Source organism: Heliconius melpomene, chromosome 13 (genome assembly GCF_056956725.1).
Source record: "Heliconius melpomene rosina isolate 202511_hmr_F chromosome 13, ASM5695672v1, whole genome shotgun sequence".
In the NCBI taxonomy this organism is placed as follows: Eukaryota; Metazoa; Arthropoda; class Insecta; order Lepidoptera; family Nymphalidae; genus Heliconius; species Heliconius melpomene.
The window spans coordinates 15,895,397-16,005,565 of record NC_140401.1 but is presented as its reverse complement, the minus strand read 5'-3'; the positions used below and the strand labels follow the sequence as shown (position 1 = coordinate 16,005,565).

General features: G+C 31.0%; 6 protein-coding genes and 1 non-coding gene across 10 annotated transcripts; 3 read left to right on the top strand and 4 right to left on the bottom strand.

The window, feature by feature from the left end:
* Window positions 1-11,966: 11,966 nt before the first annotated feature.
* Window positions 11,967-15,348, bottom strand: LOC146533146 (alpha-(1,3)-fucosyltransferase C-like). The gene is made up of 3 exons (XM_085196418.1): window positions 14,864-15,348; window positions 14,250-14,684; window positions 11,967-13,832 (listed from the first exon to the last, which is right to left on the bottom strand). The coding sequence occupies exons 1-3, from the start codon at window positions 15,289-15,291 to the stop codon at window positions 13,544-13,546; spliced, it is 1,152 nt and encodes a 383-aa protein (XP_085052544.1). The 5' UTR covers window positions 15,292-15,348; the 3' UTR covers window positions 11,967-13,543.
* Window positions 15,349-17,044: 1,696 nt separating this feature from the next.
* On the bottom strand, window positions 17,045-17,118 carry TRNAT-AGU (transfer RNA threonine (anticodon AGU)). The gene has a single exon. It is a non-coding gene; the product is annotated as a tRNA-Thr (tRNA).
* A 1,891-nt stretch (window positions 17,119-19,009) lies between these two features.
* LOC146533144 (T-complex protein 11-like protein 1) lies at window positions 19,010-26,490 on the top strand. 2 transcript variants are annotated; one of them, XM_085196101.1, is made up of 9 exons: window positions 19,010-19,637; window positions 19,804-20,001; window positions 20,255-20,375; window positions 21,506-21,712; window positions 22,401-22,551; window positions 22,812-22,975; window positions 23,194-23,369; window positions 23,441-23,607; window positions 24,295-26,490. In XM_085196101.1, the coding sequence occupies exons 1-9, from the start codon at window positions 19,540-19,542 to the stop codon at window positions 24,489-24,491; spliced, it is 1,479 nt and encodes a 492-aa protein (XP_085052227.1). In that variant the 5' UTR covers window positions 19,010-19,539; the 3' UTR covers window positions 24,492-26,490. The 2 variants fall into 2 exon arrangements, with proteins under 2 accessions (XP_085052227.1, XP_085052228.1); XM_085196102.1 differs by having other exon boundaries at window positions 19,214-19,637; window positions 19,807-20,001.
* A 595-nt stretch (window positions 26,491-27,085) lies between these two features.
* Window positions 27,086-33,497, bottom strand: atms (RNA polymerase II-associated factor 1-like protein antimeros). The gene is made up of 10 exons (XM_085196100.1): window positions 33,295-33,497; window positions 32,843-33,218; window positions 31,564-31,853; window positions 31,005-31,203; window positions 30,456-30,638; window positions 29,929-30,005; window positions 29,019-29,222; window positions 28,392-28,533; window positions 27,831-28,031; window positions 27,086-27,196 (listed from the first exon to the last, which is right to left on the bottom strand). Exons 1-10 carry the CDS (start codon window positions 33,360-33,362, stop codon window positions 27,140-27,142), a joined length of 1,797 nt encoding a protein of 598 aa, XP_085052226.1. The 5' UTR covers window positions 33,363-33,497; the 3' UTR covers window positions 27,086-27,139.
* Window positions 33,498-35,875: 2,378 nt separating this feature from the next.
* On the top strand, window positions 35,876-48,175 carry LOC146533142 (nucleosome assembly protein 1-like 1). 2 transcript variants are annotated; one of them, XR_014878642.1, is made up of 10 exons: window positions 35,876-36,005; window positions 36,372-36,482; window positions 38,948-39,155; window positions 39,441-39,595; window positions 39,919-40,049; window positions 40,335-40,495; window positions 41,164-41,352; window positions 42,438-42,560; window positions 44,049-46,137; window positions 46,701-48,175. XR_014878642.1 is itself a non-coding variant. In XM_085196103.1 (9 exons), the coding sequence occupies exons 2-9, from the start codon at window positions 36,379-36,381 to the stop codon at window positions 46,815-46,817; spliced, it is 1,188 nt and encodes a 395-aa protein (XP_085052229.1). In that variant the 5' UTR covers window positions 35,876-36,005; window positions 36,372-36,378; the 3' UTR covers window positions 46,818-48,175. The 2 variants fall into 2 exon arrangements, 1 of the variants encoding a protein (XP_085052229.1); XM_085196103.1 differs by lacking the exon at window positions 44,049-46,137.
* Window positions 48,176-48,574: 399 nt separating this feature from the next.
* Stim (stromal interaction molecule) lies at window positions 48,575-81,246 on the bottom strand. Of its 2 annotated transcripts, none has more exons than XM_085196098.1 (15): window positions 80,919-81,246; window positions 68,903-69,033; window positions 68,119-68,238; window positions 67,723-67,835; window positions 66,594-66,709; window positions 60,714-60,910; window positions 60,221-60,340; window positions 59,402-59,569; window positions 58,728-58,862; window positions 56,674-56,794; window positions 56,308-56,370; window positions 53,363-53,456; window positions 52,667-52,831; window positions 52,055-52,206; window positions 48,575-51,172 (listed from the first exon to the last, which is right to left on the bottom strand). In XM_085196098.1, exons 1-15 carry the CDS (start codon window positions 81,085-81,087, stop codon window positions 51,024-51,026), a joined length of 2,013 nt encoding a protein of 670 aa, XP_085052224.1. In that variant the 5' UTR covers window positions 81,088-81,246; the 3' UTR covers window positions 48,575-51,023. The 2 variants fall into 2 exon arrangements, with proteins under 2 accessions (XP_085052224.1, XP_085052225.1); XM_085196099.1 differs by having other exon boundaries at window positions 50,886-51,172; window positions 60,714-60,907; window positions 80,919-81,235.
* Window positions 81,247-81,576: 330 nt separating this feature from the next.
* Window positions 81,577-107,364, top strand: REPTOR-BP (REPTOR-binding partner). The gene is made up of 4 exons (XM_085196097.1): window positions 81,577-81,764; window positions 91,926-92,061; window positions 92,438-92,559; window positions 92,888-107,364. The coding sequence occupies exons 1-4, from the start codon at window positions 81,714-81,716 to the stop codon at window positions 92,993-92,995; spliced, it is 417 nt and encodes a 138-aa protein (XP_085052223.1). The 5' UTR covers window positions 81,577-81,713; the 3' UTR covers window positions 92,996-107,364.
* The last annotated feature ends 2,805 nt before the right edge of the window (window positions 107,365-110,169 follow it).

The following is a 110,169-nucleotide window of genomic DNA, read 5'->3' as shown; positions in this document are numbered from 1 at the left end:
AAACCTTTCAAATAAATAATGGAAGTAGAATTTTTGGTTTAAACACGTACTTTCATTGATTACTCTGATCTGAAAGTTCATTTTAACTTTGGTTTTCAACGTTGATCGTATATAGAAAGTAATTAATAGAACTACAAATAACATATGGCGTTTACGCCATGGTTGTAGGTTTATTTCCTCGAAAAATGTATTTAAATTATTTTCATTTACCTACTCTGATAGTCAACACGCGGCGTTAAGTTCCGCCGCCAAATAAGCATGCAACGTATCTAAATTGTATAGAATTTTCGGAAACCAAATATCTTACTGTGTATTATCTTTCAGCAGGAATTCACAATGTCTCCAATATCCGGCGGAAAGTGGGGAACGAATGGTTTCCACAGGTTTTCAGGTTTCCACGGCCTACTCTGCTATATGCAGGATACAGCGAGAACCTTAAAAAAGTAGTGTTTACACTTATCCCGATAAATAGAAAGATGCGTGAAGATAAAAATATATTCATATAATAAATATCAGTATGAAAAATTCATTTTTCTTCCTCAAACACAACTCGTGTGCGACATGAATATCTTAAAAGCATGTCACTCAAGCACTATTTGTCATATGGTAAGTGATTTCCGCGGTACTTCGTATTTGTTGAATCACCGTCCCAATTTACTTTAAATGCGACCTTACTTGGCTCATGGGAGAGCGGTTACAAGGCACCACTTATATGTATTTCTAATATTACTATATCTATCATAGCATAGACAAAAATGATATAGCATAAACAGCGGTTGTGAGTTCGATTCCCACTCAGGTGTACAATTATTACCATCACTTCACTCTAGCAACAAGCGCGGCGTTGATTCCACCATCCACGCCGCAACGTCTTGAAAATTAATCGGTGCGTGGGAAAGGGTATGTTTTAACGCCAGGTTCCCTCTGTCTACCCTCCCATTCTATATACGGGATACAGGGTGAAGCCAAAAAAATGTGAACAGAATTGATAAATATGATTATGTATATTGAATCTTTAAAATTGTAACTACACCTTTGTGCAGGTGAGAAGCTAATAAAATACACATATAAATAACACTGTGATATGAAAAAATGCTAACCATAAAAATAACAACAACCTGTTAACCGCTTTTAAAAAAAATGGTCAAAATTCCACCACTACCACTTGGTTCCAGCAGCGATGTGTACCCAAAACAATCAATAGACGATGCCCGTGACAAACATTCGTCACTGTAAAGGACGTTTGAATCACTCGTCGATAGGGCCGCCACGACCGGCGATATTCGCTATGGCATACTCTTGCTTGTATCCTACCTTACTATCTATTAATGTGTTACGAATAAACATGAAAATGCGAGAAGAATGTTTTATTTTAAATAAAAGAATTTGGTATCAGTCTAAGAAAATATATTGTAGGGAACTATTATTTATATTTATAGTTACTTTAATATGTGTAATTTATATATTTCAATATCGTAGTTTATTTATTTATAATTTTTATGATACATACATTTAATAGAATTTATATATTTCATAGCAGCTTGATATCTCTATAAGATCATAATATAAGGATTTTTTCCGCTTTTTCCGGATCCCTAAAAATTATAGTAAAAACTAAACTTAAATTTATTTTAAGTTACTATTTAGCCACTCTGGTCTACGCTTTCTGCCCAAATTCGAGACGCTGCGTGTTAAGTGACACAACTCAACGCTAAACTCACCGCGCAACAATCGTTTCAGGTAAGTAAAATAAAATAAAATAAAATAAGCCTTTATTCACTGACCATTTCAGGATAAACTATACAATAAAATTCAAAAGTTAAAAATTAAAACCATTTAAAAACTACTTAATTCTAGCACCCAGTTTTTTGGTCAGGTTATCCCTCGACATAGGCCTCCCCCATAGTTTCAGGTAAGTACTATTCATTAATTAATACTTATAATATTACTTCGAAATTAAATTGAATACCACGGACTAGAAGAATTAATAACAAACTATTATATAAATCACTCATAAAATAATAATACAGGGTGAGTCATATTGAACTTTCCGATTTCAATAAGGTGTGTATTAAAAACAAAGCGACATGCAGTAAAAATTATTTTATTGTTTGAAAGCACATAACATGCAGTTTTAATTTAGTTGGTTTTAAAAATGATATCCTGTAAATGTCTACCTCTATTGACCACACACTGCTGAAGCCTTTCCCGGAAGTTGTCCATTACTCGTCGAGTCATATTCAGCGGAATAGCATTGATTTCTTCCGTGATTGCAGCCTTCAGTTCATCGATGGTTCGGGGACGATGCGTGTACACCTTTTCCTTCAGGTAACCCCAGAGAAAGAAATCGCAGGGGGTTAAATCAGGTGATCTCGGCGGCCACCCAACGTCACCTCGCAAAGAAATGAGATGACCGGGAAACATTTGTCGCAGGATTTCCATTGAACGCCTGGATGTATGGGCTGTAGCACCATCTTGTTGGAACCAGATGTTATCGTTGTCATGATTCTGCGTTAATTCCTCCAATTTCGGTTTCAGAAAAGTTTCAAGCATGTCGCAATACCGAGCAGAGGTAACTGTGACGACTTGACCATCTTCTTCAAAAAAATAGGGACCCCACACACCAAACTCTGCAATAGCGCACCACACTGTCACTCGAGGGCTGTGAAGTGGTCGTTCGTGTAGGTTTCGTGGGTTATTCTCAGCCCAGTATCGAAAATTCTGTTTGTTGACAGTTCCGGCGAGGTGAAAATGTGCCTCATCACTGAAGATCAAAACAGCAGTGCGGGGGATCTGCTGAATGTCGCGGCATAAATTTGTTCGTGTGTCTAAGTCTCTAACTGTTAATTCTTGCACTACCTGAATCTTGTATGGGTGAAATTTAAGGTCTCTATGCAGTATTCTGCGGACACTACTGAAAGATAATCCTAGTGAAGCGGCATGTTTCCGAACAGAACGCCGAGGGGATTGTTGAATTGAAGCCCGCACTCTATCCACGTTTTCCGCTGACGTTGACGTCCTAATTCGGCCTTGTGGTCTTGTTTTTAATGCTGATGATGTTGCTCTAAAATTTGATACCCAATTTCTGATTGTTGGTCCAGTGGGAATGGGATCACGTCGACCAATAGCAAAATGTAAACGGAACGCACGCTGTGTTGTGATCACGGAGCCGCCATTTTTAATAAACTCTTCAACTACGAACGCACGATGTTGTCCCGACCAAGCCATTGCTCACACTAAAACTGCATGTCATGGCGCGTCTAATGACACCATCCCCACCCTTCTACTCCTTCCCTTCTTCGTGCAACGTCCTTCCAAAACCGGAAAGTTCAATATGACTCACCCTGTATATTAATAGTGAAATTCCACTTTAACTGGAATGTTGGACTTTTTAAATTATTATATTTTTACATGTTTTGTCGGACAAATATAATATAAATATAATCAAAATCTACCTTATACAACCCTATACGTACGAGTATAATACGAATAGCTAATGGATTCACAGAGATAGGTCAGGCGTTGTCTCTTGAATTATTGTAATTGCTGCCTATCGGTAGTCGCAAGCAACGCTCGCCGAGATATTGATAGCTATTGATGATGTATATTTAAAATCCATTTGATTGTTACAGCAAAGATTTTAACTAACGGTTGCTTGTTTTTTTTTAGTTTTTCCCAGACTAAAAGCCTAGTTTAAGAATATAACATAATCAGTTAATATTTCTAATTCTCAATGTTTAATACGATATAAGTTGAAATTCATTAAATTAATTTAAAATACTATTTAATACTTATTTATCGATTATGATACTTTCTAATACAACTACTTTCTAACGAAATGAAGATATGACACTTTCCTTTAAAATTAAATAACAGAGAGGAAGCCATATAAATGTCAGTGCTTTTCAAACTATATTAAAGTTCAACTGATCCACAAAATACATGGTGGTAAAAATGGCAATTTCAAAAGGAAAAATTTTCTTTAGATTTTCAACGATTGGCGTGAAATATAATATTCAAATATGGTATCCGATATTAAAATCCTCGCACAGTATTAGACGTGAGCATCTAATAGTCTCGCTGAAACGGTCTATATATTGAATAAAGTTCAGTTTTCAAAACGTTCTCAAAGTTTGCCGCTAAGCCTCTCCCGGATAGAAGTTCGGCTACTGGAAATTCCCCGCAAAAGTTTTAGAATCTCTAGACGTTTTATTTTTTAAAATCGCCTTGAAAACTTAACTCGATAGGATTTGGCTGACTTTAAAGCTCCACTATTAAGACAAAGTGTTTCATCTCATATTAAAATGCATACTGAATTTCTGTATTTCATAAAATATAGTTTCTTCTTTAAATTTTTATAATTTTTTGGATTCGCTTAAAAATAAACGATGTTTAAATTAAAATAGCTCTGAATGTCTCGTAATCGGGTGGAAGGCTGAGAATGGAATGTTTTGACACTAGATTCTCTCTGCCCCCCCCAAAATGATAAATATTTTTTATTTCTTACTATCTTCCATTTTTAAGCATACACAAAGGCTTCGCGTAAACCACTTAAACAAACATCACAACAATCGTAGCACTTTATTAACATATTTACAAAGGATCTCATTCTCATTCAGAAGACAACTAACTTTGAATTAATTTAAAAATTCAACAACATCCTAGTAGAAATATCAAAGAAAACATTTATTATACCATTAATAATTTCTTATCGAAAAAACAATAAACGATATAAAATCTATTATACATTCTTAAGAGTTGTGCTAAAAGAATAAGATCTAAAGCCTCCGCAGGTACGGAGAGCAAACGTAAGCGCGGATATCAACAACAGACGCTCATTGTCATGGCATTTCAATAGGCGGATTATTCAGTAATTTGCATCGGGTCGGACGACTCTATTTCCATGTCAAAACCTCTAAACTTTGAGAATTGTACAAGTATGGCGTCGGCATCTGTTTTTGGGTTCGCTTGCCGAATAAATTATTGTGAATCGGGTTTTAAATTGAATGGTATTAGTGTAGTGTTATGGTGGAGTGACTTATTATTATACTTTTTCGATGGGATATTTCAAAAAGAAATTTTATAACAACAATTAAAATCATTAATTAAAAAAATCATTTATTACCTATTAATTATACCTGTACATTATTGTAAAATAAACAATGCTTGAAATATTCATAACATGATTTTTTTAATAATTTGTTTAATGATCTTTAAAACCAAATAGAGAACGTAGTGCCTTGACACTTTATTTTTACTCCCTATTACTCTAAAGGGTAAAATTGAAAAGTATCATCACCAATGCATAACAAATATCTAATACAAAATGTTAGTCATTTAAATGTTAAAATTAATTTAAGCTAACAAAGCGTACGAGATGCATATCACAATTATAACTTGTGACCGGCGAGTTTGATATTTCGATATAAATTATAATCGCTCTAATACATCGTATCTCATTACCTGTTTAGGGCAAACAACGAAATACAAAGGACATGTAAAATAAAAAAAAACTAAATTAATAAAAACTAAAACCTAGTATTAAAACACTTCGTTATGTCCTTTTGTTCGTGTTAAGCGACGGAGACTGTCTACCAGTGCGGACAAATGTTAATCAACCCATCAACCATCACGTCTACAGTCAGAACCAAGCTACAGTATTCTTCGATATTTTATATAGTAAATTGCTCTTACAGTCCAACCAATATATTTTTAGTTCTCATTTTTACAGGACACCTCTACTGTTGACGAATAGGGTTCAAATTATCATAAGCGATATCAAAACATTTTTATTGCAATTTCATTCTTTTGAAAAGAATTTGATATTGTGAACGTTGTTTAAAATATTCAATTATGAAAAATTCCTCTCGATGGCGTCTATGTACAAAATTTCAAAAGGTAACTCATTGAAATTTAGACATGCTACAGATAATCTAGATAAATGAAATGGATTTTCATTTATTTCCCTCTCGGAAATAAGAATAAAGGAATGTTTTATGAAAACTTCAATTCTTGTGAATTTCATATTAATATATTTCATAGCGCTTTTCATTTTTATATACAATGGAAGTAGTTCTTTTATTTTCAATTTTGTTTGTATAATATATTATTGATGTTAGGTGGAATCAGTTAAAAAATATTGAAAGTTTACAATTAATTAATGTTTTTGTATATTATTCAGACTAAAATTAAATGCATACAACACTAACTACGAATAAAGAATAAAATTTAAGTCAAACCGTTCTTCACCATTTGTTTATTTAAATTTTAGAGCATATTTTATTATAGAACATCCTAACGCTGTAAGATATAAGCACTGGAAGATGCGCTTTTGCAACACGTTGTTCTGCCATTTGTTATACGTGACCACTCCATCGAAGCTGTGATCGCATCAAATAAGCCTCAATGCCACCGGTTCAGTGTTAGGCACGTGATCAGACCAGCAGATTTTAAGAATTTTACGAAGACATCTGAAGTGTGATGGATCCAGCATATGGATGTGACTGCGATACACAGTCCACTTGGAGAGGGTAAGCAAGAGCATGGCCAACAACTTCTGAGCTACAAAGATGAAGAAGAACAACATAGATCTTGCACTGCCAGACCGCTCGACGTATCGGCCTTCGGAACTGGCGCAATTAATAAAGATGCTTACATGCCCGCAATATCGCGGGGACATTTGGAAAAAGATCGTTTACCACCAGAGAAGATGAGAGAAAAGCAGTTGCCGTAGCCGAAATCGGCCTTGATATTTATTACTCTATTTATTATAAGTCTGTCTGTCTGTTAGTTTACTAGCGAATAAGGCAAACACTCACAGACACAAATGTATCAACTTTTGTATGGATAACTCTTAAGTTATTAGACCTTAGTCTAGAAATACATTTTTTTTTTTGTTTTATCCTATACTAGCGGCCCGCTCGCGGTTTCACCCGCGTGAACTATGTTATTATTAATTTCTGTCTCCATGACTACGTCCTAGTGACGTCTATGCAAAATTTGAGACTCCTAGCATTTGTAGTAACGAAGTTTCATACAAACTTTCGACCCCAAAAACAACCCCTTAAAAGTCGAATATTGCAAATTCCCGTCTTAGCGAGCACCTACGTCCTATAAGTAACTCCTATGCAAAATTTGAGATTCCTAGCACATGTAGTTTCCGAGATTTCGTGATGAGTGAGTGACCTTTCGATTTTATATATATAGATAAAGATAATAAAAAACTGAAAAAGTAATTACTTAAAACACTGATAACTATTGGGTTAGATTAAATTTATTATTTCACAAGAACCTAATACAAAAAACCATAAATAATTGACGTTTATTATCAACCCCACCATACCGATACCCATACATCTTATACGAATTAGCGTAAAATCACAACAGCGTACAAAAAGCCAATCAATAATGAATCGAGCACATATTACGTCCGTAGGTCTGTACGTACCATCCATCACATGAACTAACTTGTCGGATTGGGGGTGATCACTCAATCCCCCCATTACGCGAAGACTATACGTCAATTTGTGTACGTCGCCTTTTGTATGGACGACACGGTATTTTAACTTTTATATAAATTACTGGTGTATTCATTAATAACGGTAAATGTTTTTTGTGTAATCGCTTCACGCTGTACTGCACCACACACCGCATCTGCAAGATAGGCAGAGAGAACCCAGTGTTGAGACACTCCGTTCATCACTCTCCGCTGAATTCTGGAGTCATTGTGTGTTAAGTGGCAGAACTCAACACCGCGCTTTGCCTTGATACCAAAGCAAAGAGATGTAAATAAAAAAATAAATATAAATGTAAATAAATATTTCATATCCTCGAGCGGGGATCGAACCCACAACCAATTGCAGTTACAGGCACACTTTGTGCCTCTACGCTACGTCACAACTACGACAAAATGTAGAGTTGAGTTAATTATTTTAGTTTCTACTAATTCTCTTTGCCTATATAGATCCCTATGTTTTAATGTTAATAGAAGATTCTATTAACATTAAGACAAAATCAATATATTTTGCAATCAAAATCGAATACTCTATATTATCATTCTTTTGAAGAAGAAAATTGATTAATTAACAAAATTAAAAAGCTTCATTTACGAGCTTTGTTACCCTACTATTTTTCTCAATAGAATTTTCCACATTTTTTTACCAACTGCACCTTTCAAAAGAACACAAAACAACAAACAGTGGTAGCAAATACCAATAAAAGAAAAAGAAAATGGACAATGGAAATGCTCCAGCGGGCGGTACTAGTTGAGATGAAGATAGATTGTTTACGAAACGCGTGGTCACCTATCCGCGGTACTCACTATAGCAAGATAAGTTATTGTTTTACACATAAATACTGCTTTTTGTAATAAAATTAAATATCAGTTAAATGAAGTATTGATATCATATTTTAAGGCCTAAATTATAGGACCTCGTGATGCAGCGATATAGCATCGGACTGTCAATGCGACGGTTGTTTATTCGATTTCCGCTCGAGGTAATGGATTATTTTTGTTTTCTGGTTCTGGTAACCGACAAAGCGTGACGTTGATTTCTACCATTTAACAAGAAATGTCTCAAAATCGGCCGGTGCGTGGAGAATGGAGTATCTTGACACTAGGTTCACTCTGCCTATCATACTGTATGTCAGATACAATATGAAGTTAAATTTATCTGTGTAACTGTTACAATATTATTATTATTATTATTATTATTTTTATATATATTTTTTCTCGAAATATAATTTCGGTTAATATGAACCTCACGAGCTTCAAGCCAAGTGTGGTCCATTTCTTATTATTATTATTATTATTTTAGCTTCATGCTGTAACCCAAAATAAAACTGGGAACCTAAACTCCGTTCAAATTAAGACACTTCCGTCCCCTACTTTCCGCCTCATATTTTAACCAAGAAAAAATAGCTTATATTAAAAAGGACAATGAAAAATGGCATTAAAAAATGATTTAAAATGGATTGTAAATTAACATCAAAATATTAACCTAATTTGGCGGCGTTGAGTTCCGCCACTCACTTGGCGGAAAATTGGGTAGGAAATGGCGAGCGAAGTGTCTTAACACAAAGTTCGCTCTTTCTACTGCTCGTATATTACGGGTACAGCGTGACACTACAAAAAAAAACATTCCAATTACAAAAAAGGATAGAAAATATAATAAGCTTATTTCACAAATATTATAAAAAAAACTAGCGTAAAAGGGAATACATTTAAAGGAAAACGATGTTACAATATAACAGAATGTAAGGAGCATGCAAAAAATCCTTCATTGAAACTAGCCCGGCTGCTATACATAATGTATTAGGCGCTTGGGACCTGGTATCCATTGTTCACTTTTTGCTATATTTTACTATTAAAATGTTACGTGTAAGAAGGTTTTGATTATTTAATAAGTTCGTGGCATAGGACAGCATTCAACTGCAAAAGTCTGGTTGAGGATTCGATTCTCCTTCGGGGAAATTTATTATTTTTATTTTCCCGATCACAAAGATCAAATTACCCGACATGGGGACAAAAAGCAGAAGATTTTTAATACTAGATCTCCGTACCTGCCTGCTACATGCAGCAGAAAGAGTAGAGCTAAAAAAATAGTTCAAAATTAGGTAAGGTAGGTACATTAACTGAACATTAAAGTTCACCTATACACGCGATGGTACTGAATTCAAATAGATACCATACGTTTATATCTATAATATAGATGTTTAATGGTGACGTTAAACAAGTTACTTAAAAAGTAATATTAAAAAAGCTCGCTCGCTCTCGTAATGTGGCAAAGCGCGGCGTTGAATTCCGCCACTCAATACGTAGTGTCTCAAGAAATCGGTGGAAAGTGAGGAATGGAATTGTCTTAATGGAGAACGGAGTGTCTTAATATTGGTTTCTCAAGTTCCGTACCTACCTTGTTTTATGCGAGATGTATTGCGGGATTCTATATTTTAATTTACAGAAGATAACTTATACCTTATTCTTCACATGGGAATCTTCTTCCTAAATAACCTGCAACCTGGACCTGCACATTTAAATTCAAAGTCAAAGCCAGTAATATAAAAGATAACAAAAAACCGTTCGTATCGTGCCAAAACATTGGGAACATGCGGCAATAATGCGAGCATATCTCCAATATTCACTTTTTGTCTGTCTACCTCGTCCCTGGAGACCCACTGTCTATGACACATGCGTGGGACTGAATCTCAAATGGGCCCTTGAATACATTTGCTTGTCGAGTTACCTTTTTGTCACCATATTGGAAGCTAGGTAACTTGTAGGTAATATTATAATTATTTTATACCTATTTTATTATTCATTTCGTAGTTTAGTTATGTATTTTATAGTATTCTTTTGAAAATATTCTTTTGTATTTCTTATTGAAATATGAATTAGCTTTGTTACGAACAAATTTATTACGAGATAAGAAAAAATATTGAAAAAATAATACAGCGAAAAAATATTAAATCGTTTCTTATACTCCATTTTCGAATTTTCACCCAATAAAAAGTGTGTGTGCTGGATAGCTAAGAAGAACATATTTATTTACGTTTTTGACAGACAGAACTCAACGCCCCATTTTGTCATAGCTAAACGGGAAAATGAAAATAATTAATCTTTCTTAACATACATAAAACAATCTAAAAAGGAAAAAAAAACACTTAGTAAGTATAAACTAATAATATATTACTAAATATTATCTACATTTTCTAAGTAGTGATAGCTAAGAGAGTCGTTCAAAGGTGCGCCGCCCAACTGAAGTCTCATTATTAGGGAACGAGTTCAGTGGTACAGCGTTCAGGCGCAAATCTGATCTGAAATGCAAACCGCGAGCCAAAGAATCTCATTAGCGAACTCCCCTTCACTGGGAGTCGTATTCTGTAACACTTGTACTTAAGGGTTTTTTAAAAAATATTTTGCTTAAACTAGCAAAGCGATAAATAAAATACTGTTATTTTTATATGTTACTGTTATAAGCCATAATTAACAATATAATTTTATATTTTTAATTGTAATAATTTAAAATTAAATAGCTATTACAATTACTTTTAAGTTCTAGTCGTCCAGAAATTTGTGTTGGGCTGTTGCTCTTGCTTTTTCCTAAAAAAAACTTAAACGTCTCTTGAATATGAAATATAAATAAAAAAAGGAAAACAGCTTTGCGCTTTTATGGTAACCTAGTATCAAGACACTCCGAACCCCAATTTTCGAGACATTGCGCATCAACTAGTGATCAACCAATGTCCAGAAATGGAAATTCATTCCACAGCAGATTTAAACATGATAAAAATAATAAAGTAAACAATATAACCTTTTTTACTTTCATAACAGAATAACACCGCCACAGTGAAGACATCGCGTCTTTGCAATGGCACGCACCCGCTCATTGGAAAATCACTGTCGTCCACTGCATACTAAATAGGGTCGGGTTGGAGACAGTGCTCGGAGTCGGAGCATACCGAATGTAAATACCGTAAGGTAACTGAATGTCGCTAAACATTCTTACAGGCTAAGATAATAATTTACTTTTGTGTTCTTTTTATTTTTTAGCATAATCTGTATTTTATTTAATAATTCTATATAGTCTACATCAGTAGACTAAGACAAATTCATATACTTCTTTTTTTTAATATAATTATATTTATAATCTGTATTTTGTATAATAATTAATAACTAGATAAAGATAAATATTTATAAAGTACGAATGGTGCGTAATTTTTCAATAATGTTATATTGAAATTTTAATACAAAAGCAAAATTGAATTCTTTGTGTAATTATAAATTTATTAATATTTTGCATATAAATATCATCTTTTGGTATTTTAATGTGATTAACGAGAATCCAACGTGCATTATTTTAATTGCTTACTTAAATAAATTTGCGAAGCCCTTAAACTGTTTACATAATTAAGAAAACGAGTTGCAATATTTAACTTGAGAAATTTCCTTACAAAATAAAACAAACAAAAACAGCATCAGTTTTATTGAACATGAAAATGAATACACAAAGTTCTTCAAACTCCATCTAGTTCTGAAATAAATGGAAGGAATCTGTTTAATAACTTTACCTACTGCAGAAGCAATAAAAATACTCGGCACAGAACATAGACGAAGGAAAATAACAAACATCCAGACAAAAATTAAAGGAGTCAAGGCAATCTAACTTCCCAGGCAGAACTAGCAACTAATTTACCTACGCAAACGTACTTGCCGTCGGCGAAGTAGATTACTTTTTCTCGACTAGGTATTCCATTTTAAACTGAGTTTACCTTTTACCTTGCCATCTTCAGTTTGCAAATTCATTTGATTTGCTTTCTAGATAAGATTATATTGGAAGCTTGTTATAAATATTACACAATACTTATAATATAATAAATTTATAATAACTTTGCATAATTTTTTTATTTTTATTTTTTAAATCTCCAGGTAAATTTACCTGCTACAAGAATTCTGTTGCAGTGACATTCTCCAATTCCTGCTTAGAACAAAACAAAATATGGTAATGGAGCCAAATCCCTCCCTTGGTTTGACTAGACTGGGGGAAACTTTATTTTATCTTTCAACCAGTTTTTTTTTACTAGAAATCGTGTTTTTTTTAATTTTTATCTTTAATATTAAAAAACAAAAAACACAACCAATTATTTAAAGAAAGGCATATCAAAACTGACCTATCGGAGAAATTAAAAACAACATCAAAGGTATAAAAATTAAAATATAATCAAAATAACAAATTCATATCGCCATCGAATATACACAAAGGCTATTGTGCAAATATTTAACAGCAATAAACGGTAACATGGGTTTTAAAGTTTAATTACGAAGGCCGAAACACGGGCAACACCGGCGACGGTACACCTACTGGCAACACATACGTTAATCCGATATAATCATTTAAACTTTTAATCCTTGTTTGTGGATTGTATAGGATACTAGCGAAAATTTGCTGATTTGTTTAACTTATATTATATTACAATGGTAGTTCTTGTTATAATCCAGATTTAAATTGCATTTTAATAATTTCATTTGACGCTGTCGTTAAATTATGAGTGGTAGGCGCGTGGTGGTACGTGGTGGCGATGGTTGAGGATACAATTCTGGCATGAAAGAATAATTATTTCTTAAATACTTTTTTTTCTCCACTAACACACTATATCTCATAAAGGCGGAAAGTTAAAAACAACTTATAAGTATTCAATTATATATAATCTAGATATTTATCAAATTTTACATGTGGAATATACATATAAAATATAAACTATTTGTCATACTCATGATACTCACTTAGATTATGTCTAAAAATTATAGGCATTTCATTGATATTGCCATTCGATTGCCCACTACCAGGTGGTAGTGTTGGTTCACTATTTACTTCGAAGAAAGAGAAACATAATAAAAATATTAACATTCATACTCTTATGTCCAAAAGTCTATATAAGTTACTGGGACTTTCTAACATTATTCAAACTTAAAAATACATATAAAAATTAAAAATCTAAATTACGAATATAATGTCTTTATAATCCTTATTTGTAATTATATTTAATTTTATAGTCCTAATATCTTATTGCCATCTCCACATCGTGACTTGTAAAAAGGATTCCACCACCTTCTAAAATCATTATAAATATTTCTTTGGGTTAAACGACCAGGATTATTCAGCGTTGAACATAAAGAACATGCGTTCAATATTGGCGTTTTCGTGATACTGTAGTAATTTCTCCATCTGAAGAAATCAAAATACTTGTCCTTGTGGGAAATTATGTCGTAGATTGTGTTAGCTAAGTTTTTAACTGTCATGTTCTGTACGTTTAAGTAGGAACCTGGAGGAAGATATCTGAAGAAAAAAGAATATTTTTACTATTTCTACTTATATGTATTACTATTATTAGTCGTCGTGGCGCTGTGGAACAGCGTCTGACTGTAAATCTGATGGTTGTGGTTTCGATTCCCAGACGGAAATATAAATTATTTTCATTTCCTGGCTCCTTATGTTGCTAAATGGGATGCAGCGTAGAGTTCACCGATTCAATACGCATTGTCTCGCCTCTTGTACGGTTCTTAAGAGGCGAAATCCAGCTACGTTCAAATTTTTATACGTTTTCTAAAAAGTATATTTCTTTCCTAAGAGTAATACTTTAAAATTATTAATAATTATTGGATTCGATCGGACCATTTTAAAGATTTTACAACTTTAATAAGTAATAATTTTACAATTAAAATCTGTTCGTTATCTATTTGTGCTAGTACTTACTGGTCATATCTGGCTCCTCCATACACAATTGGCACTGCATTATGTTTGTAACCATACAAAACAACATCTGTCACATAATCATATGACACAGAATCCTCAAACGCCAAGTAAAAGTAATAATTCTTCTTCAATCTCCAAAAACATGGGTTCATTGTTTTCCTCCTACATTGTTTCGAGCCACATTTACCGAATACATCAATAGATAAGTTAAACTTAAGTAAATGCGCGTTTAATTTTTCAATTAGTATCTCTCTCCTACTTTTACTGGTGCATTTGTCCAAAAAAATTACAGCTGCTTTAGATTTCGTAACGAACTGAGATTTTAAGGCCAAATCTATGGGCTTCATGTTATAGTTCCATTGGAAATGGTTACCAAGTTCTTGATAATCAGAATTATATATTGTGAAGAAACGATACGTCATTGTAGAATCATATCTGTATTAGAAAGAGAGAAATATTTTTAAATTTTGGATAGTAAGTGCAAATGGAGTAATTAGTATATGCGTTTCAATTTACAATGTTTTAAACTTTTTCTTGAAATTTCTATTTAGAGAACATATGTAGAAATCTTATATGATATGGAAATCTGATTAAAATTATAATATAAAACAAACCTATACGTCCAAGTCCAGTTGAAGAAATCGTCGTACAGAGCATTGCATATTGGGAAGTTATCTGACGAATCATTAGCTACTAAAACATACTTTTGATTCCAGCTACGTAGCGATGGCAGAGGAGTTCTATCTTCACTTATATCTTGTAAATTAAAAAGAACTGCATCAAAATATCTCACATCCCCAAGCAAACTTCTGTTCATTGTAAAATAACAATTTATATAATCACATTTGTGAGTAAGAAAGTAATTTTGACCTTCGCCTTCCAAATTGTGAATTTTAGTCCACAGAAGAATATGCTTTATATCGGGAACGAAACGACTTATTCTAATTACAGAAACTTTTTTATTATATTTTATTAGAGCCAAATGAGTTACTATTAGGAAAACCATAACATGACTTTTCACTAAATTCAATACACGAGTCATTGTATTACCAGATTCTTCTCACAACTGAATATTATTCTGAGATTTTCTTAGAAGTAATCTTCTAAGATATGTATAACATACACACAACTCGGTAATCTCATTACAATAGCATACAATGGCATACGGATTATTGATAGACGTCTTATTGAATAAGTATTTAATAAAAAATAAATTTTAGTTTTACCTAATTTCGCCCAAAATAAATTTAAAAGGTATAATTACTTTAATGTTAAAAAATATTGTTTTATCTAATAAGTAATCGTTTTTAGTAGATATCTTATAAAATCATATTATATAAGCCATTTAATTGACACTATTACATTTATTGCTTATTTTCAAAATAAATTGTGTTCATATAAATACAGGTTAACTTTTATTAACATTGTCTAATTGTGCTATAGTAATAGTCTTATTTCACATATATAACGTATATAACGTATTATAAGAGTATATATACATATTAATGAATTAATTAAAATTTTCGACGCTTAAATACGCCAAGATGCAACCAGGCGTTCCTAAGATATCCCCTCAACCAAATATCATAATAAAACATACAGTTAATTGCTATGCTAAGTGCGCTCCACTCGTAAGTCTAGTTTTTGTCGACTCCCAGATCCCGGCATTCGGGACAATCTAAATTTCTAATCATCTGAACGCCTCTGTCGTGCTAATATTGTCATTACCGACTAAGCTTTCATTTAGCTACCGTTTATTTTGATACCTGTTTCTTTGTGCAAATCAAGGTTATTAATTTGTTATTAATTAAAGGCAAAATGCTAACATATACCGTTTACTATTTATTAGGTACAATTTATTCAAATTTATGATTTTTTTAATAAAGTATACTATAATTTATAATTTCGAAACTTATTATTTGAAAAGCGGCCTTACTAGGAAATTTATTTATCCACCGCAGTTACTTATTGGAAATTATTCTACAAATTGTAAATTGTAATATACGGAGTGCGCTTCATCACCTACTTCTGAGAAAACCTTCGATGAAATCAAAATGTTACAATATTGCCTAATAAAATGAAAGGGAAATATTTCTAATATATATCCAGAATTGTTACTATAAATACAATACTTACTTATATTAAATCTAAGTGTAGGTATAGTCAGATACTAGGTATATATTTTATTTGTCTAAGAAATGGTGTTAATATCTATTTTATTTCACCTGACTAATTACTTAGCTAAAATCAACCGAAAAATCTAGTCTAAAAGCTTAAAAATAGGAAAAATGCAAATTTCAAATTAAAATGAAGCCGTCAAAGCATCCACTAGCGTAGCGGCGACGTCTTGTGAAAATGTTTAACGGCGCCGCCTGCTTACCTTCGAATACAGTTTGAACGAGTTCATCCAGAAAATTAGTTTTCTCTTTATTTATTTGGCCTGAAAAAATAAAATATAGCTTATTATATTTTGTGTTTATATTTCTATTTATTTATTTAAATTCACTTTACAATATTTTCATTTCTTCCTTATGGTAACTAGGCGCAGTCTTGAGTTCCACCACATACAGTCACACACGCAATGCCTCCAGAATTCGGTGGAAAGTTTGGAAAGGGAGTGTCACAATGGGAACGAAGTGTCTTAACACAGTCCCTGGTTCCTTCTGCCTAATCTGCTATATGCGGGATACAGGAAGCTAAAAAATATGTATAAATAAATATGTAAAAAATACTAACTACCTAAAAATATATGCTCAATTTTGTAATAATTCTGACAAAAAGAAATTATCTCCACAAGGCCCCGGCGAGATTCGAACTCGCGATCTCCTGTTTACTAGACAGGCGCTTTAACCAACTAAGCCACGGCGCCGTAGGTGGTGTGATATGACTTTGGAAAATATAGGAAGATACTGCAATTCTGACCACCGTATTATAACTTTATAACATACTTTTTTTATTTAAAAGAAATTGAAGTGGTTTGTAAAGTTTTAATAATAATTGTATAGTTTCTGAATGTCGAATTATACATTTTTTGAGTTAACGTTTTAAATCATACAAAAATAACCCTTCCATAATAATCGGGAAAAATACAATAACTAAAATGCCTGGGAAGAGTTTCAAAGAGTCAAATTGTTTTTCAGGCAGATTTTATCTATGTTTTAAGTTTATACATACCTATATAAAATTTTAAGAAAATAAAAAACAAGACAAAGATTTGATTTTATATGCCTGAATATTTCATTGCCATTAAAACATAAAAATTCACTGACCACAAAAAATCATGAAAATAATATATATAGCATATTAGAAACGAAAAAATAAATAAATTGTAGAATTAAAAAATCCCAATAACAGCTTTGTAGTTTATTCTCTACTATCTACTCGTATCAACCTTATTTAAATCACGTTTGTGGAACGTGTCAATTTGTTAGAGGACCCAAATCAAATACGTACATTTTATCATTTCATATTTCGCTTATATAATTTAATTCAAAAAGAAAATTCTTATTTCATTTGTCACGAGGATTTGACGTGATTTTTCCAACATGCAATGTATTGTGTCCATGATGTGGGTGAGACTCGTCCGATATAAAGGACCCTCGTTTTCGTTTGCGCGAAATCTTTTTGATGGATGCTTTGAAAAACGTTTCAAAATGTATTTTTTTTTCTCGCTACCGTCATTGAAGTGAGTACTCGAAGGGCATTAGAATCAATGCAAATTGCAATCATTTGTGACAAAATAACAACGCGTTTTTAGTAATTTGATTAAACGTTCAAATACAATGTACTTGTATAGGTAGATAATAAATTTTCAGAAAGATATTAAAAGCTTAAAAGCCAATCAATCTGTGTGGTTGTATAAAAAAAACTTACCTTTTATATTGATGTAGTTGTTGGGTATTGGGTATTATCATGGATTTTTGTTTAAAAAGCTAGTAGAAGTTTTTGTTTAGCTGCAATAAAACAAATAAAAAAAATAGTAAAACTAAATATTGTTTAAAAAAGGTTTTGTTATACATAAATAAAGAATATTTTGATTTTGATTGCAAAAATAGTAGATATATTTTTTCCCGATTGCTAAAGAAGGATTATGTTTTTCGCGCGTATCTTGTGTGAATGTATGTAATATTCTTTATTATCTCATATCTCCAGAACCGCTGAACGGATTTACATAATTGAGCTATTGTTAGATTTATCTTAGCAGCCCACGTGTACTTAGATAGGTGACGTTCAAAAAAATAATCATGCCGGCTGTGGGACGCCATTGGACTTAGTTTAAAAAACCACCATTAGACCATTAGACTTAAAAAAATTTCGAATACCGTAATATGGGTATCAAATTCATGAACTCAATACGATGATTTTAAAAAGGTATATCGTGATTATCATTACCATAATAAATCCTAACAAAAAAGTGAAAAATAAAAAAATATTTAAAAAAACAAAAACCCCCACTGCATAAACTAAATAAACAAGCCCAATAGTATATTACGATTAACATTCGGATAAGAATATTTCTCAAATTAAAATATTTTAACAGACCGAGCTCCAATCGAGAAAGATCCCTGTCGGCACTAATGTGCGCCTGTTTAATAAACTGGAGATCGTGGACTTAGCTCTCGTCAGGACCTTGGATAAATATAAAGAGAATTCCATTCACTCTGCAACTTTTTCATACACTATACTATCTTATAAAAACACATAAATGATTAAAAAATAATTAAGCTCGTTTTTGAGAACGAGTTTTTATAAAAAAAGAGCAAGCTACTATTTTTTTTTAAAATTTGATTCCATTTAAAAAACATTACTAAATTAAATTCAGTTCAGTTTTTAACTTATGACGCTTCGAGCATGCCAAATCAAATCAAATTAAAATAGTTTCAATCATAATAGTTTCAATAGTTGAATAAATGTGTTCTGTGGTTTCAATGTTGCCATGAGACATATAGACAAATGACAGTTGCAGTACATTTGCGAAAATGAAATTGACAAGTGAATGAAAACAGTTGCGAACGATAAGTAAACAAAATATCGTGTAAATATTTTAGATTAAGATCAGTTAAATTAGTACAATCTAATTTTAATGTGCCTTGTAACCATTTATAGCACTTTTATTCTATATATGCTTCAATATCAATGTTCCTTAGTTGATAAAGTAAGGTTATGTACATCAAGGTGATTCTACACAAAGTAATAATATTTTGACGTGGTTCCATTGAGTGGTCATCCGTATATGGGATGAAAAAGGGGCAAGTTAACTTCCTTAGTCAGTTTACACAAAGATTTCATCATGAGTGACCGCGAGAAGCCTAGTGGTTCCGGATCTGAAGAAGACAAAGGAGGCAAAAATATGAAGATTCCTTCACAACCAGTGTCTACAGGGTCTAGGTGAATAGTATTTTTGTTTCTTTTTATTACAAAAAACATTTACCAAATTATAATAAACTGCACGAAAAAGAGGATTACGATAAAGTTATTTTGAATATTTTTTCATAATCCACTTTTTATTTTAATTATACATTTATTAAAAATGTTTTATATGTCTTTTTTACAGTAGCCGTAGCTATTTTGCCAACGAACCGTTTCAATTTAGGGTTAGGGGTTCAACCATTACTGGTGCATCACCACCTAACTTTGTTACTTTAGAAGACATTATGAAAGCTGCCCATGGCATGCAGAATATGGCTTTAGCTCATGAAATTGCTGTTGATCAGGATTTCAAGTTGGAACCATTTGAACCTCCAGACAATAGGTATTTAAATATTTCTTTGATATATTTGGGTCTTCTTGATTTTTGTTTCAATTGATGATGAATAATATTTTGTATGGTATATATGCAAAATATTATTCAAATGTTTAGTTCTTTAAGATGGATATTTAATAAAACATTGAGTAATGGTCTTATAATATTTGTTTCTGCTGCTATATCTGAATATTATCATTCTCTTATTAATTTCTGTAGTATGTAATGTTAACAGATCTTTCTTTTTAAAATATTTTTGTAGCTATCAAAAGTTAGTTAAAGAAACAATGCATAGAGCCTATTTTGATATCCTAAGAGAGCAGCTGAATTCAGATCCACCTGAATATAAGCAAGCTATTGTATTATTAGGAGATGTGAAACAAGTAAGCTTATTTTAAATATTTTTTTAATACTATCCTTGAAATACTTTTTACTATTATAACATTCTAAGTGTATATTTTCTTTTTGGGTTCATGCTATATCCCACATATAGGAGAGTAGGCAAAGAGCCTAATGTCACTTCATTCCCCACAAAAGACTCAAATGCTTAAAGATTACATGTTGAGGGGCTCACATGTTCAACACCCTGCTTTGTCTTGTTACTAAAGCAAAGAAATTAAAAAATAATTCTGTGAATGTTAATCGAATCTACAACCTTTGTGTTCTGCAGTCAGACACTTTGCTACAATATGATAACAGCTCCTTGATACACAATGATGTATAGTGCAAAATATAAAATTTTCATTAAGGTTAAAGTCCATCATCTGGTTAAATTGGGACATATTAGGTGGCCTACTTTTAAAACTATATTATAATCTTAGCTACTTAAAATAATTGATAACATATGAACTTTTTTTTTATTTTAATAATAAACATGAAGGTATATCTCTGCTGTGACATATTGGGACAGTGTCTAACTGTGTCCATTTCGGAGCCCTGGTAGACAAGATGTGAAATTGAGTTCTACCACTTAACACTACACATGAACTCTCCAATATATATACAGGGTGGAAGAGGCAGCGCTTCTTTTACTGAAACTGCATGTAGGGTAAAATATGTCAAACCCAGAATTAAAAAAAAATAATCAAGGTACCTCAACGGTTTGGGCGTAGGATTTTTTTTTCATTTCACGATTTTTATCCATACCTGTATTTCGTGTCACGCACACATACGTATGCGACGTTGCCGCTTTGACAGGTAAGTGTGTGCGTGCCTATGTTATACTTTACAAATGGCGTTTTATTTTAAAACGATAATTTTATTATTTATTTTGTTTGAAAAAAACTTTTTCATTTTTGAGAATTATTTTTTTTCCGAATTATATTAGGCGTTTATAGAGTAGTTAAAACTGTGGTTTCATTTAAAATGGCGCTGACAATTCCACCCTGTACATATATTTTTAATGTAAACTATATTTCCTGAGATTAGTGTGTTCAAACAAACTCTTTTAGCTTTAACATTATAGTATAGACACAATTATGTATAACATTTTTAGCGATGTATTTACTTTCAGGGTCTCTTCTCTATTCTACTTCCGCGACACACCCGTATCAAAGATATGATAGAAGAAGTACTTGATGCAGATTTTATAAAGCAACAAGCTGAAAATAATGGTTTGGATTTCCAAAAATATGCAACATTTGTTATAGATTTGATGGCCAAGCTTGCCGCACCTGCTAGAGATGAAATGATACAAAATATTACTGTAATGACTGATACTGTAAGTGTAAATTTTGATTTATTTATGTGTTATATAATAAATGTCGCTTATACAAATTGTAGCCAAATTGGCTTAATTTCAATTATTTTTCCAAATTTTGAGGTTTGTAGTAGGAGGTATCTGATTGTGACTATTGTAGACTCTGAAGAATTAATTATTTTTATTTCGTCGCTCTGGGGACAAGACAAAGCGCGGCGTTGATTTCCGTCTCTTCACACACAATTCCTCAAAAATTTGGTGGAAAGTGTGGAACGTAACATCTTAACACTAGGTTCCTTCTTCCTGCCCCGCTCTATGTTGAATACAGCTAAAACAGAATATTTGTTTTTTTTCAAAAAGAACTTACATGACATCATGTTATACAGTTAATATGGGTAAGAAAGCAAATGTTAAAACCTTTGAACATGTCTGACTCATTTGGTAATATAAAGTCTTTGAACTTGAATATGAATCACACATTTACTTGCTGGATCATAAATGTAATTCACATGATCTAATTTCTTTGTATACATCCTCAATACTTATAACATGTGATTATAAAAATAATAAAGGCCTAATGGTCGCTGCGGTCATAGTGTGACAGTTTTTAAAAATTTCGTATTCAAATCCTGGTACATTTAATGTTTTTCTACCTTTTCCAAAAAAATCACAATAAAAAGAATAAATATCATTAAAAAATATTTTCCAGGTGGATATATTCCGTGCGATCTTGGAAACTCTCGAAGTTCTAAAACTAGATCTAGCAAATACACTAATAGCCATGATAAGACCGCACGTACAGCAGGAGAGTGTGGAATACGAGAGAGCCAAGTTTGATGAAATGTTAAAGATTACTGAAGGTAGTTTTTTTAATTTGCAGCTTGTTGTTTTTGTTCAACATATAGGAGAATATGCAGAGAGAACTTAGTGTTGAGACTCACTCTCATGCCCCCGAGTAAGAATTGAACCCACAGCGTTTACCAAGGCGTGATGGCGTTAAGTAGGATGGCTTTATATTTTAACCATTATTTTTTCTCTGATCTAATTATATAAAATACATTGAGTTTCACAATGGACACGGAACGAAAAATATATCTAAAAAAATTATAATCTGTTACAGATGGTCTTCAACATACTAAAGCATGGCTTCTAAGTCATACAGATAAATCCGAACTAAGTCTTCCAGTGACCGACGCGATCGTTATAAGGAATGTCACAGCTCAAAGTTTAGCTAAGGCATACCTCGAATTGTTGGAGTGGGATGATAATAAGAAATATCCTGAGGTTAGTTTTTTCCATTTTATTCTTTTCTATCGTGTGTCTTAGCTGTATCCCGAATAAAGCAGTGTAGACAGTGGGAACCTAGTGATAAGACGCTCCGTTCCCCACGTAGCGCCCGTAATTTTCGAAAGCTTCGGATTGTAAATAATAATTCGAATTCTCTTCTCTTCGAATTTGCAATATTTTTTCGTAAAATATAATTTTCTTTATTATATCCACAGACAATCCTATTAGACAAGCCACGGTTTACAGAACTAGGTATACAAGTATACCGCCTAATATCTGTGGCCTCCATCTTGCTAGTCAGCCCCTCCTTTGCCGGCGACTCGCAAATGCAACATAAACAAAATCTTAAAGACAAGATATTTATTATTTTGGACAATGCTAGTAATGATATGTGAGTTTTCATTTAATGATAGTATATTTTTTTTTATTTTCCCCTACCCAAAACAACTATTTTTATTTCAGAGAACTGAAAGCCATATTACCTTCTATTGCGGAAGAAGTAGTTCTTGTAACAGAGCAAGTTCTGGAAGGTCTCAATCAAGACCCATTGCCAAGTGAAACTAAAGAAGTTATAAGAAGTCAGATTTTGTCTCTTAGAGACCCTGAACATAGAGTTAGACAAATTGTTCGTGAGTATTAAATTAACTATGTACATGGTATATGTAAAAATATTCCTGTTTATGTATTGTTTTAACTTATATTAATTTATATGTTACAATACAATAACATTGAAAAAAAAATTATTTAAAAAAAATGAGAATAGTTAGGTTAAATGGAACACAGTGCTTGAATACTTAAACATGTATAAAAATTTGAACATAGGCGACTCGGACCCGGGTCTCTTGGGAACCGTCCCAGCAATCAAGCCAATAAAGTTCACATTCTATCAAACGATGTACAAATTCTTAAATATGAAAATTTTAACAGTAGTGTTTAAGTGGAGGTTTCTAAGAGGCATACATACATTTCCAAAAAAATATTATTCTGTCCTGTTCATATAGTGGGGAATGACACTTATAATATTTTACTTTACGCTGTATCCCACTCACAGCAGGTTAGACAGAGAGAAACTAGTGTTAAGGCATTTCGTTCCCTATTTTCCGTCGAATTTTTCGAGGAGGAACGGAACGGACGGAACTCGACGCCGGGTTTTTACTTTGGTGTCAGAGCGAAGAAATTAAAATATTAATAAATAATTATTCTATCCACTAGCGTCGCTTTATAGTCACACCCTTGTGCCTCTAAGTCACGACGGCCTCACAATATTTTTCTATCTTTATTATGTGAATTTAAAAAAATGTTATTTTTTTTCCCAGGTCAAAGGATCCTAGAGTTCCTCAAAATGATACTTGTCTGCGCTGGCGGTTCAAGACAGATACCCGTAGGTCTATCAGCCTTCACCAAGGAACTGACCCACGTGTCCGGAACCCTTTTACGCTATGTCATGCATAATAAAGCGGTATTTACTAAACATTATATGGATATTGTTGAAGAGGAATTGAGTAGACCTTGACGTGCTTTTGGGTTGTTTAGGATTTTTTTGATTGAGTTAAATTTCGATATAATTGAACTGGCGACCCAAATGAGGCTTCGCCCGCTTTAATTTGTTGTTGGTTGTACCCAAATTATAGAAAAAATATTTATATTGTGGCCTATGTATTATTGATGTATAAGCTATGTTACTGTAGTTTCATCTAAATCAGTTCAGTAGTTTTTGTATGAAAGCGGGACAAATATCCATCCTCATAAATTTTTACATTTATAATATTACTAGGATGATAATTTTTAAATATTATGAAGTAATCGACAATAGTTATAGTCTCGTTAAATGTTTAATCTTATTTTTTTTGCAATAATCTTGAAGAAAAAGCTAACTTAAATAGTTAAAGCTTGTAAGTTCAACTTTAAAGTATACCTTTGAAAGGTGCAGCATCAACTTCTGTTAAAGCAAACATTTTTTAACAATATTTTATTGTATTTATTAAATGAAAATTCAATAAGAAACGTGTAAAAACAATAAAATTATTGAAAATAAACTTATTGTCTATTCTCTTGCTATAAATAAAATAAATAAAATTGATAAAATCTCCCATGTTTATTTTCAGTGAGATTTTATTGCTTAGAAATTAGTGAACATTATCTAACCCAATTTTGTAACTAAAATTTATATACAGCAAAGTAAGTATAAGAAACATTATTATAAAACTCACTTAAATGTTCTATAGATTTCAAACAAACTTATTTAAAGTATTTTTTAACTTTTTGTCACAAGTACAGTTAAAATAAGTGCATATTTATTGACAATTATCAATCTAGCTAGAGGTATTTTTTTAAATAAAACTCAACCAGAAAACAATAGACAAAATTCTGCCACTTTGATTTTTTATAAATAATTTCAATATCCATCAGAGGCCGTGATGGCGCAGTACCACAAACGTGCGACTATAAACGCGACGTTGATTGATTGACGACGACTGTTGATTCGATTTCCACTCGGGGGAATTTCGACTGTTCCGATATATGCGGATTACAATTCCAGTATTTCTACTATTTATATACTTCGAATATTTAATATAATTAGCCATCTCCATATAACAAATTATAATCCGCCTAAAATTTGCTAATTTTGTACTTTCATATAGAGAAAAAAAAACATTTTAACAAGGAAATAATTTTAATGGTGTATAGAGTAATAGTCAAATCTAAATATTTTAGTCATGAATTCTTAAAATATATTATAGTATTAATGGTATTTAAAATTTTACAGTTACATAAAACATAAAATTAGAATGAACCCAAATGTACTAGTATGCAATCCTATTTAAAAAAAAAACCTACTACTATTCACGAAAAAAAAAACAAAATACTAATGAATTACAATGGGTGGTTATGATTTACCAAGATAATGTTTGTGTGGTCTTTATTACTATATATTCAATACAAAGAAATGTAATAAAAGCTATGAACAATAACAAGGAATAATATTTACTATTATAAGAATGTTTAGCCTGAGAATAACGGCTGCAACAATACGTACAAATTGACAATATTATTAAATGAAATTGATTTATACAAATCCCTATATTCTTTTTTATTTTTAAAATTCATCAATCGGATTTTTTTTATTTTCAAAAGTATAAATATACAAAAAAATATTTTTAAACGTATAAATATACAAAATTATTTCTGTATTTCAATTTGCCATTTCCATGCCACAAAGAGCATTCGAAGAAAATCGTCATTATTGTGTATTAAAATTTAAATATAAGTGAAATGTTTTATATTTTTAAATTTACTTGAATGAAATTGTGTTTATTATTATTAATTAATCTTATACAAAATGCTTCCTTACTAACACAAAAAGATTGTTTTAAAATTTTATAAAAAATAGATGCATTTATTCCTTAAATGAAAAAATAAGCATTTTTAATTCAAAGGATCAATGTTTTAAATATGTAATGTGTTGTAAAATTTTGTATGTACACAGAATAAAAATTAATATATTGTGCAAATGTTTGTTTTTTTTTAAATTATTTAATTCTCACTTACTCTACAGACTTATGGTCCGTACCTTTTGTCATCTTATGCATTTCTTTTAATATTTTTTATTGTCTTTAGATATTACCTAGAACTCGACTTATATTATTGTATACTACATATATTTCTATATTTATACAATATCACCTAAAGAGAGTCCAGTTATTCATTTCAGTTGCCACTTGCTAACTTAACTATAACACTGTAATCTAAAGCTATATGCATAAAAAAAATTATCGATGTTTGTTCCATTTTACCAGTTTTCTTATTGCATTTACAAATTTTGGTAACAAAACAAAGCGCGAACGTTAAACGCGGCGTTAAGTTCCACAATTCAACAAGGAGCTCTTAACACTTGATTCCATCTGCCCACTTTATGCGGGAATACTCTGAATTTTGCTGCTATGAAATTATTTTTGTATTGATGAATTATAATAAACAAAATTGATTATTGTAAATATACTACTGAATTCGATTTGGGTAACAAACGAAAATTTAAATTTTCAAAATATATTTTTTATAATGATTTTCATCAAAACGTAATATATCTAATTAAAATAAAACAAAACAGTAAATAAAAATGTTTATTGAAGTCATTTACATAATATGTCGACGTAAAATAATCTAATCCGAGCCGCTTCGACGCGAAGACGCACTTGATGCGGACCCACTGCGTGAACCCTGCGATACATAAAAAATATATTAAACTTTTTTCTTTTTTGGGGCGTTGAGTTCCGCCGTTCAACACGCAATGTCTCGAAAATTTTAGAATTAAAAATTTTAGGAACGGTGTGTCTTTTAAACCCCGTTTATGCGGAATACAACGTGAAGTACAAAAATTTTTTTTTTTAGTTTCACGCGTTTTCCCGTGTAGTAAGGAAAACAGTGTTAGCTCTGTTTGTCTCTGTTGTTGCGACTGCGACTGTAAACGCGACAGGTTGTAGGTTCGATTCTCACCCGAAGAAATGAAAATATTAATTTAACATTTTCATTCCTCTCGAAGGAATTTAATATTATTAATGACTGACTTGACCTTTAATAATATTAAATATTTAGTTCTTTCGAGAGGGAACCGAACCGATAATCGTCGTATCTAGAGTCACACGCTTATATCGCTGCCACAAAAAGAGCAATTAGCTCTCTTAAAATGTTTTTAGACTTAAGATAAATAATGAATCTAGAAATATTCAAATAATATGTGGAACTATAATAAATAATAATTTTATTGTTACTTTACTTCCATTACTTAATAAGTAACAAATATACAATCATTAAAATTAAAATCTTAATAAAATTAAACAATAAATATACTCACTTGTCTAGACCCACTAGGAGACCGACTCTTAGATCTATCTGACCCAGATCCAGACCCAGAATTGCGTCTGGAACTGGCTCTAGACGATGCCTTTGAAGCTGTACCCTTTGAAGAAGCGCGGGAAGCTCGTGAAGAGGCCCGAGAAGCTCTTGAAGCTCGGGACGAAGCGCGAGAACTTGCCTTCGATGAGGCCTTGGAACCCTAAAACATTATAATTGTTGCCTATAATTGTTAATAAATTTACACAAAAATCAAATATACACTTTATGTAAATGGTCACACACACCCACCTTATGTAAACGGTCACTAAAGGCAATTGTTAATTACTTTATCATTCACCAAAATAATAACAACTTCCTTATTTAGATAGACGTTATATAATTTTTAAAAAACAAAAAAAAATCTTTTAAATGTTTTATGCCACTTATTATTTAAAAAAAACGTATAAAAATTTTACGTAGCGGTATTTGCAATAATAAGAAAAAAATTCTAAGCTTTAGCTACTGGAGAATTCATTAATCATCATATTACTTTAAAAAAAGACACCTAAATCTCACATACCTTTCCACTGCCTTTAGAACTGGCCCTAGACCTAGACCTAGATCTTTCACTTGCCGAACTATTCCTGGACCCTTTACTCTTGGAGCTGGCGCGGGATGCGCGTGATGATGCACGGGATCCCGACCTTGAACGGGATGCTGACCTGGAATTTGATCATTTTTGTATAGAAAATGCTGTAATATATATAAAATGTTGCTCTACCTGAATGTGAAGAAATCAATGTCTTGATATTAAAGTCATATTAACCCTCAATTCAAGACAATGTTTATTGTGACACAAGGTAGGGTTAGGAGGCAAGTGTTACAAGGATGGGTTAAAAAATCTCAATTTAAGGTTAGAATGGATAGAATTATTAATTTAATTTGAAATTAATTAATTATTAATCTAATTGAATTATTTATTTAGCTTTACGCTGTATCCTGCACATAGCAGAATAGGCCGTGGAAACCTAATGTTAAAAACTGTTCCTAATTTTCTGACGAATTTTTGTGATATTGCGGAAACGTCAAACATTGCGCATTGAGTAGTGAAACTCAACGCCGCGCTTTGTCTCGTCAATATAGCGAGAAATGAAAATAACTTGCTGAATACGGGATGCAGCGTGGAGCTGAAAAAAGTCCTACATACCTGGCAGACCCAGACTGGGCAGATCCAGATCTAGACCTGGACTTCCTGGACCCAGATCCAGACCGAGAACGACTTCTGGATTTAGATTTGGACTTTGATTTTGACTTGGAGCGTTCCCTAGACCCTGACCTTGATCTGTTCGAACCCTTTGACTTTTCTGAACCTTGAGGTGACTTAGAGCCAGATTTTGAACGGGAACGTGATCTGGAATAAAGAAATATAAGCAAAAATAATTCGAAATGCATATTTTTTTTCATTTTTTTTCATTCCTCATCATTTCATTTCTTACATATAAATTTTTTATTTCAATGAGAATTGAACTGTCAAGTACAGCGTGTACAACTACCATTGTACTAATATATAGTTAGCCTGTTGGATACAACTTTCGAAATACATATATTAACACTTATTAAAAATAGTTAATCACTTAACAATAGTGTAGACGGCGGCCCAAGTTAAACATTTCATTTCCAAGTTTCCGCCCAATTCTCGAGACATTGCTTGTTGAGCGGTGATTCAACCCCGCGCTTTGTAGTAAACACTAATAACACAAAATACGTAATCGTTTCCGTATCTACGAATTAAAATTTTGACGACCCGGAACATCCATGAGATATTTTCCAGGGGAGGCCTTGACTTGAGTTTCAAACTTGATTTAATCTCGTACATAGCAGTGTAGCAGTATAGGCAGCAGAGGAGCTTGGAAAACTAAGTGTCAAGACAACCTTCCCATTAAGACAACTTCATTCCCCACTTTCTGCCGAATTCTGGAGGCAGTGCGCGGAACTCAACGCAGCGATTTGCCTTGTTACCAGAGCGAGCGAGGGAAAATATTAAATATTTCATGTCCTTGAGTTATAGTCTCACACACATGTGCCTCTTTTTACATACATGTACTTAAAGTACCAACCTTTCTTTATCATTTTGAGTTTGTTTCTCTTCCTCTTCTTCTTCATCATCTTCTTCCTCCTCCTCCTCATCTTCTTCCTAAAACAATAAAAAGGCAACTATTTATAATAAAGATTATTATTTCTTTGCATTATTTATTAGTAAATATTTTATATTTCAAAGATTATTATTAAGATTGAACAGCTTGTTATTCTTGTTACCTGTGGTGAATAGAGTACAACCAGTGCAATATAAAGGATAAGCCAAATAAATATTTACATTATTAAATACAAAAAAAAAAACTATCTAACACAATTAAGACTAAAATGATATTCAAAAATGTAACTATAAAATATTTTCATCCTCACACAATATACCACAAACAGCAAGGTGGGCCTCTGTCTAAGAAGAGGGAACTTGGTGTTAATTCATTCCATTTCCCAAGTACTGTCCAATTTTCCAGTCATTTTTTGTCCAATTTTCAAGACATTGTGTGTTGAGGGGGGGAGCTCAACGCCGCGTAATTATAAATTCAAAGCTTATATTCACCTGTGGTGGCTCCAACTGTTTCTCCCTCAATCTCAACATCCTATGTTCACTTGCACTTAATGGCCTATGGGTTACCACTAAGCGGGTTAGGGCCTGAGCCGCAGCTCCTGCTCGAGCACGACGTTTTGATAAGCGCACTCTTGTTTCAAGCTCATTGTAGTATATACAATGATTGCGTACCACCTGGAAATAAATATAAATTAATGTATAAAAATAATACGGCGGATTCACCCACTTAAACTACATAACTATTTATTTAGTATTCTTACTTTATAATTACTTTCGTGTTCTAATAACATTATAATTTCGAAAATATTCATCCATTTGTAGATAGATTAGAGGTTTTCTTACATCTTATAAAAGAAGTCAGATTCAGTGGGACTTACTATTGAAATATTATGTTATCTAATTTTCATTTTTATAAATATTGCTAGTAGAACGGTGGAGCATCTTTGATATGTCAGTAAAGTTGCAATGATAAAAATTGCTTTATAAAAATGTAGCAAAATGAAAATTAATTAGGAATCCATGTTATTAAACAATACTCACCAAAAAGTAATTTTCCTCGTAACCCTTAGAAGCTTTACTTTTGACATTCCAGTTATATTCTCTAGCCATTTTATATTCATATGTATCTTCGTCCATGTAGGGTATGTTCTCTGCTATATCACGACGTCTTTTTTGTATTGTGTCTTCAGTTGGCAAACAGTATGCTACAAATTGTTCACCACTTTCATCCATCACACCCCTGAGCAAGAGTATTAATATTTAATATTAAAAATTTTGTACAATTACTTAAAATTTAATAAGCATCTGACTTTAAATGCAATGTTTGTTAGTTCAATCTCCACTTGAGAAAATGATTATATGTAAACTAATACCATTTTCGCCCTTAGGTAAACAAAAATGTCGCTTTTTAAAAATAATGTGAAAAAACAAAAAATAAAAGAAAATTCACAAAAGAAATATTTAAACAATGTGATAATGTGAAACAGGACATAAGTTCCATCTCCAGTAAGGGAACATATTATTTTCACCTTAATATAAGAAAATTAAATGACATTAAATTCTCTCTGCCTGCCTGTAAAAAAATATTACTTATATTTACCTAATCATAGCTTGAGACATAGCTTCAATCTGTCCAGCAATATTTTTATCTACCGGTGCCGGATCCGAATCAAATATGACCTGAGCACATGGGTACTTCCACATATCAAAGTCAGGGAACACTGACATAACCTCAACAGGTGTTACACCAGGCTTACTGTAATGCTTCTCAATAGGCTTCTTATTGTCTTCAAATGTCTTTTCAATGGCTTTAATTTGGCTATCTCTGTCCATGTACAGGGTTTCTTCACTGAATATTTTCTTGACATTGTAACCCACTTTTGCTTCAACCTGTAATAAATTGTAGGTTTATTGTTATTTTTTATCAATTTCACACTATATTTAGGGGAGTTCTAATAAAGAATAAATAAGAATTTCAAGGTAGTTCGATAAGAATGTCTATCTTAAATGGTCACACTCCTTCAACAATGAACACTGCCCAAGAGGCAGAGGTTTAAGTTCAAATTGTTATTATTATTTTCTAAACATTTACTTCTTTGATGTTAAATAACAATTTCAGAATATTTAACAAATACCATTTTCTTTTGCAATACAATCATTTTTAAGAGAAAGGCAAAATTTTAAAAATTGTCTACAGAGGGCTACCAACAAATTTTATGTTGTACAATGCATACAAGAATTTCTAAGTAGCTCTATAAGATTGTTCATGTTTGGGTTAATTGGCGACAAGCGCTTTGACAAGAACTTCATTCAAATCTTTATACATTTTCTTATAAAATATAAAATAATTGTTTTTTTTTTTTTCTTTTTATTTAAGAGCTTTGTCGTGACAACGACCATGAACTAACATTAATTAGAATGTTAACCAAACAGGGCGGCTGTTTGGTTAACATTCTAATTAATGTTAGTTACAATCAATTATTTTTATTCTGAACTATATACAATATTTTTTTTCCTAACACAGAGTCTGGCACTGCTAAAGCACTATTACATGCTCCTATATCATTGTAGAAATCTCTGCAAATTAACCGACGTCTCAGAGGCTCATTCTGGACACATTCCATCGTAACATGATATGCACAACAATTAGGAGAATCAATTTTTTTCCTTAGAAATGTGAATTTGTTTGATGGAATGTGTCCCGACCTAAGTCTTAAACACATCACACAATCTTTTCTATTTAGGCAAACAGAGTCAATCCACGATTTTATTGAAGGTTCTGCTTGAATAGTTCTGTACCAAATACCCTTAGTTAGAGATCGTTGGTCAAAATATTCCTTCCAAAACGAGTAACACAAATAATTGTTTCTAGTACAAACCTTTTCCATGGACTGTGGTTGGAAACGAGTTTGTTCAGTAGAAATATATTCAGAACGTCGTAACCATGATACACTTTTAGCATGATGTCGAGATCGCTTCGAATCTTGAGGAGTAAGCACATCGTCTTCTAACAGTTTTTCATCTGCTGGGTCTAGCTGTGCATTACCGTCGCCTTGATATATATCCCGGTTTATTAAGTCAATATGTACACCCAAATCATGCTCTGTTAATATTTCATAACGATAACTTTTTTCCAAAGACGTCGGATTATATTGAATAAAACGAGTAGACGGAAATGGATATGTAATAAATTTTAAATCAAAAGGTATATCTGGAAGAGTGTTGCAATATTTGACTCGAGTAACTAGATCCGACCTGAAATAAAAGTGGAATCATAAATAAAATCATCAAATATCAGCAAAAGTTTGAAAGCAAATATATACAAACTAACCTCCTCTCTCCTGTCCTCTGTGGACGTTTCTCCCTCTCCGGCTCATTAGTTTGAACGGTTGGAGGCATTTTTGCTGATATCTGGTCAAATTTTTCTTAAATTATACATTTATTCACAAAACTACACTAGTACACACGAAACATTTATTAAATTTAACGCTAGGCGCTAGCAACGTAAAAATATTTTGACATATGACATATGCAATGTTGAATACACAGAAAAATATCGTAGAAAAAAGATGTGCATTATGTTTATTTTTTACTCTCTTTGATGTTTTTTTTACTTATACGGTACGATATCATATCATAATATAATTAATTATTTCACGTTCCTGGAATGTAATTCGTTTCTTTTTTTATCGATGTGGTTGAATAAATTTTTAAATTTTATAATACTTTTACTAACAAACTATAAAAATATATGTAAATTCAGTTTACATGATTGAATTTGTCATTTTAACTTTAAAATTAAACATTTTATTCAGCTGAGTGAAGCGAAGCTCTTAGGTCAAAAGTGTGTTTCGTTGTAATACCACTTCTACTATCGATAGGCTATCGATATTCTATCGATAGTTGTCCGATAGAAGGACTATCGATATTATAATCGATAGTATTGATTAAATAGATAGTATCGAAACTATCGATAGTTCAAAAGGGTACAATACTATCGGACAAATGCAATATTATCTCCCCCCACCTCCTCCGCGCAGGCGTGCCCCAGGGCTCCACGCTCAGTCCTATCCTGTACTCGTTGTACTCCAGTGACATGCCGATCATTTCGGATGTTCACATGGCTATGTACGCCGACGATACAGCCCTTTTCACAACCGGACATTGTACTATCTTATTAAAAGATCGACTCCAGAAAGCGGCCCGTGCACTCGGTGAGTGGTTCCGCCTATGGAGAATCGAAGTCAACCCCGAGAAGAGTAAAGCAATACTCTTCCCTCTCAATAAAACTGAAAGTGAGGCCTATAGGACTCACTTTCAAACCCCACATTAAAAATGTATGCAATAAAGCAAAGTACATTCTCAATAGACTATATTATCTCATAAACAAGAATAGTAAAATGTCACTTAGAAATAAGCTGACACTATACAAAACTTGTATTAGACCTGTCCTTACTTACGCTTGCGTTGCGTTCGCGCACACCAAGCTTGATCCCTTGCAAAAGGTTCAAAATAAATTCTTGTGTATCGCATCAGGTTCCCCCTGGTACGTGCGTAATGTCGACCTACATAGAGATTTTGAAGTGGAATCGATTTACGAGCACTGCAAACACTTAGCGAAGCGCTACTTTGAGCGCGCAGGCTCGCACGCGAATCCCCTCGTCGCTGAGGCGTGTAACACGCCTCACGCGCTCCGTAGACGCCCGCGTAGCGTCCTCTTAGACCCCGATGACGCCATTACCGTAGCAAACGCCCCGTACGTAGGTAGGAAACACACTACACACGCACGACACACACACCGTCGTCGCCGGAATCGACGACGTAGTCTAACTTATCTCACGGCCCGGCGGCGTCTCGGCGCCGTCAGGTCCAGCGGTTAGGGACCGTTAGCTCCCTTAGATTAGTCTAATTTTATCCCCCAGTCGCGGCTTTGCTTAGAATAGGGAAACTCCCAGTCCGCTCGACGACCGCAAGTCGAGGTCCGAGCCCCGCAGGGGGCGGTCTTGCATCGTCGGCTCTCCCACAGGCAGCCACACAGTGCCTGCATATTTTCAGGGACAGAGTACCCTCTTCCCTACCCGCCCGGTGTCGCTGTAAAGGCCAATAGGGCTAACAGCATTAACATCAAGACCGAAAAAAAAAAAAAGCAGTACTATCGATATTATCGATAGTATCGTATCTCCCAGTCAGAAAAGTATCGATACAATCGATACTATCGATTGTATCGATACTTTTCTGACATATGCAATACAATCGATAGTATCGATTGTATTGCATATGTCCGTTGTAGGGAGTTATTTCACTTCTTGTGAAAAGTTTGACATATTTTTACATAAAAAAAATCACAGGAAGGGAAAAGTTTGGCAAAGAATCAATCAATGTCAGCTTAACATTATTAAAAAAAGTATAAAAGAAGTAATACAAAAATATTACTGAGTTAAATATAATATAAAATGAATTCAATTTGCATATCAAAATTGTTTATTTTTTAACCTAAAATTACTTTTAGTCTTTATTTACTTTGAATCAATAAGAAAATAATACACTAAGAATAATGTCGTCGTTAGAATAAAATCATTTGCCGTAAACTCCCTTCGATTATTGTTGAAAATCCGGGACTGGTCTGGATAGGCAACAAGCTCTCATAAGCCAAGCCAAACATTCTGTTCACAAGCTTGTTTTAATAGACGCTCGGCAAGCAAAAACGTTCGTAAAACGCCGCATTTAATAAATATGACAAAATATTTGTACTGTAATATACTTCTCGTTTTTTATGTAAAGATAACCTATAAAGTAAAATCAAATAATTTTAATTTAATACTAAAACTAGTCTTTGTATTAAAGCAAATTTATTTTAAACAAAAACTAAACAATTGTCAGTGAGTTGTTAGCCGTTAATGATATATTTTTAAATGGCAACATTTTTTTCCGGAAACGAAACCAATGTGCTGCCAGTGCGCTGTTCGTTTTCGTTCGCTGCCGCTCATTCTTATTTTACATCGCCATCGCCATCTTTCTTTTCCCAGGCTTGTCGGCAAGGAGGTAAGTTGGAAAAATTTATATAATTACCTTGTGTTAAGTGGTAATGCTTCACAAATATTATAAATCAGGTTTATATTATTTGGAAAATTCTTACATTATTAAATATTACATATGATTATATCGCAGTTTTCGGAATACAATGGGAGGACCATGTGGTCGGCGTTCAAAAAGGAATTGATGGGAACTGCGCATTATGTTTTGTGATTAAAAACTTGAAGTACACTAATAAATCTTAATTTATTTGATTCAGTGACTCTCCTAAGGATTTTCTAAAATGTATACGGATTTTTAGTGATATTTAAAGCCAGCCGGCTAGGGGCAACGTGGCGTAAAAACCGCTAAGTTTTTTTTTTCATTTTCTTGTAGTGAAAACATGAGTACCGTGGAACGTGCCGGTGATGCGACATCAGAAGCAGAGTCTGGAGATGAGGAAAGAATCGTAGGTGGCGAGGAATTGGCAGCACAGTTTATGAAAAGGTAAGAAGTTAACATTAATATACGCCTTAAAATAAACTTCTTGTTAAGTATCGGTGAATAAAGGAAAGCACGTGTTCAAGTGTATACAAATGAGGTGATTTTAGAATTTTTAGCGATAAACGTGTGATATTAACTGAAAATCAAGTACATATTAAGACCTATATTAGTTGTGCTGGTTAGGGATTCATGTAGTAACCGAGTGCTTAAATTATGTACGATTAAGAAAATTAAAACACAAGTTTAGTCATCTCCAATTGAGTCATCCTGATTATTCAATTATAGACATTCCCTGTTGCCATAGAGCAAAGCCGGAAGATTTATTAAGTCTGATGTATCATTTAAGGGCCTGTTCAATTGATTATTGTAATTGTTTAAGTAAAATTTTTAAGATACCTTAATCTAAGGAATAATTACCAATTTTTAAATATTTACTTTGGTTGCCATGGAAACACATTAAATGCTTTAAAATGTTAATTTGTGACAGTAAAAATATTATTTGCGAAAATAGATGTACTGTTGTAAGTGCAAACATGGAAATGAATATGTATTGAGTTAATATTGCAAATAAATTCAATATGTTTCGTGTATTTGAACTTTTTTCTGCTTAGTATAACTTTAAATACATGCATACGTAAGTGTATTTAACATTTTAAAATATAAGTAAAAAGAAACAAAAACTACATATTAATTGTTAGTATTATGACAGTAATCTTTTTAAGTCGCATTGAGAACAAGTGAAATAAGAAAACGAAGCCTGAATAAACTATATTAATATATTCAGGAACGCACCTGCAACATCACTAGTTCAACAGTTACAAAGGAACGGATATACATACGCCCTAAAACATAACCCTGTTTTTGGGCTTCGCCGCAATCGGATAAAAATATATTAAAACTTCGTTTTCTGCGAAAACAAAATTGACGATGGGTCCCACCATTAATCTCTAAATAACCAGGAAGTGGAAAAGAAAATGACGCGTCATTAAATCTTAAAAAAACTGAATAAAAAATGTAGGAAAATTTGATACCATTTAGCACAAAAGAAACTCGTATCATATGATCTGTATTGCTTATAAAAAGTATGTCCCGACTGAGATTACGGGTCATTGAACCAGTGAGTCACTTTATACGCTCTACTTGGTCCGCAAGGCGGCACGATCGTCTGGACGCCCTGTGCCTGACAACGATGATGATATGAAATGATGCTAAAAAAATTCTATTGTACTTGGGAAGTCCAGTTGATGGATGTTTTTTTAATTTAAATCTATAATATATATATTTTTTACCTTCACGCTGTATACCGATCATAACAACTAGGTAGGTAGAGGGAAATTGGGAACCTCTTTCCCATATTCCACTGAATTCTGGAGGTATTGCGTGTTGAATGACGGAACTCGACGTCGCGCTTTGCCCTCGACATAAGAGCGAAGAAATGAAAATATTAAATGTCATTTCCTCGAATGGGAATTGAACCCACATCCTGTCGAGTTTACAGTCACTCTCTCAACCTACCTGTACTTATAAAAATGTAAATTATATCAAATTGTGAACATGTTTTTTGAAATGATTAAGTTACGACACATTTTGTTCTTGACCTTGAATGCTTAACTAATTGATATATACACATGGCTTTATAATAAAATAATTTGTAAATGTTATCTTTTATTTTATTAATTTTTTGATTTAATTATACATATAAAAATAAAATTACATCGTAACTATATGTCGCGTAAGAATCTTTTATTAATACAATTACAGTAGGCACTAACGTTTAAAATAAAAATATTATACCCTAGTTTGATAAAGTGCAGTGTTAAGATCCGTAGACCCTAACTTACTTACTACTTTAGTTCAACTTTCTTATCTCGGGGAACTATTGGTTAGGGTTGGAAAAATATGTATGTACAGAATAGTCCATTTGTATATGACGTCTTTATATAGGCTATGTTACAAAAAAATGAATATATTTTTTTGTGTTTTTTTAATAATGTACGTCACGAGTTCCACACGGAACTACCTAATAAAACGTAATCGTACAACTAAAATACACGCGTTGAATCGCGATGGAATCACCGCCGCCCGTGGAACTAGGGCGTGCGATAAATTAACATGCATGTTTACGTTAAGCCGGCGGATTTAAACATTTTTTTCCACATGTTTACGCATGATTGCCTAACGTAACGTATTTAGTTACTATTTTATTTAAATATGCTTGTAAAAATAGTGCTTAGGCCTAGGCATTGTAATGCAGTGGGACAGCGTGCTTATGTGTTGACGGTTGTGGGTTCCGATTCCTATTTGGGAGGATCGTTATATTAATTTCATTGACCTGTTCTAATGTGAGAGATTGGGCGTTTAGTATTGCCACGCGACGCTCAAAGTTTCGAAATTTTTCAGTAGATTAAGCTATACATATAATTAAGAAATCTAAAAAATAATAATAACATTTTTTATCCATTTTATAGTGGTATCACCCACAACGAAATGATAACTGCTATCACAAACCAAATCCACGCCGAGGCGATTGCGTCCCTACCACCCAATGTTCGTCGAAGAATCCGCGCTTTAAGATCCTTGCAGAAAGAGTTTGTAGAAATTGAAGCCAAGTTCTATTCTGAAGTACATGCGTTAGAATGCAAGTACGAGAAACTGTACAAACCCCTCTTTGAAAAGGTAACTTTTATATATTTTATCTAAGGAATTACAATTTTTTTTTCTTCAGCAGCAACAAAAATATAAGATTTAAGATCTTTAACATTGTGTAATTTTTTTCTAAAATTGATAAATAACAAAATAATTAAAGTATTTTTTGTGTGTAAATGATGACACCTTTCACCACTTACTGAAATCACCGTGAATGATTTCCTTAACATGCATCACCAACTGAGGCTTATTAAATTACATTATTATTCAAATAACACATTTTTCCTTTATATTAAATGTATTGGCTTCTTTCAGCGTGCTCACATAGTGAATGGTGGGTATGAACCAACAGATGATGAATGTCAAAACCCATGGCGGGATGACGCCGAGGAAGAGGAACTCGCTCGTGCCGTACAAAGTGCGGCTATCACTGAAGGTGATAAGAAGGAGGAGGAAAATAAACTTGTTGAGTTAGTATTTATTCTAGTTTAGGCCTTGCTAAAAATTTGTGTTAATTAATAACTTTTTATATTATTATACGATTTTAGTTATATTACTGAATATTATATATTATACTGAACATATAGAATATATACATTAAAATGAAGAAAAAAATGCTTTTTTGAAGTATTAGCTATTAAAATTAAATGATGACACATTTCACCACTTACTGAAATCACCGTGACTGATTTCTTTAACATGCATCACCAACTGAGGCTGCTTATCTTTTAAATAATGAAATTTTATTATGTTCATTATTTATTTTAACAAGTTTTTTTTGTTTTACTTTTAGGCCACCCATGGACCCCAACGTCAAAGGAATTCCCGACTTTTGGTACAACATATTCAAAAATGTATCAATGTTATGTGAAATGATGCAGGAACATGATGAACCTATTATTAAATCTTTGCAAGATATAAAAGGTCAGTTTTATTTAAGTTTTTTTTTCTATTATACCTTAGCTCATCCACTACCATCAACAAAGATATGTAGAGTTATATAAATATCTAAAAAAAATGTATGTGATATGTCACTTATTTTACTTAAAATAAAGTTTCTTTATATTAGAGATAGCTTTACCCATGTTTCTAAATATTCATAATAAAGGAAAATTTGTGTTGAAAGTGGTTAATAATGTATTTCACCATATTCTTAATTTTCTCTTAAACGTTAGATAAGCACTCAAAAGTGATATAATTGTGTTACAGTGCAAATGTATGAAGACCCCTGCGGTTTCACATTAGAGTTCCACTTCGCGCCAAATGACTACTTTACCAACACAATTCTCACTAAAGAATACTCCATGAAGTGTAAACCTGACGAGGAAAGCCCCCTGGAGTTTGAAGGACCCGAGATTTACTCATGCAAGGTTTGTCTGGACTTGTTAGACATACAGTAATTTTTTTTTATAGGACAGTTTATGAATTTACAGTTCTTGAATTGTGACCTTCCTGAAGTTAGCTGTAGATGGCTGAAGTTCAACACTCTAAAATTCTAAACTTAATTTAGAGCTGGCACAATTAGTAGGCCCTACTGTATGTTACAATTGAAAAAACAATCAGCAGTCTGCCACTTAATACGCAAGGTTTCAACACTAGTTTCTATTTCCCTTCTTCTTCCCTTCACTTTTATATGCAGGGTAAAGAGTGAAACTAAAAAAAATATGACGTAATTATCGACGTAATTATATATATAAAGTGGGGCTAACAGTACAAAAAATGATTGTGGGTTTGATCCTTGCAAAAAAAAAAAAATCTCTGACCTGCTAAGACAAAACATTTATATTGCTCTTCTGCCACTTATAAGTTAAGTTAAAACATATAAGTAAAAAAAAAAGATTAAATTATCGTAATGCCAGTTTGTTACTGGTAAAATGTTAGATAATATTGAAAAAACTATATTTGGATTGCTTCTAAGAGGCGCGGGTTCAATTTGTGCTACGTCCAAATTTTAAAAGTGTTTTTTTGCTAAGTATGGGATAGCAGTTAAAAAATGGGGAAAATATATATTGTAAACATGTATTGACATTACTCATAGGGTTGTGAAATAAACTGGAAGAAAGACAAGAATGTAACGGTGAAGACAATAAAGAAGAAACAAAAGCACAAGTCGCGTGGCTCTGTGCGCACCATAACCAAGTCTGTGCAGGCCGACTCATTCTTCAACTTCTTCTCCCCACCCCTCATGCCTGATGACCCCAACTCAACCCTTGCTTCTGATACTCAGGTGATTTTTATTATGTATATGATATAGTTATATTTCGTCATTTTTTTTCGTCGTCTTTTATCCATAACATTATGTGAAAATAGATGTAATTCAAAACTGACAACTGACAATATTCAAACAACTAAAAATATCTATTATTTTATTTACCATCCACATAGTTTTCTATTTGGTACATGTCCTGCCAAGAGATACTTAAATATCCTTTATCTCATAAAAATGCTAACTACTTATGTATGTCTTAGTTTCCGATAAATTATGGACAAACATTACACTTACGAAATTTAGCATGCTAGCTGCAGTCTAAATTTATATTGTACTAGCGAACGCGCGCAGCTTCGCTTACTTATTTAGGAGTGAATTCTAATAAACCACGAAACATGTGTTCAATGAAATATTTTTAAGAGTCTAAATTTCAAATTTTATAAAAATCGTTGGCGATTTAAAGATTTTTTCATACAAACTTTCAACCCCTTATTTGCACCTTTAGGTGGTGAATTCTGGAAAACCATGAAACACATGTTCAATTCAATATTTTTAAGAGTCCAAATTTAAAATTTTATAATGATCGGTTGCATTTTAAAGATTTTTCCATACAAACTTTCAACTCCTTATTTGCACCCTTAGGGGTGAATTCTAGAAAACAATGAAACACGTGTTCAATTAAATACTTTTAAAAATCTACATTTCAAATTTTATAAAAATCGGTGCCGGTTTAATTTTTTTTCCATACAAACTTTGAGCCCTTATTTCACCCCTCTAGGGTTAAATTTTTCAAAATCCCTTGGTGGATGTCTCCAAATTTCACGTTTCCAAATTTCACGTTTCTACCATCAGCGGTTACGGCTGTGCGCGCGTCTTACCTCAGTCAGTGAAGACAAGTCCTTTTATATATATAGATAACAAAATATAGTTTGGTTTAATCACGTTAATTATGAGTTAATCATTTATTGTAACTTTTTTGTCCGAAATTACAATTTGAAATGTAGCTTACACACTCACTTAACACTAGTTTTTCTTTGTCCACCCTGCTTGGGAAAATGGGTGAAGCAAATTTATAATTAAACACAAAACACGTCACATTTCAGGCGCTACTGACCGCTGATTTCGAGGTGGGCCATTATATCCGCGAGCGTGTGGTCTCCCGCGCCGTGCTCCTCTACACGGGAGAGGGCCTCGACGAGGACGACGATGACGATTATGAAGAAGAGGTATGTAGACTTTTTATTTATACCTACATATATTATGTATAGCATCTGTGGAATGGAAGTGACTTGATTTGCCATAGAATTTTACAAATCGGTTTTTATGGGCAGAAATTTTGTGCTGCATCACTTTCATTCTAAATGTGCCATTTTATATGTTTCGAGATTTTGTATGGAAAATATTTTTTTAATTCTAAACAAATTTATTTTGTACAAAATCTCCCTTGATCACACGTGATAGAAAAGTTTTTCTATTATTTAAATAATAGCACTGTCTTTTAAATTGTTATAATAAAGCATGGTTTGTACCAAGTAAATTCTACAGCCATCTGTTAGTCTCGCTTTTTACACGCATGGTAGTTTGTGCTTATAGTTTTTAATTATTATTTTTTATGAAGATACATTTATATTGAAACACAATTATCTGACCAGTTACCGTCTAATCATAAGTAAAGTAGCTTAATAATATAGTAGTAATAATAAGAAAGTTTTAACTAATATATGTTAAGCTACTTTTGTTTAAAATTAATTAAGTACAGAGTGAAACAAGATGGCCGAGAGGCAACTCGTGCGTGAGATCTTTAGATATAAATTTGTTAGTAAAGTGTTGTTTATAACTATTTATATTAATTAAATACATGACATTTAATATATTCTTATTTTGTCCACTAAATGCTACCCATAAATTATGTGAAAATTATTGTGACAGTCTTTCAATAGCCAATGTATGAAGTCAAATTAAAAGATTATTTTTCTCTTATATTTTCATGCTGCATTTGTTGTAACAGAAGAAAGTGGACTGCGTTTCTATTTGTAAAAAGTTAATCGATTATTTTCTAATAATAATATCTTAAAATCGCATGGCGATGCGATAATATATCGATTTTGGAAAATGATCGATATTTTACATGTCATTATTATTATATATTAGAATGTCGCACCTCAGGAGTGCCCTTAGATACCTTTATATTTTAGGTAGTAACAATAAAAGTAACTTGTATTATACTTTAGATTAGATTGCAAAAGTGTGAATGTTTTTGATCTATTAATTATGTGTTAGTAAAGGTCCGTCCATAAATTACATAATACGAATATTACTTTTTTTATGGTCCCCCTTAACATAGTCTGATGTCACATTTTATGATTTTTCATTAAAAAAAAGGAATTTAAATAACAATTCCGAAATTATTTGTAAATTATATTTTAAAATATGTTGTAACGAAATATAGGCCCTACGTATCACTTGTCACGTCTCTCTTAATGTGTGACGAAATTTTTGGCCTCTTGGGTGAATAAAGAGAGGTCTGTAATTGACTTGTATGGGCTCTTTCAGCCTTTCAATATTCACAACCACCATAAAGAAATAACTAACCTGAAAAGCGGACAAACTAAGTTTGTGATGTAAAAGTAAAAATCATAAGTGTATGTAGAGCTCACGCACGGGGTGTCAGTATATGGCGTCGGGCGAGTCTCCAGCGGTGTCTTTGCTTTCAGGAGGATTCGTTCTCCGATGAGGACTCCGGCACTGAGGAGGTCTCGGACGTTGACGACTGAGGGAACATCCCCAACCTCCCGAACACAATGTTGCCAACTGTTACACCCCCTCCCTTTTATATAGTCTATAGAAGTTGTGTTATACAAGCGTAAATTTAATTAGCAAAGATTAAATATATAGTGCATTATTCTTGATGGCAACTCTTTATGTCGCTGTATTGTATAACACAGCTTGTATATTACCATATTTATAATCATTTAAATTTAATCGTATTTTATAATGTAACAATTATTATAAAATTGAACTTAGTAGTGAGTTGGCAACCCTAATTTAATGAGCCTCGAAGGTCTCTACGGTCATATCTATCCCATATCAACATAAATTACTGTCCAAATTATACATGTTATACACATTAGACATCGGTTCCTATGCGGGGCTGTCTAAATGCCTTGGTTACTTGTGCATTTAATACATTGTCATATAAAATTATACATTACACAAATTGTTCATTTGAAATGAACACTAAACATTGAAATTAAAATGGTGCTTAAATAGTGTATTGCATTTTTAAGGTATTTTCTATAGAGAAGTGGTTCTTAGAAATTGCAATTCCATACTTAGTATTAACTATATAACAGCGCATACGATGCCGATGTCCATGTATAGGTGAACATGATACTCGTTATATTTACATAGTCAGTCATATATACATATTAAAATTGTTAGTATTTTTGCGCTAGATTTTAATTAAGATTGCATTTTTACTCCGTTTATGCATGGTTTATCCACAGATAAATATGTTTTAGACGCGTTTTTTTATAGAGCAGCTCTATGTGGGCTATATTTTTTTTGTAGATGAGGTGCCTTACGATAATGCATGTTACGGTGCAACGATTGCATTTTTAGACTAGTTGTACGATCGTTTGTTTTTATTTATTTTAATTATTATTATGTACATTATTGTAATAGTGTGTATCTTGTTTACAATTTTTTACGTACTAAATTTCATGTGATATTATTGTTCTCTAAGGCTATTATTCGATGTTTCCTATTGATGAAATGTGTCATTCCGACGGGCGTCTTTTGAATCTCTTAGTGCCAAACTGCATTTTGATCTATGTTTGTTGTTTTAATTCTTGTAATTTTCGAATAAATGTTATCGAGATAATATAACAAATGTGAAATACATTGAAATATTATTGGATATCGCTTTTAAATTAAAAAACACATCTTGACACACGGAGACAGACAGACTGACAACAAAGCGGTTCTACAAGGGTTTCGTTTTTTCTTTTTGGGGGGTACGAGACCCCTAACTATAAATGGACATTGCCGAATTTGCTTTTTTTTTAGTAATTATATATGAATAATGAATGAATAATTGTAGTAGTAAAATTACGCGTATAGTTGTTTTTTATTTATGTAACTATCGCAAACCATATATTCGTGCAGCTCGACGCTAGTTTTCTTATAGTATATTTGCTCGTGGCTTTTACGTTTTGGCATGTGTCGATATCCCAGGACATTAAAAATTGTAAGCTTTTTTATTATTGTGTTTCATTTTGTTTCTTTCTATATTTACTATTTATTTTATAACCCGACAAATACTTTATGAACACAGGTCTGAGTCTGGAATACAATTTGCTGTTCATTCAATATACAAACTGGCGCGGTAAATATAACTTAGGCAGGGTTTACACTATATGACGTCGGTAACGGTTCTTCCTCGGTCCAATCTCACCTTGTATATACTTTTCTTATTACTTACCCGATCGATAGTAAAAATGCTATCATTGTTTTGTCATATATGAATGTTTAGTTGGGACTAATATTGGACCGAAGAATAACCGTGGTCGGTACCATAGTGTGAATCCGGCCTTAGTGCCTCGTTGTACTGTATTTTAGTGTTTTTATCGGGTCCCCCTGTGTGTATATTAAAATACGCATTCTACGCGAGTGTCTGCCTGTACCCGATATATCATAAAGTTATTGTCGGAGAATACTATTTACTTTACCTTTGCATGAGAATTTGTTTCGATAAGTTGAAGGCGAGCAGATGGTTGAAGAGTTTACCTTGTGTTTTATTATGTAAGTGTTGGTTTCTTTTTTTTTTGTTTTATTGTGGTTTTTTATTCTCGTATATTTTAGTATTACTTTACTTTTTTAGTGCGTGTTATTATGTAGTATGGAAAATTGAAATTTCTATTTATATTAGTACTAATGAAATTGACTTAAAGTTTGTTAAATATTTTATATACTATTTACATAATTATTCATTTCAATGATAAATGTAAAGTCTTAATTATTAATGGATGTGATGACTCTTTGACATAACAGACTTTAATATTTACTAATAATTTAAAAATTATTAGTTTATTATTGCTTTATTAAACTCACTGAAGTGTTTACGTCTTAGAATCACTATAAAATCATTATATACACAGAGCGCAATAATTTTATTTAAATGATATTCATTACCCTGTTTTGAAAGACAGTGAACAGCGTCGAATTCCTCTATGCAACACGCAATGTCCAAATTAAGAGTTTTGACATTAGCTCTCCACTTCTTATCTCGCTATGCGGGAAAAATAAAATAAAAAAAGCTTTTTATCGTAACCTATTTGACACTATCTCTCTCTATATAAAATCAGGAAGACGAAGAGTGTTCGACGGAAGAGAGCGAGGACGAGGAACCAGCGCCGCGACGACGCGGGAAGAAACCGGCCAAACTCACACACGAGAACCCCGCAGAGTGCAAGCAACAATAACACACGCGGATATCGAACCGCATACCACCGTTGTATACAAGATAACTTTGTGTTGGACATCTGATGCTTGTTGGACAGTGTGAACTTGGTATAACGTCACTAGGGTTGCGCATATTTGGTTGCTTGTATGATATACACTATTTTAATATAGCCCGCAAATATGTAGTGATTTATAAGAAACCTAACAAAAAAGACCAACTTCTTCAATTTCAACCGGTGCTCATAATCAAAATTAAATTTAAAAGAATATCGAAATCGGTTGATGGGATATTGAGTTATTTGTCGCGCTCATACTTAATGCAAATTAAGGACGTGTGATTTTCTCGTGGATGCTTTTGTCAGAAATGGACCAAATTAAAATGGGACCACACAGTGGGAAGCATTAGCTTTCAAATAAAAAAAGAATAATCAAAATCTGTTCACCTAGTTGAAAGTTCTCAAGTAACAAACACAAAAAAAATAGAGTCGAATTGATAACCTCCTCCTTTTACAGAAGTCGGTTAAAAACAAATTTCGACATAGATTTTGACACTAAATCGAGTGACATTATGAAAAGTTCACACTGTATATGCTCTATCCTTTGTGATATGCTCCTCTTCCCTATAAAAGAATGTTCGAGAGTTAAACGATGTCACGGAAAATGAAGGCAATCTTTGTATTCATTATTATTAGTTGTTGAGATTTTGAATGGATTCCGCCATATGTAAAGACGCGTCGCAGGTTTTGTAGAATAATGTTTTTATAGAAACAATTGAATTTTTAGCTTTTTAGACCTTTGTAAAACGAAAAGTAATATGGACTTGCTATATGCGTGATGCAGCGTGAAGCTATAAAAAAGTAATGCTTGTCACTAAATTCAGACTTTGTTCTATAAAAACTAGAAACGTACGGCGCTCGTGGATTCACCTAGCTAGTTATTATAATTATATAAAATCGCATCTTGGTGCTATGAAATTCAATCGGTATAACATTAATGCGTATTATTTTTCAATATATGTAATGTCACTGTTGTTTTGTCCGTCCTAATGTTCATTTCTCTGTTGAAAAGTTTCACGAAGTACCTTTAGGAAATGAAATTGACATTCCTTTGACAAAACGAACTGGCCTCCTTTTCCCCCATTTTCCCTTTTTTGTTTATTTGCAAGAATAATGTGATGATAATGGCTGTACAAGCGGCTAAGTTTAACTGTCTCTAAGACTGTACTAGTTATAAATGTAAGAGTCAATGTAATGGTTTTAGTCCGTTTATTAAGCTGGAGGACTAGAATCAAAGTTGACAGTTGTATTACAGAAGTACACCGGCTAGTAGGCACTATATTTGTACACTACAGTTTTTTAAATAAATTTAGTTTTAAAAAGGTTTTTTGTTTCAATTTTTTTCCTCGTGTCTGTCTGATGACCGATGAATAGAGTAGGCAGAGAGAACTTGGGTTCCCATTCTGTTCCCCATTTTAAAATCTTGTTAAAATAAATATGAAATTATTCTTGTTCTTGTATTTGTATTTGTTTCCCCTTGCAAATAATTTCTTAGTATTATAATGAACTAGAATATTGAATTACTAGTTTGTTGTTAGGTGAAAAAATTGCCAATTTATCAGTAAGTTTTATTTTGGCTACGAGAGTATACTATTGATATTGAGAATTGGTTTCAGAAGGCAATCGGAAAAATTAATAGACACTTTATTAAGACTCTAAGAAATATGAGCATTCATTTTGTTTGGGTAAATTAGGGTAGCATGGGTCATAAAAAAGATATGTCGTTTTAAAATGGCATTTATTTTAATAATTAACAACTTTATCACGATTTGTCTTTTTGATACACAACTGTCAGAATTGGGAGACACTTTGTTGGCATTTAGTTCATTTTGTTTAATAATAGCTTAAGCAGGTCGTCGATACAAATGCTTTATTCGAAATACAAAAGAAATACTTGTGTAACATAACCTTGTATAAAAAAATAAATTTAATTAAAATTAATCGGCAAGTCGAAAAGCATTTTATGGAAGAACTACGGACTCCTTAGGCTAATAAGTAATTACACTTTAACGTTATCAGTTTAGTTAAAGTTGGATAAAAATCGCCTTTGACTTTGGCCGTTTAATTTATTAAATTTATTTACAATGTTAATCTCATTGTTAAGTACAGTTAAAAATTACAGTATATTTTGGTATTGTATAGTTCTCGTAATCTTTATGAGTAACTAAAAAAACTCGTGAATATTGTCCTAACTGCAACACTGCAACTGCAGGATTGTGACAAATTAACTAAGTACTATTGAAATACTAATTATTATTAGCTCGTGCTGTTTAGCGTCGTACTGAATAATTAATATAAGTACAATGTATTGTATATTTTAAGTAGTGTTTCCTCAGTTTGTTTATATAAATAATATAAATTTATGATGAATCTGCGTAACTTCAATATTATTTCTAGTGCATATCATTTTACAATAAAAATTTCATAGTCTATTAAATCAATTTTTACATACTTTAAATTAAGTACTTTTTTTGGATACAATTCCAATTGTATGTCATAACAGATATAAAGATGTTTAACTAAAACAACCAATACCCTATATTATTACACAATATAGAAATATATTGTTAAATATAGTGTAGAACGTGGTTTATACACTAGAAACAATGTCTACAAGTAGGAATAGTCTACGAGTGGCCGCCTCGAAGCTTGCATTCTGAACTTTTGCGCATTGTGCACTCTGGTAAAAAAGTCCCTAAAATCATGTTTGTGCAGCCAATTTCAAGACAGCCACGACTTGTCGACCGTACTGTATATATTTGCATAATAATATTGATCAAATATGGGCCGTTTGAGGAAACAATTGAATATTAAAAATTGTTACAAAATACTAACACGGTATGACCAACCCAGGTTCAGTCTGAACATGTTCGTTTAGCACCAAATTGTCTTAAATTAATCTACAACAACAACTATGGGGCAACTTTATCGCCATCATACTACAAACTCAGGGAATGACGCGACATAGCTATATGTATGTATATATATTACAATCAAATATTCTAATATTAATAAGTAGAATAAAACAACCTTTGAAATTCGGATACGGAAATAAAACTATTGACAACTTTAAAATAAGGCAATTAAATATTTGTAATGATTTTTTCATAAAATATCCTGGCATAGATAATGTCACATTTAAATGATCATGGAGCTAAATAGTTTTAACTTATTGTTTATTGATCTAGTTCTAATCAGATCTTTGTAAAAAAGTCGCGAATATTCTCAACGCCATTTGTTTTTTCCATAAAAGAGCCAAAAAATTTTATACTTTCATCTTTTTATCAGTTTCAAAATTATTACTATAATTTATCTAATATGAAATAATTATTTTTATTATCTAAACTCGTTTAGCCTTTTAGGATATTTACTAACCTTAATTTAAACTTACCCTAATATAGGATGTTTTATAAATATATAAATTTTATTCAAAATATTGCTTTTCCGTATAATAAATATAGACAAATATTGACCAATTAGCAACCTTAAAATTGAATTGTTTATATATAAATATAAAAATTATATTATTATGACATTGATAAATAATTTCTATATAATAATACATACAATAAAAGCCAAAAAAAGGTTCAAAACATTCCAAGAACTGTACGGGATGATTTATAGGTAATTTAAAATACAATGAAACTAGAAATTTATCACATATCACACAATGGCAAACCTCTTTTCTAACTTGAAATTAATATTAAAAGAAAAATAAGCTGAGCTATTTATTTAAACTTTGTATAATTTGTAAAGTTTTGCATATTGATAATCATAAACGTGCAAAATATTTAATTCAAAAACTAATGTGGGGTAATAAATGTGGCAACATTCACACTTAATAAATAAAACTAATTTAACTAGTAAAGAAGAATAAATAAAAAATAAGTACGTTATTGGTGCAAATAATTGTATGAAAATAAAATTTTACCCTAAAAGTAGGGTATTTTTAAAAGGCAAATCTCAAATTATTTTTAATAACAAATGCCAAACTAAACAATGATGATATATATGCTTATATAATATACTAAAAAAAACTGATAACTAACAATCCAAATACAACCTCTTTATATATAATTATTATTATTATTGATAAAAATGTTAAGCCTTCTACAAATACTGAATTAAATCTTTATTCTATCTATTCTTCTTTAAAACATACGTCTTCTGTCACGCGGGTGTTTTTGTCTTCTTGCCGAATGGCAAGTGAATGCGTCGTTTTCTCGCTTTCGGTACGTTTTCGTCCTCCATTAGAGAAGAGTCCGTTGATTCTTCTTCAGGCGGCGTGTTACTTGATGGAGTTTCTGAATTTTCATTTCCTGTAAAAGTTTAAAAGGTCAGAAAATTAGGCAATTTAATTTAAAATTCAAATATATTTTTTATATATAATAATGCATATAAGGTCCTATATTATAAATTATTTATTTATTCTTTATATTATCTATTATCTTTATATTATATTTTTGTATAATTAAAAGTTTTATTTTCCTTTTATAACTTCAACACAGTAATTAGTAACAAAAAGGAGAAATCGCTAAACCAACAAAACACAAACCAACCATTAAATAGAAGGGGTAAAATATTGAAAAAAAAATTCATGCCATTTGCATTCTGAATTACCGGCTACATATTATGAGAAATTTCTATCATGTTGAAAAATTAGCGCCTTAGATTTTTGGCAATCCATTACCTAAAAAATATATTGTGTTTTTTATTCTTATTTATTTTACTATATTTATATGTAGTAAATACTAGAATTATAATTAGTTTATTTTTTTGCCATATTATCTATTTATTTTATAGTAAAAGCAGAGATTGTATTATTTTATTGAACAAATAAACCTGATATAATTATTATATTGTTTATTAATTGTTCTTTTCCAGCTTAACCCTGTGTCCCACTATAGCAGGGTAGACAGAGAGAATTAAAGTCTTAAGACTGAAACTACACTCACTAAACTCTTTTTCTACTTTCCGTCTAAATTCAAAACAACGTGTGTTGAATGGCGAATCTCAACGCCGCACATTTTACCAGTGTAGGAAAATGTAAATGTCTATCATCACACAGCCGTCGCGTTTAAAATAAGGCAATTTCCACACATGTTATCTCACGTGGACACAGGTGATCTGACATCCACACATGTGATCTGAATGTCCTCGATATTAGTGTTATAATCATTCAAAATTTCCCACACACATACCTTCACCCGGCACTCTAGGTTTAGATAGTATTCTCGGCGGTGCCCTCGGTTCATCACAAACTACAATGTCACTGCGCGACCGCTGCAGAGGGGCGCGGCGCGGCGGCGGCAGCGGCATGCGCGGTCGCAGGGGCTCCCCTGTCCAGTTTACACTGGAAATTATAAAATATAGACGTTATATACAGTTGAGTGATTGAATTTAAATATTCTATAACGATAATAACTACATTACTATGCCAATGTAAAAGCGCCATTTGATACAGTAATTTCAAATAAACTCAAATATTACATTGAATATACTATGGCGATGTATAGCGTGAAACTTAAAAAGTTATGTTAAATTAGTTTAAGTTAGTTAGTCACGTTAGATACTGCATATTGCAGAGGGACCTACTGTGAAGAAACACCGTTCACTACTTTCCACTGAATTTACGAGACATTTGAGTGTTGAGTAACGGAATTCGAATCCGCGCTGTGTCTTATTACCAAAGCGACGAATAGAAATATCAATTCCCTTGGAAGAAATATTAATTCATCGAGCCTATATAGGTCGGGCTTACAGTCACACGTCGGTCTCTATATACCAATATAGTTAACCTAAATATAACTTACTTATCTCCTCCCAGTATAAACTGCACGGGGTCCCCCCTCCTCCGGTCCTCTGTAGGACTCTTCCTTATGTCATTGAATGAACCTCTAGATCTTTCCTCAAACCCTTTTTTATCATCTACTCTTTTCTCGCGCGCCTCTTGAGCTAATCTTTCTTCTAATTGTAATCTGTAATGCAAATGATTACGATATGTTTATTTAAACAGATATAATTGATATGTCCGTAAAGTCCATAATAATATTTATTATTTTAAATTAAACTAAACCAGGATTATTTGCGTATTGTGGTGGGTTTAAGATCGAACCAAAGGACTAACTAAATACAGGTTCTCATTTTTCAAAAATCTAGAACGGCATGCGAAGCAATTAATAAATCGTTGACGGTACTTTGATATAAACATTGTATTTTCTATATTAACGAATGCCATGTCAGTCTACACGGGGACCACAGACTACAGTAAAGTGAAACGTTGAATTTACGAAAATGTTTAATACTAAATATACGTGATTAATCATGACAATTAAGAGTTTTATTAAAAGTGTTTAAATATAACGAAAATCAAATCAAATGCTAAAATTATTTTTTTAATTTTTTTTTATTAATTATTATTACTATCATTTTTCATTGTTTCAAAAATTTTATGTAAATTAAGGTATTTTTAAAGAAAATATATATAAATAAAATATAATAATCCTTACCTAGCTTCGGCCAATCTAAGGTCTAGTGGATAATGTGGAGCATCAGGCTCTTCGCTTCCAGAGGAATCTTCTCGCCATCCAAAGTTATCTGTCACTGAATGTGATTGACGATTATTATTTTTTATAAATTAAAAAAAAAACCACAGACAAAGACAACACTTAGAACGCCATAATTGAAGGACAGAACAGAACTAGACAAATTATAAATTATTACAAGAATAGATAATAAACGGTAAACGTTATATTACATGTTTTATGTTAATATTATTAAAACTTGATATTAGATGTTTTATTTTAAATAATATTGAACTGTATAATTTAAAAAATCACATTATGTAACCATATTAAATATATAGTATATTGGACATTCACAACATTCACGATAATGGTATTATTTTTTTATGTTATTCTTTTTGTGTTATTTTTTATGTTATTTTATGTTATTTTTTTATGTTATTACAAACATTTTATTGATTAGCTTTTATCAGTAATTAAAATAGATCTAATTACAGTTTTAAAGTTTTAATGCTACACTATTACCATGCGGAAATAATTTTAATAATTATATGTAATGTAATTTTTGTATATAAATACTACTACATTTCTCTAAACACTCATATTTTTTCTTAAAGTATTATTATAATAATGCCCCAATATTAAAAGCATGTATGAAATAAATTATCCTCAAGATATAAAGCGACGCCACCAAGAGATCATACAAAAAATAGTTTCTTACCTTTAAATGTTGCCATACTATAAGAATTGTAAAAACTTGCATTTACTAAAAAGCCGGGAAAGGCAAAATAAAACAAAATCACAATCGTTCAAAAGCTTTCAAACGTGCAAAGAAAAATATTTAAGAGTGAAGATTTAGTTTGTTCTGTTTCACATGTTATGAAATAATTTAGGAAATTGTACATTTTTGCAAAAGTGACATGACTTGTAAAAGTTTGGTGCAATTCATTATGTTCATGTCACAAGTTTGAAGTTACTTATTGAGGAACTATAATTCAACTATTATTAATTCAACTATTATTAATTCAATTAATCAACAAGTTTCTAAAAAAACTTAACGAAATAGTTTTAAATATTGCAAACACAGTGCACAGTGTAGGATCTTCAGCTACAAATGAATTAGAAAAACGGTTTTAAAATACCTAATAAATAAGAAACTATTAGATGGTACATTGGTTTGAGTCACAGGCTATTGGGGCCCTGTGACGTCAAGGTTCCTGGGGGCGGAGCCCCAAATGCAACTGTAGTAAAAAATTAAACTGTGCGTATTAATTTTGTGACTATAATGCAAAGCGATACGTGTACATCACTAGTGTCAGATATAAAGAAAATAATACTAAAAGTTACTAATCATGCAAAAGTATAAAAAGCCCAAACCCATAGCTAAATTATATACAGAAATGTAGAAAAAATATTTCATACATGCTTTTCGATATAATATGACAATAAGAAATAGAAAAAAGCCTGAAAGCTTCATACCGATTGTGATGACTAGAGTATCCATGACAAATCATTTATTCCATCAAATGAAATTTACACAGATAAAATATGCTTAACAAAAACAATATACAAAATTGAGACTCGAAATGATATTAAAAATGTCTTTTTAGCTTTACGCTGTATCTGACAAATAGTAAGGTAAGCAGAAGGAACTTAGTTTTAAGACATTCTGTTCCTCACTCACAACCAAATTTTTGAGACATTGCGTGTTAATTTATTTTTATATTTTTTTTGCCATAGTTGCCATCATTTTTTTAAAAAAGATTGTCTATAATGCTTAAAACATAGAATTAAATATCCAACAGATTTATACAGGAACTAGTAGTACTCAACATAATATGTATATTAATAATTTTTGTTAAAACTGTGAGCCTCTTATAATTTTTTTATCTTATTAAACTTTTTTCTATTATTTATAATATTTTTTTCACACAATTATATAATTTATGAACGTAATGTAAAAAGTGAAAAATATCTACACTAGGTTAGTTTAAACACGTTTTGAGCTCAATATATATATTTTATATATCTAAATAGACACACATTAGTTTAAGTAATTAATAGATTATTTAAAAATGTCTTTTATACACTTTTTTTTTTATTAAAAAATATTATTTAAAATAAACACTAAACAATATAGATAAAGTCACACAAAAGTTAAAAAATATTATTTGATTTATAATAAAAAAATATATAATTCGCTGCATTCAAGTCTTGACAAATTTAAATAATAGTATTTTTTTTATTTAAGTACTAACTTGAAACAAGACACTAAGTACGTAAAAATATTTTAAGTAAAAAGTTATTACCAACACGAAACCTGCATGTGGTGATAATTCAATTTCCTTTATTATAATAAAACATATAGTTTTTTTTAGTTTGCATCCCTCGTATAGCAGAGTATTTATCAATATGAAACATGGTTGCCACAAAATTATTACTTATTTTTATATATATTTAAATAATTGTAACAATATCGAATATACAAGATGCTATAAATACAATGATTAACTTTATATCACAAGATCAAAATGCATATGAATCCGCAACATCATGCACGATATATCGGTTTATATAAAAATAGCATATTTATAATGTTATATTAAAAAAAATCTACATGTCTTATTGTATATAATTTAAATGTATGTACAATTATGTAGATTACTGCGTGTACTAAATTATTAATCTAATAAACGATTACTAATAATTATTTCCATTCCAGTTGTAATAATTTTAAATGAATTGAACTCAGTTACATTTTAAATTAAATTCAATTTCCTATATTGTATTTAAATATTTCAATCTATTTATCCAACAGAAATAATACAAAAACAATAATATATTATAAAATCTACATAATTATACAAACATGAAAAACTAAATCAACGTTCAATCAATATGTTCGTGGAAAACCGCATCGTCCAACTTACCGGAGCCGCAGAGGGAGGTGTCGTCGCCCACGCTGAGGTCATCTTGAGAACTGCTCATGCGGACTGGGAAGGATAAAAATATATAATAATCACATAACTAGTGTTTATAGTATTACTAAATTAGTTGTAAAATGTTTACTATATGTATACTATGTATATTTGTAATTAAAATTTTAATCTATTTTTGTTTAAATTTTGTTTTGATTGAAATAAATACTTCAGAGAACCTAACGTCAAGACTAAAGTGTATGTCACACACTTTAGTCCATATTTTAGTCTTTACTTTAACGGGGTAACTTAACGCCTCGTATTGTTTTGCTGGGAAATCAAAATATTAAAAAAAATATATAATTATGATATAATTACCTCTCCCTTGTCGTCCATTAGCGGTTCTATACAAAGTGCTCTCAAGGAACTGTAGACCGTTGTTGTTTATTATATTGAAACCGCAGAGACGCTCAATCTGTTTCCACCTGTGCATACGCTCCTAGGAATCATTAAAACAATTCAATTTATTTTAAGTTCACGCTGTATCCCGCAAAGAGCAGGTTAGACAGAGAGAAAGACACTACGCTACGTTAAGACACTACGCTCTCCACGTACCACACAATTTTCGAGATATTAAATATTGAGTGGTGGCTCAGTCAGCTCAACTCAGTGCCGCGATTTGGTTTACCAGAGCGAAGAAACGAATATAATTTCTTTTCTAGCACTCTAAGAATCTAATATATAACCATCCATAGCATCACGGCGGCCTCAATTTAAATTAATAATAAAATATTTCATACAATAGTCACACTTGGATTGTAAATAGTTTTAAACAAAGCGACATTTACATGCATTTTATAAAAAAAGCTGCTTATGATTGCTATGCTATAATAAAAATATATATTTTCTTTTATTTAGCAAAAATAAGTTATCTTTATACGACATTTTAAAAATATCTTATACATTTAACCATATACAGCAGTCAATGTTTTGTTTTTTGGGAAAATATTATATTTATTATAATTGTTGCTCTAAGAATCTTACAGGCAAAATGCAATATATTCAGATAGTTACAATTTAATACAATAGATTATAGAATTCACAGTTTTATCTATAATGAAAATAGTAGTCGTGCAATACAATACCAATACGTTTTCTTAAATAATGGTCTATTGTCTTTAAATAATATAACATAAATTACAGCACGGTCGACGAGTCGTGAACTGAGTTTTCAGAACGTTTGCGCATTGTACACTCGGCAAGAAAAGAGTAAAAAGTAAGAAAAATTCTAAAATTCTCAAATCTGCGCAGCTACAACCCGACAAGAACTTTACGATATATCGGGAGATTAGTCTAGGTTGGCGCGGACACTTGCGCAAAGTGCCCCCATTACCCCGAGAGCCCGATCACTACACTAAAGTACCTACAATAGAAAGCAACGCTAATTGTCATTTACTATTTAAATTTATATATATGACACACGGTGCCACCGAAGTCCACATATTGAATATTATGCACATGACTGTACGCGTAAGTATAGTCACATGCATAATATTCAATACTACAATATAACACCCAAAACTTGAAAAGTCGAGAGATACCAGTTAATTTCAGGCCACGACTGGATGACCTTACTGTGTATGACGATCTTGTTGATGACGTATTAAATAATCCTTGTAAGACGACGTTGGCGTTTGTTCCATATTTTCTTTTATAATACCGAATTCTAAATCAAGTAGCAGTAATCCAGCTTTATAAAAGAAATATAAAACAAGTGGTCGTCCATTATGTTTTGATTTGTTTACTTACCATTAAGATAATAGTATGATTTGTAAAAGCCTTTTAAAAAAATAAGTGGTATTAAAGTAAAAAGATATTAAACATTTCTATAAGACACAGTACACTACACTCTTACCCACAAAGAATCCTTATTTTTCTTATAATGTTGCAGAGACAAATAATTCAAATTTTATTAAAAAAAAAAGATTACTATATGGTTTTAAAATAATAAGTATACTTCTTAAGATAATTTATTTTTTATTTATTTGTAGTAACGATGTTTCATACAAACTTTCAACCCCAAAATCAACCCCTTAGAAGTCGAATATCACAAATTTCCGTCTTAGCGAGCACCTACGTCCTATAAGTAACTCCTATGCAAAATTTGAGATTCGTGATGAATGAGTGGCCTTTCGATTTTATATATATAAGATAGATTAAATACTAAAATGTAGCACACATTTTAGAAAAATATTTGTGATGTCAGTCAGTCATTTTAAGAAATTAGTCTTAGAAATCACTACGGAGTCACGATAAAAACACTAAATGCAAATGATTATTATTTTTAAAAAAATTAATTCATTTTTAGTACAAATATGTATAAATATTTTTAAGTAAACAGTATTTTTTAATACAAAATACAAAACAAATACCTGCAATTCCTGCGTGACTTCATTCAAAGCGGTCCTCGCTTCTACTATGGACCGGTCCACATCGTCTATGGACTTGCCGTGCGTCGATACAAACGCACCGACCAAGCTCGAACGTTTCTTACGCAATTTTTCACACTGTAATTTAAAATTAAAGATTTTTTATGTATACATAAATGGTATTTAATTTGTTATTTTATAATATTACTGAAAAAATAAAACTTAAAAATGTTACACAAATGAATGAAATTAAAAAATTAATAAAATTAAAAATAGTTTGCCGGCAGAAGAAACTGAGTTAGAGACATCATCCTTTGTTCATCAATTACCGCCTATTACTCGAGATATTAAGTAATATGTGGCGGAGCTCAACGCTGCGTTTACTCTAAAAGAGTGGGAAAATGCAAATAATTTATGTATAATCTATTCACTTTTCCAAGTGACCATCGACCCCACAACCATCGTGGCACAGCGTTTCACCATAAACGCGACGGTCGTAGGTTCGATTCCCATGAGGGGGAATTAATTATTCTTATATCTTTGATCTGACAATTATACAAAGCGCGGTATCGAATTCCACCACTCATGACGCAATGTATCAAAATCAAGCAGTGCGTGAGGAAACGGAGTCTTAAAAGTTTCCAGCGTGAACCTAAAAAAAACCATTTAAAACTCACCGCATCCCTAGCCTGTTGCAATTGCAGATCAGCCTGTTGCTTTTTCCGTATATATGCTCTATTTTCCACTTCGTGTGTCAGCTGCAGCCATTGCTGGAGTCCGGCGGGCGGCGCCCAACATCTGTCTTCTAGTTCGCCTTCTGCACGACGAAGCTCTGCTCGGAGCATCTGGAATTGAAGAAAAAACATATGTAACTGATTTATCTGTTGAGTTACGTGTTTGTAAGTCTTATTTTTTATAGCTGTATCCAGCATATAAAAAATAATATATCATGTTGAGTAGGCAGAGGGAACCTAAGTATTAAGACAATCTGTATACTTCGAAAATTGTTGAATGGTGGAAATCAACGCTGCGATTTCTTTTTTTTACATATATTGGAATATTTAATTTAAATCTTTTAAATTTTTATTTTTAAATATGAATTTTACAAGAAAAATCCAATTCAAATATTGATAATCAAATTTAATATTATTTTGTAAAGTAAAGTACCTAATACTTGAGAAAAGTAAATAATTGAAATAATAACATACCTACACTATTGTTTCATCATGAAATCGAATCGTGAAGATCATAACTTATTAAAATATAATAAAAAAGATATGTATTAATAATATTATGATAAAAATATACGTGTAGATTATAGAGTCAATAGTTTTTTGGTTAAAGAAATTACGTAGTAAAAACTTTCAGTGATATTACTTCTACTACTATTTTTAGTAATATTAATTTAAAAATTAATATTTATTAAATCAGGTTACAAAAAACTAAAACTGTATCAAAGTATAAAAATGTCAATTAAAATATTTCCTTATACTCACTTCAACTTCTGCTTTCAACTGTGTAACTTCAAGGTCGGAAGACGCGGAATTCAATAGTGGAGTGTCGCCAGCTTCACGTAATTTCTTTTCTAAATTTTTCTTTTCCGTCGCTACATTTTCCTGAAAACGCAGATAACTTAATTATGATAAAGAAACATTAATTATAGTTAGCCATCAAGAACTTTTTATTATTAACATAATGTTTATTTCCAATTCTATTGTTCGTAAATGAATCATTATTCATTTTTTACAGAAAAATCGTACCGAGCGCTTCGATACAGCGATTAAATTAATTACTGTTTATGTAAATTTATTTTAAAACAAAACTATAAAATCTTAATATTTAATGGAAACATCTTTTAACTTGTAATATGATGGAAATTAGATGAGAATAATATTATTCCTATAACTTCCCCTAAGCAAATATTATAAACACCCAAAAAGAATATGAAAATTTAAAATAAAATAACATTAAAAGAAATAAATTATATACCTGTTCCAACTTCGCCTTATCGAGTTCCTTCTGCATATTATCAAGCGCCATTTCAGCTTTCCTCAGCTGTTCCATATCTCTGAGCATCCTTTGCACTTGATGACGGCTCGCGCGTCCGGCGCGCAACGCCGCCCAGCTCCCGACGACCGCACCCAGGAGCAGGGAGGCCAGCAACCAGTCCTTCCATCGACTACCTTCTATTTGATGTGATAATATATTATAATATAAAAACATTATGTCGGCTAAACTAAAATACCGCTTAAATATGACTAGCAGAAATCGGATTCTATACACTGAAGTCGATTCCTTTGAAAACCATATCATCAATAAATAATGAAACTCTATTATGGAGATTTCTTTTTCACGTTGGTTTCAATTTTAGGGTACTAGTCATAAAATGGTGGTATTAAAGAATCGCCATTGGAAGTAAAGCTTAGTAAAGCGGCATTCACTGGGCTAAGTAAATTCATATACACATATTTTTTTACAAAATCAATTTCAAATTTTAAGTCTTAAATTATAGTGCAAATAAATGTAATACATTGTGGTTAAAATATTATTTATTTAAAATTCATATTATATGCATTGTTTAGACGAGACTTTACAGTCCACACATTCAATCCAAGCTGACGCTATTTTATTGAGACAATCTAGGAAATTATGTCATTTACAGCGAGCGATGTGGATGTATTGTATCACATGTTTGCTTTGCACAATGAAAAGTTTAAACATATTAAAACTTCAATTAATAAGGAAAAATAGTATCTCAGTAAACACAAAGTGTTATTAAAAAGAAGTATTCACATAGCAATTAGAATATTGAAAAAAATCGTCACATCACCCATTACTCCTAACCTTACACTATAAACAAACTAATTACATATTAAAATAATATCCTATTCAAATCAAATCTAAAACCCAGTGCATTAAAACTACAAAGCATGTCAACCAGGACGCGTCCACACTAAAATATTCTACGAATGAACTTGAAACCCATGCATGACTGAAGTTCAATTAACCATTACAATATTATGGCAATTATTAATATATAACTTGTTTAATTACCTCGAGGAAAACGCAGCAATATGTAAGCAGGAAAATGTACCGGTAAAACAACAAAGTCTTTAATAGTAAAAATACATGGACGATCATCTACTAATATCTAATATATAAATATAAATCTATGATTTAACATTCTAATAATAGAATATATATTTAAAACTAATTCCTTTAAAAAATAAAGTAAAAATATAATTTTATAGCTTTTAAAAAATCAATTTTATTTAGTTTTTGCGTAAGAATATACGAAAATCTACAAAATAGATTTGAATATTCTTGTTCAACGGTGCAACAATGATAGACGGTTGGACATAAATATTTATATTCAAGTTTTTTTTTCCGCGAAAACGAGCGTAACAATGCGTTATATTTTAGATGGTCGTCTGAAGACGTGATGTGAGAATAAGTCGTAAATAATATTAAATACTGCTTTAATTTGTTGTTGGGATATCAATATAATTGTTATGATGCTATCAGATGGAAGAAAATAGTTTAAGAATTGAAATTTCTAATATTAAAATATTAGTTGCTACTTAATTACTGCTCTTTACATAGTTTTAAATAACTAGTTTATCATCAAAATTAAAAATGGTAAGTCGATGTCCATACAAGGATATATTTAAGAAAAATAAAGACATCTCTATAAAAGAATGGAAACTATAACAGTTTTTCGCGGTTAATTAACAACACAATTGTATCATTACAGGCAGCACTTCAGACAGTAGCTCCCACCCCTATGGCTCATAATAACAATATTATATAATCAAGACTAATCGATTTCAAGGATAAAAAATATATATAGAAAAATCAATAACCTTCATCTGTCAAGTCCACATATCGTCCATTAATGAGAAAATTAACAAACTTTAAGATTTCCACACAAAAAGACCCAAACACCATTTATAACTTCATCACGACGCTTAATCACAAGTAACTAGGTACTTTATAAAATTTACTTTGAAAAGTCTAAATATGGTAAAAAAATAACTAAAACTATTTAATAATAATATGACCATTTGAAACGCGCGCTTGAATGAGGCGAACGATACTGAACGTGATGTAAGTGTAGTGACACCATGATTCATTTGAATTGTGGGAGGAACGTTAATTGTGATGAGACAATATGTTGATTTACTGTTGTGTTCGTTATTTTACAACTCTTATTGTCACTTAGTATAATTATTGAGATTTTGAGAATAATTAACAAATATTTACATAAAAATAATGGATGTGATGACGTAGATTCTTTGGGTTTTGATCGATTTGTAGAGTTAATTGACATAATAATTGAATGACTAAAACATATGTTGCGAAATGTCATCATAGTACAATAAAGTCAAATATATATTTTTAATTATAAATAAATAATGTTGTTTTGAAGTAAATTTATTTTATTTGGTTTTTTTTATATTTTTTGTTATTTTTTGTGTATTTTTAGTACTTAACCACAAAATTATGAACCACGTCATACCTGAAAGTAGAATTAATTTTTTAATCCTAGATGCACAAGCTAAAAGTTAGTGTGAAGCATTTTCATATTAATATTTATATACTAATTAAAAAAGAATGCGGTATATATGACGACACGATAGTTAAAGGGTAAAAATATGGCATCAATTATGAAACAGATTAGCTAGACGGTGATTAAAACATGTGACGATGGAAATCTTCAATTATTGTTAGTGCTATGCTGGGAACTTACTCCATTTTCAATAATATCTTCGCGTAGTTTTAAAGAATCATGTATATATTATTTACAAATTTAAAGTGTTTTTCCACACTTGGGAAAGAAAAACAATTTTTAGAAAACAAAAATTTTGAACGCAGCGAGATTTGAAACCGCGCCTCTTTGAAAACCGTCCAAGCACTCTGACCAACTAAGCCATACGTTCTCATCGTCGAAATTTTTAAATTTAAAAAGTAATAGTTTATATGTTATTTTTTTTAACATCCCGTTGTATCCCACACAAAGCACTTAAAAGTAAAAGTTAAAGTTGAGATGGTACTAAAAACATTTCGATTTTTTATATTATATTTTTATTTTTATATGATAGTCACATTACTCTTTGTTGGCGCTGATTATAATAATAAGTAAAACCTGTTGGTAATAATATAAAAAATATCAATAAATATCCTTATTATTTCTCAATTCACGTAATTACGAATAGATGTTCTTTAATTAATATTGAAAATATGAAATATAATATAGTCTAATCTATAAAAACCATAATTCAAGATTACACCACTTTTTAACGAATAAATATTTCTCTTTTATATAGATTCGAAAAATACAAAAAAATGTTAAAAATGTAAATAAAAATAAATACCAAATTTTCTCCATCTAAATACAAAAAGATGACATGTAAAAAATAAATAAATATATATTACGGTGGCATTGGCAACAAAATTGTCATTTTAAACGTCGTTTATTTCAAAAAATAGCCGCGATTATTGTTCCATTAGTGTAAATATGTACTTAGGAAATAATAAAACTTCCGCTATAAAAAACCATAACATGCCCATGTTATGGTGTGAACAGCACACCTCCCTCCCGCATCAAGGCAATAAGGCATATAAAAATTAGTTTTTAAAAACTCTGACTCGCTTTTCGCCAAATTTTGAGACATTGCGTACTTGGCGAAACCCAAGACCTTTTATACAGTCGAATGGTCATATCTTAGACTTGTATAGTGACTACAAATTCCATAAATTTTAATATTTTATATTTTTTAGATATTAACGCTTAATAAAAAAAAACTTAAACGCCATTTATTTTTATGTTCATCTCTCAAATAACAATATGTAATATGTATACAATATTGCGTATACACAAGTAGGTGTAGACTTCGTCGAGATTAGTGGTCAAGGTCGAGCATTGAATGGAATTGAATAAAACGCTTCAAACCACACGGATTATTGTATAATCGCGATTGTGCTATCAACATTAATAGATTCGATTTGAGATGCAACCGTCGTTGTGAAGTAGACCCATTGTGAATATGACCCTCGTGGGTTCCATTTCCATTCGGGGAAAAAAGTTAAAAGTTTTCATTTCCTAGTAACAACTCTAGTCTTGGAGGAGGAGGAAAGTGGGGAATGAGGTGTATTAACACTAGATTCTCTCTGTAGGCAGAAGGAACTGTAGTGTTAAGTCAGAGTAGGGTAGGCCTCATGAAGCTAAAAATAAAGCGAAAAGAAGTCTATACGATAGAGGCACTTTGGTAATGTCAAGGTTATAGTTTCTGTGAGTCTAATGTGACTATAGAATACAATTGAATACATGCTTCAGTTAGAAGTATAAAGTGTTGGAATATTATCGACCATCAAAATATATAGGACACGTTTAAATTGTTTTCAGTTATACTCTCCAAAGAATACCTTTATAACAATAATTTCAACTCGTTTCTTTATTATTCTTCGTTCAAAATTAAGTTACATTAGCAAATATATTTTTTTCTATTCTATAACATTATACGCAAAATATTCAAATTTTCGAAACATTTATTAAAAATGTAAATTCAGTATAGTATACTCGTACTTAATGTTAAATGAAAAAAGTCCTAGCTAGATTTACACAATGTATATTTTATTAAAATATCTAAAATTATATACACATTCAAATAAGCAAGATAAGGGTAATCAGTAATTAGTAAAATCGTATTTTTTTTGTAGAACCGCGAACGCTTATCAGGGTTGAGGCTTATCTAGGTGGTTAATTAAAAGGTATTAAATGTTTTAAAAGTATAGACCACATTTTACATATTCATTTGGTAGGCAGAATGAAAAAAAAAACATTAATTTAAAAATATGCGTAATGTTTCTTTAAATATACATTATAAGTGCTACTATTTTTTTGTTCAATGTTAAACCAATATTTATGTCTAATATCAAACGAAAAAATATATAACTATAAAAGATTCGACAGAGTTTGTGTGTCTGTCTATCCAAGAATCTTTTGCAAGAATCAGTTCTATGACATAAGTGTCCCTGAAAGGATAAGACCAAGATATTTTGCGTAGATTTCACCTTGAGTCTCTAAATAGAAACAGGATGAAAACCATATGGCCTATTAAGAAATATTGTAAATATAATGATATATCTATATATTTATACATAATGTTATGGATACATCAGCAGATACTGTAATACGAATTTTCGTCAGACATTTAATAGATTAATTCAATCACTATAAATTATTTTAGGGATTTATTTACGAAGGTACATTAAAAGACAAACCGAAACTAATACAATAAAATTAATTTCATAGAATTTTAGTTTTAAATTGTAGTAAAAAAATCCAAAAGTAAGTTAACAAGCCATTGTAAAAAAATGTTAGATAATATTAACTTTACATAGAAATTATTTCAGTTATCAACTCAATAAAAGAATATGTCAAGTTCAATTACATAAAACCAAACTAGTTCTTTTATCATAAGTGTATTATAATTAAATGTCGGCTAATTCTTATATAGATAACTGGTACAAATTGAAAAAAATATTTCATACTTTTATACATCCTGAAAATGGATAACAAAGTAATTGACCAGTAGATTATCATTATATTATTGTATTCAAAAACCTGCCTGTAAACACGAAGGTAGTAGGTTCGATCTACTTAAGGAAATTAATTATTTTTATTTCTTTGCTCTGGTAACAGAACAAAACACACGGTTGAGGACCACACCTCAACAACATCTGGAACATTGTGCCAGTATGATGCATTGGGAACAAAATTTTAACATTAGGTTTCCTTTGAATTTAAACGAGCAGCGTAAAGCTGAAAAAAAAAGGAATATTAATTAACATAAAACAAAAACCCACCTTTAGGTGGTCCAAATAGTACAACGTCCATAGCTTTAAGTGCTAGTTTCTGTTTATGTATGGGGTCTTTGATACCCAATACATTGCTCACATATTGCATGTTGTTTACTGCTAATCTGTAATGAAAAGAAACTATATTTATGCGATAAATAGTGTTAAATATACGTTATCATCAACTGGTTAAAGGAATCTATAGCATGTGTGAAAAAAATAATATTTTAGGTTTTAACCTTATTTTAGGTTAAGTTACAAACCTACCTAGGTTTGTAATTATTAAGGCAACAAAAAGCTTTTATATATTCCTGTTTTTTAAGAATAAAGAAATAAATACTACGCAAAAATACAGTAAGGAATCTTTCCGGTGACGAGGCAAAGTGCCAATCAAACCGCCACTCAACATGCAATGCATTCAGGATGCGGCGTGAAATGGGAAACACGGAAGCGTCTTAACACTAGGCTTCCAGATTCCATCTGCCTACCATCAAAAAACAAAAAATAAATTAAGCATTTTGTAATGATACAGTTTAACTAACATCGTCATCATGGTGCAGCAGTATAGCAGCATGGGATAAAGTCATAATCCCAAAGTATCTTTTTATTAACAAATAATATTGATGCTGTTCTGTATATCATTTGTCGCATACTTACTTAAGTTAAAATATTACACAATTATATAATTTAATAAAATGCTTTCTTTTTATATAACCGACCTCAATACTTGATATCGTTGGGAAAGGGATTGAGTAGATCTTTGCTTTTAAAATGTTCATACTTAACACTTGAAGCCTTGTTTTTTTTAAATATAACTGTAGGTAAGATTTTACATTTAAGCAATGTTAATTAAAAAAACAACAAAAAATAATTCCAATAATTGCTTTTTAATTTAGGGGGCCAATTGCTTGTATATTTACTTGACGCATTTTAAGACAAACTTAAAGAATTCTTTAAAGGATTACTCGAATTGAAAAAAATATGAACATTAATGCGATTACCCGAATGGGAATCGAACCTACAATCGTCGCGGTTACAGATGCGCGCTTGTATCACTGCGCCACAACGGCTTCTCTTTTAATAGTTAACTAGTACTAACTAGTCTTATATTTCAATAATAAAAACACAAAAATATTACCTAGGCAAAGTAGCTCCAGTAACGCGATGCTGTAGAAACAACGCCTTATATTGAGGCAGATCTACCGAATCTGACAGCCATTCCACTGTCTGCTCCACCGTCCAATTGTGGACCTAGAAAAAGCAGATAAATAAAACTTCATAAATATATACTAAGATTCTTTGCGTATCATTCCCTATTATCTGTAAATTGTATATTATGATGGGTTTGATCTCTTCATGGAGAATTATTATATTGCAATGAATTAATTTTCCCGCTTTGCTATCACAAATCCTTAGGTTAACTTTTGTTAACAGCCTGTATTAGCATGAGGATATGTCCGTCTATCCTGCTATGAGTAGAAGATGCGTGAAAGTAAGCAATGATTTTAATGAAAATATATAATTAATAATTTACCTCTGACCGTAACCAAGCTTCCCACAGCTCCTTAACAGAAATATGCATATCATCGTTATGGTGAAAAGCACGCTGACGTTTCTCATAGCCGCTGTCATACTGGAGCTCTTCACGGAGGAACTGTAAACAATTTAAAAATTAAACAACATTGACTAATTAAATTAACAAATTATCAGTTACGTATACGTAAGTAGTCTACCTTTCTCTTTATTTAGATTGTTTTGACGAATGTAAGAAAGCAGTTAAGGTAACAAGTTATCGAAAATTTCAATCGCGATCAATACTTTTCATGATTGCATACTAAATTCTTTGGAAAATGGTCGCTATATAAGATTTTAAAAGGACAACATTTACAAAAAAATGTTATAAACCAATGTGTATTTTCTAAAAGTTTAATTGTTAGAAAAGACGCCTGTCTATCTTTATCTTTTTTATCATTACGCGTCTACAATCACGTACCAAATTTTAAGATATGGACCGTTTATTTTGAAAGTGGTGTAAGTCCATTTTTTCCAAAAATGAGCTATCACGTAATTCATGCTTAATTTAAAGTAATTTTTTTATATATAACTAGTCCGTGTTTAATTTTTCAAAAAAAACCCATGTTTTGAACAACTTAAAATCGGTCGGTAAATGAAATTGCATAATCATCATACATACTAACCTTTAATTTTCTCGAAACAAAAGAAAATCGACTTACACCACTCTCAAAATAAACCGTCCATATATAGAAGTACTTAGGTACATTTACAATTATATACTCTTAATAAATAAAGCTTCTTACATCATCGCTCTCGCTAAGATCGACATTTCCGTTCGCGTCGTCGTCGAGCTGCCTGTGCAGCTGCGTGATAGCCTCCAGCCCGGCGTGGTCTTGGAGGCAGGAGGGCTCGTTGTTGCACGCCTCTACCAATACTGAAACAGAATAACATGTATTCTTCGATTGGTATTTGTTAATGAATGTATTATATAATACGGCACAAATAAAAACCACTTTTTGCTTATGAACACTTCCTTTATTCCTTGACCACTGATACTTTATATGTCTAGTCTTGATGCCGAATGTCTGTCCAAGTGACAACTAAAAAAGTTAAAATTATAAAAGAACTAGCGACCCTCTTGCGGCTTCGCCCGCTTTAACTACTGGATTATTCATGTAATGTATGTTTGCAAAGCACTTAAGATAATGTGAAAATTAATTAAACCCTAATGCAACCCGCATTTTCGTAGTTTCAATAAGGATTTTCCAATTGTTTTACACAGCAAGGATTTTTTAGTAGGTACCGTAATTTTAAATCTGTGCTATTAATCTTTTCAAGTACTTATTAAAATATATTTAAATGACTATTTTTAAACGGAAGAAATTATAAACAAAAACCTACCTACTAATAACTACTACAAAAAATATGAAACCAAATATGTAGCGCTGAAATAATACATTCAACTCCAATTATCCAATACGTGCAAACGCATCTAAATCTTCGTTGCTATAGAGGCAGCCGGGTTTTTTTTCGAGCTTGTGGTTAATGCTGAAGGGGGTATTCTGTCCCTGATGAAAAGCAAGCACGACGTGGCTGCCTGTGAGGAAAATTAAATAGAATGCATGGGCCGGGAATCGAACCCGGGCCGCCCTCGTGGCAGGCGAGCAGCAGGAGGGCGCGGCGGACGCATGGCGAGTGGCGAGCCGTTTCGCAGCAAGGATTTTTTTGATATTGTAACCACTTCTAAAGTACTTATTAAAATGAAAAACAGTAAAAGACAGTTTTGGTCTACATTAAATGGCCAACGTAACTAATGTACTTATTTATATGCTGAGAGTAAGGGATAAGTGAAACTTGAGTAACATACAGCTGATGTGTCAACGGCGGGATGTTTCAACAATTAAATGCGTTTTTCTGTAAAACTATTCGCAATTTCGAAATATTGTAAAAAGCAAATTTTATCTTCGTTTAACGTAGAAAATTAATAAAGTATTTTAAAGGATAAGGATTAATACCATTATGGAAAAATATCCCTCACAATAAAAAATATATTGAAATTATTATTTTTAGACAGAAAAATGATCACTACACGTTATTCTTAAAAGATACGAATATGCTCTCGCGGACTTTTTTGTAGATCTTATTAAGAGGAACAATACTCCAGTACATTTTTTTCATGTAGTACTTACCATTAGAGCAGCGCATGCGCGAAAGTGTCTCAACGGGTAGGACTTTATACATATTTATGTTAATTTACATAAGAATGTACAAATAATAAACTATATATAAACCTTCTACGGAAAACACCCGACTTAATGGTGAAGACCGCATTAAAATCCGTTGGGTGGTTTAGAAGAAGAAGAGTTAGAAACAACAGACAGACACGAAAAGCGACTTTGTTTTATAAGATATATATAGGATAGGATAGGATAGGATAAAAAAAATTATAAAAAAAATATTACTAGGTACCTGTCGAAATTATTAAATTTTTTTTAGCGTCATTGTCATATCTGGATAATGGAAAATTTGTATATGTTGCTATAGGTTGTTTATATTAAGAATTATCTATGTTTTAGTATGTGGATTTTATTGGAAAACCCTAATTTTGGTTTTTATAACTGTGATAAAAATAGAAATTACACAATAAATGAGGTAACTCATAACATAATGGTAAACAGCTTCGGATAAGTAATGCTAACAATAAGTAATGTAATAAAAAAACACCATCATATATTTGCCTCTATGAATTAGGTAAAAGGATGAGAAAATTAAAAGTCTAATTTTCAAGGAAATCTACAATGTCAAACATATGAATCAAAAGATTATATTTTCAAACCATAATTAAGTTGGAAGAAATAGTTATCTTTGTAAGATGAATTAATTATTCAATTCTGACGAACACTAGTTGAGTTTTTAACTTAAAAACTATTTTAGTGATAAATAACCATTTTGGCAAACCTATTTATATATTTCACAGCCAAGAAAATGTGTCTCTTACGGTAGTAATAGATTTTGGATACTTTAGTGACAAGACAACTTTCAAATAATTTATTAATTCCAAGTTAATGAGAAGTTACAAGAACAAGAAATTAAAAGAATTCAAGCAAGCGTGAAAAGAATAATATTGACAAAGTCTAGCAATAGTTTTTACGATAAACGATTTACAGTGAACATTTCCGAGAACATTCCGAAAAAATATACTGTAATCAATCAGCTTCATTTCTTCTGAAGAACTGAGTGCTTAGATACTCCGATCTCCGTTTTTCGCGCTAATTCGAAAACACAAACACATTGCGTGTTGAGTGGGAACGGCGGAGCTTAACGCCGCCGGCATGTGTCTTGCCTGCCAGAGCTGGAAAATGAAATAATCTATTTCCCCTAATGGGAACGAAACCTACAGACATCGTTAATTGTCAATCACATCCTGAAATCAGTTAGGCTATCGTGGCGCATTAAGAGCAGTTAATTTAATTTTAATTCAATAGTTTTACATAAAAAAATAACATAATTATGTATTCTATTTTTTCCTATCACTTATCCTAATAGCATTTCATATTAAAGTAGCAAGTATATATAAATAAATATTTACAACAATAATATGTCAATAAAACAATTAATATCCGTTTACTGTTAATCGCCTACGAGTGACCTTGTCGAGCTTCGAACGTGACCTATATAAAACTGATATTAAACTGTATAATTACTATAAATGTATCTAACTTTAATTTAAATAAATGAATATTTTTTTCATGACACACTGTATTTATATTAATTAGTCTTGCTTCAAAAGTAGTAGCTTGGTAGCTGTAGAGCCTGTTATTCTAATTTCGAGGTATATACCTACTTGCAATACTAAATATTAAATATAATTTTATTCGAGGAAATGAATTATTTTATATTTTCATTTCTTCGCTCTGGTGTAGAAGGCGAAGCGGGGCGTTAAGTTCCACCACTCAACACGCAATGCCTCCAGAATTCGGCGGAAATTGGGGAGCGGAGTGTCTTAGCACTGGGCTCCCTTCGGCCTAACGCTGCTTGGTATAGCCTGAAGCTGAAAAAAAACACGATTTAACTCATCATATAATGGACAAGTTATGCATTCATTTCAATAAAAGGTGAATGTATTGCTTAATTTATTAATTTATATTAAAAGATAAGAAAAACATGTAGAACTTTACGTAATATAGGCACACTTAAATTTAAACATGTTAATTATATAATAACTTGGGCTCGGTGATATCTATATCAGATTTTTATGTTTTTTTATTTTTACGGGCTTTTCGACCTACGTCAATTTATGTTAAGTTTAAAAGAGCAAATGAACGCTATAATTAACGAAATCCATATCCGGAGAACGACTTTAATTAAAATATAACTTTATTAATACGAATTGAACTTATGTAAGTACAATTGCGTAACAGTACAAAACATAATTAAGAATTGATAGGAAATAAATATAAAATAATTCTTAATACATACTGATGAATTGATGATTCAAATTAGGCTAAATTGATTCGACAATTTTAAATCATTTTTATTAACGACGGGTTATAAAACTAGATTTTTGCTTAAACGCGGTATTTCCTAAAAATCATACAAACAGGAAGTTATTATGTCGGTAATATATTATAATTAAATTGCAATGTCTATATGATAAGACGTATCGGTCAGATTGCGGGTTATATTTGTTTGCAATGCAATTAAATCACTAAATACATACCTACTATCTTTTATGTTACTTGGGAAATAAGAGTATATGCATATGAGTTGTAAAAACAAATGACTAACATTTGTTTTTACAACCACGGAAGTGTAATGTATAAAGATGTTAGGAATTTATTTAGATTTATATACCTATAAGAGTATTTACATATATGATAATAATAAAAAAAGTAGAGATCTTGTTAGATTTTCATTTATTGATTTCGTTGGCGGTCCAACTTCTCAATGTTTCAAACTATATTAACCTACAGAGTACAGTCTACCAAATAAAGAAGTAATGAGGAAATAATCATTTATCTTGTCAATGGCGATTCACATACAAAAAATACTTCCTATGTTTTGTCAAAAAAAAAAGGCTTTAAGGATTATTAAGATTTTTGTTTTGTTTTAATAATTTTCAATACAAGATCTAAAAATTATTAGAAGATTTATTGGGTAATTACTTGCAGTTACTCTTTTATAAGAAAATAATATAAAATAAAATCACGAGTTACACAACAAGTAAAAGAAGGCTATATTAAGATTAACACAATAGGTATGATCGTTGTACCATACAATTATCGCTTATTAAACGAACAATAGCAAAGCATGTGGTCGCGCGTGTGGCTTTGATTAATAAATAATAGCATGGTGCTTAGCTGAAGAAGATTCCGAACTATCTATAGGATATACATTATACCGCTGTAGTAAATCAGTTTCACGTTATATACGCGACAGGGTAGGCAGAGAGAATGTAGTGTTGAGACACTCCGCTCCCCACTATAGTATTAGTTGCCATAGTCTTTCATCATCGTATTACTTCTTGTTATCAAATACTTATACAAAGCTTCGATTTGGCAAAAAAACAATGCCAATGTAGGTTAAAAACCAATTGCGCTGTTAATTTTTTTTTAATTTATTGTAAGTAAAATACTTACGCGAAAACCATCTCATATATCTAATACAAGAAAAGGATATTTAAAGATTATTTTTTTATCGAATATTCTTTAATTCAGACAAGATAAAATCAAATCAGCTTCACGCTGCATCCCGCACGCAGCAGGGTAGGCAGAGGGAACCTCGTGTTAAGCCGCCGAATTCTAGAGGCATTGCGTGTTGATTGGCGGAACTCAACACCGCGATAAGATTAGATATTATATACAAAAAAAAATCATTCACAACACACAGTTAAGGTATTGTAAATTATACGTAGCACAAATATGCTCAACAGTGTCCATCTTCTTGTCCACATCATTGATTTATATCTTTCTAGAGTCTTAATCAAAATCAAAAGCGCAAAACAAATCAATTCCGTTGACAATGTAAAGAATGTACCTACAGGATGTTTGGCAAGCCACCGGCACCGGCACCGGCACCGCCGTGATTCAGATATTATATATGCATTTATAGTTTTGTGAATAATTTTAGAAGGCATACGCGGCCAAAAATGGAACGCCATTATCATGTAGTGTTGAATGGGCAATTTATATTGTAGCACCTATTGTACACACATAAATGTATTTGTCTGTATGTACGTTTGCACAGACTTATTGCAAAATCGGTTCGATAGTTTGAAATTCACTTTGCTTCAGCTTCACGCCGTACTCAGCAGGGTAGACAGAAGGAACATAGTGTTAAGACACTACGTTTACCATTTTCCGCCGAATTCTAAAGGCATTGCATGTTCCGCGGCGAAACTCCACGCTGCGTTTTACCTTGACACCAGAGAGAAGAAATGATAATATAAGTTAAAATAAATATTGCAACAAGCGCCACGACCGACTAACTTTTTATATTATAATTAATTCTATGTATTAATGAAGAAAAGAGTATTATATTAAGAAGATTTTTATGATTTCTCTTATTATATTGTTATAATAAAGGAACTAGGACTAGATATTAGCATTTCATCTATTTCTGTTCAACTTATTTCTATAACCACTATCAGTTGATAGTTATGTGATGATTCAAATAGTTGACAGCCATTATAGCCTCTGGGCATATTGATTATTGGTATCTAAGTTTAGACTTTAGACTGTTCCGGTAATTCATAGGTTTGAATCGTGACAATCATATTAGCGTCGACTAGTTCTGCATAAACTTCTATTTACCAAGTGATGTATTTCTTGACTTTAGTAGAGTGGCTATTATATAAATGCAAAATGATTATAAGAATAGAATTTATATTATTACTGAAAATTATAAACTGATTTATTGTTCAGAATTAATTTAATTCATTGAAGTTGTACTATTTATGAACCACGTGTATAGTAGTTTATCTTCACGCATAATCTATATATTTTACGATAGTGATTGGTCACTCCGTCTAGTGTTACGAAGGTGATCTATACTTACTACTACATTAATAATAAAAAACTGAATAGTTTGCTTAAACGCAACAGGCAATAGTTTCAACACATTTAACACTTTACCTGCTATAAAATAATTATAAAATCTATGATAGATTGAAGCAACGACTTAAACATACTTATTTAGAAGTAGTGGGATTTGAACCTGCACCTCTTGTTTCAACTTAAAATATCTATGGTCATAACTCGCCCAGCTTCCTTTCAATTAGACCCAATGAAACAAAAGCAAAATAGAGAAGTCCGAGAACGAAACGTTTGATACGTCTAAATAGTTTCATATGAGTAGCATTCATTGAGATCAATTAACAGCAAGCAGATACGCGAAGTGATGAAAGATTCTAAATTTATAATGTATGGAAGTTTATCGATTGTCTCAAATTTTATACTTACATACTAAATAACAATTAAGAAAAAAATTTAAAAAAAATTTAGAAAGGCCTTTGAAAAGAAACAACTAAAATGTCTCGTAATTAACTTGAAATAAAATATTATGTAATACGTACTTGGACCTAAAGTTATTAAAGAACAAAATAAAAATAAGAAAGTTTAATAAAAATTATTGTATTTAAATTCATTACCCAAAATAAACTGAATAGCCATTAAATTAGCTATAAATAAATGTATAATAATTAATAAATACTAAAATAGTCGATTTTCAATTATATTATAATTTTTAAATTAAAGTGTAAGGTTTTATATTTGGTTAAATATTTTTTTTATTTCAATTTTTCTTCATATACACAGCGGCATACAATGATTCAAAAAAATACCATTTTTCTTTTGTTCCCGCCTATAAATAGGTAAGTGTGTTAAGTTAATATGGAAAAATTACCTAACTTAGTATATACTTACTTAAAGATAAAGCCCTATTTGATATACTGTATGAAATATTATTATACACACACACTAAAAACAAAGCAAGATAAATTAAATCTAACAAATGTTCTAGCGATAGCAAGCAGTGCTTCCGCAAGAAAATAAGGTCATGCATATCATTACGATTATTTGAAACGGCATATCGCATTCATTTATTTCAGTATATATGTTCTACAAGTATATGAAACGATCACGTTGCATCTTGATAACAACAATTGCTCGTTAGAACATTTTGTATGAGGATAATGCTTAAGGATGTACACAAGGACTTTCGACAAATTTTCGATAAGGTTGCATGAAAATAAAATTAACAATGTACCTAGTTATAAACTCTGTTTATACTACGAGTACCCACCCTAGTATAGACATAATTGACCTTAGGCCCGTATTTATAAACAGCTCTTAAGTCTGAGAATAATCTTGAGAAGCCGTTTTCATTGATAAATTATAACGATCGAGATCGATCTCAGACTTGAGAGCGATTTATAAACACGGATCTTAATGCTTCTGAATTCAAATCACACTCTGTGGATGATTTTATTTTCGTTTCATTCACTACGGTCACATACTTAGAATTAGGCTTATATTACTTTATATCATCTACAGAAAATCTAGTCATTCTTCACCCGAATAATTCATATGGCAGATGGTTTAATATATATAGTGTATAATCCAGGTTTTAGCCTGTTGTTAGTTACTAAAATGTGGCGAAAGGAATAACAACAGTGACATTTTCCTCTGCACTTGCCATGCATGCCCTTCAAAAAGCAGGAAATGCGATAAAAAATAATGAAATAATTACCTAATGGCGAAATATTTATTAAATTAATAATTTATATGTAAATTAATTTAAAATAAAACATGAACAAATAGGCTGATTTCTCTAACATTATAGAGCTCAGGAAAAAAGGTAATTAAAAACTATATTTTCCGTTTATATATGCAGAAAAAAAACAAGGTCACGAGGATATTCAAGATCAGAATAGACGAAACGTGTAGTAAATTGGGTTTATGGTCAAACAAATCGTCAATTACGAGGAATTGTTTACTTTAACGTTTTTAAAGTATACGATGATTTCTAAAAACTATGCTATTTCTTTATATTTGACCAATGAAAAATGTAAGCCACAGATATATTAACTTGTACATAAATCAACATATCTCTTTGAAAAACTCTTCAGCTTCACACTGTATCCCCCAATTATAGGCAGAGGAAACTTAGTTAGTGTTAAGAGACTCCGTTCCCCACTCTCCTCTGAATTTTCGAAGCATTGCCCATTGAGTTTCCTTTTGCTTACTTAGTACCAGAGCGTAGAAATGAAAATATTAATAAATAATAATTCAATTCCCCGGATTGGAATTCTCCTTCTGGATTCAATTTGAAATTTTCTTAGAAAATGGTAGGTACAATTTCTAAAAAAGTAAATAAAAATAAAAAAAATAACAATAATGTAACAAAATACTTATAACTATCACATAAGTTTATTAATTTACGTTAGCAGTTACGTTTCTACACAACACCTACAATATAAAGTCAACCACGTATAATCTTACCTGCGCACGCGCACCAAATATTTTAAATCCATCCATCTATATAGCCGAGTATTTAGATGACGATCGCCGCGGTGTGAGACCATTAATCTAGTGCAGTAGTTAGCGACTGAATTAGCCATAGGAACAATAGCGGCGTGCCAAACCCCGAACTGTTTACGTTTATGACATATCACACTTAACCAACTTCCTTCATTATATTGCTTTCGATTATTATCATAAAACACAATTACTTATTAGAAATGTTCTGTTTTCATTTAAATAATGGTCTCCTTAATGCATTTAGATTGCGAGGAAATTAAATATTTAATATTATTTTCATTTCTTCGCTCTGGTATCGAGGCAAAAGGTACCTCATAAGGTATGTCACTCAACGCCTTCAGAATTCGGCAGAAAGTGGGAAGCGGAAAGTAGAAGTAACAAATCACAATTTTACTAGAATTACTTATATTTATTAGAAACATTTTTCCATACTGTAAATGCATTGAGTTATATATTATCCACTTTACAAGTCTTGAACAATAGAAAGAAAACAATGAGAAGATGTATCACTAAGTCAAGTTTATTTTGAATAGTTATTATGATATATGTACGACAAAATTAGTATTTAGTTACACCGATTTCTAATTTAGTCACGAAGAAATAAATAGTAAACCTTATAAGAAAAATAATAAATCGATTTTGAGGTTGTTTTCTATTTAACACAATCTAAGTCGTGTAAATATTACCTGTTTTCAAATTATCTGCTTTCAGAACAAACGGAATGATTGATAGGTTGATAAACAGAATTCTAGTTAAAAGTAGTAATTTCTTAGAGGAACGGTCTAAAATACTGAAGCTATTAAATGTGCGGCACTTTAAATAACACATTAACTTGCTTTGTTTAGTTTAAAGTTACTGGAAGCGACCAGTTATAGACATCTGCTGCACGCAAGCCTAAGGCACATCCTATTTCACATCATTATCAATATTTTTTGTCTCTTAACAAATAAACGATTGTAGATCCGCTTTGTTTTTTGTGTGTTAGAAGATTTTAGAGTTATATTTAAAAAGTATAGATAAACTATTTAATGTCAATTAATTATATTTTAGTCTAATATAACTTAATTATAAAAAAGCTGATTTATCTACAGTTTACAATAAATGTAAACGACAGAGAAACAGCAATTTCGTAATAAAAATCACGATTCTATTCCAAGTCATGTTATTTTCTTATAAGTTCATTGAACCACCTAATTAACATTATATTATATGATATTAAAGTTAAAAGATAAGCTATCGTCTCAGTTTCGGCAGACGCGACGTCGTAATGATTCATACAACCAAGACCAATGGCAGACGGATCTCGTACCAACTATTTTAAATCACATCTTCGTTTAGAACACGTGATTAAAATTGTATCTAATAGTTTTGCAGGTGCTTAATATAAATTTAACTATTGTTATTTCATCGAATCGAATATTTGTAAGTGAAGTGAAGAATTCCTCTAAATTTGTATTTGTACGAGTGACGTAATTATCTTTTCTCACTTCTGTTACAATGTGAGTTATTTTAATTGGCAACATTTAATTTATGATATTAGCGACGATAGTTTAATCTCTATAATAATAAACGTGAAACTACGCTGTACAAATTCGATTAAGGCTCATAGGTTAAAATTAATTTTAGAATTTTTGCAAATAAAAATATATAGATGTGTAGTTTTTTTGATTTTGTTGTTATGTTTGCGTAATTCAAGACGCTCATTGTCAGATGCTAATCGTGGTCATAATTATTTTACCGTGAACATTGTTATTACCTTGCTAGGCTGTAGAGTGTAGACAAAGTTGAAGTAATAAGGATATACTTGTTCCTTATATTATCACACAGTATTGTGTTATATTTTAAATAGAAACATATAGATGAATGTATAACAATATTCATTCATGTATATTTCTATATAATATTTAGTACTTTCTATGTAGGTAAAGAACTCGTCCTTGTGTATTGCAAAGTATGCAGAGAGTTAAGACATTCCACTTGAATTTGAGACATTGCCTGTTGCTGAACTCAACACTGTGCATTGACTACCAGAGTGGGGCAATGAAAGTTTAACATGCAACCATTTTGTTTATAAGCAGGTGATGCCTTCAATACCAAGATGTGGAAGATAAAGTTAATTGTTTTTTGCAAAAATTTTAAGAGGTATTTTTTAATAAACCCTTGCTCTGCCTCTAAGGTATTTTAGATATACAAGTATGTGTATGAGTATTGTTAATTTTTTTTAGCAGGACTGCAAAATCGGAACATTTTGTTAAGATATTCCTATGCAACCAACCCAATTTTTGATAAACTGTGGATAAACTCATCATCATATTTGCCTAGCAAAAAGGGAAAAAATGGGAATCAAATCCACAACAATCATGTTGTTGTTGTTGTTGTTGTTCTTTAATTATGGCGATCCGAGCGTGCCAGTTCAGCACTAATCACTTCGCCAATGTCACAACTATCATGTTTATAGTCAGATGTCTAACTGCCATAAAGACCTCAGTGACATGGAATCAGATTGTCTGTTAGCAAAAAGTTGGCCACAACATAAATATTACATATATTTATGTTTGTATATACTAAAATTTAATTAATTAAATTTTTCTTAATTTTTTATGTGTCATTTTTAATATAAATTCAAGAATTAAATTGTTTATTGTTAATGAATTCAATACTGATATACAGTTATCTATTCAACATGTATATGTACATGTACAGTATACACTTCTTGGCTTGGCTACTTAAAGGCTGATAAAACATCAACCACATGTAACATTGCATTTATTTTTATAAAACATGATGTGTTATTTACTCACACTCAAGAGAAACATCTGTTTCTTCATTAAAGTATTGATAATAAAACAAATTTATTATATACAGAACTAACTCATTTCAATAACATTGTAAATAAGTCATTTTAAAAGCATGTTTTAATTTCATTACTTACATTTTTATATTACTTATTTATAATAAAAGTCTTGTCATTTGAAAAATAATTGGTAAATAATGTAAAGAATTTATATTAAATAAATTTGGCATATAATGTTAATTATAACAAATATAATAATTATTTATGGAGCAGGGCCAAAAGGTTCTTGTATTACCAGTTAAGGCAAATAGCAGTTTTAAGGTCGTCGATATAACCTTTGTTTTACGCATTAAATGGTTAATGATAATTCTTTTTAAATATACTTCGCGTGATGTTTTTGGCTACGGCACGATAATTCAAATAAGCGAATAAAGGACGCCAACAGGTGTCATGAGCCAATACGCTGACAAATAGTCAAATACTTACTGATTTCATTGGAAGCTGCGCTGGCGGAATCGCTGATGAACGATCCACTTCTTACTACGGGACCCCATTGTCTTCTTCCACCCTCCCTAGATTCTGTCCTCTCTCCATCATCTGCTTTGCAGAGATGAAGAGCAAATACGCACCAATATAACATAATTCCGATACGCATCGTGATAATTTATTGTCACTAAAACTAATACATAAAAATTGATTCAAATAATATAAAACACTAAATCTATACAACACTTCATTCACATTCTAAATAAAAGATATTTAAAAGAGTATTCTCTTGTTCTTAAGGCCACATCGCACGATCACAAAACATAAAACTACACTCTAGACAGAATTATCACAGAAAATTTTATGTGATTCGAAAAAACTTGACGTAGCATTTTTAAGTATGGTAATATTTTTTTCCAGTTTCACAGATAGTATATACATTTTGCAGACGTCGTGAAAATTTATTTTTTAAAACTGAAATATAAATAACAATTAAAAATTACATAATTTAATCATTGTAAATATTTAAATATTGTAAAATAAATGTGAAAATGTGTATAAAATGTGCACTAGCAACACAATGTAATTTTTTTCTTATTGCAATATTAAAATAATCAATACTCCACTGACGTCAAGTGACGTATGTTACCAAAATATGTCAAATGACCTTGCCAGTTTGTAAACAATACGTTTGTTAGATATTCATATTTTTATATATTTACTGTTTTGCTTGTTTTTGATAATTTTTTACAGTTAATTTGGTGTTCTGTTGACAATTACAAGATCTAATACAAAATGAATATTGATTTTGAGACAATGGCTGTTCTAGAAGAGGAATCTCAGAATGTAAGTTCCATTTTCTTTGTCAATCATGTTTATAAGTAAGAAATTTGTATGTTTATTACATTTTCTTCGTTTATTTATAATATAATTGAAGAAAAGAAAATATTTTGGTTATATAAATTATCAAAAATAATGCTGATAATCGTTGTCAAAATTACTTCCTGATTTATTTTATTTGACACCATTTCCTAGTAGATCTAATTTTCGTCCGACATTTCTTTGTGGTAGATGTTGCACAACAAGTATCAAAATTTTCATCATTCGACACATTTTTATCAAAAAAGTAATTGTATAAAATTTACTATTAATTTGATTACTTAAAATATATAATGTTTGGATATATTTAGGTTAATTAAATTAGATATTTTAGAACATGCTAAATCAGTGAATGCAATGTGTATAAAATAATTTGTATGGTACATATTATTGATGTTAACTATTTTTGCACATGTGTGTACAAAGCAAAATCTGTTAATTCCATAGTTTTGTAATTTAATGAAAGTGAACTTTGAACGTATGATATAAATAATAAAAAAATAACTTTATGATAACTACTATTTATTATAAAGAAGAACCTAACATAAAACTGGTACACAATCTTGATAAGCAATCAAAATATCAAGGACGTAAGCTAAACGATAATTTAAATTAAGGTTATAGTTATATCATCTGTTACTTACAAATATATTTTAATATAAAATATTTTCAGGTACTTGTGGTGTCAAATATTTTACCATAAAATAATCTTCGTGAATTGTGAAATCAATCCATTGATTTTTACGTTTTCCATATAAATTTAATTTTACAAATTTTTACCTAGATGGCGCTTATATAAAAATTTCATTTCCGCTTTATAACAAAAGTCCTCACTAGATGTCGTTTATGCGTTATGGTTACTAGCATAATTTTGAATGAGCTTATATATTTTTTCTATGTAGAAAATGAAAGAATAATCCTTATAATTTGAAAAATATCTTATACTAGCGGCCCGCTCGCGGTTTCACCCGCGTGAACTATGTTATTATTAATTTCTGTCTCCATGACTACGTCCTAGTGACGTCTATGCAAAATTTGACACTCCTAGCATTTGTAGTAACGAAGTTTCATACAATTTTTCAACCCCTATTTGTTCCCCTTAGGAGTCGAATATCGCAAATTTCCGTCTTAGCGAGCACTTTTGCAAAATTTGAGATTCCTAGCACATGTAGTTTCTGAGATTTCGTGATGAGTGAGTGACCTTTCGATTTAATATATATAGATGAGAAAACACTCAGTTTTAAATATTGAAAGGCCGAAAATTAACTTAAATAAATAAATTATTTATGCATAAGCTTTGTAAATCTGTCTAGCCTTTTTATTAATCTAAATAATTTTAATTAGTTTTCAAGGTATAGATATTTTATATTATCGTTAACATGATAATGTTTAAGAAGACTTAAGTAATTCAGACTAGCAAATAAATAATTGTGTAGTACAAGCGGGCGAAGCCGCGACCGGCGGCTGTTATAAATAATTATGTATATAAGAAAATAAATGTGTAATATTTATATAATAATTATTTATATACATCTCTCCATTTTTCAACATACTATATGTTGGAAAATGTATCTCTAAATATTTTTTTAATAATCGTTGATATGTATTTGTTGTTTTAAATAAACAAATGCATAATACTTTGTACGAAATTCTTATACAAGACTTTCGATTATCGAAGGATTTCGAAGATTTTCGATTATCCGAATGCCTAACGTCAACAATTAGTCCGGTTAATCTATTGTACTGTATACAGAAGAAATAAAGACATTAAATACATATTTCATTTTCTAGATTGGAAATCGAACCCACAGCCTGTCGCGTTTACACTCGTACGCTGGTGCCCCTGCGCCGCGATGGTTCCTTAAACCCAAGCATTATAATACTTGTTAGATAATGTAATGGTTATAAAAAAATAAATCGTGAAATAGAAGAGGTCCAATAGTTTAGCATAAATAAATAATCATTATTTTGCAATATAGAGGGATAATAGTCGTAAGTCGTAACCTTATTCTTTAACTTTAAATATTTTGAAAATAAGCTATTTCAATGGTGTTCAGTATTACTTTTGACAAAATTCTAAACTATTGAGCTTATTTTTCTGTTTTGTCTCTAAATATATTTTTTTATTTCAATGGAATCAAATCTTAGGTTAGGCGATATGTTTTATTTTTCTAATAAGAATGTAAGAAATTTAATCGTATCTATTATTGCATAAGTTGACAGACTGCATAAGAAATCTAAAAAAAGACAGTGAAATGAGAGTCAGCATCTCGGAGGGTTCCGTACCAATTACAGTATTGTAGGTCAACGGGATCTTATAAAACTTGACAAACTTTAGTTTTCGCGGATATACGAGTACGCTCGTTTTGTATGAAATGAACTATAATATCATTGTTATTAAAGTTAATTTGGTATATAGTAAAACGCAGCAAAATCTATGCATAATCTAATTCTTGTATCTTTTGATTGCTTTGACGCAGAAACTTGATTTTTCTGCGCTCAGAGGGGTCGTAAACCTAAATATTTGAAATTAATTTCAGCTTAATAAATGCTATTGATAGACGGACGAAAAAGTGATCCTATAAGAGTTCCTTCCATCTGAGATACAGAACTCTAAATTGGGGCTGTTTATTACTGATATCAGGCTTCAAATAATAGTCATGCGTCTGTGTGTACTAAATTGCACATATTGCATCTTCCGTTCAGTTATTCAATGCAAAGTCGGTCGCGATTATATTAACAGTAGTACCTTAATAAAAGTTACAAGGGTGCTCCCCCTGTAACTTTTACTAAGGGAGAAGATTTAATAATAGCAACGGTCATTACAAACGGTCCAGATTCTAAACTGGATTTTGTATTTCTTATTATTAATTTTAAGCTATTGTGATATGTGTGTGATCCAGTACAAGTTAGATTATTTTTGGCTTATAAGAATCTTGTTGAAAAGAACTGTTTCTCCAATAGAGTAATTACTCATGTAAGAATGGGGTATTTAATGTCTCAAGGACCGGAAGTGGGCTGTTTTGAGCCTGCAAGCCATTAACCATTTGGTTGGATTTACCGAATCAGGTCAACGCTGGTTTAAGCTTGTCCAAATTACCGTTATAACTATCAAGTTAACTTAATGCTGTTTTATCTTTTCTTTTTATCTTTTTAATAATATATTTTAGGCTAGTCGTAGTTTACCTTTTCAATTCATACTAAGGTTCCCTTGCTATTAAGCTCTGGTTTTTTATTAGAACGTTCATCTCTTTGCAGTTTAATAATAATAATTTTTATGCCTCTGCCTACCCTGCTGAGGGCGGGCGAAGCTGATTTAATTTTTTAAATTTCTATTAATTATTTTTTTTTTTAATTCTTTTGTAATTCCAGTGAACTATATAATTCTCTCAATGCTAATAATTCTACTAATATATATACCGCGAAATAATTACAAACGGAATGTGGCTAAATAATTTTTGACTTAACAACGAAATTTCTAGCATTCGTTATGGTTTGACCTAGACCTCGCATCTGCGCAGTATGTTATACTTATAAGTTATAACACCATTTACTACGCGCTACGAATTTACAAAATGCGATTTATTGTATCGATGTTGCAGTGGATTTCTTGAACTGTTCCTGGTCGTGAACGTCTGCTTATATCTTAATTTTATTTGTTAAATGTCTTGGTATTGTAAACGATAGTTTATCTGTATATCTAGATTTAGAGAGAGAAATTAGACTAAATCGTTTATTATTTGTTTAACTCCCAATGAAAACAGAGAGTGGTATCATATGTCTCTTTCTGTTTATGGCATCCAGCCCCCAAATGGATGAGTCGATTTTGATGTAGTTTTTTTTGTTCTACTATCTATTCATCTACTATGTAGTATCTCTAACTGTCTATTTTACAAAAAAAATGTGGCTAGAACCATAAATGAGTTTATGTGCTGACAGATGGAAATTATTTCTTCAATTGAATAAATATTTTACTTGCCCTTGTTCTACACATGTCCAAAGTTGGACAGCTTGATTGTATATAAATAAGCAAGAATAGAAAAAAAAACCAAAATGTAAAGAAGGTAGGCAGAATGTTCAGAAATTTATTTTTACATATTTATATACAAAATTAATGCTTTTGATGATTTATTACAAATTATTGTTATTAAATGGAGGTAGAAATTTGTAAAATATACTTGTTTATTCGTTTACCTTCTGTCACATTCACATACTCTACCTACGTAAACATAGAAATTATTTTGTAAACTTCTGTATCCAGTTGACAGTATGTATGTATGTAGTAGATACACGTGTTGCTTGTTAAATATACTTGCTACATCTGTTAACCCGTATATGCTTAAAATAAAATGGATACGCATTCTATGGCCTAGTTTTGAAAAGTTTTTTTATTATATGAATTATTTAAGTACTGATGTGATAAGACAATTCCCTAATCGTTATATAAAACCAAATTTTAACAAAAATAATCTTTCCAAATGAAGATTAAAAATTATATTGTCATTTTTATCCTCCTATCCTCCTTGTAAACAAAAAACGTCATCATAATTTGATAATACTATCGTAGACATCGTAAGCAGTGAAAACAAACTATTATTATATAAATATACAATATCAATCTCTTAAAAACAATATTACAAGGTGACAAATTGAACATGTTTGAAGATATATTTTCTAACGCAAGTATGTAAAGTGGACATTTTCGAAAATGTCACGAATCTCTAATTAACTGCTATGCGTATTACATGCACCTACGAGTATAGACTGCAGGCGTTGTTACCGAGTGCAGCGAAACGATAAGGTCACTCCAACTCACGGTGGGGACGAGTTGCGAGTTGCGACACGACCACGTATACGTGCGATCGCCTTTTAACTTTTAACCATTTTTCGCTGGTGTGCATCGTAAAACTGCGTATTGCTACGCCATCGCTCAAAAGTAATAAGGGCTTCTTTTTTTTAAAAAAAGAATACAATTTAAATGCGCGCGGTCGTTCGCTCTGCGCACAGCGTCAGTCGTCAGTGTGTGTTGAGGCAGTCTCTGAGACGGACACGGCGCCCGGCCATTCCGGCTAACCGTAAGTAAATTCAACTTTCTTTGTATATTCTTATGAGAAAATACTTTAGTAATGCAGTTTTTACAAGACCGGTAGCAAAAACTAGTGTTGTTTCAGTGGAAAAACAACTGCGACGGCCATTGTTTTAGGTTATGCATTGACAGTTACTACGCCGCATAATATGATCGGTTGACGCGAGCTAACGACGCAGTTTCGTTGGTATCGCCGGCCTTTTGTTGCTAACTTGGAAACAGCGAACTGCGTATTTGTTATATTATTGTATTGCAATTTAATTTTAATAATGTCAATCTACATTCGTTTTTGTATTTTCGTGTTTTGCATCCGTCACTCGTATATCGTCTCTTATCTTCAGAGTTTAGATGTTAGTTCAGGCGCTACAGTTTTCTTGAGTTTTCTCTGAATTGTTTATGCCTGATAAGGATACTGAAAAGAAATTTATAAATTAATAAAATATCATTAATTACTACACACTATTTTAATATATTGGGAATATAGATTTTTTACGTATGTCTATATACTTTATGTTTATTTTTAAACCGCTCTAAGGAGACCAACGCGTCGTACAGCAGAATTCCAGCTTAAAAAAGAATGTAAATAAAAACTAACTATTCATTCACTTTAAACCAAAATATTTTAAAATGCGTGAAGCACTACACAAATTGCGCATAATATATTGTAGTATGAACTGCGTACAGTCATCGGCGATGTCGTTATACTCATATTTATTCATTGATAAAACATCGACAGCTGCATTTTACAGGATGTAAGTGTTCCTATAGGGCATTATTATATATATAGGTTCTATTTATTATATATACCTAGGTACTTGTATAAAAACTTAATGTTTATTTAAATTTATGAAAAAGTTGAATGATTTTTTAATTGTTCGACGCAATTAAAGTGGATAGAAGGTAATTGGGCAAAAACATTGGAATATATAAATTTAAATTCTATTCTAGTTTGGTATTTTTATACTAGTGACATTATATTTATACAAATATGCATGCGGGGATGACTGTATTCAGGATACCTAGATTTGTGGTGCGCGCGCCGATCTTGCAATAATTGATAATATCCAGGGCCTGCATCCGTGCATTTCGGTCTAGCCACGCCCCTGAGCCCTGAAATCAATAGCTCACCTGCAAACTGCGTACATTTTGAACTCATATACATTTGCCCTTTGTTCCTCTCATACGTCGGTCTGGTAAGTGCGTAGATTTAGTATCGTGGGTAATATTCGCTGTTTTGTTAATATTTATGAAAATTTCTTAATTACTTTACATATTAACGTCGTTGCTTTACCTTTTATCAAAAAGTAAAATTTTCATGTAAGTCAGTCACCATTACGTTGCTTTTTATAGAAAAGTTCATACGAAATTCAAAGAGACAGTTTCGTATATAAAATAAAAATTATTTATTCTTTAATCATATGATGTTGGCCGGAAGAGTCGTTTTATATATATATGTGCAGTAGACCTACATATTATTTTTCCACTTTATAGCGGATGTAAAAAAAATTAATATATCTGTTAAAATTTCCGCTCGGATTTTGCGTGGTCCGTAACTTATCTTTTAAATACTATAATGTCGTTGAGCTGAATTGCGTTATATTTTCCTCCAAGGCTTCAAACCTCTCATTAGCGTGCTGATAATGCGTCTTGCGGCAGCCTTTCCATAGGTATTGTTTTATTGAATCTCGTATACATTTTATAACTATCGAAGTTGTAAAATGTCTGTCTGTACATGAGATGGTTACAGATATTTTCGTTTCTCTATTTATTTTCGATTGCCGGTAGACAAAACGCGGCAGTATTGAGTTTTACCACCTAACATGTCAATAAGTGCATATATATGGATGATCAATATACCAACGGAATTGAGAACCTCCTCTTTTTTTAAGTTAAAAATGGTGGAAAATGAAAAGTGTGACAATAATTATTCTTTGCCTATCACAAAAATGACCAAAAGACGCGTATAGAAATGAATAAGAACATAATTAGTACCTATTACAACAATAAACTCAACGATGTTATAATAACGTAAAATACTATTAAAATATCTTGGCGATAACTAAATCTGCAGCTCGTTATAGTTTACGTTGCACAATATGCTAAAATAAGAAATAGGGTGACTTATTTTCATTCCTTCGTACCCGTTCGTTTTAGATGAGTTATTTAAATATTTTTGAATTTATCTTTTAAATAATAAAACGTAATCGAGGTATATTGCGTCATAGATTCAATTGAAGCGGTTCACTGTAAGAAATGGGTGTGAGTTCAAATCCCACTCGAGGGAATATTTATTTTTATTAAAAAAATATATTTAGCAATTCTCAATGTCTTAAACATAGGCAAAAAAATAAGAATTAATGAATATACTATTAGGATCTCTGCCTACAATATAAATTACAGAAAACAAAACGTTTTTTTTTTACCATATTTTGATTTGATTGTAGAGATTATTAATGTAATTGAGTACATGTATCCACATGGTGAATTAACTAAGGTTTTGTAACTTTAAATGCACTTACGCAGTAACTCGTGTTCAATGTCTAACCGTGACGACATACCCACTTTCACGCGTTGACATTGAAAGATGTACAAGTCTGTTATAGATGTTACAACTTAAATGTAAATTTTCTATTTATTTTTGTACAATAGAAGCAATATGCAAAGAAAAGAAATTAGATTATTCATTTATATATTGTTTGATCGTTAATTTATGGTGATTTTCATTTAAATTTCAGTCAAGTTTTAAAACAATTTAGTTAAGGAGTTACCAATTTTCAAAACTATTTTTCTGCTTATTATAATTCTGATCATGAACTTCATTTAAAATGCTAGAACCTAGCTTAAGTTCCGTTCTCGTAATGTAATTTAAATATTAAATTATAGATTTATGTATGTAGATAAATGTAGCCTTATAAATAAATTTAACTTAGTCACAATGCTAAGAGAGACAGGGTGTAGGGGCACAAAGTGATTGTAAACGCGACTGGTTGTGGGTTTGATCCCCGTTCGAGAAAATGAAATATTCAGAGGGAAGTTGGGGAACGTAGTGTCTTAACACTAGGTTCCCTCTGCCTACCCTGCTGTGGAAGAGATACAATGATGATGTTGACTTGTTGATTGACAATGATGAGATATACGTCTCTGAATGAAATAAACACCGGATATTATAGTAAATAACATTTTTTTTGTTAAGTTAAGGTTTATTGAATTCTAGTCACGGCATAGTTAGACAGTACATCTTGCTTGTCGTCAAGGATTTTCAGTAACAAACATCTGCTTGTTTATTTAAATGTTATGCATCCGTTTTTATAAAATGAAAAACCTACTAAATGGTAATATTATTTTTTTAGTAGGAATTCAATTACATGTGAATATTGGTACTGACTTAGATATAGACGATCGTATTGCAATATTATATTACATCGTATTTCACAAGGCTTTATCTCTGGCCGTGCCTACCGTGAAGATATCAGCTGGGAGGGACTAATGCTTAGTTCGTGTTATCTGCACCTATATATGTAAGAATTTATTATATGTTAATACATATTTGTGTCCAGAAAATAAAACTATCATGTATGTAAAGACAAGGTATAGTATTAGTATGTCATCATTTCTTGATGATATTATAAGAAATTAACTAAAAAAAAAACGAAAACTTGTAAGATATGTTCCATTAGTACTATATAAATAAGTATTAGTTTAGTATATACGTCACTTTTGCCAAAATTCCTGGAATAAGTACCTACAAACGATGGAAATATCTGTAAGATAAGAAAAATATTAGCAACTACATATATCAAAATCAGTCGAATCTAACGTTCTTGTAGAAAAATATAAATAATAAAAACAAAAAAATTAAACAAAATAAACAAATTTAAAAAACAAGATTCGCTTAAAAATGTTTATTAATGCAAATATTAAAATCTGTTATGCATAAATATTGAATAGGAACGTTGCGTTGCATCGGTGGCATCGACCTAGGACCGCCTTGGACGTATTTATCAGCGAGGATATTTTATGTGCTCATAAAATTTGCTTACTCTTTATCAACCTTCGCTTACGATTTCTCGATTTGTATTTTTAATTGAAGATATGACTGAAACGTGTTTTATTATTTATGTAACACATAGTAGTTGTATGTAGTTTATTTTTGTTAATAACTCTGAAATTTTCTTTAGTTTTCTTCAGTTCTAAGGAGAGTGAAGTAATTACCTAAAATACAAAACTCTTTTTTGGTGGAAATATAAACCTATTTTATTTAAAAAGAGTCCGTTCCGCCTGGGCTTGCAAAATGCAAATAAATGTTCTTTAAAAATCCATTAAATGTAATCATTATTATTACAAACATTTATACTAAGTATTACCAGCAAATGCCTGAATGGAGGCATTTGCTGGTAATACTGTTCACACACACTACGTTCAACGAGTCGTGGCTGCCCTGAAGTTATACCGTTTCAGGGCGGCCAAGTCTAGTTGACCTTACTGCAGTACTCTAAAATCAGTCTGTCGACAAATGACGTGACGAGCTTCAGGTTTTCAGTTTGGCAATCACCTGTGACGCGAACGACTATTTATAACTAAAGTAAATTGTTACCAATGTCTCGGACATGTTGTACCTATCACCTGTAAAGTACTTGTTAGCGTAATCTTATTTAATTTTGAAGCCTTTATTCATTAATGGGAACGGAGTGTCTTAACACTAGGTTCCCTCTGACTACCCTGCTATGTGCAGTATTTTTAAAAACTTTAAGAATATAATGATATTTTAACTACTACATGCACTATGGCCATCGTCATCGACAATTACTGTATTCTATACTGATCAAGTAATATTATATCGAGAGGATTGCTTTACCAAAATAACATATATGATCAATATTTATGTATTTATTTAGATTTTAGACATATCAAATTGTACCAATAAAAAGATTAATGATACAATACAAAAATGATAGCAAAAAAATCAAATAATATAAAATAATAATAATATTAATTATATGTGTACAAATCCGTAAGTATAATTTCCAATATTGATTTTGCAGGAGACCCTAGGCGGGCTGTTCGGGTCAACAGGCGCGTCCGGCGCGGACGGGGGCGAGAGGCGCGAGGGGGGCAAGCGCGGCCGCAGACCTGGCAGAAAGGCGCAACTCGACAAACAGGACATGAAGGCTAAACTGGGTAAGGGTTGTAGAATATTATTATATTTTTTATCGATATTTTTGTATCTGAAGACCTCGTGGCGCAGCACAGTTGGCTATATGATAGATGGTGGGTCTTCCTAGCGTTCTGTGCGGCATAAGCGAAGTACAATTTGCATATTTATATGTTTTCGTATATAAACATACAGATACGACTGATTAAGTTTGTTCATATTCTATAAACAGAATATCTAGGCGAGAGGCTAACAACTTTTTTGGCAAAGGCACATTGACAACGAAACGACAATTTTTAAAATGATACGGATAATTTAGGTAACAGTTTAGAACACATAAAGCGTCAAGTACTTAGTTTTTATTTTTCATATTTAATAAGATCATAATGTATATAATTTCAGAACGTAGCAGGCAATCGGCGCGTGAGTGCCGTGCCCGGAAGAAGCTTCGTTACCAGTACCTGGAGGAACTGGTCGCTGATAGGGAACGATCGGTGCTGGCGCTAAGGAAAGAGCTCGATAAGGTTGGTGTTTTAACTAGGTCTCCTTATCATTTTTTTAATTAATTATTTTTTAAATTAACGCTGTATGTATATCTATAACATAGATAGAAAAACAGCGCAAATTAAATTAAGTTTAATTTAAGCAAGGCAAGCAAGACAAGGTACTGCCTAATTTTTGCGTGTCAATTGGGGAAGTCAACGTCACGCTCTGTCTTCTTACCAGAGTGAATAAAAATAATTCAGTTGAGTTGAATTTAATAGGTTCATCATTATCATCATTCTTAAATCATCGTCGTAACATTCTTAATAATTTTTTTGTATTTTATACATTATAGTAAAACTTTTACAGTACTACAAATGGAATCTAGAGCTCGACCAGGGTCGAATGCCCGAAGGTATAGAGGAACTGCTTCAAGAAATGGGTGTGGTTAAACAGGAGGAAATAAAACCTTTCTAAACAATATAATTTGAGGTAACTTGCAATTTATTTACTTCATAGTTGACTATCAACAGGATTTTTTGATTTCATCAAAGAGCAAATATACAATATGAAAATTATTATTATGAAATATATATCGTGCAGTCAAGCTTTAGTTTAAATAATTGAAGTATGTTGTAACTAAATTAAATATTCTGCGTGTTTTAAAAAAATGTTGCCATTTAAAATTTTCATAATTTGTTTTGTCATTTTAGTAAAATTATAATCTTTATTTTTTATCATAAAAGTAACTTTGGTCAAAAATTGTCCTTGATTGACCCATTTTCTCTTTTTAATATTATGTACGGTTCAAACTAAAATATTCTAAATTGTAAGCTACCTTCCTATCTATTTGTGAGAATGATTTGATTGAATGAAATTTTAAATTTCATTATTTTTGATAAACCTTTCTATCTTCACTATTATATTATTTACGAATTTTGATAAATATTTATAAAAAATATTTTTGTATGGCTGTTATTTCTTGGTTTAACCAATTAAAATAAAAAAAGAAAAAATATTTTTATCAGTGCATTCTTATAACAATGAGTTGTTATACTATATACTAAAACAAAAGAAAATGAAAATAAGTAAATGTTAGTACTTTATCTAATTTTGTCTTTAGTCCAGGGTTCAAGTGTTACATAACGCTATTTTGATAGATTTCATTTTGTAAAACATAACGGGGCGAGGGAAATTAAAGAACGTATTACGTAATGTTGTTTATTATTTAAATAAAATCGAAATAACTGAGGAATTAAAATCTCCCAAGGTGCAAACTTTTTGCCTTTCTGTTTTACGTAGAATCTTTCGACTGTATTTTTTTTTCTTTAAAATTTATTACTGAGGTGTTTTTTTCAAATTTTTTTTACTGAGGTAGGGGGACAAAAAATATAAATTAACATTGCGCTATGTAGTACTTGGACGGCCTTCCTAAATCATAACATTGGCTTTCTGTTACATTCTTAAAAAGAAATGGTATTTCCGACCTTTACATATAAGTAGTATAAGTGTGCACTGATGATTTTGGGTAATTATAAAAAAATAATAATTCATTATTTTTAAGGTCTCCATATTAGATATGATGCTTTACAAGAAATTAAATTATTGTTTAATATTTACCTACTGAATAAGTTTGAAACAGTCAATAAAAAGTTGCTGATCTTCAGCCTATTTTGTTATGCAGAAATTATATATCAAAATTGCAATATAAAAGCTATATATGGGAAATTATTAATCTGTATTTTTTGTTCAAAATCGTTTATTCATGTTAATTATAACTTGATCATTTTTAAATTGGTAGCCAATATGTGTAACAGATGAGTGTTGCCATAAAATATAATTTTATTATTAAGATATTTTCCACATTTTAAAGAAAGTTAGTTTAAAAGTAACTGATATGCGTGATTGGATATAAGAATGAATAATGTAACATACTTAAAAAAATATTTCTGTAATACAACATGAAGCTGATTTATTTTATTTATATAAAAGTTCATCATATTATTTTTTTAAACAAAGTAAATGAAAAATAATATGTGTGATAGGTTATCTTGTTTTTGATTCTAAATTTCGTAAAACGGTATGAATTTTAAAATGAAAATATGTTTTTATTATACATATAATATAGTACATTAGAGTATGTAGTGAAAATTAATTATGGTTTTGCAGACTTTTAACACTCCATGCGTAGTATAACTGCCATTTATTAAACTAAATTGGTATATGCTGTAATTAACTTGATAAAGTATAAATTCTTCTCGATATTTAATTCTTGTAAAAGCCTATGTTTTACTGGTTTTATTACTTGCAATCTAATTATTTTTTTTACTTATTCCTCACACATGTTAATTGCGAAAAAATCTGTGTTGTGTTTTGCCATGACATACATACTGAACTTGCTTGACATATTAAATATATCTAGGTGGTCCTCCTGTTATAACATATATATTTTTTAACTTTTTATACAAGTATAATGTTACAAATTTCTTTTAACACAAACACCCAATTCATCCATCAATCAGGCTGTCAAAGTATCTGAGACTTCTTGTATATAGTAAATTATGTGAAGGTTTAGATTCGAAGGTTTAAATTTTGAGAAGGTTTAGGCGTAGATTTGGTAAACACCACTTTCAGGGTTGTTTTTTTGGGACCAGAAAAAAATCCTTATTGTAATAAGTTAAATTTGCTTAAGGCGAAATGTGTTCTATCGATATTCTAAACCACCTTTACTACTGGATGTTTTCTCAATTAGAGTTATGCTGGTATACTAAATGATATCCGTAAACAATTTATTCATTATTTCAGCATACTTCTAAATGATATACCATCCACGTTCCATTAGTGAGTCGATTTTCGTCATAAGCTGTCTGTATTTCCTTCAATAATTAATATACGTAATTTTCTATTTAAAATATTATTACATCAGGAGGAGAGCGGAGACTATTCCGTGTTTTAAATTATATGTATTTGACGCCATCATGCGTTTGACTAAAATAAAGTCAACATTTTACAAATTTATTTATTTACACTCAAATCTCAAAACATCTTGTGTCAATCAAAATCTATGAATTATATTTTTTTGTCAATATATTCTTTATTAAGTTTGGCTTTATTTCTTTAGAATAAATTAAAGGATTAAAAAAATATATATTAACTCCGTTAACAAGATAGCTGAGATTATTTTACCATATGAACCTTACTTAATAAATTAATTGTAAGTGCTTATAATGTAAATCGTTTTTTAAAATAATAACACCTACAAATAATTTGTCATGAACATAAGTATATCAATGTTATTTACAGCATATAAAGTATTTGATATAAACATCCATAAATATATGAAACTTCCATATAAATATATAACATGATAGAATAAAATAAAAATTCAATAATTAATTATCTAAGTTACGATTAAATATAAGATTGTAAATGTACACGAATATCTGCCAAATAAGGTTTTATAGTGTTAGGAAACGTCGTCTAGGAGATACTCGTCAACGGAGTGATAAAATATAGTTATCTTTTAAGTCGTTTTAGTGCGATTTGGATGAATAATAATAACAATATGACAGTATAATATATAGTAATTTTCACTTAGTGTCTTATAGTATCCGAACAGCTCAATAATATTGAGGTGAAATATTTTTATTGCATATTTAGATATCTCATTATTGCATAGCATTAATTATTTGCATAGCAAACAATTAAAATGAGATATCTCGAATATTTTAAATGCAAAGTTTTATTCACTTGCCCTTTGCATTACTGCTTAAATTCTGCATATATGCTTGGCTTAAGTTAAGGAAGATAATCGCCCAATCAGTCACACCAACACATCAAAATTTCACTGTAATGATTAATACCTTTAATAAGTGTACTCGTGCAGATAATAATAGTTTTTGTTTTATCAAAATTCTTCAAAATTCGCCTATTGGCCAGACAGGACATGACGTCACACGCTTAGCCGTGGATGCCGTACCTACTTTAATTAAAAAAAAATATATATTCTTTATTCAAATAGACTATTATAAGCAGTTTTGAATCGTCGAATGAACAATGTAGGTTGTCTTACTTTTCTAATTGTGAACGCGGCAGAGCTGAGTTTATCCGCAAATGCTTCCAGATGAGTGTTCCACTGGAGTTTGGAATCTACAGTAATACCTAAGAAAATAGCTGATGCCGACACATTGAGAGTTTCTTCTTTTATTATTAGACTAAAATTATGTTTTTTTACATTTGGTAAAGTAAACTCAATGCATTTCGTTTTTTTAGCATTTAACATTAGATTATTAACATCAAACCAACGAGGAATATCCGATAGTGCACTATTCACTTCGTCATAGTTTATTTAGTTTCGGTCAAACTTAAATATTAAAGAGGTAATGTTTAATATCTCAGTCATTTTAAAGGTGACAAAAAAAACAGGGTCTTTTTTGTCGAGTAATCTATTTTTTAGATATGCTGAAAACAAACTGTTGGTGTGACTCATTGTTATTGTTCTATATCAAATTATATTAGCTTCAATGGGTGGAGAAAATCACAATAAAAATTGATAACTAGTATAAAGTATATATAGTTTATATGATAAAGTTGTTATATTTAAATCAAAAAATATTAACCTATTTAAATTTTGCAGTACTGCATTATTCGTCTAAATCGCATTAATTTAATAGAGCTGAGTATTTAATTATTCTTCAATAAGAAAATGTTTCTGTTTACTAATTAAATCTGACTGTCGCAGACATAGCCGCCATTTTTATCTTTTACATTATTCATTATTCATAGGATTTTACATTATTTGCCATTTTACATTATTCATAGGATTACATATTAAAAAAATATTAAGCCAATGTTATTTTACCTTACATAATACTGTATGTAGTTTAAAATTTGATCTCGTTATCGATTTTTTTCTGAAATTAGTCAACAAAAATCGATCTAGAAGCTATCTTCTAAGTAATTTCACAGATCGCTGTTCTGATACTTTTCAAATAAGTTGATTCCTCCAATGCGCTACTAATGTAAGTTACTTTTTACTATTTATTCTACTTTGCACACATTTCCAACCAGAGAACCATCTAAGGAATTCGGAGATATCTGAGTTCAAAGATTATGTCAATAAAATCTTTATGGGATGTAACATTTAACTCATTTGCGGTTTAAAAATATATTTGTTTTACACAAAATATATATTTTTAAAAAAAAATCTTATCGCGGGTAATTGGAGATTGAAGAAGTCGTGGCGACTGTCGTATTGTGTTGTATTAAAAAGTTATTTAATTTTTTTTTTAAAAGAGTGAAGTTTTAAGTATAAAACAATATTGAGATGTAAATAGACATAAGATAAATACATACAACGTATAATTAATCATAATAGATTAGATAATTTAGTTGTTTCATATTGGTAATTTAAATAAATATTAGTATTTAGAAAATAGATTTTGCAAAGACTCAATATTATAGATTCATTATTTTACTTGAAAAATAAGGATGATTTCATCTTTAAATAGTTTTCTGCGTGTACTTAATATGATTAAAATCATCATTTAACAAGTGAACAAGTAGAATAAACATTGATTTTAAGATTGACCTTCTATTATATAATATTTTACTTTAAAACATAAGGCAGACCGCGCATTTCATCGTCTATTCTCATAGTCAAACGGAACCGGAATAAAATATTTCAAACGATGGCAACCCCTGTTTGCGGCAGTTATTTGGAAAATATAAGCAACGGCAACCATGTTTTATAGTGTTCAGAAAAATATAAGCTTTAACTTGATATATAATTCATTAAAAAAACACATGAGTGCAAATTATTAACATTTAGTGACCTGTTTGAACTAGGCATACCTAGACTTGCGGCAGACTGAGAGCTGGCAACCCTTAATTTTCCAATTCCCTATGCGATTTACTTTCAAATGATGTGCGATTCATATAAAAAACGTATGAGTGCAATTTTCTCCAAAAATGAGTTACGAAAAAATGTAATTAAAGGTGATTGCGGCAGGATTCTTCCAGGCAACCCAAGTGTAATCTGTTCTACTAATCATGTATTATTCATTAATATTAGTTTAATTAAGAAAACTGATACCTGCAGGTTTTAGCGGTGGGATCTCAGGCCATAAAATTTAAAGTTATATTTTTATATCTCTCAAGTTTTCAACTAACTTCAGTATTTCTTAGTAACGCAGTTTGATTTTATTTAAAGAATAAAGGTAATATAAATTGGCTTAATATGTATAGTACAATTTATTTAAATGTAAACACGAGAACAGCGGCATTTAAATTTTAAAAAATTGGCATTATAAATGCTTTTTTAAGTTTAGTATATGAAATATGTAATGTTGTTTTTTAAAATGATATATAATATATAAATGTATAACATGCATAGATCTAACGACCCAGTGACTACGATACTTCAGTAATAACTTATAAGTGAGTAGATAGGGGGTCCAGCGGGGACATAATGAGTGTGCACAAGTCCGTCACCCCGCGGCTCCTTAACCTTAGTGTATAGTGTACAACCCTATACGATGTGAATAACGTGGTATAATAGACATGTGTCAATCGGGCTGCATATAATATATATAAATTCATTATGTTACTAGTAGAAAGCTAAAATTTCATGAATAAATTCCTTGGAGAGGTAATGGTGTCCTATCCTACCCAATACCGATACTACCGACCAATACCGCGTTAAGAGAGATCAAGAACTAAATTACCCAAAACAATACGTTATGCCTTTTTGTTTGTTATAGATGAAGGCTGTTTTTACTGTACTGGATCTCTTTTTAACATAAAATCTATTACAGAAATAGAATGATTAAATTATAAATATGCATGAAATCAATTTAAATTATTAAAATACAAAATTAAAACTTATAATTTAACGAAAGAAGCTGTTTGAGTAACTATCTGGTCTTTTCGGTCGTCGAATAAATATTAAACTACCACCGGTTCGGAAGGCAGTTCTGCTGAGAAGAGCCGGCAAGAAACTCAACATTAGCTCTTATATAACATCAGAAGCTGGAGGTACTTTACTCCACGTGGTAATATGACTAAGCTCAACTATCTTAATATAATTTAATCCAATAAAAATAAACAAAATTTGACACATTCCTACTTGCCACTTTATTTACATTGTATAGGGCTGCAAAATAATAGATATACGATATCCTTATAGAGTATAACTTTATTCGGCCTTTATATAAATTCTGATTGAATATACTAAAATAAGGTATTTTTTTAAATATTATTATACTCGTACGTGTACTTGTAATTTGACGTCGTGGATATAAGTCGTGGTAATAATTAAAGTGTCCATTGTATATATGTATATATAACAGCGCAGGCATACCCGAAAATCATCAATAGACAGTAGAGTTTGTATATAAAATTATTTAATCTTTATCCTCTGGCCTAATAACAAGTTAATTAATAATAAGACTTTGCAAAACGTTTTACGTTAATATATAACATATTATTAATAATATAATTTAGGAAATAGTTAATTAAGTCACATGTATATTCTTTTCTGATGACCTTTGGCCTAATATGGTAGTGTATTAGAAATGTCAGAACTTTTATAAAAACTAATATGAATTAGTTATTGTTTTGGTAATAATTACTAATTTGTATTGTTTTTTTTAAAGTAAATTCATAATTTTAGTATGTATTAATATATGTTTTATATTAATATAACTCTGCTAATAGATTATTTGGGTATACTTTTTATCAGGTAATAAGTACTAAAATATGAACGTAATTGTATGGTCACTTCTATGTAGGTTTTTAAATATCTAATATAGCTTCACCTTTGCCTTTTTAAAGCTATTGAATTATTTTTCTTTCGAAAATTTTGAATTTTCATTTAGATTTAGTATGATTCAATGATTTTTTTAGATTTAAGTTCTTAGTTTAAATTTTGAGTTGTACTTCCTGCGTTCAATTATTAGTTTTAGGGTTATTTTTATAAGCAAAACTGCACCAAGGGACAGATTTAAATACTTTAAACTAATAGTGTGCATATTTTATACCACATTGATTTCTTTTAAATAGTTGAATACATTTAAAATAAAAAATATTAATATTTTTAAAGATAGCATTTTAAATGAAAAAACTTTAAACCACACCAGAAAACACGACACCAGAGGTCAAGATACAGTCAGCTAATTTTCCAGGGCAGTACACGAAATCAAAAAAACTAAGAAACCTTTGGCGGTAGTTTGATATAATGAATATGTCAACTGACAGTTCGACAGACACTTCGATTCTACCCGTGACCACGGACTACTACAGTGTTCGAAAAGTAGGGTTTCAAAAAATGTATAATGTACTAGCCGAACTAGGCGGCTTCGTCCGCTTGAACTATGCGAATATTTATTAAATATGTTTATGAAATTATTCTCAGTTTAGGTCTAATCTCAGTGTGAATTCTAAAAAACCACGAATCTAAACAACACCTACTTGTCCCTTTAGGGTGAATTTTTTTTAAAATCCCTTCTTAGTGAGTGTCCACATTGTGAAAATAAACATCTGTCCAAATTTCACGTTTCTACGCACAGCGGTAACGGCTGTCCGTGCGTCTTACCTCAGTCAGTGGCAACATCTCCTTATATGTATTTAGATAATATAAAAGATGTGTGAAAATGTGATAAAATCTCAAAAATCTAAAATCTTATAACGTAACCATTATTTCATATTAAATTAAAACATTCTTTGAACAGTATTAAAATGTAAGAAAGCAATTTATAGGATTTTATATACCTACATCAAAATATATATAAAAAATGGGTGGATTTTAAAGTTTATTTATTCTATTTAAACAAATATTATGTGTATATGCACAGAAATATCTGTTTTTGGTGCAGTTTTACTTAGTTTTAATACAACGTGGACAATAGTCGTGATATTAACATTTAGTTGCTTATGTTTAGTTATTATATTATTTTTAAACTTGTCGGCAATCCGCCTCGTATTTTATATTAATTGAGATATTTCACTAACAAATCTAGTTGCTTGCCCTCTTACTAAAAGTATATATATTTTAAATTATTTAAGCTAATTTAAAAATAGAGATGTGCCGACTACAACTTTGACCGACTAGCCGATTAGTCTGTTATTACGACTAGCCTCGAATTGACTGAGATCAAACGTTCTAACTGAAAATCGAAGCAAAATAACTTCTTAACCAACAATAGACAGAGAGTTACGAGGGCTGCAGTTGGAGGGTAAGAAAATACGATATTTACACATAAACTTATATTGATAAAATTTTAAATGGAAATACAAATTAAATCTAAAACTAAACTATGTCTAACACTATTGCTTTCAATGTTAGAAAAACAGTAATCTATTTAAACCTAAATTAATCTAACTTAACCTACGACTTAATTACTTCACGATGGAATAATAAGTGTGGGAAAAGAAGAAATTCCTTGCCCACCGGCGCCGTTCACCCGATCTCTCTCTCTTGTCAGCATTTTTGTGGAGCTCGGCTGTCTATCAGATAGACACATTATACGACACCGACCGCTATATAACAAGAGTACCGTCAAGCAGCCCAAAATAAATATTAATACATTTTACCAAATAATCTGCCATCATGGCTTCTTGGTCTGAATTGAATATAAACGGTTTTTTTGTAATCCACTTCAATCGAAGCTCTCTCTCTTTTTTTCTTTACATATTGAAACAGTATCACATACAAATATTATATTCAAAAGCAACATCTTAAAATTTGTAGATTTTTTCAAAACTTCCTTAGCTGCCAGATCAATTTTTTCTTGGGACGTATTGGGACTTTTGTACTCTTTTTTATGTAATTGCTCTTTCTGTAAAAACATGAACATGTTAATTTTGGTCTCAAGGACACTTTTTATTATCGCGGAAAGGAAAGTATTATGCCACTATTCAAACCAATACCCCACCTTGGTATTTTTCCAAAAAAAATTTTGAACGGAGGGTTTCATCAGCTATTTCTCGTTTGAGCCTTGGGCATTCATGTACGCCTGTGCACCTAGCCAAGTTCAGGGCTAGGGACGGTTCCCCTCCCCACATCTTTTTTCCCTGTCCTAAATTAATCCATCCCTTATATGAGGTTCTTCCTTATAAAGTTCCCCTGAACTGAACTTTACACGTTTGATGGGCTTATTTATTATAGCTTGTTAATTTTTACCTCTGTTAAAACCAATACAGCTCTCCCCTACCTATCCTCATGTCATATTTATATGTGCCTTTGTGCTGTCTCAAGCGGCTACAGCGACTTAAATGAAGCTTAACACTATTTTTGCATTGGGTCAAATTTCCAACATTTAGTGTTCGTTTTATTTTAATTTAATCGATTCATAAATAAACAAAATCAATTTAAAGTATTGTCTTTGACAAAATTACTGTAAAATTACTTGCAAAGTAATATATTTTCTTGAACTCGCTGAAATTTTAATTTCTCAGTTTAGATATTGTCTGTAAAATAATAATTTGTATAATAAATAATAAAGTAATTAAAAAAACAGTTTACATCACTCTTCTTCTTCTCTTTACCGAATAATCTCCGACTAGTGACCGACTATAATTCCGTTTCACCGACCAGTCGGCACATCTCTGCTTTAAAAGATTAAAAATATCTGTATAAATTAAGGTCTAACGATAATAAGTATAATATTAAAATTAAAGTGTAGTAACATAAACCCCTAAAATTACCAAATTCAGTAAATTAGATTGACATTTTTTTTTAACGTAATATGTACCATTGATGTTAGGCGTTTGTTAATACAACTATAGATTAAGATTGGATATAAAGTAAACCTTTAATATACATTCTCCATTGAGAAGAAGTCAAGCTACGCACACTACTTATTGTATGTTATATTCTAACATTTTAATCTTATTAATAGATTATTGTCTATATTCATCTCAAAATAATTTAAAATAATAAATAAATTATTATTATGTACAATTTCGTCGTGCATATATATTTATTTCTATGTATTATTTACCATTGACGTCTAGTTGATTGACATGAAGTTATTGTATAAGTGAAACATATTTTTCAAAAGTATGTTATATATTAACATATGTCTTTTAATCTTTCTTATATCTCATTGTCTATATTCATAATGTGAAAATCATTAAAAAATAAATTATTTTTCAAGATGTACTTGTTAAATATAAATTTATCGTCATTTGAAAGTAACTATTCGTAGAACGTTTAAGAATTTTTTATTTTGACTAGTTAAGTAGTTGGTAAATTTAATTTAACCCATATTTAAAAATTATGTTGAAGTAGACTTAGATTTGAACTAAATTATAAGATAACTAGTGGACCCGAACGCGGCTGATGCGGCGATGAAATGATTGTCAGTTTTCAATAGAGAGATGCGTTAAGCAAGCTCATTTTGGGTGACGTTTTCTAACAACAAACTTTGCAAATCGTTGCTTAGCAACGACGGTTGTTATTAACATGGCGGAATAAATTGCATGTCAAATTAATAACAATTTGAATATATTGGTATATATCGAAAATACTACAAATATGAGAAAAAAAAGTATCCTATGTTCATCCCGAGACCAAGGAGCCAACCATCAAGTATCTCTATATGAGTATTTTATCACAATTAAATTAGCGGTCTGGCCCTGATTGCGTAAAACACAGACAGACAGACAGACAAAGTTACTTTCTAATTTATAATATAGGTATGGATAGCTATATGGAACAGCGAATAGATATGAAAAAGATTCTTTTCGTGTACTATAGGTATTGATCGATTTGGCAAAGAATGTTTAGGCTGTTTTTACTAGCTTTTATTGTCTAAAAATTTTAGATCACCAAAAACGTTTTATGTAATACAAATACATATAATATGTAATTCAAATACTACTACAACCAAACTGAAATCCACCTCAACTAGATTTATTTTATAGCTTTAAGATAAAATAAACTACGTATATAATAAGAGATCCAGGCATTATAACAGTTTATTAAATAAGGACCCATCCCATGTATACATAGTGGATGAGAGTCTATTTTTAAGATTTTTTTTCGATAAACGATATATATTTTTAATATAAATTATTATGTATGATATATTAAAATTATGATAATAGTATGTTATTACAAACTATCAATTCTCGCGTGATGTAGGCTTCATACATAAATTTCATAATTTTACAAGGCATTTCTAAACTGCATTCATCTTATTCATAATAAAATTAGCCTTTTATTTAATTATTACTGTAATATTATGTCATTTTCAATATTTGAATATTTGCATAAACAACGTTTCATTTAAATAACATACATTTAGTCATAAAAATCATTTTCTTGTTTCATTGGCGTAGTATGTTTATGGCATGAAGTGTACGGTGTTTTTTCATTTATAATTATTGTAAATTCTCTTCTACTTTTTGAGTTTTTTGTACTGACTAGCCTTATAAACGTATTGGTGTGTTTTTTGTTTTCATAATTATTTACTACTTATAATCTAGTTTGTTAATAGTGAATCACTAGAACAATACGTTAAGTATAGACTAAACTGGAGTAATTTATATAGACCGATCTATAATATTTTGTAGGCTTGTACCTAATAATAAACTAGTGATAACATATTATATTAATAATTAATTAATCTCTTATTTCATTTACTAAAATGTGTATATTATATGTAGTATCTACTCCATATAGATGAGTAGATTATTGTGTTATTGGAAGTACCGTGGTGCCAGCAATAAGCGAGCAAATCTAAGTTATGTTTAAGACAATAAAGGGAGATAATTCTACAAATTGTTTTAAATTTCAATGAAAAAATAAGCTTAATCATAACTATTAGATTAACAAAAGTAAATGTATTTTTGTATCTTTTAGATTCTAGGAATGTTCAAAACAAAAAAGATAATAATATTGCAAATAGTTTTTTTTTTAAATAGTAATTATTTCTTAAGAGGTTTATATTCTAAACGTTATATTTAATATAGTTTGGTATGAAATTATTAACATTTACTTAGAAAGTAGCGATTAAAATGTCATATAGGCGGTTAGTTACGTTACGTTAGAGATGTTTTTCTTATCTTCTTCATTCTCAAATAAATTTCTAACTGTCTGTATATATATTGGCTCAAAGTCAAAATTCGTATATATAAAGCTCATTCATATGAAACATATTGCACACCTTTTATATTTTCGGTTGAAAAATTAACTAAAGAGGTACAACTTTTTCGAACATAACATTTTTGTTGAAATTAATAATAAATAATGAATTTTCCTCTATTGTAAATACCCATAGGTGCAAGGTAATCATTTCACATGTCCCTATTAATAATGGGAATGTAGAAAGTTATAATTTTTTGGGATGTGGAAAGTTATAATTTTTAGATTATTTCATAAATTCATTAACTGCTTCAGTTATTTTATAACTCCATTAAAAATATTTTTTTACATTCTAAAATTTAAATGTGACTGGCCAGTATGTGATAAAATTATGAAAATTCATAAAGTTCAAATTTTTTAAATTATTCTTACAGAAAAGAAGATGCATTTAAAAAGCAGATACGATGTTAATAGAGACATGTGATTTAGCAACTTACCTTTAAGTCTCCATAATAAAATAAGTCGCTAGAATTTTTTCGTATAATTATTTATCTGACTCTTGTTTTATTTGCGAGTTAAACATTTCTTTTTAGTGATAAGTTGTTTTTGTGCGTAGCTGAAAATATTTTGAAACATCTACAATTAACAATTTCATGTTAATTGTAATTTCTTTTGGAAGATATTACACTATAATGATTCTACTCTGAACGCCATAAACAAAGAACAACAATGTTCTTTTGGAACATGTCTCACAAGTATTTTCTTACATATCGGTTAATATATTGCATAATAAAATCGTATACAATAAATGTTATACATATACAACGTTTTATATACAAGAAGCTTCTATATAATCTTGAAAAAAATATTTATTCTTATGATTTTATTCTAGCAATGCTGTCACTATATAGCGTTTTTAATATCTTAAAACCTTTTAGATACTTGTGCGACGTGCGAACTGTCCACCTGTTGAGCTTATACGATCATTATTTTTAGTGTGAATCATCTAAATCTTAAACTAAAATGTTACTAATGACATATTACCAGCTACACACCTTTACATTTGTTTAAAACATTAAATTTACTTAAAATTGTTGTATTTATATTGTCATTTTATTGTTCCAGTAATAATAATATTTTACAAGAAAATTCTAGCTTTTAACCATAATAGTAATCAAGCTAAGGTGTTGCTATAATAAAAAAGTGTAAAAATTACTAAACGTTAATTTTTTTATCTGAGTTTTGAAATTAATTATTAGAATAATACGAGTCCCATTATCTTGGTATTAATATTTAAGTGTATATAAAACGTATAATAACATAATATGTATAATATGGTTCGATACTTCCAGTTTAAGCAATGATTATTTTCTTCAATGTTCTTAAAGTAAAATAAAAATTATAACTGTAAATGATATTCAACATTAGAAATAAATATCATATATTAAATTCACATTACATTATCAATTTATTTTATTTTATTATAATTATATTAAAAAATATAAATATGTATGTATGTAAGTAAATAGTATCGATGTCGTCAGCTTCATGTTTTAACATTTTTTGTAATAATTTACTGAGAGAATTTTTTGCATATCAGTTAACGATGGTTTTTTGTGATTCTATTAGTATTAATGTTAGGTGTAACTGTAAGTCATGCCATGTTTGAGTTGCCTTGTTCTATTTGATTTGTTTATATTAAATTAGTTTGTATGTACGTTTAATTTTTTTTAAATAAATTTATTTGGCTTTTGAGACAGATGGACGTTTTATTTCTTTCCTACACTTAAATTATTTTGTAAAATCAAAATCAACTTACGCTGTTTCCCGCACACAGCAGGGTAGGCAGAGGGAACCTCGTGTTAAGACACTGGTCCCCATTTTCCGCCGAATTTGAGAGGCATTGCGTGTTGAGTGACGGAACTCAATGCCACGCTTTGCTTCCCACCAAGCGGTTGGGGAGGGGCTTGGCGGGAAAGGAATGACGTGCGCTCGTATTGTAAAATTTGGGCGGAAAAATATGTTTGGTTGTAGTGAGAGAAGTACAGTGAATTGTAATTAACAAGGAAGTGAATAAGTGTTGGAATATCTACTTTTTCGTTATAATATAGAAACTATCTACCTACTTAAATGTTGGCCATTAGCAGATCTGAAAATTGCCTGAAAACTCATTTAAGCGTAAATTTTTCCTTCATAAATGATTCATGGGAGATATTTGGTAAAGGCAAATGAATGATTCATCCTAGGAGTTTCTGCGAAGACACTTTTGCGTACTAATGAATTGAGCCAGGTAGTACTAGTTAGGCAAAATGTTTTTTTAATATTTTCTTACTATTTCCCAATTAAGTGTGAGATTCATTTTTCATTAAAACTTTTCTTATTACAAGAAATTGAACCCCGTCCCTTTTTTATTTATATAGAAGTTACTATATGTAAGCTTATAAATTAATATTGTATAACTATTACATATAAAAAGCATAATACCATGAGGCATTGTGGCTGTCGTGGTGGGGAATCACACGGTTATGACTAACGCGACGGCTGTGGATTCGAACCCCACTCGTGGGGAAGAATTATTATTTATTTATATTTTCATTTCTTTGCTCTGGCACCAAGGGAAAAGCCCGGCGTTAAGTTCCGCCACTCAACACTTAATGCCTCGAATAATTCAGTGGAAAGTGAGGAATGGAATGTCTACACTAGGTTCCCTCTGCCTTCCTTGCTGTAAATCTCGTGATAAAGCGTAAAGCTGATTTATTTTTTATTTAAAAAACATGACAATTTTACTTTATAAATTAGAGTTCTCACCTACATAAAATATATTTGTGGGTATTCAAAAATCATAAAACTTTCTTATCATATAAATTTATAGTATTCCACAAAGAAAATGTGCGTTGCGAAATAAGAAAACTACCATTACATAGATAATATTCAATCTATTTGCTGATTCGATTCACAATTTCATATGAAAATAGTAACATTTTTGTGGAAAAAAGGTAGGTACTTGCTCTATAAAATTGTTTTTGCTCTTATAAAAGAAAACCTTAGAGAAAACACAAAAGAATGTAAATGTATGATTTTAAGGTTATTTATGTCTTTATAGATCTCTATAGATATAGGTAGATGCAGGTTGTATAAGATTTTTTAGCTTCATGCGAGAGGTAGGGTACGCAGAGGGCACCTAGTGGTAAAACACTACGTTCCCCACGGATCGCCTAAACTTTGAGAAATTGATTGTTTGTTTGAGTGACTGAACAACGCCGTGCTGTCTTATTATAAGAGAGTATAAAATAAATTATTTCCGGAATCGAACCTAACTCCGTAGCGTTAGAGGGTGTGCCGCTTCGCCGTGTCGGCCTTTTTATATCTGTATATATATTGTGAAAATAGTAAAAGTTATTTCTAAGTTTAAAATTAGCTCTAAATTGATAACAGATTTACTTCGACATAACAAGGAAGTAATCAGTCATCAGGCTTAGAAGGCTTTTAAAGGCTTTATAAGACAAGTGTTTTACAGAAAGGCAACGAAGAATAAATCTTCTGATCTGATCCAATTACTTAACTACAGAAAAGATATTGAAGTATTTTAACAAGCTGGGCTTTGTCAAACATACTTCAATATCTACTATTAGTTATAGCCGTATATAGGTACTTGTCTTAAAACTACCAATTCGTCGTTTACGAATGAAATGCAATAAATTGTTTATTTGAAATATAAAAGCCGTTTTATAACGTTCGATCTGTTCAAGGACTTGAATAGTCTGTTAGATAATAATTCCGAAGTAATAGGGCCGTAATTTTACAAATAATAATAAAATGAGATTAACAGTATATCGAATAGGCTATTAATTTCTTACAGCTTTTGGTTATGCGGATTGTTTTACAATAAAAATACACTATTAACTTGAAACATATATATGAAAACTCCCGACGTGCAATCTGGTGTAACTATTTGCCAAACCGAGCCCCCCTTCCATGGTCGTTCGTCTCACATTGAACTTCAATTGCTAACTTGTTTCTCTCTGTCTACCCTGCTATGCTCGAAGAAACAATAATTAATACTTTGACATTTTTGGAGTGTTATTTATTCCACACTTCATAAAATGTCAAAAATATTTAATGAATAGTATTCTCTCATGCCAAATAATAATTCTAAGCAATTATCTTTGGGTAGCGGAAAAATGTAAATGTCTCCCAACAGAGATGTTAACAAAATAAATAAGTTGTAACAGGCGTATAAGAATTTCGACGTAACTTGATGAGAAAGTATGGCTTAGTGGTCAGAGCGACTGAAATTCTTGGGTTCAAATCCTATTGTCTATCCACTATGTTCAAATTTTTATCTTTCCTAAATATTTGGTTATAAATTAATGCATTCTTGTATAGTATATATATATCAGCATTCAAGTTCTGCCAACATTATTATATTGCCTTACAGAGTATTATTAGATATACGAGATCCATTTCCGTGTGATCCCCCTAATTCTTCAATGAAAAATTCATAAAGCGATATTCTCACAATATTTATCCTTATTATTTTCACATTCTGTCTTTGCAATATTGT

Coding starts and splice junctions, on each gene's coding strand:
- LOC146533146 (XM_085196418.1), bottom strand. CDS start 15,291: ATGACTCGTGTATTGAATTTAGTGAAAAGTCATGTTATGGTTTTCCTA. Junction 14,685..14,863: donor AACTGGACTTGGACGTATAG/GTTTGTTTTATA, acceptor TTTCTAATACAG/ATATGATTCTACAATGACGT. Junction 13,833..14,249: donor GGAGGAGCCAGATATGACCA/GTAAGTACTAGC, acceptor TTTTTTCTTCAG/ATATCTTCCTCCAGGTTCCT.
- LOC146533144 (XM_085196101.1), top strand. CDS start 19,540: ATGAGTGACCGCGAGAAGCCTAGTGGTTCCGGATCTGAAGAAGACAAA. Junction 19,638..19,803: donor CCAGTGTCTACAGGGTCTAG/GTGAATAGTATT, acceptor TCTTTTTTACAG/TAGCCGTAGCTATTTTGCCA. Junction 20,376..21,505: donor TATTAGGAGATGTGAAACAA/GTAAGCTTATTT, acceptor ATTTACTTTCAG/GGTCTCTTCTCTATTCTACT.
- atms (XM_085196100.1), bottom strand. CDS start 33,362: ATGCCTCCAACCGTTCAAACTAATGAGCCGGAGAGGGAGAAACGTCCA. Junction 31,854..32,842: donor AACCACAGTCCATGGAAAAG/GTTTGTACTAGA, acceptor AATTTATTACAG/GTTGAAGCAAAAGTGGGTTA. Junction 28,534..29,018: donor GCCCAGTCTGGGTCTGCCAG/GTATGTAGGACT, acceptor ATCAAATTCCAG/GTCAGCATCCCGTTCAAGGT.
- LOC146533142 (XM_085196103.1), top strand. CDS start 36,379: ATGAGTACCGTGGAACGTGCCGGTGATGCGACATCAGAAGCAGAGTCT. Junction 40,050..40,334: donor ATCTTTGCAAGATATAAAAG/GTCAGTTTTATT, acceptor ATTGTGTTACAG/TGCAAATGTATGAAGACCCC. Junction 40,496..41,163: donor CCGAGATTTACTCATGCAAG/GTTTGTCTGGAC, acceptor CATTACTCATAG/GGTTGTGAAATAAACTGGAA.
- Stim (XM_085196098.1), bottom strand. CDS start 81,087: ATGCGTATCGGAATTATGTTATATTGGTGCGTATTTGCTCTTCATCTC. Junction 60,341..60,713: donor ATAAGGCGAAGTTGGAACAG/GTATATAATTTA, acceptor CTGCGTTTTCAG/GAAAATGTAGCGACGGAAAA. Junction 52,207..52,666: donor TTTATACTGGGAGGAGATAA/GTAAGTTATATT, acceptor TATAATTTCCAG/TGTAAACTGGACAGGGGAGC.
- REPTOR-BP (XM_085196097.1), top strand. CDS start 81,714: ATGAATATTGATTTTGAGACAATGGCTGTTCTAGAAGAGGAATCTCAG. Junction 81,765..91,925: donor TAGAAGAGGAATCTCAGAAT/GTAAGTTCCATT, acceptor TTGATTTTGCAG/GAGACCCTAGGCGGGCTGTT. Junction 92,062..92,437: donor GGACATGAAGGCTAAACTGG/GTAAGGGTTGTA, acceptor ATATAATTTCAG/AACGTAGCAGGCAATCGGCG.